Genomic DNA, 119,274 nt, shown 5'->3' with positions numbered 1-119,274 from the left:
ACCAGAAGTCCAAACCTACCTTAGAGTATAGTATTGAGTAATATTCGTCTATATATGTGTGTAAAGGTAATAAGAGAAGTAACTATAAATTATTGTAACCAAACAAATGCTGTTCATCCTTTTCCTCCAACTTCACAATCTTTAAATTATTTGTGTTGCTCTGTCACAAAACCCAAGTCATTATTATGACCATTTTTAGTAGAAGGCCTTTGGTTCAGTCTGTTGATACATTCCAATTAATAATGAAACAGCATCAATTATTCTCACTGGGAGAAAAAAAAACATTAAATGTAGGTAACTTATCACGTGCTACTGTTCAGTAATTCAAAATCACACTTTATGTAATGATTACGTTTACTAAGAGTAGTTTTTTTTTTTTTTTTTACTGAATACCGAAAAATACTAAAGCAAAGGTTTGCCCTCACCCCTAAAAATAACAATACAATACCTTCGAGTTGGCTGAAGCAGCAAAACAAAGTGTGAAATTGAGGGTCAAGATGTTTGTAAGTCTTGACACTGACAGTCTCGTCTCATTTTCTCACGTGTAATTTTCAGAGACACTCAACACGCGCAGGACGTCGCTGCGCGCGGGCCGCGCGCGGGCTGCGGGTGGGCGGAGCTTCGCTCCGAGCTGCTCGGAGTTTGTCAGTTTCCTAAATATAGCGGACGGACATCGTCGGCGTGTCTGTTTTCTGTCTGTCTGTCTGCCGGGGACGCTTAGAGATAAAGACGGCATTTACACCAGCTGCTTTTGAGGGCTGGGCAGGTCGGTAAGTGGAGCCATTTTTGTTTCTATCTTCTTCTTTCTTCTAGTTTTACTCAGTGAAAGTCCGTTTCCAGCGCTGCTCTCTGTGCTGCAGGGAGGGGAAACAAGTCCTGCTTTAAACATGTCACTGAGTCTCCAGCACTCAGCCGGCGCTGGAAACTCACCTTAACTCGTTCAATGTGTGTGTGGCAAGGTATTGGTTGGTGCCGGAGGATGTTTCTGTGATCATCAACACGGTCAAACACTGTAACTTATTACTGACACCGGAATAAACCCTCGCGCGACACTAGCCGGTCAAACACCGAGGGAATCACTATGACGACCAAACGGGTCAGAGCCCCGGGAGGAGAAGTTACCTGGATACTGAGAGAGAAAAGATACAGTTTATTCATCCATCCATCCATCCATCTTCCATCCATCCATCTTCCATCCATCCATCCATCTTCCATCCATCCATCCATCCATGCATCCATCCATCCATCCATCCATCCATCCATCCATCCATCCATCCATCCATCTTCCATCCATCCATCCATCCATCCATCCATCCATCTATACATACATAATAGATTTAAATTTCCATGCATTGCGACTTCAGAGTTAAGATAAATGCAGCCTAATTGCCTAATTCAGTTTATAATATATAAAAAAGCACTTGCAATAACTGAAACTAAATACATTATAAATAATCATGCAATGAATGGAAATCCAATAAGGAATTGCTTCTCTGCCTTTTGAATAAGATCAAGCATGGAAATCCAATGAGGAGATGTTTTTTTCCCCACAATAGTAATATATTGAATCAGTTGTTTTATAATAGTTTGTATACGAGTATGCTAGCATAAAACTAGCATAGTAGTAGTAGCGCACTAATATGCCACCTGCTAGTATACTACTACTAGGACACTAGGATGCTAGTTTCATACTAGTGTATTCTGCTCCACAAGGTAAAGGACAACTACGTGTCACTTTTAGGGTTAAAATTTCCAGGCAGTGGAAGCAAAAATGTGTCACACCAATTGAAAACCATCATTAAAGCTTATTTACTGAAGTCCGTAATAATATTTATATTTTAACTTTTGTTATATAACCATGTGTACTCCTGAGAAATAAGGCTTGGTGATGTGACTGTGTTTCACCAGGAGGGATTGGAACAGGATGACTAGCTGCCAGATTAGAGAGATCGCATTGTCGTCTCTGCGACACGTTCATGCTCTTTGGTCTTACACAGACATATTTTTTCTGCTTTTCTTTTTGTAAATACATCTTTATTATAAAGCAAAACTACAAATAATGTCGTCAGTCAATCTTTTTTTCCTTTTCCACGGCTATACAAGGCTATGTTTCTTTTTTGTTTTCATTAGTAAGGTTTGTCCTACCAGTTTTGTTTTGGGGATGATTCTTTTTTTAATATGTAAAGAAGAAGATGTGCTGACACTCTGGAGTTGTTTTAACGAGATGTACGTGAATGCACCGATTAAAGCTCAGCTGTTGAGACAATGGTATCAGTTGCATCTCATGTGCTGCGCAGCGTTTTGGGCTCCTGCAGGCAGTTGGATTTGGACTTTATCTGATTTTTTTTTTTTCCAATGATGTTTACATTCAGCTTGTTGTTCCAGGGTAGTAAATGAGCCAAGTTCAGAGTGAGCTACATACCTCACTGCTCGTGAAAAATGTGAGTGCTGACATATAACGCTTTGGTTTGGTTCACCTTGGCATAATGATACAAGTTTTCCCTCTCACACTTTAATTTAGTGAAGAACTCTCAATATTGGAACTGGATGATATTTAAAATCTGCAGAATAAAACACAACAACCAAAACCAATCAATAATATGGAAACAAAAAAGTACTTGCAGCTGAAGAAAATAAAATCTGTGCAAAAAAAAAAGTTAATCGTCAGAGTGGAAATTATTGAGCTCATTTTAATGTGCCGTGCGATTAACTGATTAGCTGTTTAATGCGACGGGCTTACGCCAAATCAATGTACTTTTTTTTCTTTTGCACAAAGAAAATGTTCATTTGGTTTTAGGGTTGATAAAACCAGAGCGGGTGCTTCTCATTGCACACAGCAGTGCTTTACTTACTGGCTGCTCTCCTCTCCATACTCTCCGTCGTTGCATCATTTAGTGTTACGTCGGCTCTCCAGCACAGAGTTCCTCTCTCTGTAAAAGCTCATGTTCTTGAAGCAGCAGTGGAAAGAGTTTAGGCTAAACTGTCCAGATGTTCCCCTAAACATCTGCACCGTTCATGTGTGAAAACTGCTTAGCCCTGTTTGCAGATCTGTGGTTGGAGCTGACAGACTAATAAAAACAGAGGGAAAACTTTACCATCAAAGGGAAAATGAGTCAATTACCGTAGTTCGGCAGTATATGCCGCTGCCATTTAAGGGCTCTAATTTAGCCCTTTGTGATGGATTTTGTGCACAGAATGGAACCCATGAATCCCCCATCTGCAATATATTTTACGACCAATTAGAACAAGGCATAATGCTTACTAAGGGCTTTTTTTCAAAAGTATAGTTACAATACACATTTGAGAGATTTGTGTAACTTAAGTTGATCTGAATGTCCTGCCAGCTAACAGTACGTAGTTGGCATTTTAAGATGATCTCCCTTTCCTCATCACACTCTTAATTTTATCCCCTTTCCATGACATCCACTAAAATAAAATAAAAAATCATTACACGCTAGCACAACCGCTATGGCTCCATGTTTTATGTTAGCTCTTGCTTTTCCCCCTCCCACGTAATCTGCTGAATTGTGACAAGCCTTTGAGAGTGTTGCAAAAAAAAAAAAAACGATTCTGAGCTCCAGCAGCTTCATGTGGGTATGAGAGCTGTAGTTTGCCATTTTCTGAGAAGAATGAATATCTGTAACAACCGATTGTAGTAAATTCAGTCAACTCTATGAAAACATTTGATGAAATCATCTTACTCAGATTTTTTCTTATTCTTTTTAGAAGTTTCCGACAAAGTGTGAAATTAAAACACCATATTTTTGAGGTTTGGCTCTAGAGGTGAAGCGGAATTTTGTGGCATAAAACCATCCAACTACACATGGATGTTAGTTTATCTATTATCTAGGAGAGTGTTATCTTGTTCCTGTTCGTATGACTTCGCTTGACTTTGACGCTTATCCTGAAGTAACACGCTAACATTTCCTGAGTTGGAAAGCTAACATTTCGAGGGCGTTGACTATAAAGTGAGCATGTATATTTTTTCCCAGTCAAAAAAAATGTCACAAAAAGCCTTTTTTTTGGGTCATGATTTCTGAGGAGTCAAATGGTGAGGCTCCTCCCTGTGAAGAGGTCTGTAGAAAAGGGTATCAAACTTCCCTCCAGAAAATGATGTGACAAATTTAAACATTGCTTTTGCTTCTCTTAGGGTCTCCTCTCTCTTTGAGTGCACTATATTGTAAAATCGGAGGCACTGTATGTGTGAAATGGCTTCAAGTGATTTGTTGCCAAATGGCAACATTATGCCATAGAGGGTTAATACCTGCTGATGTATAGGACTGCTTAAGAATGTACAGTTATTTGGTTCAGGGCTGAAACGATTAATTGGATTAATAAGATTAATAGGGTTAATCTTGATTGAGTATTTAAATAATCACCAACTAATTTAGGAATCAAATAATAGTATACAGACTGAAAAAAGTCAATTTGTTAAAAGACAACATATTCAGAGAAGGAATTAAGCCAAAACTGTACATAATAAATATATTATTTTGCATATATTTCCAATATCATTATTTATTTAAAAAAGGTTAAGAGGTTAAATAAAATAGTTGTAGAGTTTGCAATTTTTTTTATCTGTACAATTGAATAATTGTCAGAATAATCGATCACTGAAATAATTGTAAGCTGCAGCCCTAATTTGCATTAGTAAAATAATTTTTTCTAAGTCGATGGGGCATCAGTCCACAGGCCCACATTCTTGTAAATCCATCCCTGCTGATCTGCAACTTACAAATTCTTTGAATACTCAATTTCTGATTTGAGAAGCTTTTAAACCACTTAAAAAACTTTAAAAGTCTCAATATGAGCTATAATCTCTTCATAATGGCACATGAATTCACTGATAGTCAAAAATTACTGGTTTTACTGTAAAAGAAGGAAGAGTTCAGTGCTTCATACAGAACCAAGCCAGCCAGCCATTTTCTAACACCCTCGACCCTATTCGGATCTGGAAGTGCAGTTTTTTAAGTGAGTGGTGTCACTGTTGCCTGTTATAATTGGAAAAGTTTTTCAAGAACAATTATTGAGTTTGTGGCACTTCAAATGCTGCACCATAGTCACAACCATACAGGCACCTACAGTAAAAAAATAAGAAATAAACGTGTTTTTTAATCATAATGTTCAATGTTATCACAATAGTATCGCGATAAAATTCTAAATCCATATCGTCCATTGCTAGTTGGGACGTTTTCAAAAAATGTGCAGCTGCAAATGAAGGCTTCCATCTTTATCACTTTTCCTTCTTGTTCTTCTTCTTCACTGCTTTTAGTTTTCATATTTCATCGGCTGGGCTGGCAGCATGTTCCATCAGCTTCAATTATCCTCCCTGTCAGCCGACCGCTGTCGCCTGTCTGCTGGCTTTAGTGATTACAGGCTTCAGGGGACAGGTAATCAGGTCATGGTTACGCTGTCACCGTGACGGTCCGCTGAGACAATAAGGAGCATGTGGGACGAAAGAGCGCTTCCGTCTTCAGCCACTAATGTCACGGCAACCGAATACATCTCTGCCACGAGTCGTGCCGAGGTGCAGATGTGAGCGGAGGCTTGTTTTCTGACAGTGTTCGGCCTCTGGCCGGACTGCTATGTAGCACCGATGCACAACATTTCCTGATGCAAGGGCGGGTGGAAAGTTTCCAGCTCGGTCCGTTTAGCATTGTGTCTCTGCTTTTCGTAAATGACGCAGTCCTGTTGGATTCATGCGATGGAAATCCGACGCAGGCAGACAGGCTTTTTGCAGAAGTGTGCGAAGCTGTCACACCTTGAACTTGGTCACCAAGGTTTGAGCCTTTCAAAGCTTTAAACCGGTGGGGCTGTGTTGTCACTGTAGGTGGTAAAATGTACTGATACTGCTTGAACATTGTCACATTTTGTTGCATCGCAATTGTGTGTTTCTCTGGGAATTTACGTGACAACCAATGAAAAACTCAAGTTATGTCTACATATATATATATATATAAATACATATATAAATATATATATATATATATAGGCTATATATATTTATACATATATATATGGGAAAATACTTTAACAGGAAGTCTCACATAAACAGAAAATGTAGGTGTGAATCTGTGACTCATGCCTTTTTGGATAACTGTTCTTCAAGCAGTGAAGTTATAGATGGTGGGTAGATTATATGGAAAATGTACTCTAGTAACATTAGCAATGTTCCTTATTACTCAAATTGACTTAAGTCAAAGTAACTGTTATGATGTAGTAAAACTAATCTTCAAAGTATTTTTTTCCCCTCAAAAAAGTTACTCAAATATAACTGAGTCACTGTAACTGCCTCTGACTGAAGCTTCCTGCGTTGTTTTCTGTGTTTCTTTTCTAACAGGTTTACTGAGGTACTTGTGGTTTTCTTTCAGCAATAGGTTTCTTCTTACCAATCTGCCAAGTTGAGGACTTTTGCAAGAGACCATTGTAGGGTTTTGGTGCTAGTTGTTGCTCACACTAACTATTTTAGATTCACATTTACAACATGTAAATTCATAAATAAATCAGTTTTTTTGCCCACATCTATCTATCTTAAACCCAATTGATGGAATGGGGATGTTCAACTTCAGCTGCTGTCTGTTCTGCCAACACTCCATTCGTTTGATATGACAAGCTATATATCAATTTTAATGTTTTGTTTTAGATATAAATAGACTAAACAAACACACGAGTCTAAAGCTGGCGAGAGAAATGGCTCGTGGTCTTTTACCAAAGTCAAAAGAGAAATGCTACAACGGCTAAAATCTCACACCACTTCATTTTTCTTTACGTTTTATGAAGAAGGAAGTCATGCTCTGTGTCGTCTTGAGGTTTTTGTGTTGTTTCCTTCAGTGGTTCTTTCTGAAGTACTGAAGGTTTTTAAAGGGTCTGTTTTGACACAGTGCAGTGAAAAAGCAAACTGTTCCAGCTGAAAATAAGACAAATGTTGCCATTTTGTTCCCCAGTCCAACAGAGTCTAGTGAACTATCAGGTATGAAAACATCCTGACTCTCCAGCTGGTTACTGTCTGAGATGGCAGACAGTAAACTGATGTGACAGTCGCCTTTTGAGACATGATGACCTGCTGACAGTCCTCCTGTTGATGGAAAGACCAACTCTTAAAATCAAGCTGTTGCATATGTATTGATTCCTGGTTATGAGAACTATTTTTTTTTCTATTGGAGGCATTTTATTCACCTCCTTGCTGTTTTATTGAATAGAAATACAATTTTTGTGACTTGCTGTCCAATAATCTACTTTACCACCATAGTCCATTTTTTCACTTACAGTTAAAATGAGGTGATATTCTATGGCAACAATATTGTCATGGAAGTAGACGTTTTACTTCCCCTCCTCTTTTTTTCTCTCATCATACCTCATTTTGGGCTATGTGGTTAACAGTAAATGGCAACACTTTGGAAGGAAAGGCTTTACTGTTTTTAACCAACGTTAGAGAAAACAGAGACTCCACTGTAGGTCTCTGCTTGTCTTAAGTATTTTCATTGAGGGACTAAATTGACTCTTCAAAAACTGTTTTTTTAGTCAACTATATGGTCTCCTGCTGCAAATTCAAGCTCATTCTGGATGATTACTGGTGTTGACGGCTGAACTATTCTCCATCTCTCCCAGCAGAAGTGATTCAAAGGTCTCTTCCTGATCTGAATGTCTGGACCGGTGCTGAAGTTCAGATCAGTCTTTGTACATTATTTTCTCTCTCTCTCAAGTTCCCAGTTGAGAGCTGCTTATGAGATTTCTCCTTCACTCCAATTAAGAATTAAGTCTGTTCCTCTCCGGATTTAAACACGTTTGGGGGTCAAAAGCTTATAGTTTCATTACTTGACAATCACAAGTTAGAAAGAGTTGGACCTAATCTCTTTCCACCTCTCCTCTCTTTCAGAACCGCATTGTTCTGAGGAAGTTTCTGTGCAGTTTCTCCACAGTCGTCTTTCCATCTTCCCTCCAGTCCAGCTGCCTCTGGCCAAGGTAAAGCAAAAAAACTTTAATGTTAGTGTTTCACTTCAAATTGTTATCTTTTTCTCTACCGGCGTTTAAATGCATTTCTAGGTGGTCTGTCCCCCTCTTTGTTCTTAGGCTCATGGATATTAGACTTCCTACATATCTTGGAGATGTTTCAAAACTTTCATGGTGGAACAATAGTAACCTTTTGGGGCCATCCAGTTTGGGGTCATTTGCAGTGAGATTTCAAAATGTTTCACCAAGTATTCACCAGACAAAACTCTTATTTCCCATTTGAAACTAATGCACACAATCACATGCTCAGGAAAGTTTTTTTTTACATATCTTTGTGGTCTACAGTGTCTTAGATTTTTTCTTATTTGCTGAATAATTTGTAAAGCTTGTATAAAATATTTGGGCGAAAAAAATACAGCTTATGATGTTGAAACACCGAGCAGAATAATACTGCATGTTCTAGACTTGAGTACTGTTTTTGTTTTGTTAAATTGTCTGAGAAGACTTGAGTCTTATAACTTTCTAGGAGGATTTTGACGGTGTCATTGCAAAGTATGATTGATTTTGGCCAACGTCGATCATGACTGCTTGATTGTTACCGATCCAAGGGGGATCAGTGATTTGTTTCCCATGTCGGCAGGCAGCAGAAAATAGTACAGTGCAGTGCAGAAAATAAAGCAAAATAGAAATGTAACAAAGAGGTGAAGAAGAAACTTTCCAAGCTGGCAGCTTTATTAAACCACTTAGTTGGGTTGGAACGGAACCAGTAACTTAACCAAACATTAGTCTTGCTAATGTGGGTACCGACACAACATGGTGCATGAGTAAATCGGTGGTTAATGAAAACATCGGCGATGGGGAAAAATTGACAGGCTTAGCAACAACCTTCTTCTCCAGATTGCGCTTTAAACACACAAACGGTATGTACATCCCAAGACTGTGGACGGTTTACTCTCCATCTAATCGAGTTGCTGTGTTTTGGATTTGCATGTTGCATTTACAGCTACACTAAAAGTCAACTATGTCTTAAAACGGATTTCAGTGATTATAGAAGTCCACCACAGAATGCACAAAGGAGCATGAAATATCACAGAAAAACAATGCAGACATCACACTTGCAACATCCAGTGGACAAGATTACTATGTAAAGAATATCAATTACATTGCATTATACTCTATAGCAGGGGTTAATTTCTTGTTCTTTGCACCGTGCCCTGCTGTGTACTTCCTTCCTCTTCCTTGTGTTTAATGGAAATGTTCTGGTCTGTTGGAAATGAAGACTCTTCCTGTTCCAGTTGAGGTGCTCCTTCCACACTCGGCAGACCGCTGACTGCGTCTGACCACTCACACCCACACCTGTGATGCTAAAAATGCAACAGAGCGGCTTAGAAATGACACTCAACAAATACAGAAATCAAACAAGACAATGTCCAAATATTAGCCTTGCCGTCCACTTTGAGGCAGTCGCACAAACCCGCCTTTGTCGATTGCCGTAAATAGGTTGCGTTTGCTCTGCCAGTTGAAACAGCAGTGCCCGGTCTAGGACTAGATGGCTTAGCTCAGTAAACTTTCTGTTGATTTGAAAGGCTTAGGTCCAGACCAGAGTGTGGTCACTGGACGGTTTGGGCTTTTGCACAGGTCTTCATGATTCAAATGCTTCATTACTTCAGGTTCTGCTTCTAGAAACCCTTCTTTGGTACTCTGCTGACGACTGGTTTGTTGCAGCAGCACCCCCTTCTCAATCCATTTTGAGTGCTTTTGACTTTTCCTCTGATTCCCGCTTTGACACATTGTGTGAACACAAGATTCCCGACTACTGCATGGCTGCTCCAAACCCCTGCGAATGCTGTCGTGCTTTGCAGCAACACTCAGGTAGGGTAATCAACCTCAAAACTCACCGTTCTGATATTAAAACCTCTAAACTCTTTCTGCCCTGTGCATAAACTTTAAAAATCCCTCTACTGTGTGACTCAGTAATCTAGGAGAAAGCAAAGCAAAGTTGTAAGAGATGTAAGGGTGTATGGGGGTAGAGTGGTTGAGACAGAGGGGAATAGCTTGAAGGTCCCTTATGATGACTCTTCAGAACTGCTTAAGATTCGCTTTACAGCATTAAAAGGAAGTTTTAACTTAGCTGAAAGCACTGAATTTCAATGAGATCAAAACCAAACATTAAAAAAAAAAATCATTTTAATATCATTTAGCAGATCAGAAGCTTGAGTTAGGGCCAAATATACTACATGGTCGTACGTCTGAGCGTTTTCACTGAGTGGTGCAAATCTTACAATAGAAATGTAGACTTTAGAACCTTCTCTGTGCTGGGTGACTAGAAGCCTTCAGTCTTTATTTCTGCGCTGTAAGACTTACTGGATAGTCAGACTGAGACTTTGTTTGGGCAGCATGCAGTAGCATGGAAGAGTATTCTTATTTCTTTGTCACGTTACAGCCACAAGCTTCAATGTATTTCAGTGGAATGTTATCTTATAGACTGGGAGATCACAGATGAATCGGCCCCGATTTCCTTAATTTTGGGTGATTGGTGATTGGCCGGTCTTTTAGAACCAACTTATCTATTTGCAAACATTTGAAAATCAGTCACTATGCCCTTTTTTGTTCCTGAATAATGAGTTAACGAACGAATGTCAACTAATGTTCATGTCTGCTGTTAACAATAGTTACCCCACTGTTGCCAACGTATCGACTTTGCTGCTATATTTAGTGACTTTTCAGACAAAAATGTCAGAATTGGCTAAATTCTAATCAGCAGGTCGGACTTTTTAAAGATCAATGATTGGTCAGAAAAATGCAATTGGTGCTTCCTATATAGACCAACACAAAGTACCACACAATTGTGACATGGATTTCAAAAGGTTTTACAAGTGAAAATGTGAAAAGTGTGGGACACCCCCACATGCCACCAAAATCTGGTGACTTCTGGTGACTTCAGAAGTCACCAGAAGAGAAATGTGCATTTAAAGTTCAGCAAAAGTACCTCAAAGCTCATTGACATGACAACTACTCAGAAGAATAGTAAGAGGAAAGCCATTAATTTAAGAAAGCCATAAAAAAAAAAAATTACATTTTGTCATTAGGGACAAAGGAGCAGATGCAGAAAAAGTTTTTGGGTATGAATACTTTTGCAAGATGCAATAGGAGACAAACTTAGTTTGAATTCTTTCCATATGATTTTAGTAAAATCATGTCTGTTCGGAAGCAAAACATAGCAATTAATAATAAATAGCTCCCTTAAACCAAAGGCCTCATTAAGAAAAACATAAGGTGACTCTTCTGTATTCCTAGAAATGTTGTTGTTTCTTTACAACTAGAACAACTGGACTTTACAACTAGAACAACTGGACTTAAAGCCATGTAATAATTTAAACTAACTGGTTTTATCCTTTCTTTATGTGTGTTAATCTGAAATGTCTGAAATAGTTTACTCAATGGGCCGATCTCCAGTTCAACAAGTGGAAGCTGGATTTCTTGGTTTGTTTTTGATAAATAAGAATAAACAAATAAGAAAGCCTCGCCACATTTAAAACGGCAGCTTGAGTTTTAATCTTTGTTACAGGCATGACATCAGTGTCTCTGTGTTGAGACAGGAAAATCTTAGCACACTGCTGCTGCCATAAAAGCAACACAATAATGAAATGACATCACAGTGGGCCAGTAATTAAATGAGCAGACTGCTGTCTTGGAGGTTTTACTGGGTTGGAAGATTGTGAGTAACACTGTGGTGTACAGGAACACGGTGGAGCCCTGGAGCAACTGGCTGAAATTCACAGATGCATTTCCCTCTTTGAGTTTTTCTCAAAATTTAAAAAGACATGTAAATATTTTTGTTGTATCCTTATGAATTAAAGCTGACAATAGGATCTGTAAAATTGTTGTTGAAGAGTCTAAAGGAGTAGCAATATTAAGTCATGTTGTACTTAGTAAATGTTCATAAACCAGTCTATAATAATTACTCTGAACGAGGAATTATTTACTGTTTCATAGAGAGGGATCTTTTATATCATATTGAAAAAACAACCTGGAGTTTTCTGACTTTGCCTAAGCTGAAGGATTTATTTTAAATTAAGACTCCAATACATGTCATCCTTAGTGGTGTAAGAAAACGGAGCCTCCAGAAACTTTGAGCAGCACTGATGCAATGTTGGCAAACAGAAATTTTAATGGTGCTCTTAATGTTTCACATTAGAAACCTTTCTGATGACTGACTGTGACAGTTCCCTCTCTTTTCTGCAAACAGTTTACCAATCAAATGAACCCTTAATGCTCATGCGACTCTCCCAACGCTAACCCAAGGTTAGCATTGAGATAATGCTACCATTATCTATTAGGTTCAGTCTAATAGTCTCCACAAATTCTCATTCTGGCCATAAGTACATCATGACTGATAGCCTGAAATCTCAACTATGTGAACACGTCATTGTGAACACATGTATGTAAACACATCCTTCACACTATCAGATTCAATGGAATCAATACAATTTAGCTACAATAAATCATATAATATTTCAAAGCTTTGTCAATTTCTACATGGGAAAAACATGATTATTTATTGAGGAAGAGCTTTTATATGTACTGACAAAAAAGACCTGTGTTCCCTGGACCTAATCTAAGATATGGGCATCAGGTCCTGTGACAGTCAGTCTAACTGACTGTCACAGTTGTATGTCAAATACATTACTGATAGACAAACAGGGAAGGAATATGATTTGAAACAAAATAGCAGGTCAAATACACATACATACACTACTGTAATCCATTGTGATGGTTGCATTGGGTAGTTATTTACAGTGTGTAAGTAACCAACATTACTTACACAGGAAACAGTGGTAGGAGGCGCTGAGCCACCAATTATCTTCCTGTGTGAAACATACTGCGAAGCGGAACATATACAGTGTTTCTTGTATGTACCTGCCAGATAAGTGAGGCAGTATTAGGATAAATGGAATACATCCTAATACTGGATGTATGTTTGCTTTTTCTACAGTTACCATTGTGTATCAGACACTTGCCCTGATTCTCAGTACATCTTTCAAGGAGGAAGACCATTGATGATGGTCTCCAATCATCAGTGATCGATAAATGGCCCTTCAACTCTCACTTACACATTCACCCTGTGCAGTTTAGGTTTCCCTAAACTGCAGTGACATTTTTGAGATTCAGTTCTGTTCAATTCAAAAATAGTTTATGTACTGGTAATTCAAACGGGAAATCAAATGTTGTAACTTACGTCATCCAGTCATTGTGGACAGTGATGCTGTGGGCAGCAAGGATCTACAGTAACAGTCAGTTTGACAATGAATCTGACATGAGTGTTTGCTGTATGACTGCATCATGACAGCTTCATTTCCAGACAGCACAGACGATATTCCACAGCAACAGCTGACACCATCAGTTCCTGACAAGTACTGCTAATCCACCTCATTTGCTTTTGCCTCCCCTCTTTAGATTTTCCATGTGGTTAGAAAGTCGGGCAGAGAGACATTGGGAGTCGGGAATATGTACCTTGGGTCAGACCAAGGGTTGTAGTTCAGGTATTATTTGAACTTTTCCTAGTTAGCTGCTCCGAGTTGTTAAAAACCCCCAAAAAACTTGTCACTGCTATGCTGCGGTTATGCATTGAAACAACTGTACAGAAAAAAACTAAACGCAAAAAAATCCTTCTAGCTGCAAAGCATCCAAAACCAGAAGGAATAATAATTATTATTATTATCCAATATCCAAACATGTAATAACTCAACCCAAAAAATTATGAAGACAAAATCAGACAAAAATCAGAACAAACAGAGCCACTCCAACATAATGCCACAATGAGGGACGCAATTTAAGAATTCATTAGAGGGATTGAATCTGTTTGAGATCTTAGAAGTCCACTTTGGCTTGTCTTGTACTAGCCATTAGCTTTAGCTTCTTAGACCAACTAATGAGGACTTATACTAAATGAAGACACCAAGAGAGTCTACTACTGGAAGTAAGATTAGCTTTACTTGCTCTCGGAAAACAGTGAAGCCGAATGTTTTCAGATCAGTTTTACTAGACGTTCTACTCTGTCATTGGGTAGATTTATATGGAACCGCATTCCCCGCTTCAAACTGATGACACGTGTGTTGCTGTGTTCCCTTTTAGCCTGGCTCATATTGAGAATAATTTGCATAAACAAATGCTAATTTCATTGTTGCCTCCTCTAAGTAGGTCTAACGCCGTCATATTTAGCATAAATTGTCATTTTCCTTCCTTACATCAAAGGAAACTCAGATTAACAAGTGGGCATGTGGAGAGAGTAGCAACATAAACAGGGACGTGTTAAACACTTCAACCAGTAAACAAGCCGGCTCTCCCTCCTCCTCCCTCGGGGATCTGGTCCACCACATAGACTTGCCTGTTTACTATCTAAAAGTTCCTCCAAGAACTTCCACAAAAAACTCCATTTATGGGAACTTCAAAGCTCGTATAGGCTCGGTGAGTGTGTGTGGGGGGGAACTTTTTATCAACCCACGTCTTTATGCCCTGAGCTAAAAGCTTCTCTTTGCCTGCTTCTCTCGTGGATACAATGCAAATAAGCCACTGCAAAAAGGAAGTTCGAGTCTGAGCCTAAAGTGAAGGAGAAGGAGCAAGGCGATGAGCATAAGCTGCAGGGAAGGTGAAGCTGCAAATAAAGGACACAATCTCAGTTCAGCAATAAAAAGTAAAGGGTGGATTTTTTTTATCTTATCCATCCTTTTTCCACTCTTGACAGTTGGGATCACCCCCATAATTTACTTAAACAAAACAATGTACTGTCCCTCACATATTAGAGACAGAGATGTCTTTATTCTGCGGCTAGCAGAGGATTTGAGGTTGGGGGGAGGCGGTGTTTGTGTTAACTAGTGGTGTGTGCTGGATAGCACCCGTTTCAAGCTTTGTTGATTCACTGTCGGAGAGACCCAGTGCACAGATCATGTTTGGGTCATCCCAATTAGAGACAAACTCAAGGTCTTTAATGAGGAGAGGGGATGAAAGGGCTTGCCAATTACTCTCTGGCACTTTGCTCTGAAAACAACCTGGTGCTGTCAAGACCCAACTTGATTAACCTTCAATGGCTCTAACATTGTTTATTCTTTACATGAAGAAAAACTTGAAAGGGGGTGGAGGGTAGTAATTAGTGCTCATGATGCGTCAACTGCCTTTTCAGAAAATGCTATTTTTATGCTTCAAGTGATACCCTTTTGATTGGGGTTTATTGGGATCAACAGTCCAGTGTCACAGGCGTCTTGATATGTAGGGCCTCTTTGACACTGACTGAATGCTAAATGAACGCACGTGGTGTCCTTGAGTGTCTGGTTCACAGAATGCAATGCATGTGCTAACATTGGAACCCCTCTTGCTTGGAATCCCACATGACAACAAAAAAAATCATCAATGTAACAGGTCCTAGTCCTTCAGTGTGTGGCATACACCCACGTAGCAAAGACAACACATCGCACACAGACAGGTTTAACTCACCAACGTTCAGAAGTCAAGGGGGAAATCTGTTAAAAACCCCAAAAATCAGACATGATCCAAATATGGCCAGCTGGGCAGAATGGAAGAATGATTATCAGAGAAAATGGTAAATGGCCTGTACTTTTATTTCAATTTATGAAGTCCAGATGACCCAAAAGCACTTCACATTACATTCAACAATTCACCCAATCACACAATGATAATGACAAGCCACTGGGCCCTCTTACCACCACCAAGGGGCAAGGCAGGTGACATGTCTTTCCCAAGGATACAACAGAGGTGGACGGAGTGGGGATCAAACCGCCAGCCCTTGTATTGTGAAACAAACTTTTACCAGTGTCACCACCATCTTCCCACGAAAAGAGGAAGATGGCAACAAATAGAAATGACAAAAAGATGTCTCAGGCATCAAGCAACATGCGGAAATATTGGGCCAAGACAATCCAACATGTCAGATATCTCCCAATGTCCTTCTGGGTGGATCAGAGGACTCTTCACACCCCACAAACAGCAGGAACATATCACACAATTATCTTTAGCGCCGACATAATAATCATAACATCTTCAAGATTGTAAAAAAAAAAAATGCCATTATTATCTTGCCATGTGAACCAGGCAAAACTTCCTTTCTCGTTCAGCGAAGTTGTTCAATCTGTGGTCTCTAGAGATGTGATCCACTAGACCACATGAGCTTTTTATTTTGTGCCTGGTCCGTCGGTGTTGCACCAACCCCTCATATCCCTGCTGTCCAACCGTGACATTATCTGCTCTCCTCTCGAACGATGTGCTAAGACCAAGGAAGAGTTAAAAAGCAACAATCAGGTGAAATACATTGATAAATCACTCGCAAGTTGATTTCATGCCTTATGAATGCGGGATTAGTCATTATGAAGGTTTCTACAATGTATTCGAATGTTGACGTGCTTATAGCTTGCAGGAAGCACTATCAGCCCAGCAGCATCTCTGTTTTCATCCTTATTTCTCAGGGATGGTTTTCAGATAAAATCATCTGGTAACTTTGTGTAAAAAAATGCAGCATATTTCACACATGCAGGTGCAGTCTGTGTGACCACAGCAATGATAAATGAGATATTGCCTCATGTAGAAACTGACTGACTGGATGTTTAGTGTGGCCTTACCGTACTGCGACCTTAAAAGGAAGAATTGCACTAGTATGAAGCTAAAGCCAGCGGAGGACTTGGCATAACTATGTTAATGAATTATTGCTGTTAATTACTGATGCCGCTGTGAATGTTCAGGATGTCATCTGTTGCTTCTGGCTGGTTTGATGTGCTGCCTCCACGCTCAGTGTCACAATGATGCACAGCTGAGCCAGAAAATGTTATCTGTGTGGTGTGTGTGTGTGTGTGTGTGTGTGTGATGGGGGGGGCTGCGGTCGGACAGATGATATCAGCACTCCCTCTCTGAGAGTCATACAGTTCACAGCACAGGAAGTGATGTAGTAGACAGTGTTAACAGGAAGCTGGCTGTTTGGAGGAGTTTACATTGGGTTCTCTCCACGTCTCGTAGATTTGTCATTATTAAATCAACTGTTCCTTCCTTTCGATTACGGCATGGCGAGACTGTGAGGCAATCATCGTTTGATTTGTTTCTCGTACATCTTCGTTTCTTCTGCTGGAAACTTCTTGAGGAAAGAAGACACTGAAGCTTAAAAAACTCATCTAACAGGTTGTATTTTACTGCACTTTGAAATCGGTACTCGCCACCTAACCTGACCTCATGACAAATGGTGTAACAACTAAATTAGCAACAGTGATAAACATTGCATGTTGACATTATTAAATGCCATTGATTATGGGTGTAATGATACGCTCCGCTCTTAAGACGAGGCAGTTCTTGGATCTGAATTCATAAAAACAAGATGAGATGCAACGTTTGTGGGAAAACTGAGAATCTCCAGTATTTGTCGTTACAAAAAGAGTAAAGGTTTCACCAATTTTGAATTGCATTTTGAAGGTTCTGCAGACAGTGAAAAGTGTTCCAGTCAATGACAAACCTGCTAATTGTGCTAAAGGAGGAGAAGCAGTTCACCAACCCAGGAAAACCGTCTATTTGCTGTCATCAGTGGCAATCCTAACGAGCTGAGCATTCATGGCAGCCTGCATTGTGGGAAACAAGCTGTTGCGTAGATGAGAGTGTGAGCAGCGCATACATGAGAATAATTGACAGCAGTAAGACTCTCCTCCTGGCTCTAATTGGTTGTTTCTGATGGAGCAGTGTGTTTCATTTACTGTTTGTGTAGAAGAGGATTGGGAGAATGCAAAGGAGCTCTTTTTGTTTTTCTCTGATTCTCTCATGTTATACTGTCGTGACAGATTTACAGTTTTAACAAATGTGTAAAAATCATATTTTTATATTAAGGTTTTCTACAGCAGTTTTAAATTTAAATTTAAGTAAAGTTCAGAAGATGGTGTTGGATGTATGAGGTTGCCTGTACAAACTTTTTACATTAATTAAATAAGATCTGCAAATTAATTTGGGGTTACGGTAATTACATAAACATAATATTGTCAAAATTACCAGCATAAAATAGTGCCTATATGATTTTTCATTGTAAAATAAACAACTTTTCTAATGGGTTTAATATCATAGGTCTTAGTAGAGCTCAGGTTAGCAGATGTTTAAGAGAGTATTGGTTGTCTTCCAGTGTTCTGGATCGATTTTTGCATCAGCTGGATAGAGTTTCTGCCATAGTAACAAATTGCATCCACATTGATCAGGACACGCTGTCTGGGAGGTGAATGCAAAAACAATTGTGGGACACACCTCAGTGTTGATTCTCAGACTGAAGCCAGTTTATACTCGCTGGGTTTTGTTCATCTTTCAAATACTTCATTCACAGTTCCAGAAACAACTTACCATTCCAATTATTTTTTCAAACTAAACAGGTCTTTTTTATGGACTTTGTAACAATAGTGACATACATAAGTTAGACAGACAAGTCACAAAATGGGTGACTCATTAAAACATGACGGTGTCTTTAAAAAATGGAGACACATTTGTCCCTACGGCTTCCTGTAGTCCATTGTCATAACTCAGCGTAGTTTTACACAATGCATCACCGATAACATTTCTTGGTATTTATTGTCATTGATAAACCGTTGCAGCCTGGCGTGTCTTTGGACTGTATGAGCTTGTGCCAGCCCACAAGTCCCACCTATCCACTGTGTATAGCAATTAACTTATTATTGTTGTACAGTGACAGGAAGCTGGAGTACCTGGAGAGAATCATGCAAACTCTATGCAAAACATTTGTGGCGCACCGATCTGTGTTGGTCCTGATATTGAAAAGATTTTTGTATCAGTGAGAGTTTGCCTGAGCCATAAATCTAATACCTTGCTTTTTGCTCTGAGTGATGTCATGCTGTATTATTTATTTGACATATTAGAAATCCTAACTACACTTTCTGAGCCATTTCAAATGTTTGTTGGAGTTCATTTTCTACATTTTTGTCAGTTTCAGTCTCTTTATTTATTCTATATTGCACTGACTGACCAAATTAAAGTTGTTTTTGCATGTTTGACAAAATTTATGAAGCTGTTGGTGTAAGTAAGTGTGCTGTGCTGGTGCAAATGAATTTGTAATTCAATAAATCTATGTCTGTGAGAAACATTTTAAGTCAATTCAGCACTGATATTCTGTATCAGATCGGTATCAGTCGATACTGAAACTTAGATATCAGTATTGTAAATGAAAACAGTGGATCGTGCGTCCCTTGGTGGCAACAAGATTCAAGGGATACAAATGCTTTTGCGAGGCGCTTTGTCGCACAGTCCATTTACTTACCAAAGACGAACTTGAATGTCTAATATCAATGCAGTAACTGAGTTACTACAGCCCTTGAAAGGGCCTTTTGTGTCTCACGGACTATCATACTCGATCAAAGTGATACAAAGTGTTCTTTTTCACCAGCGACTCTAAGATATCATCCCGTCGAGAACATTGAGGAAGAAACGCAGCAGTGTTTGAAGATAAAACAGATTTTTTTTATCTTCTCCCTCAAAATATTTTGGTTTTTCCATCAAATCATCCAGATTGAGAAAAGGATTAATATAAATCCCTAATATGTAAGGAGCCTTTGTCTGTTAGGGTATATAGAGAGAATGGGAAATGCATTATAAATATTCTCTTCATTTCTGTTTATTTTTCATTTTGTGGCATTAAGTGACCGTCACTCTACTATATTGTCTTTCATGGAACACAAACTCCATGTAAATCAGCAAAAAGTGGTCAAACATGTTGATGTGATGAAGGCCCATCACATTAGTCCAATCTCTGGAGAGGTATGGGGGGGCTCGAAGGTCTGCAGATGTCATGGGAGGGTTCGGTTTAAGCCTGGCTTTGTCTCACTCTCTGCCTCCTTCCAGATCAGATGAGATTAGGGAAAGTGCTAAGGAGCTCTGCAGGGGCAAGGCAGAGCGCAGAAACACTGAAGCTGAGGAGAGGAGGGACGCAGCAAAGCAGGTGGGCGCCGGTTCAGGGAGGAAAGAGAAATCAGCAGAGAGCGTGCTGGTGGATCCTGGATGGCTCCTATAAACGGGGGAGCGTTTGGAGCATGGGGGAGCGTTTGACACGTAGTAGACAAGCAAATGTTTGGTTATTTTTTGTTTAGGTGTTTGCTGTGTTTAATGCAACATGCAGCAATTACAGATTCGTGGGCAAACAAAAAGAGACCGAGAAGTTTTGAGTATACTATGCTCTGTTTCCTGCCATTGAACCAGGGTACGCACACACTCTTAAGAAGTCTTAAATTCATGCATCTAAAGATTAACGGCTTGAAATTTCCTAAATTAATTGAAAAACAATGTTGGTCTTAAATGTTAATTAGAGGTCTTACTTTTTTTAATAGCAGGACTATTTAATCATATGTATTTTTATGCAGTTTTCTTTTTTCTTGTGGGACTTTATTGTTATGCAAAACACTTTGAGTAACACAGGGACATCCTCATTGCATTCTGTGACTCAAAGTGGTTGTGGCTTCTGAAATGAAATGAATAGAAAGCCTTTATTGTGATTGAACTGAAGGAGTAGAAGAAAATTCAGGATTGAACTGAAGATGACACTAATGATGAGAAGAATCAAAATAGAATAAAAGCTAAGAAATAGCTGTTTATATACTCTTGCTAGCTATCTTGCATTTACCCAAGATAGACATAAAATGAGCTAACTAACTTTACCCTCATTAGCTAACTAGCACTTACCCATGATGATAAGTGCTTTTTTATGACCGCGCTAAAAGGACATAGCTAATTAGTTTTACCTTTGCTAGCCGGATTGCTAACAAGAGTAAAGCTAGGTTTCTCTATTACGTTCATTCTATTTGTTTGTTTGTGATTTTCTTTTGTGCTTTTCTGTCATGATCAAAGTACCAAATCTTATTCTTAATAGTCTTAAAAAGGTCTTAAAAGATTTTAAATGTGAGTTGTTGAAACTTACAGAAACCCTGAAAATACTCTTTATTTGTTGGCAAGATGCTGGTGAAATTTCCATTGTTTTAGTTTGACGGTAAAGTGACGCATGAGGATGGAGTTGTGGGGTAAAAATGAAGTTGCTTTGCTAATACTTAGTGTTGACTCAAAGTCGAGGAAATCGCAGTTACGATCCCATAAATGACATTAATCACAAAGGTAGATCTTCCAATTATTTAGTTTTTTAATTTCTTTTGGTTAAAAAAAAAAGCGTCTTAGCTGAAGACGGGTTGTGATGGAGTGAAAGCAGGACTTGTTTGACTCTGTGTGTCTCTCTTTCAGCAGGCTGATGGCGAGTTGATGCCGGCGTAACAGCAGCTGACGTCAGGACTATGTGTTAAGGATTGCCTTTTGAATTTTTAACCACCTTGAGCCCGCTGGTATTCCTCTTCGGCTGTGAGTGGAGTTTGTGTCGGCCATGGGGAGGAAGAAGATTCAGATCAGTCGGATCCTGGATGAGAGGAACAGACAGGTCGGTGCCTCCTTCCCTGTCTGTCTTCGTACATCATTTCTTCTGATTGCATGCTGTTTTCTGGACTACAGAAAGTAACAGCATCATCTGTGCTTCTGAACACCCATGCAAAACTGCAATTTCACTGAGAAAACCAAGAATCGTGCATCATACATGATGTAGTGGAAGGAAAGTTCTCCTGAAAACATACGATTCACATCTGAAGAAGAGCAACTGCAACAGGTGGAGCTGGTGTTTTAGAAACACCAGAAATACAAGAAATATTCAGATTTTTTCACTCTTTCCCAACTTTTACAATTGTTACATTTTGTTGCATTACAGCCGTAAACTTTAGTCTATTTCTTTGAGATTTTGTCACACACCAATGGAAAGTACCATACCTGTGGATTGGAATGAAAACAATGATTTTGAAATCTAAAACAAAATCTCAAACAAATGTGGCATTACTCTGACATTCATTAAAATTCGGCAATCTGTTGGTTTAAAACCAATGCAAATGGGTGTAATTTAGTATAAGTTTAGTTGGAGGTTCCTTTAGAGAACGTAAGGGAACAAACAGCTTAACATAGAGCAGACAGATCAGGGTGGATGTTGTGGAGAAGTTGAAAGCAAAGTTAGGTTAAACAACAAGAGACTTTGAATGTCTCACAGAATCAATCAATCAATCAAATTTTATTTGTATAGCACATTTCAGCAAGGCATTTCAAAGTGCTTTACATCATAAACACAAGAATACAAAGTCATGCAACATATAATAGACAATACATTATTACATATTACATTTCAAATGAAACTCTAAACAGGTGTGTTTTTAGTTGCGATTTAAAAGAAAGTCAGGGTTTCCGCTGTTTTACAGTTGTCTGGAAGTTTGTTCCAAAGTTTTGGTGCATAGATGCTGAAAGCTGCTTCTCCTCTCTTGGTTCTGGTTCTGGGGATGCAGAGCAGACCAGAACCAGAAGACCTGAGAGGTCTGGAAGGTTGATACAACAACAGCAGATCTTTGATGTATTGTGGTGCTAAACCATTCAGTGATTTATAAACTAACAACAGTATTTTAAAATCTATTCTTTGAGCTACAGGGAGCCAGTTCAATCCATCGTCTAAAAATAAAAGAACTGCGAGACAGCTGTTGTCTTGTTAAGGCGTGGTTGTTTAATTCAAATGGCAGGCTGGTTAAGGAGAACATTTAATAGAGAAGCAGCCAAAAGGCAAATGGCAACACTGGAGGAGCTGCAGTATATACTCAATAATCTGTTGACAAAAATCTGCCATGAGACAGACCCGCCCTTCAGGTCATGTCTTCATGACTGCTGGTATGCTTATTAACTTTTAAGACAAAATAATTGATTTTGGCCAAAAATGTTCAGACATTTTTAAGACCGGTGATCAGCCAGAAAACTACAGTCTGATTGCCCCGGGTTTCTGGTCTACAAGCCGAGCTAATAACTTTCTGCACATTATCGTGCTGTGCTATTGCTTTTCTTCTACTCAGACTCTATAGAGAAAAATAAATGGAGCTTAATGCAGGAGAACTTGGAATAAAACCTCTATGTATAGTCAAAGTCCAGACCTAAATTATTTGAAAATGAGCGTCGAGAGTTAACATTTGCAAAACTGAGACATTTCTAAAAATACTCACTGGTGTATTTGCAACTAAAGGCAGTTGTGTAAAGAATGGATCAGGAGGACTTGAAAGAAATGCACTCCACACTTTTCAGAAATTACATGATTTTCATTCTTCCATCACATTAAATCCCAATAAAATTTGATGAAATGGATGAAATGTGGGGGGAAAACAGTTGGAGAATTGCATGTCATTTAGCAAATCACTGCAGATCCGATCTCCCGTTACAAAAACAGCGTTAGGCCTCTGTCCAGAGGAAATCCTGGACCTTTCTCTGCACCGTTTCCCTTCTGAGACAGCAGAGTGCTTAGCTACTGGGCGGTGAGGGCAGTAATTTCTGGTTAGCAGCATTCGGACAGCACCCTGTCATTAGCAGGGCGGGTCAGCGTCGGGGACACACAGTGGCCCTCTCTCCTCATGTCTCCTTACATCGCCACGCGGCTGGCCGCTGGAAACCCTCGCTGTCTGACTCGTCTATATATACTTATATATATATCTGTATATATATATATATATCCATATCACTCCCCACCTCAACAGCACAACAAATGCCAGCCTGTCTGTGAGGATTGCACAGGCTCTGGAAATATGGATGTGGCTGGAAAATAAATATCTGGGAAGATTGTTTACATTTGATGTTTGGTTGTCTCGGGCCGAGCTGTTTGAGAACGGACACTGCTGCAGTTGTCTGGCGTGAGTATCGCCCCGAGTCTTATATTTAGATTGTGGGTTCTATTTTAGGAAGTTGCCTTGTGGTTTTGTTTTATCTGTCAAGCACATCATCTGTTTTTAGCCATTTTTTCTGCTTTCTCATTTTATCCTTCTGGAACATATTTCGCTTCATATATATATGTATATATATACCAACAGCAATGAGATGGCTATTTCTTTAGTTGTGCTTTCTAACCTGAACATATTAGAGCCTAAACAGAGATCTTTAGCTCCCCCTCTCCTCTGCAGTTAGTGAGCATCCTTGGTGCTCCAGTCCCAGGTGAGGCGCTCTGAGTGCAGGGTGATCGGTCCCACTCGGCACTAGGACTCTACAGAGTGCCTTCTGCGCCGGTCGGGCGAGTATGCAAATACGCTCTGATCTGCACCGAGGACCGCCTGCTCAACTGACTGGCTTTCAGGTGGTGGAACACAACAACACGTTAAGCAAATCGCATTGCGGTGAGGGGGAGTCGAGTACCAGAGCTCAGTCAAATGCATTTGTTGGATCAGCCTGTCGTCAAAGTGGAATCATCTGTAATTTTGTGCTGCTACTAACAATTAATCAGCACATTTTATGATAAAGTGATTGGTCTACATCTCAAATTAAATAATTTAGATCTTTTTTAAAGTAAACTACAGTTTTTTGTATACGAATTACAATATAAACAAAGTATTAATTTTAAAAGCTTTTTCTTTGTAGTGGAAGTCAATTAAAAAAACGAAATCAAGTTATGAAATTAACCCTGAAATTTCATAATTGCAATCATTTTAGTCAAAAATCATGTCGACAAAATTAGCAAAATGTTCAATTCAAAACTCCTTTTTGTTGCTAAATAATTGAATAAGTAGACAGATGAGCTCAGCAAGAAAATATATCAATTGTTTTTAATCTGAGGCTTTTGAAGCATCAGATTGGTGCTCTTATACTAATTTGGCCGTCAAGGGTTTCAGGAACCCCTGATGAAATAAATTCTTCTTTAAAAATGTAGAATGTGGAAGAATTGTTTTGCATTGAGGAGCCTATCTCCAGCTCCTTTTAAACTCACAGTTGCACAATTTGAACACAACAGTAGGATCCAGAGTCCAATCAGATCTTTTTTTTTTAAGTAAAAAATGACCTGGAGAAGTGACTCTGCCATCCGTTGTTGTTGTTTGTCGAAGTCGCTTGTGAGTCAGATTTATCGGTGCACCACCACCAGAAACTCACAAGAAGAAACGTTGTGTTTATAACGTTCATCCTACTTCATCAGATACACGGGAGGATCAAAAATACAAAGAAGTCCAAATATAACGTGTGATCATACCTTCAGCGTCAGGATCCCAGAAGGTATGATCACAGAAACATTTACCGCCAGAAAGACGGCGTCTGATTCACAGCAGGGAGTGAGACAGGGATGAGAGGCAACGATCAGCGTGTCACCTGGTGCTCATTGTCAGCTGTAAAACAGACACTCCACACATGAAGGCGTTCAGAATATGAGCCATCTTTCCATATGATTCTGTACAATGTATCAGTTGAAGAAGTGGGGGAGAATTTTTTTACATTAAAGCTGGGATTGATTCAGTCAACACATTATCAAAGGTGACCTAATGAACAGGTTAGGGCTGGTTGATGGGCATTAAATTTTTTTGTACAAAATCATTCTTAGAAAACGACTTTGAGTTCTTGCTTATGGACCGCTTGTCACCCTTAAATCCAAATAAACTGCTTCTGGCCCTTTGACCCCTGACTTTCCTCTTACAACACTTTCAAATAAAGGCCACGAGAGCCAAAAAACCTTAGACAAAAAAACCAAGTATTTTCCAGCGGCCATTGTACAGCAAATACAATGGCAAATACATGTCACTACTGACCAAACATGCCGGAGCTCCACAGTTGCTGCTAAGCTGTGCTCTGGTTGGGGGGTAAGATTATTATCGATTGTGACACAACAATCGTTTTTGAAAAAACCTCATTTTCCAGATACCAACAAACCCAACGGAAAGATGAAACCCTGCAAAAAGTGATTTTTGCACAGTAGGTCCCCTTTAAATGTTCGGTCATGGATTAGGCCACCAACAGAGCTGTTGACACAAATCCATTTGGTTAGTTTGGGTTTGCTTTGCTCCTCCAGGTGACTTTCATGAAGAGGAAGTTCGGCCTGATGAAGAAGGCCTACGAGCTGAGCGTTCTCTGCGACTGTGAAATAGCCCTCATCATCTTCAACAGCTCCAACAAGCTGTTCCAGTATGCCAGCACGGACATGGACAAAGTCCTGCTAAAGTACACAGAGTACAACGAGCCCCACGAGAGCAGAACCAACACCGACATTTTAGAGGTAAGGAGTCGACGGCGGCGTCTTCAGAGGATTCGCTTTGCCTCCCATTCTGTTTATTGAGAGAGCATATTGGTTTGGATTAAAAGGCGTGACATGCAAATATGCCTCACGTACAACACGGCTTGTTTTGCATCAGCAGCCATGAGGCGTGTGTGTGCACAGTTAGTGAGAGGAGGAATCTGTCTGACCGACGTTTTCTTCGTCCATGTCAAGTAAAGGGAAGGAAGTAACAAAAAGGATGTATTTTAAAAAGGGGAATTTTGTGCTACAGTGTGGAGCTCAGAATTTCATCTTGATGCCTCCTTACTTCACTGTTTTTCTTTGAAAATGTAAGGAAGTGAAATGTTCATAATTTTAAAAAGAGCCAAAGCTTTTGTGTGACATAGAGACAAAAATATGTAAAACAGATAGGCAGACCGGTTTCATTTCTCAAATTCTAACTATTGAATCAGATATTGTAATGTCTACATTTAGGCCTTTAGAGTTACTCTCACTATTGTGTATATACATGTCACTACTTATGCTGGTGAGAAGCATAGTTAATGTGGCTCTAAAAGAAGCAAATTCTGTGAAAGCTCTAGTCTTTCTCGATCTAAAGTATGAATGGCTAAACAAATATTTCACATCAAAACTGTTGTTGTTTTCTTTTACTTTTCTTTATGAACACTAGAAGTAAATAATATATTCTTATGTCAATACATACAAAATCCCAGAATATTTCTAGTGTGTTAAAGAAAATATAACATAGATAAATATAAATGCAAACTAATTCTGGTCATAAGGAAAAAAACTTAAAAACTCAAATGAAACAAAGAGAACATTTGTTTTTCTACTTGTTAAAAAGTGTTTGTAACTCGTGTTTTTTTCGGAAGTGAAAAAGTGCACAAGTAAAAATCTCTTCAATGTAAAAGGAAATCTATTGTCGAGTATTGTCACATCAACAACGTAAAAACTGCAGACGCTTTGAAAACTATTAGACATCTGATTTAGAACGACATATGGAAGTTGCAATAAACAAAGATTTTTTTTCTTTTGAGTGAAAAGATTGGAATTGATCTGTTCAGACTGCCTTGAAAAAATACGACATGACCAAAAGTGGCCAAATTTTCACCAGCTAAATTAATCAAAAAGCAGGTTGACCTGCCATCAGTTGAAGCTGCTCCAAACGCTCGGCAAACATTTGATGTCAAATTTTTCTGCAAAAGACGTGTCCAGACTTTTAGATGTCTTCAACACGGTGTCCAGAAGTCGTGTTCAAATTACAGATGTAGCCATAAAATGAGCGGCAGTTTGACTCGGCTCAGGATGAAATCTCAGCAGCATCAAAGTTGTTTCTCGCTGTTTTCGTTGCAAACATCCCCTTTCGTGAAACACAGGTGTTTCAGTGAGATGCTTGTCCTGTTTCATAGTCTCTACTGTTAGAAACGAATGGCCAACATGACTCCTGTTCTGTTTATTTAAACTTCCACGGTGTGTTTGCCTGTCTTAGAGCCTGACTCTCACACTTGCACTAAGTTGTGATTTTACTCCTTCAGAGGAAATTAGATACATTTACTTTCTGAAAATTCACATTCAAGGCTCCACTTTGTGGCAGCCATCAATGTGGAAAAGCCTTCAAGCTTCCTACTTTTCCAGCCTCACGTGTCCTAAGCCATGTGAGGCTAATCGGTAAAGCCTCTTCAAGTGATTGAACAATTTCTAAATGTATACCAGTTGCATTAAAGATTATCAGTGTGCACAATTCAAATATCGATTCTAAAGAGTGTCTGTGTAAACTCCCCTGCTGTGAAACCACAACTGGACACCTGGGGAAGCTCCGACAGCCATTAGCCGTGCAGGATTTGCCTTCTCTCCACCTCATTTTGTTTTTTTCCCACAAATGTCATGCAGACAGACGAACCGGCCAAGGCAGCGCCTGACGAATTGGACGGCTGCTTGTTTACATATTGGTCTGTCTATTTGCAACATTTAAGCATGAAATTTGACTATATTTAAAGGACGGGGCCCCTCTCGCTACAACAGGCGTCCCGTGTCGGAGAGGTCCTTTGGATCAAATTATTATGATCAGGCAGGAAAATTAAACATTCAAGTTTTTTTCCACTCAGAACAAATGTAAAATGTACTAATATTGTTTAATGTACTGGTATGTAAAAATGACCAAAAATGAAAATTTCATTTTCATTTAAATGGCATCAAAACGCCTTGCAGTTGTCAACAGCGAGTTTCAAACAGCTGGTTCAGGGTGAAGTTTTGTCGCCATTGATGCATCATCTACTCTTCAAATGTGGGAGCTGAAGACAGCTGTAACTGTTTAACACACAAACTGAGGCACTTGTTTTGCAACACTTGGGATTTAATGTGTCTTTTGTATCGGTAATGGGAATGACGGGTACGGCCTGCCATAGAAGTCTTTTTAAGATAATGCTACCACTTTTAAATAATTAGTTTTGGCGTCTTTTTCATGCGTCAGTGCAAAAACAAAGTGGCTGACGGTCAAAAAAGACACAAATAATTATAAAGACCGGTTGAAATTAAGATTGTTGACTGAAGCTGGCTAATGATGCCAATTTATTTGCGGAGAGAACCACCATAGATTGAGAATCCCCAAAAAAACTTTCTATTTGAAGAACAGACTAGCATTAAACTTAGAAGAGTCTATTGAAGAAATTAACATTTATTAATTTGAGCAAATTAAAAAAAAAACAAATTTAAGCACTTTTAAAATAGAATACCAAATATGACTTTTTTAACAACAAAAATAAAAACAAATGAAGAAAACCCATATTTATACTTGTTTGTCATGGTTCGTCATTGTTTGTGGTTTTCTATCGGTTCATCTTATCTCTGCGTTTTTAAAATAGCTTTATTTAGAGTTTAATCATGATTAGAAATCACTGGTAACGGCAACTGTAATGACAGAGCAGCTTTTAATCTTTAATCATTTTTCTGAGAAGGGCCAGTTCGTTTGGGGTTATATTTTTGGAAACGGCAACCTAATTGTGACATCTCATTTGCTCAACTGGCTATGAACAGTGCTGTATTGTTGCGAGATAAATGAGAAATGACTAGTTCTGTTCTCACTGTTTGTTTGGTATAATCCCTCCAAAAGAGCCTCCAGACCTTTTGTAAATTAGTTGTTGGACTCTAGCACTCAGCGTCGGATAAAACTTGCACTATGCCCACGGTCGCCGGTGTATCGACTGGCTCTGTTTATTGAGCTGCTACATTAAACCGACTCCCTTTTCAGTCTGGCATTCTGGTCAGGCTTCTAATAAATAATACACAGGGAAACATTGTGATGGAGTCTTAAGAAAGCTGGTGTGTGTGTGTGTGTGTGTGTGTGTGTGTGTGTGTGTGTGTGTGTGTGTGTGTGTGTGCGTGTGCGTGTGTGTGTGTGTGTTTGTAATACTTCAAGCATGTTTGCGTGGCTATCTTTGTGGGGACTTTCCATTGACTTCTGTTTATTTCTACAGCCTAAACCTTACCCTTATCCCAACCCTAACCTCTTACATACCTAATCCTAATCCTAACCCTATCCAAAACTCAATTCACACCATAGTCCCAAATCTAACCTCTGACCCAAAAACAGCATTTCCCCTTCAGTCCCCACAATGTAATATGTGTCAGGAAAATTACACAACTGTCCACAAACCTCAATGAAGGCTGATCCAACATAAATTCAGAAGTGTAGGTCAAAGGTTATCTGCCACAACACCAACAAATGAAGCTGTCTGCCCAATTTCAAGATCCAGAAAAGATTGGATGACTTCTTTTTGTGATTTGTTTTTTTCTATACGTAAATCTCACATGATTTAGGATTACGTGCATTTGACTTTAACCATCAAGAGACCTGGTCTTCATCATTAAATGTCACAAGAATCGAAGTCTACAAAAAATTTTAAAACAAAATCTATAATCTATTCAAAAGAGCAACAAGTTATACTATTTTCTATAACATTTACATCTGAAACAACATATTAACACATTAAAAAACATATCTTGCTTTTCTTCCTTTCTTTCCTCAGTGTTTGACAATAGAAAAAAGACTAAATTTCTCCTGCTTTAGGTCACCTAGGATTTTCAAAACATTTCTTTTATACACACCAAAATAATTTAGCCTGGCAAATGAACAAGCTAATATCAGCTCGTACTCTTTGTGTTCCTCTACTGCTGCCAACATAGCAACTTTGTTATATTTCACACTTTTTCAGACAAATAAAGATGATCTCAGCCGTAATCAGAATTGGCACGTCGGGCTTTTTAAAGATCTGTGATCAGCCAGGAAACTGCAATCAGTGCACTCCTAGTTAATAGTATTATAATTATTCTAAATGTTGTCGTAACAGTAGTATAATTGTTGCTTATTCTGTTTTGAATTGAAACAGTTACACAGCAAAAGCACAAAATCTTACCAAATGTTTTCAATCTATTTTCTTGTGCAAATATCTCAATACACTTTAAATAAGACAAAACGAACTCATAAGTAACTTTTCAGCAAGATATAGGAGCTTGTTTTGATTCAATAATCCCTTAATATTAATGAAAAAGTTCTAGTTCCACTGGCAGATAATTTAATTTATGACAAGGCATTTTTTCCATGTTATAAGTGAAATAATCTGCCAGTGGAACTAGCACTTTCTCATTGATATTAAGGAATTATTCACACAATCTTGAATTTCTTGCTGAAAAGTTAATTGTGAGTTAGTTTTGTCTTATTTCAAGTGTACTGCGATATTTTCGCTAGAAACTAGTCTAAAAATACTGAGTAGGATTTAGCAGTGTAAAATGTGCAGACATGCACACCACAAGGCCATGAAACCGTGGCCGTTTTTACCAAAGGTTACCATTCCGTGACAATGTCACGTCGGCCCATTCCCAATGCAACGCTGTAAATGTTTAAAAGCGTGCTTTCTTACTGATCCCAGCAGTAAAACTAGTCAAATGTTTCACAGATCAAGCTCCAAGCAGAAACAGAGAAGACTCCGGGTCATGTAAAACAGCCCAAAAGGCCTAGCTGGTCACTTCATCTTCCTGACAGTTTGCTTTTGTCACTATAATTGACCCAGGCTCGCGTCCAGCACAGAGAAGTTTCAATAACAACAAAGAGTCTGTCCAAGGTATGCAGTTCAGTCATGTCAGCCTGCGGAGATGAATGAGAAGTTCAGCGGAAAGAGAAGAACTATGACAGAGTGGAAGCTGAAAGCGCCGTGCGGTTATTCGGCTCCGATCCTTCAGCGCAAATTTCCTGTACGACACGTTCTCCTAGAGTCTGCTTTTTCCTTTTCTTTTTTTTTTTTTTAACTGCCAGCGATTTGTCGGATCGAATCTCAAGTATTGTGCCCTATTCTTAGCCCCGCGGAGCAGTCGTCACTCGCCTGAAAAAGGCTCACTGGGGGGGCAGCGCGGGGCTTTATTTTATCTTTGATGCAGCCCCAACAGCTACAAGACATCACCCTCACATGATTCTTAACAGTGCAGCTCATGCCTCTTGGTGGCGAGCAGCCAGATGCCTTTGGAGATCCACTAAAGCCCACTTTGACATTTGAGATGATAAGAAGGCACACACCCTCAGATCCTGTAACAGACACTTAGAGATAGTCCTCAGAGGCCAGACATGATGCAGTGCTTTAAACCCCCCTACACACGCACGCACAGCCACACACACGCACACATATTTATGGAGACTTATCTCACCGTGTGAGTCTTGGGACTAAATCCTGCTCGACCCACATGCTCCTCTCTGTCCTGGTGTCATCCAGTATTAGCCTCTTAGTGCATTTTTCAGGAAAAGCCATGCATTATAAAGATGGACACAGATGCTATAGACTCGTGGCGTCCAATTTGGTCTCCATCAGGTTGGCGGGAGAGCTGCAAGAAGAGCATATATGAGTATTTAACCTAAGAAGCTAAGAATGCACCAATCTACTTTTTTTCACTCTCGATATTGATACTGATACTTATATCTGAGTTCCGGCATCAATCCGATACAGAAAAACGGTGCTGACCCTTTTTTTTTTTTAACACAGACATAAATGTACTGAATTAAAAATTTATTAGATAACTTTGCACCGGTGCAGCACACTTAACTTCAGAAGTCTAAAGTAAAATAAACAATAAAACATAATGTTACCAAGAGCATAAAGCATAGAATTAGTCTGAATAGATCTACTTTTATGGATCGGCACATTGTCACCAGATCTAGAATCTTTTTAATTGCGGAACCGATACTGGTATCAATATCGGATCGGTGAATTTAGGAAATAAAATCGGTTAGTAGATTCAGTAACGTTCAGTCTGCTTTGTTTTCCTGCTATTGTCAATATTTACTTTCCCTTATTTTGTTCCCTGTTTTTAACTCGAGTGCTAACTTTCTGAGTGGACCCTTTGCCATGGCAACAGCCCTCATTATGTAACAGTAAGTGCTGAGCCGGAGCTTGTAGCCGTCTGCTGTCCTCCCACCTCGGCCGCTGGGTGAGCCAGCCCCCCTCATCAGACTCATCTAGTCTGCTAGAGGCATTCAATGATGAATAGGATATAGAATATGCGATCAGCTCAACTTCAAATCAACCAGTTGCAATAATTACAGTCCTTGACATTTATTATTTGATGTGCCTTTGAATAGCATCAATTACTGGAGCTCCACCAGCTAACTCTATGCCTTTATTCTGAAAGTAAAGCTTTTGAGAATGACATGAAATAGTTCATCATTATAAACTCTATGCCTTTTGTTTTTAACATTTTTATAGTTCTCTCTCCTGGCCTCTGCGGGAAGTGACAAAATTCCAAAAGTGAACATTAGCTTTCAATGGCTCTAAATGTCATACAAAAACTCTAGAGAAAGTTCTGGATTATTAGAGCTACAGCATGCAACTTTTATGGGGGAAAAAAATCTTTCTTTTTTTTCTTTACGTATTTGGTACTGTCATGACAGTATGAGGCAGATATTCTCATACTGTCTCGTGATATTGTCTGTCTTGTGTTATACTGTCAGGACAAATGTGTAAAAAAGAAAACTTTGATGAGCTCCCTACTTTTACCACAACTAAGATTAGGGTGTGTTTCAGCTGTCAGTGGAATAAATACTAATGTCACTTTTTCATCCAGATGAGTTGCAATGTTGAGTCAGTTTACTTTAAGTCATTAAAAGCATCTTAATTAACCCGCCGTCGTTAAACTTGTTGTCTCCTCTGCATAGGTAGGATATAGACTGACTAAGCGGTATAGCTTAAGTATCCTTAGGTTGTGTATAAAGATCCTGCTGTTGAAGTCAAGTTTGCTGTTTTGTTTCTTTTTGTTAAATACTAAACAGAATTGATGGACAGGTTTGTGTCATCCCGTTCCTTGCAATAGTAGTCAAAGCTCTTAAAGTTTTCCTCTTCGTTTTCAACTACAACCACAAACTTTTACGGGACGTAACAGCTCAAATTGTGAAGTGGAAGGAAAATGATGTATGGTTTTAATTTCATTTAATTTTTTCTTTTATGTTCCTAAAAAAAAAACTGAAAAGGGGATTCTTACTCACAACGACAGAAACAGTTACAACAAGTCTCCCGTTTTACCGTTCCAGTCCACACATGCAGCTGGAGGAGAAAAACACTGTTGAGTCACGGATCCTGTGGCGGATCCAGTGCAGCCCATCGTCCAAAAAAACAACGTGGGACAACTGCAAGCTTACCGAGGCGATGGTCTTGGTCGAAGAATCTCATTTAATTTAGTTGATTTGACTAAGACAGTGCACATTAATCAATATCGCCGCAAATAATGGCAGCGTAAATATGCAGGAATTAGCACAGTGGCTAAATTTGTCCTAGGAGAAATTTACCTCACTATATAATTCCCAGGACAGGACACATAGGTCTATTAAAAAAGTACAAAATAATAATAGCAATAATAACAGCGTCACAGATTTGGTCAAACATGTAAAAACAACTTGAACTAGTTCAGTCAGTGCAAAAAAGTCAACGGGAAATAAATAGTAAAGAAGCTGAAACAGACAGAAACAACAAGTTGATTGCTTTGGTCAAATGTAAAATAAACTTCAACAAATCTTCTTTCAAACATGTTATGAAGTGTAATAAGGAATTCCAGATACTATGTAATAAATAGTAATAAAGCATGACGTCACTCAGTGTACAGAGTTACACTGAATAGATCTGACCTTATGGATTGTGAACATGGTCACAGATTCCTGATCAAGAATTTTCTTCAACATCAGGACGATACAGATATTTACATCATATCGTTGCATCTCTACCAGCTGGCTGCAAGAAAAAATTATCAATTATCTAGAAGAAGGTGTTCAAGTGAGCTGACAGCACCGCTTTCGAAGTGCGGAGCTCTTATAAAGTTCTGCAGTTCCTCTCTGACTCGAGTCGCTGTCCGAGGATTTCTCTGACCGGATCAGAGAAGATGCAGTACATCTGCGCTCGTTTCAGGAGTTTACGAGAGCTTCGACGCGCTCTGCTGCTTTACGAGAGCTCGAGCGTGTGACCCCTCGAGAGGTCGCCCGGCTGCGAAAGTGGCGTTCAAGGTCTGTGGTGAAAAACAGACGTGTCAGAGTGTTTTTAAAGCTTTGGGGTAACTACCAGTGTCTGGGAATGCAGCGGCCGTGTGCCGGTCGGCGAGTCCGTCCCGTTCACGCTGTGACCTTATAATGAGAGGAGCAGAGAGGAGGGAGACCGCAGGCCTCGTGTCCGTTAAATCCCATCCACTCATCCACTCCACTCTGCTGTTTTTATGTTGTTGTTTTCAAGGTTCGTCATCTTTCCCAGCGATTCGCTAACAACACCGCAGCTAATTTCTATTTGTGAAAACACAGATTCAGCACTGAGCCGCCTCTGTTGAGGAAGAGGAATTATGTAACCTTTAAGATGCATATCTCGCTCCGGTAAGGTGGAGGCAAGGATTTTTTCTGTGTGAAATCATCCACAACTGAAAAAGTCAAGTTGAGCTCTAAAAACGGCCATGTTTTTTTTTTTTTTTTTTTTATCTGAATGCTTTTCACCACAGACTTTTTAAATTAAATGTAACTACTGAACTACTGGGTTTGACAGAATATTTTTATATATATGGTCACAAGCTGCGATTTCATTACAAATATGTGTACAACTTTGTTGGTATTCCATTAATGTTGAAAAAAATCCAAATTCGCAAACAGGGTTTTTCCATTAAATCAGAAATTAGACTAAACTTAGAATGCAGAGGAACTCACCTTACTTCCTTAGATTGACATTATCAGAACAAGAATCTGATATAAATTATGGACTACTTATTCTTAAACATGGGGAACTAAGATGTAGTTTTGTTTTGTTTCTTTTTTTTACTTTTTCTTCTTTTGCTCCGCTGATCTTTAATTGACTTTGTGCTTTTGCATGCTGCTGTTCACCCACAGGCACTGCATAAGAAGGAGCACAGAGGCTGCGACAGCCCAGACAACGAGTCGTCCTACGTCCTCACCCCCAGCACCGAGGAGAAATACAAAAAGATCAACGAAGAGTTTGACAACATGATGAAAAGTCATAAAATAGTAAGCAACATTTTGGTAGGCTTTTTTTTTATTGTCTCATTGGAATATAATAAATTATGAAATGTTGGATTTTGCATCAAAATGAATCAAGGAGATGCATTTTCACATCTGAAGGATGTCTTTGACATGTACCAATGTCAAAGACTCTGGTACATGTTCAACTTAATTATTACAGACATTAAGCTCATGCTTTGTTTATTGCCTGTTTCATAATTGGTGACTGTACGGCGCAACACACTTTGAACGGTCTTGTTGCTGAAACGTGCCATACAAATAAACTTGTCTGGACTTTCGTTCCCACTAGTCCACAGGTCAGCCGCAGCAGCATTTCATGCATGCAGCATCAGGCAGCACCACCTATTGCCATGGAGCAGGAGGAGGAGGAGTGACTTCCCAAGCTCTAGCTGCAGCCACAGCAGTGCTGTCTGACAGCGGGATCCTCTGCTCGCCTCACATACACACCCACAGAAACACAAACTCCTCACAAAGACCTCCCAGCTCCGGAAACACAGGTTAGTGTCACAGCATCGTTAACTTCTAAGGAATGAATCACAGAGTGACGCTAAAGTGATGGGAGGCCCAGGTGGCCAAATGTGCTCCAAATGGGCATATGTATATTTATATATTTATAGATATGTTTGTGCGTGTCTTGAATATGTTTTCATAATCAACCGTTTGGGATTGTATTCAACTGGAAGGGCAGTTTGATAATAGCTGAGTTTTATTATTATTATTCATTTTTCCTGAAGTGAAACATATGACTGAACTTGAAATGTCTCTAAAGAAATGAAACGTTTCAAGGAAACAGGAAGGTTTTCGAAAAAGATTATAGGCGCCTTATGAACAAAAATTATGAAAAAGTTTCTAAAGATGCATTTGTGTGTGGGTGTGTGTGTGCGCGCGTGTGTGTGGGTGTGTGTGTGCTCACCATTAGGTGGCCTGCAGGGCAGCTCAGATCTGGCTCTGCACAATGGCTCTGGAGCAGCTGGTATGTATCTTATAAACATGCTCTGACACACACAGCGCTTTCACACACAGACACTTTGTTTTCCTGTGATCCGTTGAAGTCGAAGCGTGTAGGATTTAGGTCTGTTGTCTTTGGGTTGTGTCCTGTCGATGACGTCACGAGGCCTCCGGTTTATCACATCTCAGCTTCAGGGTGGGACCAGTGAGTCAGTGTGTGTTGGCTTCCTAAATGCTTTCTGCTTCACTCTGTCGTTCTGATTTAGGCTGCACCGTCTTCTCCAGGAGAAGAACTTAATAGCCTCCATTTTGGTGCAACTCTGTGATCGCATCAGTATTCAGCCAGGAGGTGCAAGATTAAGCTGCGCTACCATGGGCTACTGCCTTAAATCTGGTGTCAGGCTGCAGAGCTGTGCTAAATATGAGAAGTACCAAACAGTTTTAGCCTTGTTGAGAAAAACAAACATTTCCCTTTTTTCTCATTTTTGTGGGATTATTAGCACCTTTAAAGAATACAAAAGAATGTTTTTAGGCTTATCGCAATAAGCAATGATCACATGACAAATTAAAACAACTTCAATAATTTTCAACTAGACCATTTTTTTGAAGGACAATTTTGTGAACAGAGACTTCATAATTTATTTTATTTTTTGTTTCTGTTGTTTTGTTTATTTACGTTGAATATTTAGAATGTCTTCCGGTGTTAAAGGAGATGCTTTTCACATCTGAAGGATGTCTTTGACATGTACCAATGTCAAAGACTCTGGTACATGTTCAACTTAATTATTACAGACATTAAGCTCATGCTTTGTTTATTGCCTGCAGAGCAATAAACTGCATATATATTATTTAAAGTTTATTAATCTTTGAGAATGTGTTCTTGCATTACCGTTGTCCTACTTGAAAAGGGTCTCAAAGCAACAATATCATCATTTATCGCAATAACTTCTGATTATACTTCAAATTATACATAACAACCTGGTCATGTGGTTATGGTTCGGATACAACAGCTAAACATGGATTCCAAGGATACTTTCTATGAGCCTTTCTCGTAAACAATTCTTGCTGCAGTCAAACTCTACATGAGTAACCATGCAATTTGGAGGTGAGTGCCCTCCTCGCTACTGATATATATTCCTGTGTGCCAGCGGCCAGAGAAGCCCGACTGATTTTGGGATGCTGCGGTGCCAAAAGAATCGCATTAATTTATCCGGAGTGCTGCTGGAGTGCGATAAGGTGTTTCGAGGTCCAGGGTGTTCATGATCAACTCTTCTTCACACGCATAAATGTTGTGTTTGTTCAAACCTTACAGCAATTTTCCCAGAGCTGAATCCTGGAAATGTTGCCATTACATAATGTCAGGAGAAACCGAGAGAGAACCAATGAATTATTAATTATTATCTCTTCTATAATGTATAGCTGCTCTTTCTCCATTCAGGGTTAGCTCTGTTGTGGACAGGATGACTCCAGTACCTATGAGGATATCTGGTATTAAAGTCTTTTTTCCCTGAACGAACAGAGTCTTTTAAGAACCCACACACGGTCTGTTTTAACGAGACCATTCGGATTCTGCTTTCCGGCACTTATCGGCCGTCTCTTTCTCAGTGAACGGATTCATGGGCTCCAGCGGTGGAGGTATCGTGGGGAAGACCGGACCGACCAAATCTCCTCCTTCTCTCCTGCACCAGACCAGCGGCCCGATCCCCGGCGGCCGCAAAGGCGACCTGCGGGTGGTCATCCCTCACTGCAAAGGAATGATGCTGGTATGGATCCCTCGCCCCCCCGCCGAGTCTCAAACGTTCTGACCCACACCTGAGGTCACGTCAGGTGACTCCCGAGCAGAAGGGCGTTCCTATCGCTCTTCTCGTTCCTAGTTGATTTGGATTATCTCGGCTTTCCGCTTATGAAAACCCCAAGGTTGTCTATATTATGAATAAAAAGGAAATATTGCACATTCGCGAGGAAGATTCCAGACTCTAGAGCCGTCCATCAAACGCTCTCCACAGAGCAAACCACAAAAAGTCATAAGCTGGCTGTGTCCAGGCATATTAATGGAAAGTCGAGTGGGAGGTAGTGGTGGGGAGAGCAGTTGAAAAAGACCCAAAGCAACAGGGAAAATTGCAGCCTTGATAGGTTTGTGAAATAAAACCCATTCAAGAGTTTGGGGGAAAATTCACAAGGCATGGAGCCATTACACATAGATAGCTCCAGGACATGGGTTACGACTGTAGCATTCCTTTTTATTATTATTATTATTCCCATTTAATCTGTCTCATTTAGCATTCTAATTGTCTGTCATTTTTGGTTCCGTCATTGGTTGCAAGCCAAAATTAACAGAACCAAAAGCTGGAGATAATTCACGAGCATCTTAAGTTTTAAAAGTTTGGGTTGATAACTGGCAGATTTCGGTAATATTCAGTTTTATTTCTTTGCCTTTTTCGTTCTTATTATATTCTAAGGTAACATAAGAATTAGAGTAAACTGAGTTATATAACGTTTGAAACTATTTTTTTAGTGTCATCAATGCTTAGATGGCTCTGCTTGCTTGAGGAATGGAGCATTTTCTGTTGTTAAACCATCATAGAGACTGTTGTTGTGATAGGAAATTGCATATAAGATCTACATTGAACTTGAGTTTCTCCAGTATTAGTCATTAATGTCAGCGTTTTGTTTTAAAGGGAATCAACACCCAGTGACTCCACATGAGCAGCCGTCACTCACACTGTTAGTCATCGATTACTGTCATCGGGTTTTAAATTTGAAACAAAAGGGCTTCCCAATATTATAAAAAATCCTCCAGCGACGTGTTGCATATCATGGAAATAAAGCTATTTCATTGATTAGAAATTTAAGGGTCTGTAATTAATTAGTTACTATTAATCGTAAATTTTTTACTCAATTGAAAACTGTACATTAAGAAGCGAAGCAAGATTTTCAGTTCAAAAACTTGTTTTACTGTGAAATTACTGAATAAATAGAAGCAACGTTACTGTTGCTTCCAGATGTGGCTTGTGCGTCAGATTTACTGGTGTACCGGAAACTTGCAAATACAATGGTTCTGGCCGGAACCTTTATAATGTAAAAAAAAATACAATTAATTGTGCTAAAATCTATGCAATTCATTAATTGAACTTAACACATTAAGGTCCCAGCCCGAGTTTGTACTTCATCTCATGGTACTGCGAGAATCATAAACCAGCCCCTGTCCAAATAAAGTACTGAATATGTTTCCAATGTGATAGCTTGTTTTAAAGCCTTCTCCAACAGATACTTTTCCAAAGTCAAAAGTAAGCATTGCAGTGACTGGTCAGTATTGTAAATCCTAAAGTAAGACTGCAATAAGTTTGGATTATCTAGAAACCTCTCATCTTCAGACCTAATGCTAGTAACTCCTCCGACTCGGGTCTCCTGGCCGTAATTCACACAGCATTGTTGTGCAGGAGTGTTAACCACCGAGCTTTATTGGGTTCACTGTGGCATGAAGCAGCAACAAAATGGAAGTCTTTACAGTTTTAAGTAGCAGCCCTCTTGATTAGATCATTTCCAAAGCCGCCTTTCACTTCCCCCCTTCATGCATGCATGCTCGGCTGTTCTGCACGGACCAGGACCAACTCGGATTCAGCAAAGCGATTCACAGGAGGAACTGAGCATGTCCGCCTGTGTCAGATTTATTACTGCAATAGCTAAACTGGAAATTCTCCGACAGTAGAGTCGGTCGCACCGCAGACAAAGCAGGGAGATCCATTTTAGAATGGTGGAGCTTCCTGTTTTTATTTTTATTGTTTTTAACCCGATTCACACGTGTGTGTGTGTGTGTGTGTGTGTGTGTTGTGTGTGTGTGTTGTGTGTGTGTGTGTGTGTTGTGTGTGTGTGTGTGTGTGTGTGTGTGTGTGTGTGTGTGTGGTTATTCAGCAGTGACATCGTTTGAAATGATGTCATCGCTCACTTTATCAGGCCAGAGCAGCAACAACAGCTCAGGGAGAAACAGCACAAAACTTTTAGTGCTCCTTAACAGAGTTAGCTTTGCTATGCATAGCATTAAGCTAGCCAAAGCTTTACTTCATAAACTTCTGTTGTAAAGTAAATCATTACCTGTTCTAAGGACAAAATTCAACAAAATTGTATATATTTTTCTCTTCCTATAATTTATTTATTTTCTTTTCCAAATCTCATTAGTCTGCATTTAGTAGTTGCTCGACAAGCATCATCAGGTTCTTGCGTTGAAAAGGGAAGACGTTGCTACGTTCATAGTTAGCAAATGGTTCAGAAAGTTTCTCTGAACCTCATCAACTTATTTTCAACAAGCAGGAACTTTACAAGGTTTCCTGAACATCTGTCGCATCATGAACAACATGAAGGCAAAACTAATTAAACTATAAGTATGTTTTTGGTTCAACAACAGATACACCAAAGGCCAAGCCTGTTTCTCTTTTTTAATAAGGTGTATACTGACATCTTGTGGTTGAAACATGGCATCGCACACTCTGTGACTGCATTGCGAAGGGTTACAGAAAAAGATCTGAAATCCCATCATCAGCAGATTCTTCTTCTATTTAATAATGTCATTATTGTTGTTGTTATTTTCAGAGTAACCAGCGGCTGGGCGGCGGTCAGTCCACTCAGCCTCTCTCCACCCCAGTGGTCTCTATCGCCACACCCAGCCTGACTCACCAGGGTCTGGGTTACTCAAGCATCAGCTCAGCCTACAGCAGCGCTGCAGGTTTGTTTGGGTTGTTTCTGACCAGAATAGTTTGCAATATTAATAATTTTCTATGTACTTTCTTGGACTATATCTATTTTTTTTGTCATATTACAAAACACTATTTTTGTGGATTTTAGGCAATAGATCCATCCACAGTAGCATATGAGTGTGAAGTGAAAGACAAATGATGCTCTCTAATAAACCCCTGAGGCAGAGAACAGCTGGATTTATGTTCGGTTTATATTAATAATAATAAATCTGAATGTTGCTGACTACAGTTGGTTTTGTTATTACAGTTTTACAGAAATGCTTTTTTCAGATTTGCATTTGTAAAACAAATATACATTTGTTTTGTATTTGTTTTTTTTCACCTTCCTTACACTCAACATTTTTCACATAAATTACCAACTAAACACATTGAGGTTTGTGGTTGTAACATGACATAAATGAGGATTTCAGACAGTGGGAATGCTCCTGTTTTCTCTCTGACTCTCATTGAGAGCTGTCGCTGAACGCATGCCGTCTCTTTGTTGTCCAGATTACTCCCTGAACAGCGGTGACATGACGGGCTTCGGCTCGGCCGCGGACCACTCTCTGGGCTCCATGACGCCCTGGGAGCAGCACCAGCTCAGCTCCTTGGGGTGAGCGCCTGGAGGCTTTCGATACCGGAATGGGTCTTGGTTCTAATGGATCCGTGTTAGTGGAGAAGCAGGGTTCAGTTTTTGCACTCTGCTAATCTGGAACAAAATTCTAGAAAAATGCAAGACTCCAGAAACACTGAATTCCATTGAACGAAGGCTTTGATTAGTAATAACATATCAATGTTTGATGTGTTTTTGTTTGATGATTTTGATGATGGCATTTGACAAAATGTTTATTGCTTGTTCCAGAATTAGTGACTTTTTGATGTTTTTATAGCGCCCCCTGGTTATGGGCCACCAGGGGGCGCTATGGAGACAAAAAAAAAGCCAGATGAGAAAAGAAAGCAAAAAAAAAACAATAATACAATGTGTTTTTAAATCAAACAATATATTTTTTAAAATTGTAAAATCATGTCTATTTTTCAATAATTATTCTAAAATCTAAGTTCAAATAAATTATTGCATATTTTTGATCGATATTAAGCAATGACAGCAAAATGGCTGCAAATTTTACACAAAGCTGTTCAAAATCTGCAGCCTTGTGATTATTTGTAAAAAGTAAAAAACAAAAATAAGTGACCCCATGTGCTTTCAACTTAACAATTTTGGTCTCTATGGGAAAAAGTTTGGAGTCATTTAGAGCATGTTTTTTTTTATTATCATTATTTTTAAAACAAGTTCTTTGTGCCTTTTTATTTCGTCTGCACAATGGCAATTTTATTGAAATTGACTAAATGGTCTGATTTTTTTAGAAAACAAATCAATGAACTATCGTAGCATGTATCTAGTTTCTAAAGTTTCGGATGGTGTTCTTATTTGGGTTATGACATTTTCCTCTCAGTAAAAGCATGTAGATGTTTGTGGTTCCAGTTCCTCCAAAATTAAAAACTTTGTTTATAAATTAGATTCTGTTTGTTGCACTTAATGTTTTGATTGCATGAAGAAAAAGTTTCCTGATTCTAGAGTTTAGGTCAGAAGGGCCACAAAAAATCTGCCGGAGAGCTACAAATGGCCCGTGCGCTGCATGTTGGACAACCCTGCTTTAGAGGTTTTGAGAGTTTTATCTTCAATTGATGAGCGTAAGAATGCATTCAGGGAATAAAACAAACAAAAATCGAACAAATCAGTTTTAGAAAGTTCTTTTTTTTTGTCACCAGATGGCGCTTCCACTCAACTCTCCCTATTGTCTCTCTGTTTTTTGGGGGTTTTTTTTGCAGGTCGGCCAACTCCAACCTCTCCATCAGCACCAGCCACAACATCAACATCAAAGCGGAGCCCATCTCCCCGCCGCGTGACCACCTCCCCCAGCCCGGGTACATGACCCATCACCCCGCCCCCCCTCGCCCCGCTCCTGCCCCTCCTCCTGGCTCTCTTTCCTCCCGGGCGGACCTGGGCAGGTCCCCCACAGGCAGCGTCGGCTCGTCCTGCAGCTCCCACGAGGATGGCAGTGACCGGGAGGAGCAGCAGCAGCAGAAGCGACGGCCGGACCTCCACCCGCTGCCCGTGGCCCAGTCAGACGGTGCCGAGAGCCCGACTGTGAAACAGATGAGAATGGACAGCTGGGTGACGTAGAAAGCCCGGCGTTTACCCGGGAAACGACGTTCGACATCAGGACAAAAGGCAGCAGGGACACTTGCTATGCAAATAAAGTCACGGATCTCATCCACGCTTTCTGTTGATTAACTTTTATCTTCTCTGTTTGTTTCTTCTGCTTTTTTTTTTTGTTTTTTTCTTTAAATCTGGACAATCTGTGGAAATAGATTGATAAATCCCCAGCTGCGGTGCAATCACTCGGCTCTTTTCTGACGGCGTCGTGACATAAGCATCGCTGTCTGAACTTCTCAGGGCGAGAGACATTTGAAGCAATACTTCCTCCACGTCCCACGTCTGTAATCCTTCCTTTAAAATACAACTAAAAATGAAAAATGACTTATTTATATCGCTGCCAAAGCACCGTACCGTCCGCAGAGCAACACGTCTCATCAGCATCATCGCCGTCCATCTGAACCACGTCTTTGTTGTTTTGTACATAACATCTCTATCATGTATCACATGTATTGTAGCAACACAGTATTGTCTGTTTTGTCTCACACTCCCACCGGGTTTTGCAAAAATATACCTTTAAAGGTGGCTCCTGTGTCCGTTTTCTGATTGTCACGTAAAGAGTTCTACTGTTTAGTCAAGTTGGCATTTTCCCTCTTAATCTTCTCAGTGCCGCATAGCGACAGCCGTTTTTATTGGCAGGAAGTAGTCGGGGTGCACTGATAAATTGGCCCACATGTTTCCCAGTTTTGGGTTTATCGCCCAGAACTGGGAACCACTGAAGCATGTGCAACCGATCTTATCCGACCATCTTATCTACCTCCACAAAAATCAGCTGCTGTCCTCATTAGCTCTGCTGGCCCAAAATAACAATACTCATCCTAACGTTACCAACAAATGCGACTCCACTGTGCATAAAGGCAAAGTCTAAATGAAGTAAAGCAAGTTTTATTTTTTTCTGAGTTGTTTAGATTTGCAAAGAGACATTATGTAGCGAACAGCAGCAGATAAAGCAACAACACTGATCTAATCTGACACAATCTGTATTTGGGTTTTATCGGTTAATGTAGGAAGACGAAACTGCATATATACTAAGTTGAACTCCAAGTTGAACCATGAAAACAACTCACCTAAAATACCGGGAGGAGCAGCAGCAGCTGTTTTACTGTGAAATTACTTAATAAATAGACATGAGCTCAACGTTACTGTTGCTTCCAGATGTGGCTCGTGCGTCAGATTTACTGTGTAATTCCAGAACAGTCTTTATTTATAAAAAAAGTGAGTCCTCCAGTCTGCCGGTGGTTCCCTTTAAGATTATTTTTATTTGATTTCATTCCAACTTTTAAAAAGAAAGCCAAAACGCAGACGCGTGAGCGGAACAGCGAGAAATTAGGGCAATGTGGGATGGTGCGCGGTGGTAAATGTGGTAAATGATGCAAAAGCTGCAAAGGAGTCGACCACAACAGTTCCTCTGGTTATTCTACAGCAACTATTTTCCCAACGACAAGGTTTCGCCGTTTGAATGTGCCGGAAAATGAGAGCGCAGAAGCAGTTGGAGAAGCAAAGTATGATGCACGAAAGAGAACAAAGACAATAAAGGGGGCTGGCTGACACTTTTCACACCTTTTGTAGAACTGGTCTAAGATTAAACATGGATAGGAAATGAGAATAGTGTCAAATGCCACAAAACATTTCCACAGATGTAAATAATGCTCTACATTGAACGCGAACTGCTGTGGTGTTGGGGTTTATGGTCAAAGCTTCTTTTTAAAGACCTGAGGACCTGGAGGTCTGTTTTATAATTTGCTTAAAAAGGATTATTTTTTTTATTATTTTGCCCTCTCTCCATTGCCTGAGATAAAAAAGATTTTCCTCTAAATGAAGAAAAGCAAGTAAAGATGAAAATATGGACGTCATTTCCCCTGAAAACCGCTAATAAATATCTCAAAGATAACGTCAACTTTGTATTAAAAGTGTCATTATTTAATTATTAAGTAATTATTTAGCATTTTTAATCGGTGCTTTCAACTTGCCAGGCAGTGAACATTGATGAGAGAAGCAGCTCACTCTGGTGACTCTGGAGGAGCTGCAGAGATCCACAGCGCAGGGCAACTTCTAGTATTATCAACCTTGAAAAGTGTCAGTCAGAGGTTGCTGAAAGAAAACTACATCACCCTGAGCACCTGAGTTTGAAGTATTCAGAGAAGATGAATAGGTCGACTTTTCAGCCTGGAGATGTAAAAACTGAGTGAGACAAAGGGACATATTACTTTGAAACTGTTCCACACAGTATTGACGATCGCTGACTCATACACACATTTTTTTTTTGTGAAATAAAACATGTAGGCTATCTATTCCACCTCAAAATGATGCCTCGCCTTTTCTTTATTTGTCACATTAATCCCAACAAAGATGTTAAAAGGTTAAATACGTGATAAGGCTTTTCAAGGCACCATATTGATTTTAAAGTCAAACCGGATAGGTTTTTCATGACTTGAGTGGAATCACTCAGCGCTGACTGAGAATGAAATTCTTTAATATAATTATGAACAACACTGTACGTACTATCACTATGAACAAAAAAGGTCATGGATTTTATTTTGAAATGAATAAAAGCCTGAGAAAGTTCGACCGCAGTCGGAATGTTGAGAGAATTATATATTGATTAAAATCATTTTTAAAAAAAAGTCAGATAAGTTACACAAGTAATTCCTAAACATTACTTTTGCCGCGAGCGCTCACCAGGAAGTGCTTTTACTTTTTCAGGAGCTCGCTCGCGTGCTTGTGTTGCCGAGTCGCGTGCTCGTCTCCTGCTGCTCGGGCCTCAGAGGAGGAGGAGGAAGTCTCTGCGTCAGACACTCGGCCCGCCGTCGCTGTTCTGACCCGCCGCTGTTCGCCCTGACAGAGAAAACGATGCTCGTCGGGCGCTGCGCGAGCCAGGAACTGCTGTCGGAGGCTTTACGGAGCAGCGTTACGACGTGAACTAGTGAAACTCGAGGACTTTTCTCCAGACTTCCTCTTGAGTAGAAAGTTACCTGTGAGGATCGTCGAGGTGAGGCTGGCCAGGTGAGCTCGTTCCTTCCATTCCTGAAATGCCTCGCCTAGTGCAGCTGACTCATAAAAGATGAAAGCATTTCCCCGTGAGAGTGTTCCTCGTTTTTTTCCTTTTAAATATGTATAGCAAAAAAACAACAACAACAACAACAAAAACGCGCCTTGTTACATAGTTTCTACTAGGTTATACATACATTTTTTTTTCTCTTCTCACGTCACTAATATACATTATATATTGCTTCGCTAATATTTCTGTTGCCCTCGTTTCCTCTGTGACTGTTACTGAACTACAAGTTAGCATTTTGTATGACAAGGTCGATGCCTTTTACTTAAACCCATTAAGCATAGATACTATAAGAAGATAGACATGTCTAACTTTTCAATGGCAGGCTAGAATATATAAATATTTAATATAAATAATACTCACAGAGAGGGTGTGTTTGCATGTTGTTTGGGGCTGATTATTTAGTTGCTCGGGCTTTGCTTTGAACATGTCTTGCCTCATATCAGTGTGAAGGAACCACAGTCTTTGAAACAGTTTGAGGAAATCGCTTCTTCTCTTGCTCTGGAAAGACCAAGCAGTCATGCAGTTCCTCAACAAACAGACGCAAGGTTTTACATTTTGCATGACAGCGTTGTCAACATCAGGGGGTCAAATTCTAGTAAAGAAATTCAACATAATTCAATATAGCTAAGATTTAGAGGATGTAGCGAACAGAAGTGCTTTAGTGTTTACAAGGGATTAACCCAGTACTCATCCTGGAACGCTGCTGTGCATTCTTTTGTGGTCTGTGGCTTTTTTGGGGTTTTTTTTTGCTCTTTTTTTTTGTTATCCAATAGCAGTGACCTCATTTGGGAATGAGAGCAGAACATGCTCAGGCGTTGTTGCAGATGCGTGTGTCTGCATGCTCGACTGTTAGTATTAACAAAATGCCCAGGATTGCTTTGCCAGAGTAGAAAAGCACAACTTGAACATCATCAGGATTATTGTTATTGCATCGATTCCACTGCCAAAGCTGCCTCACGTGGAAATATCCTGATTGAAGAAAAACATAGCTGACGGCTTTTAGATCTGTGTATTCCAAATAAAGTTTCCCAAAGTTGACCAAATGAGATGTTGAGGCACAGCGACAACTCAGCTCTCATTTCTTCAAAAGGGAATAGGCACTTTATAGTGCTGGAAAACATAACATACTTTATACCACAATCATTACCTTCAGTTGTTATAAAAATCCTATATATATCCAATTTGACTTTGTAATTTAATGCCTTCAAATTGGGCCTCTGTCTCTTTAAAAACTCCTGCTTTGCTGAAACTCTGCCTTCAGAAAGTCATCACATCATGGCTCCTGTATCAGCACTTTAGCAACTTTTTTTAACCAGCATTTCACTCATTAGTAGCTCAGCCAAGTGTTTGCTAATAGCTGCTGGTTAGTCTGAAGGAGCTGGGAGAGGGGGTAATCAGCTGACACATGTGAAAATTATTTTTTTTTTCCACCTCTGCAAAGGTCTGAAAATCAGCTAAGGCAAAGTAGCATATTTGTCTGGATGAAATTTTACATATAGAGCACTCAGAAAGTATTGATCAGTAGCATCATGTTTCACCTCCTGAATACAGTGTTTTCTACGTTTCTTGTGGTAAAACTGCAAATTGGACTTTTTATGTTCACCTTTGAACATTGGATCTCTGCTGCTCTTCCTTTATTAACGTTCTTGTTGCAACAGCTGGACTCCCCCAGTTACAGATGTGACTTCTGGTGCAGATGTTTTCATCGCTTTTTATTTAGTATTGGCACAGTAGAAACTTCTTTTTTTTAGATTTTTCCTTATTTATTAAAAAGAAAACTTAGAAAAACTTGTATCCTTCCACGTCATTATCATGCTTTTGGTGTAGATAAATCCCATAAAGTCCCAACAAAATAATCTGACATTTTCTTTTTAACTGTAAGCTTTTTCACTTTTGATGTGAATACTTTTGAAAGTTTCAACAGTTACATTTAGGACCAAACCTGTTCTGTGTCCGAACTTGTTTTTCCATCACTCTGTAATACTCTAACCTTTCACATCTGTTTATCCTGGTCATATTGACTCGACCTTTGTCGTTGCTGTTTTTCTTTTACACGGACCCTCTCTGAATCCTCTGTTTATTTGTAAGAGAATCTGATAAGAGCTGAGAGTTTCAGGGCCAGGTTGACCTCAGGCAGCTCCTTGACCTTTGCTGACTGCAGCCTTCACATGTGAACGAGAACATTTTTTTTTCACTGCGTCTAACTCTCTGATTATTGCAGCTGCTGCTCTCAACATGTGTTTGCTGCAAGTCACACCAATTCAAAACCTTGCAGAAATACCACAGACCTCATGTGCAAAGTCAAAGGTGTATATATATATATGGCAGATTTCAGCAACAATAGTAGCTTAATTGTTCTTCATTGTAAAGACATAAATGAATATAACATAACAGTAGCAAAGTAAAGAGAAGTAATAAATCATAATCTGGATTAGATTTAATCTGTTTTTCAGTTGTTATTAATCAAAGGCAGCTCTTAAAAAGTAACTTTTTCGTCTTGATTTAAACAAACTTGATGTTTCGGCAGTTTTACAGTTTTCTGGAAGTTTGTTCCAGATTAGAGGAGCATAAAACCTGAATGTTGCTTCACCATGTTTGGTTCTGGTTCTGGGTTTAGTGAGTAGACTTTAACCAGAAGACCTGAGAGGTCTGGAAGGTTGATACAGATCTTTAATGTATTAATGTATTCTAAGCCCTTCAGTGAATCAGAAGTATTGGAAAGTCTGTGAGCTACAGGGAGCCAGGGCAAGGACCTGTGAAGATATGTTGCAGTAATCAATGCGATGAAAGATAAATGTCCCATTAAACACTTTAATAAGAGCAGTATCAGTAAAAGCACAGAAAAAAATAAAAATGTTAATCGTTTCAGTCTCTCTCTCTTTGGAACCTGCTAAAACTCAAACACACTCAGTCATGGTTCATGGTAGCACAATGGTTTGAAATCAACAGGAGGAAATACATTTTGTTTCGCCCAATAAGTTAAAATTAGAATATATGCAAGTCATATGATTTCATCTGTTATTGTGTTGGTGCTAAACACAGATTCAAAAAACGGCGTCTGTATTTCAACAAAAAAAATAAATTCTCCATAAAATCTTTTTTGATGACATCATGTGAGATCAAGGAGAAAAAAATACAAATACTGTAAAAACATTGCATATTATTTCATCCCTGATTAATGCATCTGTTGTTGTTTCTGTAGTGGAACCGGTCTGGTTTCACAGAACCCATATCATTTGTCACATCTGGAGTATTTGAATATCCTCGTAGCCTTGGCCGCTACGAGATCAGCAGTAGGTTTATCTGTGTTTCATGAGTAAACAGTAATTTATCTGCACTGGACTGTTACTGAAGGTTTTTAGAGCAACACTCGATCGCCACAACGCTTCAATCTGTGCCTCACGGCTGTAGTGGTGGTTAGCGACAGCTGATGGCATCATCAGGATGGCCAGAGTTAATCATTGACCTTTATGGTCTCTGCTTAAAGACAGCAGGTGACAGGCTAGAAATGATTGTAGGAACAATCAGCTACTAATCGGCGGCGCTTAGAGACCATCAAATGTTTGTACGTCAAGGATGTTTACCTCTGACATAAAAAAAAAGATTTTCCTCTAAGGTTTATTTTACAGGTAGTAAAACACAAGGTGGAAGGTGCATGCTGCCTGCAGTTCTCCATTGTATACCCTGATAGTGTGTCTTCTCAGAATAATTCAATAGATGTCATCCAACCATGAATCCATTGCTTCGAGGTCAGCTAACATGCTTTCTGTGGCTTATTGTTGGTCATCTTAAATGTGGACTTACGTCAGATTAGGATCAAGACTGCTTTGCAATCATGTCACTCCATAAGGAACACGCTTTGATGCTTTGTTTGGTAATTACTCAATGTCTTCCTGCAGCTATTTTTGCTAAAAAGCTCAACCTCAAATGAAATCATAATTTGCCTTTTCTCACAAAGTGAGTCTGTCAAAATCCTTAAAGACTGAAACGACTAGAGTCTCCTCTCTGTTCACAAATCAGAATGCATGTGAGATGCAAAAATCAATCCGGCATCGCAGAGCAACAGGAGGCATGAAGCGGAGTTATAAATGTTAGCTAAAGGTCAAATATGTCTGCAACACATATTTAACGGGTTGCAGTTAAATACACTATCTACACTAGTGTCATTTACACTATTTTTTAAATGTAAACGACACTGAACTTTTCCTGGCTGAAGCTCACACTGGCAGGTTGACGTGAGCAAAAGCTCTGGTGATAGAAATGTGAGTCCGCCGTCTCCTCGTGGTTTTATATCAAAACGATACCACAAGCATGTTTGTTCTAAAATATGGGATCAGTCTGATTCAAACATTTCTAAACATCCCACACTTTTCAAGTAACTATCTATTTATTTATAATCTGTCTATCTACACTTTATTTTTTGAAAATTGTAACTAAATCTCCAGTCAGATTTTTTACAGACATTGTTAGAACATTGTAAAAAATAAGTTTATTTTAGAAACCAAACAGTAACCAAATAATGAAAAATGTGGTTTGTTTTTTACATTTTGAACTATTTCAATTTTTCTTCTTTTACATTTTATTTTTTACTCCCAGAGTCAAAATCTTTCTCGAGAAAGTGAAGTTGTATCTTTTTTTCATTTGGTTGCATCTTTGTTTAGTTTATCATAAGGTAATGATCTACTAATCCTCCTTTTCTCAAATGTTGAAGTCAGGTTGTGAGGTTGAGGCCAAATGTTATGTAAAATTTGCTTCCTTGGGAATCAATAAAGATAAAATAATAATAAAAGAAATGTTGAAAATCTGTAAATAAAAATAGAAGTAGTTCTTAAAATTGTTGAAGTGACAGGACAGCAGCATGAGGAAAGGTTTATCTACAGAAGGTGGTGCAAGATGACTTTATTCACTTATATGGCTCAAATTGATGTTGAATGTTTTTGCTTTGAACCTGGAAGGTTTAGTTAGTAGGTCATAACTGGATACATTAGTGCTGCAAATGTAGTTTTAAATCAGTTTTACATATGTACCAACCAAACTGCAAAACCTACCCTACCTTTCAGGTATTTTGTAGATACCAGAAGGTTACAGCCTGAAAGATGTTTGTTTCTGTAAATTCCACACTATCATCTTTCCAGCAATGTTGCGCTTTCGAAATCAAAGTGTTTGAAGCACCTACTGTTGTTTAGTAAGCAGGATGTACTAGTTTATTTTAGAGAATGAGGAAACTGATAACTTAACTATGTCTGGCAGAAAGATATTTCCTTAATTGTCTTTCTCTATCTCAGGCCTTGTTTTTTTTATCTTTTACTACTCTACGATTGTACTTAGCTAGAGATGCAACTAATGATTATCTTATCAATTAATCCGTTGATTTATTTTGATGATTAATCAAACAAAAAGATTAGCACATTTTGCAGATTTTTTATTTAAGCCTTTTTATACAATATTAGAAATATTGTACATTGAGATAAACGAATGGCAATTCTTTCAGTGCACACATGACTAATTATAGCATAAGAAGCATCTGCAGCTAAAATAGCAACTTCTAACAGCATCATGTAAAAAGCTCAGCCCTTTCTGCTCCACTTAGCATCAATACAGTGGAGGACTGATGTTTTGATTATTCTTATATTTATCTGATTTAGCAGATTTTTTCCTATTTTACATAATTTGAACCAAGTGAAGCTAAAATTACACCACTTGTGGCGCTTTGGGTCATATAAATTTTACATGTATTTTTTTTAGTTATCTTTAATGCAAAGTGTATATATTTATTGTACAATTTTGGCTAAATTACTTCTGTACAAAATTAGTTGATGATTATTTGACTTATCAATTGAAGTGACAGGACAGCAATTAACTCAATTAAACTCAATTAAACGTTTCAGTCCTGCTCTCTACCCTGTAATGGAAGACCAGTTCATGTTTCTGAGCTTTGCGTGAGTCTGACCTCCAGAAGCTGCTTTGGATGTAAATGAGCTATTTATGGACTAAATTGTTCTTTAACAGTGACCCCACATTCAGTCTTTGTTGGGATATCATCGCCTATTTTCCTGCGATTTGTTTTGTCTTTCTTTTATTGTCTTTTTTCGACGTGAGCGTCAAATAACCTACAAGTGAATAACCTGAGAAAGTGTCTGCATAGTGCCACGCCAATTCATTATCGGTTGAATTTCTAAAGAAAGAGACAGCGAGTCACTGTGACGTTACGATGCAGATGGTAGACTGTTGCAACATAGAATCAGCCAGCGTTAATTTGTACAGGATTTTGAAAGGAAGCTGCTGAAAACCACTTCCCCGATTTTCTGAAAGATTGAAGAAGAATTGTTAAAACTCTCCTTTTGAAATCCCTGAAAGCGATGGAAGAAATAGGAATAGTTTGGGTTGTTATGTGCTAAAATTTGATTTAGTGGAAATTTTTATTTGCCATGCCAAGCAAAAAATATGCCTCTTTATTTGGAGCAGTTGTTGGACTCATGTTCCAACAAACTTGAGTAAAAATAATCATTAAATCCTACTGCATCTATAAGTCTCCTTCTGTCAGACTTGTCGTGTTTTATGAGTTTTCTATAGAGATTAGGGGCCACACTTTTCCAGACAATGGTCTCAACAGAAGATGCTGCTGTGTGAGCCATCAGGAGTCATGCTTGTTGGGTTCCTTTAGCCACCTGAGCTGCAGACAGATGACTTTTCAGTTCATTGGCTGCCTTAGGAGATAATACTCCAAACGTCACAGCTTGCGCTCTGTGATGTTTGGCCACACCAAGCAGACAAACACAGAGATCTCAGCTCTTAAAGCTGAATCCTCTAAGCATCACCTGTTTTGGTGTGTTTGATTTACTTTTGAAAAGCAAGGAAGTTTGTTGTGTGTAGCCTTTGAATTGCACAAACTGGATCTGTGACTGACATGGAAGAATGAAGTTGAACATAAGCACCACTGTTTACTATGAGCCACTGAGACATTCACAAGCCAGGGGAAAGAATGCAAAGCACTTTATCAAATGTTTCCTTTTAATTTCTTTTACTTTCACTTTTCAATGTCTAGAATTCAGTTCCTTAAGGCTTTTAGTCTGCGAGCAGCGACATACACGACTCAGTGTATGGCCAATACGAAGACTCTCAGCCACAGAGGAATATAATAACAAACATCTGTACATCTTCACATCGGTTTGAGAAAACATCGGAGATCAGAATTACAGGAAAGGTAGAAACATATGTTTACTCTTATTATCTAATGCCAACTTTTAGTATATGTCTGAGTCGTGCAAAAACATGTAGAAATGAAACTGTTGCAACATGTAATTGTGTATTGTAGGACAAATTAATGTAAAGCAGGGCTGAAGCGATTAATTCTGACCAATTGATTATTGAAATAATCATCAATTAATTTAGTAATCGATCGTTAGCTGGAGTGTACAGACTCAAAAAAGGCCTTTTGCTGAAAAACCCCCAACATATCCAGAGCAGTAGCTGAGCAAAAACTGTACCAAGTGTGTGTACAATTTGCATTTAAGATAAAAACATCTGTGTCAGTAAATATGTTCTATCCAGAAGTGGCTTTGTTTTAGTTTGACCCACTTCTAATTCTCCAAAAGGATTCCAGACAATAAAACGCTAAATTTCTTTTTTAAAATAGGAATTTAGAATTTTGATTACTTGTTTATTTGCATTTGTTAATGTATTTCCAACAGTGTATAAAAAAAAAGCTGACTAGGTAAAGTGAAAAATGTGTAGTGTGCCAATTTTTCATCCGATTAATTGTCAGAATAATCAATTTACTTTTAACCATCTGGAGCCAAAGGAGATTATCTTGAGAGGCCTGATAGCCACCAGACCTCAGCTGGTTTGTCCTCAACATTTAGCTCATGATTTTGAGGCTCTCTTGCCACTTTGACCTCATCTGTGACTCGCTGCTGCTGTAACCTCTGCCATGTCGCTGATCTCCTTAGGCTGCTGCCGTTTTTCTGTCATGTTGCGCATTTTATTCCAGAGCTTTTCATCTTCTGGTTGCTATCTCATACTTCACTTTAATACATGTTTTAAGCCAATTGATGTGGCTTTTTTTAGAAGCCGCATTGCTTCCTGAGGAATGACGTCATTTTGTCATGTTAAGCATGACTCTTGTATGCTTTATTTTAAACATAAATATAAGAAAACAATCCACAAATATAGGAGAAAACAAGACCACAACTATACTGACCTATTTGTTTTGTGGAATTGCTTCTGCTTGAAATATAAGCAATTAGATCATCGATTATAATTTTTCTCTTTTCACTCTGATGAAACACCCATTCTTACTGAAGGTTACCATACTGTGGGAATCTCACAGCCCAGCTGACAGAAGATACTGGAGTCAGGAGCAGAGAAGTAGAAACCTCTCCTGCGCCGACACCGGGTTGTTGCTCTGCAGCCTCAGGACAGTTTTTATTTTCCCAACTGAGGCCGACTCAACCTTTGAGGTCATCTTTAAACATTATTTTTGCATTTCTCCTCATGCTTTTTTCAACATCCCGGCCGAACTGACTAATGTAATCAATTGTGATTAATTGGTTATTTCCATAATAATTAACACCATTTTTAATAACGATTTATTGGATTAGTCGTGATGAATTGATTATTGAAATGATTGTCAGGTAATTTAGTCATAGATTAGTCTTCATACAGCTGCACCTCATTTCAGCTGCACCTGGTTAAATTTTTGATTTATCCTTTCCTACAAATGATCAAGCGTACACTAAAGAAATGCTTTTATTGTCTTATTTAATACAATTATTTGAATTATTTTCTCCTTTGCATCTTTAATACATTTCTAATTTTGTGTTAATCAAAAACCTGCAGAATGTGCCATTTTAAAAAAAATCTGATTAAGCGTCAGGATAATCAATAACTAAAATAGTGCAGCTCTGCTTGACATGGTTGCTGTTTTGTTGAAGTATGAATGGCATTTTTGGTAATATTTGGTATTCTTCAAGCTGTTTACAGCTAATATGTATAAAAAGTGGCAATTTCTTATACGTTTTAGAGTTTGCCTGTTAACTTTTGGGTAAGTGATCTCATAGAGGAGAACTGTATGGATTTAATCCGCCTTCATGCCAGACCTTAATTGATGCTGAAGATCTTCTGGTAGATTGCAGAGGTTTTCCTTTCCTTCCTCCCTCTCGGCTTCTTACCCTCTGCATCACATTACACTGACTAACGTAATGCAGTTCATGAATGTTTATGGAGTTGGAAAAGTATTTATTGGATTTCTAAATACACTTATTAAATGCATAAACACTGCTGTGTGTTTTATGAGACGAAGGGAGTCAATTCTGGGTAATATTCACAAATCCATGAATCGGTCGCTGCGTTTTGAGATGAACTGAGTCAGAGGAAGGCGTCGCATTGTTTAGCTTTCAACGTTTTTTCTTGTAAATAAACAGATTTTGCAGATCATAATCGCACTTCATGCCTGCTTCCTGCTGCTTTCCTTACATCCTCACTCAGGAAACAGCAACTCTGACATACAGTCTAATGATTGTGCTAAATATTAGCCTGTTTTTCTTTCTTTTTTTTTTTTTTTGACTCTAGCATGCTTTATGTGATGTGTTGATGGGCCGCAGTGTAAACCAAAAAGACCCCTGAAAAACAAGAGACATGCCAACGTCTCTTATTTGAAAAAGTATTAAATTCCTCTTTCAGCAAATTACACAAACAATTGTTTATAAATGAATAAGAAAATGTGTTTGTGCAGACGTCTGCTGTGGAATGAGGAATATTTGCTCTAGATAACTAAACGTTTTTTGAATCTTTTTCTTTCATCCCTTCTTCCTGCTTTTCCATGCCTCTGTTCTTATTTCCTGCCAGTCAACATTCTGAAAGTTGATGCAGAATGAAAACTGTCAGTGCAACAATCTTATCAGACTCCTGAACAATATCTTGTACTTTCTGCAAAATCTTGTTATTGTCTGAAGTAAGAGTTGATCTTCTGGTTTAGTTAGATGTCTGTCACTAACGTCTTAATTGAAAGAAAACAATTTAAAACACTAGCAGTAGAAGGTTTGATGGGAGCATACATTAGTAAAGATTTATTGATCTGAAAGGCAAATTAAAGAGATTCATGTTCTTCGTAAACTAAATGCTTTATGAGAAAATAATCTGTGGTGGGTTCAATTCAAAGGGTTTTGTCTTAAAGAGGCAAAGTTCAGAAAGAACACTGTTGATTTATGTGTTAACATAGATCATGTTGCACATTTACTCGGATCAGACGTTTGGGAAAGGCTTTCTCTGTGAAATGGCCGTTTATCTTGTCAGTATAATGCTGCTTGAAGGGAAGGACTACGAAGCTGATTGCGAACTCACAAGCAAGGGATGCATTCTTAGAGTATTCTCAGTACTATAGTTGATTATTTCAGAGCTTAGGTAAGTTGTACTTCTGCTTTTAGCTAGAAAGGTGCTAGCTAGTGTTTTGGAGCCATGCAAAACTTAAACAATAGAGGTTTATAAAAATAAAAAAAACATCAGTTCCTATTTTGGTCTTGATGTTGTGATGGCTCATGGAAACACAGAGTGGTTAAAATGCCAGAATTGTGATTGTTAAATGTATCTGTCATATTTATTTCCTCTGATTTCTGAAAAAAATAGTTAACATTCTTTTGAATATAATAAACTGATTGGTTTTATTTCCTGAGACTGATAAGGATACATTAATGAATAATTTGATGAATAAATTAAATTAAATATTTTTATTAACTGCTTATAACATAAACTCTCCATCATGTCAAACAGGTGCATATCCCATATTTATGGGTTAGCAAGTATTTTAATGCTCCTTTGAATCGTGTTATTCTGAAAATGTGTCTTTGTTGGGTTTTGAATATTTTTATTTAAATGGGGATACTTTTTCAATGATTTATTTTTATTTTTACAAAATTAACAAATTTAATAAAGACGTCCATCCAAAGCGTCTTCCGCTTCGCTGCGCTCAACCCACCTCCACCTCTTCTCCACCTACACTCTCCTGGCTCTCCAGGCATACTTCATTCACCGACCTCCACCACCAGTGTCGGGTCCCGGGAGATGGCATTCCTATCAGCATCTGGAATGCTCATCCGAGCTTATCGGAATCACAGCTTGATGTCCTTAGCTGGGGCCCGAGCGCCAAAGACTTAATTTATGCATGTCAATAAACTTTTCTAATCGCTTTCTTTCTCTGTCTGAGTCTCTCCAGATTGAAAATACAAATACAAAAAAGTACAAGATTAGGTTGATTCAAGAAGTCCCACCTCACAAGCAGAGACGTTTTCAGGCAGATAAATTCCTTTTTTGTTAGAGATGTGAAAATTTCAGTGTCTTTTTAGGGGCTCAATTCAGTTCAAAGGCGATTTGTGATTCAGAAACCAATTTTTTTCTATTCAAACGATCCAGCGATTCTGTGTAATTTATGTGATTGATAGAAGCTGGGGGGAAATAGATTTGTGCATACAGTTCTATAACTTAGGTTACAAGCTCCTATGAGGCATCTGGATTTGGTTGGCCAGATGCCTGGCTTTTTCTTCATTAAAAAATACCAAAAGATTATTCCAAATACACACAGCGAGAGACGGCAGAAGAATCATAATGTGAGATGAAGCATGCTCGCAAATATTATCATAGAAAACAAACATTAACGCATCTTAAAAAAGATTTTTGAGAATTTCAGAAGTCTTAAGACTTGGATCTGTGCTTTTCTACACAATCTATTTTCTATCTTCCATATGGTTTTGTTTCCTTAAATGGAATGACAAAAATCACCCAAGTTCCTGTAGTGGAAACCTAGCTTCTGTTGTCTGTTTATGTGGCAGCTGTGTTTCTTGCAGCTCCCATCTCTGAATTGAGGATCACATTGAAACTTAAGTTTTGGCTGTTAGCTTAAACCTAATGCTCCTCCGTCTTTCTGTTTCTCATTCCAGCTGTTATTGATACCCAGATGCTAGCCGCACCTCTCCCCACGATGGAATCCAAGAAGCGGGGCAAGCTTCCAGACTTTTTCCGGAAGAAAGTCCTGCCTCATCTGCACAAGAGCAAGAAGAGTTCCACCAAGCATGTTCTCCAACCCAACAACATCATGGACAACCGGATGAGCACGTCCGTCCCGGACGTTAGGGACATGAGGCAGGAGTACGAGCGGGTCGCCTCCAGCATGCAGCCCCACCTCTACAACTCTCAGAACTACAACAGCGTCTCGTCACTGCTGGACAGGGAGGCGGGTGGGAGTGGCCTGCAGGTGCCCAGCATTGCTAACAAGAGCATACACAGGCGGAGCATGCCTGCAGACTGCACAGACTGGGACTTCTCCCAGGAGGCAGTGAATGGTTTCTGTGGAGAAAAGACGAACTCGATGGAGACACAGCAGAGAGCCGTTTCAGGCATGGAGCCCGAGGAGCTGGCGCTGCCAGAGATAATGACCGTATACACACCAGACGGGCCAGCAGAGGATGCTTCACCGGACAGTACACAGGTATCCTGACTGCTTTTTAATTAAAACACACTGATATGAATCGGTTCTTCAGAGATAAGTGAGAGTCTGTACTGAATGATAGTGGTTTGAACTTCATTGTTTTCAGAAAGCAGCAAATTAAAAACTGCTAGCTTGTTCGTTTAAAAGTAAACTAATAATAAATATATAAAAAGACTAAACTTTAAATATTCCATATAACAGGCCTGTCAAATGCAATAATATTTTTGTTTTGAGACCATTTTCTAGCAACATAACGGTATAATAATTCAACAACACATTCTCAATAAATGTGTTGTTGAATCATTCTAAGGAACATTTAAAATATCCAAAATAAATAAACAAAACTGCAAAAACAACAAAGTGAATGATGAAGTTTCAGTTTTTTTAGAAACAGAAAAAACATAAATCATGCAAACAAAAATTATTGAACTTGTTTTAATTCATTACACAATTAGTTGATGCATTACGTACTGCGACAAAATAAACTGCATTTAAATTACAAACAACAATGAATTAAATATAAAACATATTTAAAGACCAGCTTTAAAAACCAAAAGGTAAATATAAGTGAAGAACTTTACAGCTAGACGTTCAGGATGAAGGTAATAAGATACTTTAATGAAATAAGACTTTGTTGTGTACATTGGTGTGGGGGAAGGTATCAGGTGTATTTGCATAAAAATGAGAAAGTTTAACTTGGAGGCGCTGAACAAGCTACTGGCGGTGCAGGATCTCCACCCAAAACCAACAGTCCACAGCAGCTCTCTGCAAACTGTGGCTGTGTGACTGATGGCATCGTCAAAAAATGTTGTGCAAGCTTTCTCTTCACAAGAACAGGCTTCAAGTTTTCGCTAAAAAAGATTAAAGCTGAGGTATTTTACGTTCATGGTCCCCTTTTTATGAAAAGAGGGGGACTTTCTAGGGAGCTCAACTGTAAATCCACCCTCTCAAAATGAAGTAGTTCACTTTTATTTATTCGTTTTCCAAAAAACAGGCCCTCGCTTGCTCCAGACCAGCTTTCCCTGAACGATGTTTGTCATTTTTTAAATAATGAATCATGAATGCTGAATTATTTCTAGATCTACACACATTGAGCAGATGTGCTGATATATTGTGAGCTGAGGGTTTGATTTAAGTGGTGCTCTACAACAGAACAAGGATAGCAACCAGGGATATATATCTTTTTGTGTGTGTTTTTGATGTGCAGCTTTAAAAGCCAATACAATGAAATATATTTGAGTTTACAGTTATTGACTCACTTCCAAATGTAGTCTTTGAATCTTTGTGGTAAGAAAGTTCATATTTGACTCCTCAAATCGTCTTTATGTTATGCTTCACGTTTTATCAGGCCACCTCTTGGAGAGTGTGTAAACGGTGGGCGTGGATGACTTGGGTAGTTTTTTTGTTGCAGGGAGGGATGGTAAGTCTATTTCTCAATTACACGGAGATGCAGGTATTTAAAGAAAATGAACATCTCAGTTGTTAATTACTTAATTTTGATGAGTGGCAGAAGTGGAAGTGCTTTGGTCACCTGACTTGGTTGTTGCTGATTATGATATAAGTCAATAAATCAACCAATCAAAGAGTAGATAGGAATTAGAAATAGTTCAGAGAAAGCCAAAAGCCATGTACTGCAGGAATGCAGCAAATATTGGGAGGAAAACTGATGCTGCCTGTCATCATCCCTGTAGTACAACATGGTAGTAGCACCATCATTCTGTGGGAATGCTTTTCTTCATCTAGTAGAGTTGATGGAATTATGGATGGAGCTGAAAATAGGACAAAGCTTCCTGTCTTCAGCTGTCACTGGGCAGAAGGCATGCAGAAAGATGCCTGTCCTGTTACTTCATGACAGCAGTGTTACCAACAACTCCAATGTGCATCCACTTCAAAAATATAAAACATTATTGAGTATTGCTTGTCTTGTTGGTAGTGCAAATATTTTAGTTATCTTAAAATAAGACAAAAGTAACTTTTTCCTTTAAACAGGGATTTTCAGAAGAATTTAAGAGCTTCTTTTAAGTCAATAATACCTTACTATTGATTTACTTGTTGCACTGGTAGATTGTTTCAGGTATAACTAGGACATTTTTCCCATGTTGTAAAGTAAATAATCTGCCAATGGAACCAGAACTTTGTCATGAATATTAGGAAATTATTGACAAGCTCCTATATCTTGTACCTGTAAGTTAGTCTTATTTCACTTTTACTAATATACTGATGATGGCATAATAATGCAAGTACATCCTCTCAAATGCCAGTAAACTTTAACTTTGTAAAGAACACTTAACACTGGAGCTGGAAAATGTAAATATCCAGAATAAAAAAACTACAACCAAAAACAACAACAAAAATAGGAAATAAAATGCACACATGACTGAAACCATAAATAAAATGCATCATCCAGTCTCTGCAAACAAAATTGCCTTTCAAAAACAATTAATCATCAGAATGGAAATAATTGATCTCATTCTAATTCATCCTGTGATTAGCTGGTTGGCATCACACAATGTGAATGACTGAGTGCCTTGTTAGGGCGCTGTACGCTACACGGATGTGTGTTTAACAACACGACCATGTGGTGTGCACACAGCAGGTAACTAGATCCTGTCCTAATTATCAGAGACTCCTTTCTGCAGGAAGCAGCCAACATGGGTCCTGAACTTCTCTTCCAGTTTACAGCAGCCATTTTACGCCTGAATATACATTGCCTAAATGTTTAGTGCAAAGTTCACAGGAAATACACTCGAGGATTGACACAACAGTAGTGAAAAAAATGATCTCAAGGATCCTCTCTTTTCCATGATTTCTCTGTTTTCGTTCTGTTTTTGGGGTTCAGTCTATTTGTTCCCCGGGACTCAGGAATTTTTAATAACTTGCTCAAAGGATTTGTGTCCATGGCAGAAATGCCAAACAGGAATCGATCCCTGACCCCGTAGTTGTTAAACTACCTCAGTCCTTTATTACCTGTAGTCACATTCCTTTTAAAAAACACTTTCCTTTAGTATCATATAACTTTTCAAGGATGCCTCATCTTTATCTGTACAACATAAAACTCCTGATTTCTGCAGTCTCTTACCAAAGGACAAGGCCACGTTGAATGTAAGTGCAACTATGCTGTTGAGCAACTTAAGCTTTTGATGTTTGGATGCAATACGTATTGTGAAATGTTTTTCTTTGAAAGATTGTGGAAAAAGTACAATTCCTTTTCCTTTTTAAATGGTTTCATTTTTGGTGTTGATACAAAGTATGGAGGTCTTTGCACAAATAGCAGATGATGGTTTTAAGTTTGATGGTTGTAGTCAGAGGATCTTAGTTGACTTAGACATTATTTAGAAAGTGATATTTTGTTTCTATTTTGGCTGTTGTAGTTTTAGATTAAAGATCGTATTTCAGGTTTTGACTCGTTGAAGTCGTGTGTTCATCATTATGTTTATTGAAGACAACTGAATTCTTGGTGACGACGCAGAAATTAGTTTTTTGTTTCATAGAGAAAAGTTATGGAAAACGGCTTAAAGCAAAGATTGGAGTGCGTTAAAGGAACATCAAATAACCATAAAAGTGCAAAAACAAAGCAAGTGGTGAGAATCCTGACTAGCAGGTTCTGTTTTGTGGCACAAATATGTGTAAAATACAAAGCCACAAGGCCAGTGCAATTCTGTAGAATAGTTACATTTATTATATTTTTTTAACTAAGTCAGTTAAAAAAGACTAAAATGCAAAACTAATTGGACAGAGCGTTAAGAAGACTGAAAGTATTGCTGGGTTACATAACTGCAAACAAAGGTAATAAAGAAATCAAGAGCATAGTGCAGAATGGCACAAACTGTGACTGAGAGTAAAAGGACAAGCAGAAACCACGACTAACTGGAACCAGCAAAGGAGACGAGTTTACAGAGTCTGACAGGAAGCAAAGATGAGGACGGGGTCATTTCACAAGAACCAGAGGGGATTTTTAGGTCATGACCATTGATGTAAGTTTCACAAAAAAAAGAACAAAAAAATCCTGAGTAATTTTTTAAAATTCATAGTCAGAAATCATTCTAAAAATGTGTTATTGTTTCCAATACCTGAAACCTATTGTCTCTTTAACTACTTACTAGCTAAATTATTAGCTACCTTTGAGTTTGGAGATCAAGCTTGTGCTTACATTATTTTTAAGATTTAAGTCATTGACTTGGTAAATAAGTAAAAAAAAAAGTTTTTTTACTTAGATGAGATGAGAAAAAAAATGCATAGATTGGAAATTTTAACACAATATGCCACAATGATGCACTACACACAGTAAAGTACACTGGATTTGGAGTTTGGTCCTCAAAAAACAAACAAAGATAGACTTCAGTTTAGGTTTGAGAACAAACCTAAACTGATCGATTCAACGCATAGAAGACAAATCAGGTCTTTTATTTTATGGTTGATGTTAATGACAGGCCATAACTCTTTTTATTTTAAAAGTAGATCATTACTTGTAAATCTGTCTGATGCATTCTGCAGAGTGTAAATACAAATCATGTTGATTTGTTCTTCAGATTTGAGAACCAACCTAAAGACAAATGAACTGCTTAAAGCTCATTTGAAAAGATTCAAGTATTGATTAGATCAAAGGCCAGTTTTCCCTGCAGTGGGTCACCACTGATTATTAAACCTATCAGCAGTTCAAGCTCTTTCTCTCCTTTATGTTTCACTTCTAAACTCATTCTGTTTTTTTATTTTTTAATTGACTTTCTCAGTCTGACTTAGCATGGCTTGGCATACCTTGGTCTCTGTGACCTTTGTTGCCTTTCCTGATTAATGATTGTTAATTTATTAGTGTATTGATAAGCTAACTCAGACAAATATTGCTATTCCATTCACATTTCAGTGGTTTAATGTTGCAGTTTTCCAGTGACTGTGCAACATTTTATCTGTTCACATCTGTAAAATATTAACCTAAACTTCATCAAAACCGAAAGCTAAAAGGCTTTAGATGACTTACTAGGCCAAGTTTTGTCACTGGTTTTATTAAGGACTGCTATTTTTATTTTTCAACTTTAGAATCTTATTTAAACGTGTATTTTATTCACGCAGCTGTTCACTTTGAGATGTGGTTATGGGCCTGCTCCTGATTGAAATCAACATTTCAAAATTCTCAAATCCAAACTCATATCTGAAACATAATTTTTCAGGAGCTGAAAGTCTTCCAGCAATTTCAAGTTCTTTGCATGCTTGTTCAGTAACTTTCCTTTCATTTCTGTTAAAGAAAAAACAATCCTAAACTCCTGGAGTTGACCTGCATACCAACAATTCTGGCCTCTTGGATAATTACTTAAATTATCTCTGAAGGGACTTTACTTGTCACAAAGACTCAGTGAGTCCTAATTTCTTTTACCTTAATTCTAAAAGAATTAAAGTAAAGAAAATATACCGCACACACAGTATTTTAGAGAAGCAACAAAATGAATCCCAGAAAGCTTTTCTTTGAAAATTTGGCATATTTTGTCCTGTTTGCTAAAAGCTAAAAGAATTTAAATTACTTTAAGTGCTGTCAAAACTGGGTTTTTTTTAAACACTGATGTCTTTTTTATTTTTCAATTTTAGAATCTTCTTTAAATAACATTTCAGTATTTTATTCATGCAGCTGTTCACTTTAAGATGCTGTCTTCATAGCTAAAGCTACCTTTCTGTCTTTTAAGTAATGCTTTGCTTTCTCTGTCCAGGCCGAGATGGTGATCGAGCCCGAAACTTTGTCAGACAACGTCCAAGATTTCCCTCGCTCCTATCTGCTCTCCATCAATCTGAAGGAAGGACGGAACCTGGTTATCAGAGACCGCTGTGGTAATGACCTCGTCCTGGCTCTGCTGCTAATAAACAAACTGAAACGGACGGTGCCGTGACCCGCTCAACTGTTCCCCGTTTTAAAATTTGTCCATCTGCAGAATAATGACATGCATTTCACAAGACATTAGGAAGAAGGATTTAGTGCTTGGTTTGGTATTTGCAGACATTTTGGAGGTGAAAAGATTTAGAAAAATCAGAAAATAAGCCCTCTTGTAAACAGCCGTGTGAGCCAGAATGTGACACCTTTATCTTTTCAACAAGGTAACTGGGTTAAAAAGGAAGCAAATGAAGGTAAATGGAGAAGTTTAATGATGGAAATATGAAGTGTTTAGTTCCTCACGAGGGTACATAGAATGGGATCTACTCATTCTCATAAATGCTTAAATGGCATGTGCGTCCCATCTATCAGTGATTTCCAGTTGTGTTTTTGATAACCGTCTGTTTTCAAGCTGCATTGACAATTGCATGTCTGGACTGGTGAGTAAGAGCAAATATTGATTATTTATTCTTGCAGCCTGTTTGCTTTTCGCGAGCTGATTGTCTGAATCCACTGTATGGGACATTTGAACCTCTCCGAAAATACTGGGCTCCTCGTGGTTTGTGCTCTTTTTTGTTTCCATCACCCCCGTATAGTTTGCTCAGCCTCGTTTCCGTCACAGGAGCCAGCAATGCTCGTTTGAATACAGGTGCCATTGAGTCGAGGAACAAAAAGACACCTGGGTGTTAGGCAGGCTGCATGGTTTCTGCTGCACCTTGGCAGATCTGCATACAGCTCAAACATACAAGAACTTGTTTGAGCCACACCCAGCGCCGAATACCTCAGACTCTTTCACTCCTGGGAGGCATTTGAATTCATTTTCCCTCAGTTGCCCGGGTGTTTGTTTACATGTGAACTCACAGGGTGAAGGAAGCGTAGGAAATGAAGATCAGGTTTGTTTCTATACGTGTTATTAAAAAAAAGAAAATGAGTTTTCCTTTTTTTTACTTTTCTATTTTGATCAGATTACAGACACAAACATTTGCTGCTGATTTTAAGATGCACATTAAGCACATGATCAAGGCTAAAAAGCTGATAAGCCATCGAGTTAAATAAGTCAGACAAATCCTGGGTGTTGCTTTTTCAAGACAAACCTACGGTACAATAGACAATGTCTGGCAAAACTGTTCATACTCAAACTGTTCTCATGATGTCACATTACCATCTTGATGTGACATATAGTTTATTTCAACTTCCATGTTGCCCAACACTAAAATGTGCATAGTTGTTAGGTAGAGAAAAAAATGATTCTTAGCGATCAACATTTTATTTTTTTTAAATTCTTTTTGCAAATATCTGAAAAGTACATACACAGCAGGCAAATGTGACCCAAATCCACTTTTTTGTGTCCATATGTGACACATTTCTGACTTTTCCACAGGTCATACTGCATTGTAGCCCGGCCTTCATGTCATTGATGACATGTGTCATAATTTTGCACCATAACAAGCCAAACACTGCAAATCCAGATATAAACGATGGCTGAAAATTATGATTATGAGCTTCTGAAAGACATTTGAGTCACTGAAGCTCATTACATCACAATGCCAACACTCTGCCTTCCCTGCAGAAGTTGCTATCAATGCTCCACAAAAGGCTATTGCTATTAGTTGTGCTTTCTTTTTTATTAATTGGTTTTCTGTGTCTTATGATTTTGTGACGATACTGTCGGCTCCTAATGCTGAGTAAACTTTAAAATTGATCCACAAACCACTCCATCCATTATCACTGCCATGATAATGGCACATAGGCGGCACTGCTGTGTGCCGTCTATGTTCTTCTGCACATGTGGGTCGCTTTGCGGATGTAAACCGTTGACACAAAAGTCTGATTGCGGTTGGGTTGAATTAGTAGTTTAGACCATGCAAAAAAAAAATAAAAATTGATAAAATACCAATAAGATCTGCTCACTTTTGTGTAAATACATTGAAAAACATAAAAATAGAATAAATGAATAAATAACAGTTGTTGCTAATGATGAAAATTGTTCATTAGGGTGTTTGACAACAAATGACATCTGGGAACTGATGCATCTGCTCTCAGAGGATTGACTAAGCAACAGCAGTTGCCTAACACTCCTTATATGACCTCACTAACATCAGCTGTTGATGAACTTTGAGTCATTGTGTTAGCACTGAGCAACAGGAGACAGCATGGCAGGTTTTCGGCCTAACATTTTTTGTACAAACCAATAGAAACTTAACCAGATCGATAAGTTTCTATTGGCACTTGCCGATCTGTGAGATGTTCTCCAAACACAACTGGTTGGCTGCAGCTCCCTCTCTTTCTAACATTGCTGACAGACCCGTCACGATTAGCTTGAAGGAACTTCTGAAGTGAAAGTATCATAAAACAACGAGGAAATACTACATCCATATAAATGTTGGCATGAACTCTTAAGGTTGGCCTCCTGCAGGTTCAAATCGAGCGATCGCACATGATTAGTGTTGTGAACTGCCATCAGGTATCATGTGGCTGAAGTTTAGTTGGCTTTTAAAGCAGGAAGTTGTGGTCCTGCTGCCTGGGGAGGAAAGAAAAGAAAACCCACATCCTCCGCTCACACATGAGAAGTAAAGTGAGGAGGCCAGGCCTCCCCTTTACTGGAAATCAGTATATTTCCTTGTAAATATATTATACAACAGAGCTGTGAATGAATTTAAAAATAATGAAACAAAAGCAGACCTTTTGGTGAGGTTTCTTTTTTTTAGGTCAAGTCTGTTTTTAACTTATCGAGTCATAATAAAAAGTAGATTTATGAAGCCAAAGCAGCTGGATTGAAGCACTGAGTCTAAGTGCAATTATTAATTTCAGATTCTCAAATATTATAGGCAGCAAAAAATAGAAAATCTTACTAAGAATTTAGTAAGATCCTTAGGTCTTATTTCAAATGTATTTCTTTCACACAACTTTTCATTGAGATAAAGCAGCTCGTTTAAAGTCAGTAATTCTTTGATTTTGATGTAAAAGTGCTTGTTCCACTGGTTCATTATTTCATGTATAACAGAATATTTGCTATAAGAAACTAAACCAAAAATACCTTGTAAGATTTTGTGTTGTTGCAGCCTTACTTTAACAATTTCAAAAATGTCCCCTGTCACCCTCTGTCTTGGCCCAGTTTTTCTTTTATTTTTACAATTTGCTAAACCCTCATCACTGGTAATATATTTCTCCATGTGTCCTAAAATGCTCTTTAGGTACCAGCGATCCTTACGTGAAGTTCAAGTTTGACGGAAAAAGCATCTTTAAGAGCAAAGTGATCCATAAAAACCTGAACCCTGTATGGAACGAGTCCTTCGCAGTGCCAGTAAAGGATCTGACCCAGAAGATTTACCTCAAGGTAACGCCTCGTCGGTCGAAGAGGTCATTTGGAACTCGATTGTAAAGGTCAACATGCTGCTCTCAACTCTGTTGAGTTATGTCACTCTTAGCTGTGTGGGAATTAAATGTTTCAAAAAGCAAATATAATAAGACACGTTATGGAAAATCAACGCTTGGTTAGCACATTGGCTCTGCAGACTAACAATTGTTTTCCCAGTTAGTGTTGTGGGTGAAGTTCAGCAACTGTGACTTCCCCTGTTGTTCTCTGGGGTTAACACTTTGTTTTCTGATATGACACAGGTGTATGACAGCGATCTGACGACAGACGATTTTATGGGCTCAGCTTCTGTTCGTCTGAGTGATTTAGAACTTGACAAGTAAGTGTTGTGAATTTCTGAGGGGAGTCGTCTTAGTGTGAACTTGGTGGAAACTGATCTTTCATTCATAGCATTTGCCAGTAAAACGGGGAAATACCTTTGACAGTTTCAGTGTATGTGCCTGTATAAATGGTGCCCCCTGGAGGGCACTTTTGAAGATGTCCCATCATGTATTACATGTCACCTTTATTATCACTTCTTCGTAGATATGGTCCGTTTTTCTTCTTTAAGAGAACTGCAATTCCTATTCTGTTATATTGTAAACCATAAAATGAGTAAATGTAAAATCAAAAATACATTTAAACATTGTCTTTTATGATAGAGTAAATCAAATCAATTTTTTCCCCCCCTCTAAATTCCTTCTAACTTTTGACATAGGGTACAGAGCAAAACCTTAATGCGTTTTTATTTAGCTTTTATGTGATAGATGAACATAAATTATCCACATTTTTAAAGTGGAAGGAAAAGGATGCAAAGCTTTCAAAATGTTACAAAAATAAATCTAGAAAGTGTGGCACGCATAAGTATTTAGCTACTTTTTCTTAAAGATCCCTAAATAAGATGCAGGGCAACCAAATTTGCAAGGAATGTTCCATCCATTAGATGAATACTGTAAATAACAAACCTACATTTTCCAGCAGGACAACTATTGGTTTTGTACTCTTAGTTTTGTTTCCTTGTACTTCTCTTCCACTGAACTGTTTAACCTTTTATTTACCTTTTCCTCAGGCCCAATGAACTGTTGCTCAAGCTGACTGACCCAAATACTCTGGAGGAAGATATGGGCTGCTTGCTGGTCGACATGACAATCTCTCTCAGAAACGGAAGCAGCAAGAAAGGCTTTGTATGGCAAGCCCTTTGTGTATTAACTGCATGTTTTCCAGAAGTAGAAATGTCTGTTTACGTTCGATTTGTCACCAATCAGACATGGTGGGAAAAAAGCACAACTATTCTCTGTTGGTTTTTTTCTTAATGTTTATAAAACAATCCTTAATAATGGTTTAGTCTATATTTAAATCAATAGACTTTGAAGCAATGTTTGTTGGACAGATGTAAGTGGAAATATTACATTATGTACAGCGACACAGTGTTAAAAACCAAACCTCTAATAAGAACTAATTAATTGTACAAACTTTCCTGATATATAAAACCTAAGATTTGGGAGAAATTGTGCTTTTTTTTAATTGTGTCTGTTTGAATGTCTTTTTTTTAATATATATATATTTTAAATATTTTCTTTATGGCCTTCTAACCTTAGTGCAATTTTGTTTTGCACTTAACATGCATGCTCCTGTCAGCAGAAGTGGCCCCGAAAGCGAAGTAGTAGGGTAAGACCTGGTGGAGGGAACACACTGGACAGACAATAAGCAACAATCAATTCAGTCAGCTTTATGATGGGTATCTGCCAAAAAATAAAAACAAAACACAGAATCAGCTGTGTAAAGCTCAAGAAAACATAATATTTGGATTTGCCTCATTCTGATCAGACATGCTCGAAATTAAAGAAACAGTGTCAGCCACTGTCTGTATTTTGGCAGATATCTTTTAATGCAAATGTGTCTTTCTGTCACAAGAGGGCAGCAAATTACCATAATTTAGGGGGAAAATGCATCTGTATCTTCAGCTAAGATGTGACAGATGTGTGCAATCACACCTTTTCGTACCAATTTTAATTTGGTTTTCTCTTTTAATGTGTGTGTGTGTTTGAAATAGAAGTCTGCAAATTGATCAATAATCTTTATTCCATATTAACCTTCAGCCAATAGATTTTCTTGCACATGAAAGGGTAAACAATCCACTTTTAAGAACAAAACATTGTCAAACATTACATGCTCTGTAGTTTATTTGTTTAAGAGACAATTACAAACCTCCTCCTGACCATAATGGAGATGAAGTCTGACCGTTGTGTTCTGAATTCACCTTGACGAAGGGGCGTTAAACTCTGAGCAGTTTCTAAGTGCATGTCTTGTGGCTTCTCTTGCTTCCTTAGCATAGTGCATGAATCTGTTGTTGCAGCATGAGGCGGTCTTCTTGTGGTCTTCTTGAGACTATTTGCATGCAGATTAACGACACTCTTGTTTATATAACTTGTATAACTGAACAGGATGCAGTGTGGCAGGTTTGACATGATGTCAAGGTAAAGGTATACTGTTATCTGATTCAGGAATGTCCAAAGTGTGGCCCACAAGCCATTTGTGGCAGTTGAGTCAGAGGGACCCTTCGTTTTATTTTTCATGATGTTTTCACACCTGGTAGTCTGGTAGAGTTGGAATGATTTCACACTCTGTGTCAAACGATCCAAACTAGCTGAAAAACCTGTTCCCCTCCTCTCCTGTGGTGGCGCTGCACCAAGAACTATTGAAGGCAACTTTGTCCTTCACAAAATGGAAACGAAACAAGAGTGGCATCAGATTTTAGTGGTTGTAGGATTTCAGTTTTGTCTCAGAGTCATTTTTCCAGCTAGTCCTATACACATGCTTTTGGTTTGATTGTTTTTACCCAGAATGCCATGCACTATAGTCCACTTCCTGCTTTTGGAGCGGGCTCTGGTCTGCTTGGATCCACATATGCATTCAAACTGCGCCAGAGTTCACTTTGATAGAAGGTTTTTAGGCGGAGCAGAGTTTTATTTGACAAAGGGGCCTTTTCAAACAAATCAGACTTTCTAGGCCAAATAATTAGAGTTTGATTCATGACTGATAGAAAAAATCTGTCTGTGAGAAAGAAATCTAGAAGAGAATGAAGATAAACTTTTGTTTTGGTAATCAGCTCTGGTTCGGCTCATGACTTTTTCTGACTTTTTTGTGTTAAGGATAATAAGATTCATTAAGCTTACCTTAATGATGGGTTTTTTACAACCCAAAATGTGAATCGATGTCCACAATAATTTGACAATTTTTATATAGTTTTTGCGAGGTGTTCACAATAAGGTTGATCATTTTCAGTAAGCTGATTTTTCATTTGTTTTTGCCTTTTCTGATCCTATCTCTGCTCTTTATCTGCCTTTGTTTGATATTTAATTTAGCTTGATTTTTTGTTATTTATAACTTTTGTTCTCGCTCCTGATTCCCTCCTCCTTCAAACACTTTCTCTCATTTGGATGCCGACCCTCTCTTACAGGCAGGGCCTTCGAGTCGGATGTCGGATTTGATGAAGAATCAGCTCTGGACGTCGCTCGTCTCGGTGACGCTGGTTGAAGGTCGGGGGTTGAATTTGGACAATCAGACAGGTGATCTGTTTGTTCGCTTCAAACTGGGAGAGCAGCAGTTTAAAAGCAAGGTACAGAAAATCCATCTCTTTCATAAACATGTTGTGATTCTCCTTTCTGTTAGACTTTGTTTCCGTTTTGTACTTTTCCCCTTTGGGCAAAAGAAGTAAACATTCAAACCCCTACATTATGCCTAAGTGTTCTTCTAGTTTAATTTGTTGGAGATTAAAGCTTTTTTCTTTATGTTTTATGTTCTTTTTTTATTCAGAATCACTGCAAAGTGACCAATCCTCAGTGGAGAGAGAGATTCACTATGAGACAGTTCCTGAACGTTACACAAATCCTGGAGGTGGAGCTCTGGTCCAGAGAATCACGAAGGAGCGAGGAGCGTTTGGGAATGTAAGGCTCTACTCTTTATGTTTCTCCACTTGCTTATTTTTTGTCAATATTACTCCAAAAACCATTAATTCAGCTGCCTTTCCTCTGCTACCCTAAAACGTAATGCAGCATAAACATTTTGCATTTAGGATGAGGAACACAATTAGAGATGAAGTCATTGAAGTTAAAGATGGTTTAGGTTAAAAATCAGAATCCTACATTTTGAACACCTCTGTTCACTCTGTCATCTGAAAATGGAAAGTTCGTGTAAAAAAAAAAAAATGCAAACATCAACTTCTATAGTTGCTCTGAATGGATCAGATTTTCCTGGAAGACAGTTTAATAGAAAATACTTTATCAAAAATAATGAATTTCTCAGAACTTTTAAACTTTTCCCCAATTTTTCTCCACTCTTTTATTACTCATTTGCCTTTTTTTCTAATGTTTGTTAATATATATTAACACAATTTTTTGTTAAAAATCTGGGTGCACATGAGTGCTATAATATAGATTTTGGACAAGTAAAACCAAAACCACCTTTTGGTTTTAAAGAGTCCATATTTTGTTTGCTCTATACATATTTTTACTTTTATTGTTTATATTATTTTGACATTTATGTATGTATTATACAAATATAATGCTAATTAATTTAAAATAAATCCAAAATAATTATTTATGCCTCTATTTTTTGAAGTATTTAGCTCACACTGGTGAACCTTTGCTCCTTTAATCACTCTAACTTTTCACTTCTGTAATCAAACTGCTCCGTGTGTGTGTGTGTGTGTGTGTGTGTGTGTGTGTGTGTGTGTGTGTGTGTGTGTGTGTGTGTGTGTGTGTGTGTGTGTGTGTGTGTGTGTGTGTGTGTGTGTGTGTGTCCATCCAGGTGTGAAGTGGACCTGTCTGAGATCCCTTTGAACATGCGGGCGTTGTTTAAACAACCTCTGACTTCCAGCAAAGGAACCTTGGTCTTCCTGATCACAATAAACACATGCAGCGGCGTCTCCATCTCCGACCTGAGCGCTGCGCCGCTTGATGAGCCGCAGGAACTGCAGAACCAGCTGGAGAACTACGTCAGTATCCAGACTGTGCACTCCACCATCTACCTACTCCTCTGCTGTTCACACTCTAAACACTTCATTTAAAACACCTCTAGAAAGTCGTACTGGGCCTCAGTTTGTTGCCTGAACATTCTTTTTCTTTTGGCCTGAAAACATGACTGGTTGAATCGATACATCAATGAATCAAATTTTATTTCTTTAGCACATTTCAGCAACAAGGCATTTCAACCAGTCATAAAAACACAATGTCATGCAACATAAAATCAACAGCTGAAACATAACATTTAGTCGATGTTTCAGTTGTTGATGCACAGTGCTGATGGATGAATGGATGCAGCTTTAGGAAAATGTGATGGTCATCAAAGGTTGCAGTTTTTTGGGGTTCTATTACTTCTTTTTCCAGACTTGATCAGAGTTTTGGGGAATTTCAGGGTTTTTTGGAAACACATTTAACAGAATCCTATTTCTCAAAGAACTATAATCAACAATATTACAAACATATTTCCTCCTATATGGTTTTATTACTATTTAAACAGGTAGCAGAGGCATCGTCAGGCCAAGTCAAACCTGTTTAAACTCTTTAACATATTAGACACTAGAGGTAAGTAGTAGCGTGTTTTTTTTTTCTGAGAGACAGTGAATCACTCCCTTTAACATGAAATGGATTTATTTATCTGTGCAGAGGAGAACATGAAATATTATGAAATATCAAACACTTTAATATTTATAGCCGGAGTTATAGCACTTTGACATTTGCAATGTGTGTCCCGAGCTGAACGTTCGGTCACATAAAAAGATAAAAACATGATACAAAATTTGAAACGCAAATAAATAAAAACTTGGAAATTTATTAGAGCAGCAATGGAAAAACACAATCAAAGAATTTAAATTTGCCAGTCATTTCTGATTACAGATCCTTTTTGTTCAGTTCAGTTTTAGTTGTGCAGGAAGGGAAGTCCACATGTCCCCACCATTACCCAGAAATGTTTGACCAGTGGAACTAGTAGTTTCAGGAGGAATCGAAAAGTCATTGAACAACCGTGGCGACTTCCTAATTATTCTTATACTTTTAAAAACCACACGGTGATGAGATCTCACAGGCTGCTCATCCAAACCAAGAAACCAGGGACACTTAATGGATTTCCTAAAAGGGGTTTAAAAAAGATTCAGTAAATGAACGATGGAAGTAAAAACTTTAAGGAATTGTTCTGTAGATGGCAGTACATGTTCAGAAAAGGTCTGAAAAAATCATCAGTTTCGTCTTCAAGGAAAATAGTTGGAAAAATGGTTTTACATCCAGTTTTAAACAACAGCAAGTCAATCATAAAGTGAACTCAGATCACTCTGAATATTAACATTTAATAAAGTCCAATCTGGAGACAGAATGATGTCCCTCTGTAGAAATCAGGAGTATACAACAGGCAGAGAGTCCAGGTTTGTCATGTAGGTAAACTATACTTGCTCGTGTTTAAAGACAAGAAGAGGGTAACTACTGTTTTGGAGACAGCACCCTATTGCAATCTGCTTAAACGTTGTTGGAAGAAGCTTTCACGTCAACTATTATAGGCGCTTGTGAGTGTCAGATTTGCAAGGCTAGTTACACTTAATGCCTAAAAGTATGAATTTAATTGCAGGGACTTGAATGTTGCTTGTAATCTGTCCCAGGGAGTATTTATTTGGGTTGACTGTCAACTCCATGTATGGAAATGTTGTGAAAACTTTGTCCTGATTGAAGGTTTGGTGGGAGAAGTGAAACGCAGAAGAAGAAGTAAAAAAAGAGAGAACTCGCTAATGTTGCATTACCAAGATGTCTTTGGTTAAAGAAAGCGAAAGTTTTTTTCTTATTGTTGTATGTAATAATATATCAAAACCATTCACAGCAAAAAAAAAAAAAAAAAACATAGAATCTGACCAAGTATTGTTGGTGTAATTTTTAGTGCAAATATCTTAGTTTATCAATATTGATGAAAACATTCCTTTTCAAGGTTATTTCAATGATAAGACATTTTTTCCATTTTTGGAAGTAGCATTTTTCATCAATATTAAGGATTTATGTACTCAACACCAGCTCTTATCTATTTGCTGGAAAGTTACTTGTATGTTAGTTTAGCCTGTTTTCCAGTATTTGCACTATAAAAAATCCTTGGTAAGACTTTGTGTTTTTGTAATGTTGGTAAAACTCTTATTAATAACACATTATGATTTGAAGGTTGTTGAAGTTTTTTCTTTTAGTCATTATTAGGGATGCATGGTTTAGCATCGGCCGAGTTTGATGCCATACAGAAAATTGAATTTACTTTCTGTTTTTTGAACACAGAGATAAATAAACTTCCAAATTAATTTGATAACTGCACGACTCCTGATGCAGACTTTTTTTTCAATATGGGGATCAATACAGATGTTAATAATGGATTGGTGCATCTAATCGCTGTGCTTCTTCAGCTCACCCCATCTGATTATTGTCTCTGTAGAGTTTGCAAAGATCTCTGACGAACCTGCGGGATATCGGCCTACTACAAGTCAAAGTCATCAAGGCTGCAGACCTGGTCGCTGCTGATTTAAACGGTATTTACATATTTAAACTTAATTTTATCATTCGCAGTTAGTTTTGTCACTGTTCCTCTTCAGTGATTGCTCTCGTCCTCAGGAAAGAGCGACCCTTTCTGCGTGTTGGAAGTGGGCAACGACCGGCTGCAGACCCACACAGTCTACAAGAGCCTCAATCCGGAGTGGAACCAAGTCTTCACTCTGTAAAGCCCAGTTCACACTACATGATTTTTTGCCCCGATTTTGCCCTTAAGACAATCTTAGAACGTTCTGAGTTCCAAAATTATTGCTTGCGACAATCATAACCAATCATCCTGTAGTGTGTGATGTGTTATGACTGATCGGGTCCATTCGGTAGAACATTGGGACCACTTTGATCTAAAGTCGGGGACATTCAACATGTTTGATCGTCTTGGCTCGTTTATCGCAGTGTCTGTGGTGTTCCCCCGACTGGGAGCGAGAAAGCAGCCTGTTGAATGTGACAGGTAGCCAATCAGACAGCTTTGTGATGTAAGCATGGTGGGAATCCCGGCATGGCGCAACTGAGAGTCCGCTGGACTTCTGACATGGAGGATTGTTTGGTCGAAGTGTGGAAAGAACGCGAATGTTTATTTAACAGTTCATCTAAAGAGTATCACAACAGAAATGAAAAAAAAAAGAAGCTGGAGCAAAATTGCGATGGCAATTGATGAATCCAGTAACTCTTCTGCTTCTCGTTAGTGCTCCAATGAATGAAATGTGCTTTGAGGTAATTAGATGTCATAAAACCATAAGTAAACCTTTACCCTTGTTCGGAGCGGCATGCTATTGGATCGGTTTAAAAAAAAAATTATTGCACAGACTACATCTGGTTTAGAAGCATATTCCAACCTTTGGTTGAAATGGCACACTTGATTTCATTCTGTAGTAATAACGCAACAGAAGAAAAATACAGAAATTGCTATGTTGTGTTAATCTATTGGTAGAGAAAAAGATATAAATGCAAAAAATTGACGAGCGCAGAGCACTACAAAAATATTGCAAGGCTTCAGGAGCGATGATAGAAAATGTACAATTAACTCCCCATTTGGGTTTCAATTAAAGGAGATGGGATATGTTAACCTTTCACGCTCAGTTGGAGAGAAAAGAAGGAAAACTGCCATCTGATTTTCTAAAAACGAATAAGCAGGAAATGCTTTAGTTCAAGCTACTCTGATGTTTCAGTCATTGAGTTTTCTCAAACAAGGTCCATGCATATATTCTACATCAACATAGCAAAAAAATATAAAATTATAACTAAACGATAAACCAGTAAAAAACTCTCTTCCATATTGTAGTGCAACAAATACAGTCCTTTCTCGCGATGTCTCCAGTTCTTAATCCAAAGCTTTGATTTTTGTTACGTCTTTTTAGATTTAAAATAAATTCACAAACTAAAGTTACCGTTTGTTTACTCTAAATTCAGGTATGCAGAATTTTAAGGGATTTCTTATCTGGACTTTGAATGTCCTTGAGTGAAACCTCACTCTCTATGATCGAATCCGCCATACCTACGATTTTAAATCGGTTAGTGTGTGGTCTCTCACGTTTTGAGTATCGGCTGATGATCTAAAATTGTGTAGTGTGAACCGGGCTTTAGTTTAAGTCTCAGATTTAAATAATGACAAGCATGATTCAGTTTCCTGCTCTGTCTGTACCTGACCTCCTTGTTTCTCTTCCACAGGCCTATCAGGGACATTCATGAGGTTCTCGTGGTGTCCGTGTTTGATGAAGACGGCGACAAGGCGCCAGACTTTCTAGGAAAAGTCGCCATCCCGCTGCTCTCGGTATACATTCTACTCTGACGCAGACAATAGGCCATTCTATTTACACTTTGGGCTTAAATTAAAGTGAAGCGGGTGATAACACCTCAGCAGACGGGAGACTCTGAGATAAATCCAGCGTGACTGCTGGTCGGGTTCATGGCAGAGTTCAGCACCTCGTGGCCTTTCTGTCCTGCAGATCCAGAAGAGAGGACAGGTTACCTACATGCTGAAGAAGGAGGACTTGGGCAGACTGTGGAAGGGGAGCATCACTCTAGAGCTGGAGGTTATTTTTAACCCTGTAAGTGAAAGTTCACCCTCTACTTGTGACACAATGAAACGTGAAGGAAGCCTTTGAAACACAAGCTTCATGCCGTCCGATCCTCTGCTGTTTTCTTTCTCGTCAGGTCAAAGCAAGTATAAGAACTTTCGAGCCCAAGGAGAGGGCTTTCATGGAGGATAATCTGAAATTTTCCAAAAAGGTTTGTCTCAGCTTTGACCAAATCTTAAAATGATAATTTCCCAAATAGACACAGTCCTTGCTAGTGTTTTTAAATGTACAACACTTCATACTGGACCTGCAATATATTTTCAAAATTCAAAATAAAACAACCAAAACCATACATAAAATGTACTATGATGTCTGCGTAAACAACATTGCTCTTCAAAAAAGTAATTATCATCAGAATGGATTTTATTAAGATATTTTTGATTTATTATGGATTTGATTGATTAATTGCTTATTGCGACAGGTTTCAGAATGTCTACTTTAATCTGAACACACAACCAGCATTTCCTGTTGTATTCATATGAACAGAAAGGGAGCTGCCAGGGGTTTTGCACTAGAATTTTTTTGTGAAGGTTTGCCATATTCGTGGAGACGCGGACCCTCACATTATTGTTTCAGCCGCTCTGCCGAGTGTAATCACACCCTTGGGGAAAAAAAATGTTGGTTAGTCCAATAAAAATTTGAGCTGGTAATTAGTTTAACAGACCAACCAGAACATTGTGAAGAGCACAAAAATCCAGCTAAATGTTTGCTTAGCCACTCTGCAGCTGACAGCAAGAGGAGGAGAAGGCTCTGGTTTCTCTCTCCTGCCTTTCTGCTACTAAACCGGTCTTCATTCAGAATATTGAGAAACTTTGCAATATTGTTAAATATGGTATCACAGTATTGATTATAATTAACCCACATCTTTCTTTTCCATCATCACAATGTATTCAAAACTATCACTAAGATCTGTATCAGCTGTTTTCATAAAAAGACAAGCGAAACAGTGTCAACATTAACTGGGAAGCAAATTATATACACGAACTGTTCGTCTTTTCATACATTTGAGTTTAATGTATTTTTTAAATGTGTGTTTGTTATGTTCTGTGTCCATTTTGTCTTATATTTACTGTATATTTTTGAAAACTTTTGCTATTCTCAAGTTGAAAAAGCTCGAGAATTCAAATGCGCTTATACCGTAATGTATTTCTTCCATTCTACTATATATGATCATTTATACTGAATATAGACATATTTTTTTATGTTCTTTAACAAACCTCAAACCTTCTCAGAACAGCTGAACTTGCACTGAAATCAAATTACACACAATGTGTTGTTTATTTTTTAAAGCATTTAACTTTATTTCACGGTAACATTAAACAAAATAATTCATGATTTTATTTTGTTATTTGTTTCCAAGTTTTTATTGCACAATTCCACTCTATGTTGTCAAATCACATAAAATCTCAACAAAATGCAAAATAACTTTTGCTCATTTTGAATCTGTGCAGATTCATCAGGAAGGGATGATTCAGTCACAAACAAATCTCGACATAAACAGACTTCAGCCTTTTGTTCTTCGATTAACTTTGAATAACTGCAGACATTTATCTAAATTAGCTGCTCTGCATTTTAATTGAGCCCAACATGAAGTGAATTCTTGCTTGCTGTGCTGCTACATTAGCTTGATATACAGTGTGTAAGACAGGGTGCGAGACAGGGTGCCTGACTGTCTGCACGTCCCACAACGGCTCATTGTTGTCAGACAATACGTTGCTCACTAGCACCACAGAAGTGGCTTCTGAACTGAAGAGTGCGCTCGCAACGTGCAGTTCTGCTGTCGGTTTTAATGTTCACAGTCTTGTTTGCCAAAATCAGGTCAGATTACTGACATTTCTTTACTGATGCTGCAAAAATACAAAATCTCACCACACAATTTTTTTCTACTTTCTAGTGCAAATATCAGGTTGCTGCCTAAAAAAGACCTTCATAAGTACAATAAGTGATATTGTTTATACCAGCCAGTCCTAAAGAACTGGCTGCTATATATAGTTCATACTAGTCAGAATTTATGTTTCCACAAAATCTTTAATTTGTGAAATTGGAGCATTTTTTGGTTTGTTTTAGCCATGTTAACTTTCTGATTATCATGAAGATATTTTACTCCTATTTGGACAAACTAAAATAACATCATAAAACACACATTTTAGATTATTTAAATTCAAGCTGAATTTTTATGTTTAACATTGGTGTTGATGTACTTTTAGATAATTTACGTATTTCTTTTTTCATTTGGAACCATTTAAAACTTTTAAATGACTTTTCATAAAATTATGTTCAATTCTGTATTTGAAGTGAAATAAATTATTTTTAGTAAGTCTGTGTATAAATATATATATATTTACTTTATTTATTAAATTTATCTTGAATATAGATTTTTAAAAATACCAGTTCCACTGACAGATTTTTTTCACTTAGCATTTTTTTATTACCAGTGAAAAAATCTACAAGTGGAGTTATTTATTTAAAGTGAGCTGATACATCTGATGTAACATAAAAGAGTTATATTTATGTTACTTATGTTAATTGTGCCTTATGTCAAAAGTAATGAGATATTGACTATTTAAAGAAAACCAGTTTGATGTTTCTCTGATGTCAGATATATCTCACAAAGTCCAACATTCTTCAAACAAAACTTGACCCGTGGATCTATTATTATTGCTATTATTTTCACTCCAACTTAATGTGTTTGTCTTGTGTTTTATTATCCGTGTCTTTCAGGCTCTGGCCAGGAATGCGGCGCGCGTGAAGGTGATTTACACGACTATCAGGTCCAGTCTGCAGTACATCAAAAGCTGCTTCCAGTGGGAGAGTGTTCAGAGGAGCCTGCTGGCCTTCCTGGTGAGGAGCTTTAGCTGCTGATCAACAACACGAGCTGCATTTCTTTTTCTCTCTCTTATTTTCCATGCTAGGCTGCGGAAGACCACCGCAGCCCCTTACTTGAACTCTCCCCGAGAGATTCTTAATCAATGCAGCGCAAGAAAAAAAAACCTGTTAGCTAGCTCTTTGTCGGAGCGGTCGGCTTTCGGTTTCCTCCTGGATGCAGAGTTAAGCCTCAGCTGTGAGAGAGCCGGGTCCCAGCGGAGGCGGGATGGCCTATTTTTTTTCTGACAACTCATTAACCCCTCCGTCCGTTGATTCGGACCCCACGTCATCCAGCCAGAGTCTCGATTAGAAAATTCTTCAGAGATATGGACACCTTCTTTCTGTGTAATATAAACGTGAAGACAGAAACACAACCATTGTCGGCCATACAATTTCAACTTTGAAATTTGAGCGTGGGCAGATGTTTTGTCGTTGCCTTCCGTCCCACATCGCAGTCGATGGAAATAGCATAGAGCGAGTTTTTCATTAACAATTCAAGCAATCAGGGTCATTGAGAGGTCTTTTTGTTTTTACTGTTCCCATCCCAGAGATGGCGCTAAAGTTTTGCTCTCAATCGGAGGTTGGAGGACGGGAGGTGGCGTGGGAAGCCTTCTGCGGGGCTAATGAGGAGACGGTTTGCTTGCCAGTAGCACAGTTTGCTCAGTTTACTGTGAAAAACGGGAGCTGTAATCTGATTTGAGTCATGCATTTAGTCTTTTATGGCCATAAAATGCATCAAACGGGGAGGGATCAGAGGTCGGCGCAGGCTTTAATCAGCAGCCTCTTGCAAGTGAAACGTCTAAGCCGTATTAAAACGCGAGAAAACATTGCACTTTAGCTGTAAAGAAAAGCGTTCCCTCTTCCACACATCCGACTTTCCGCCGTGGCATTCCTGTTTTAACTGACAGCTATTCGAGCAAAACATCGAGGCGATGTACAGCAACACGCACGTCCTCCGTTTGAAAGACAGCACCATCTGTAGTCATGTTTTCACACTGATGCCCACTGCCTTGTCAAGCCTCAGTGAGAAGAAATAAATGGGTGCCCAGTAATACCACCACATAGGCATAATGAATCAAAGCTTCACTCTGCGTGACAGCATGCGCTGACGAACCACCTGCACCATCTGCCGGCTGTCACACAGGGAGCTGAAATGCGCCGTAAATCGGCGAGACGCCTTAACCCTGGCAGCCGCCGTCCTCCTCCTCCGAACTGCTGAGCTAAAAAAATAAAAAATAATAATAAAAAAAATGATTCATAAAAACGATTTGCCTTTTTCTGTTTTTCATAATTTACTGAGAATCGGAAACGAAGCGGGCCGTCTGTTTCCAAACGGTAACCCCCAGACACTTCCTCAGTTTCCCCTGCCTCCTGTCTGGGCTGGTGTTCACTGTGAATCTGTCACTTTTTAAATGTGTTCCTCATTATGCAAACACTGTTGCCAGTGTTTAATTTCTGCATTTGGTTTCCCAACTCTTTCTCCACCTTTTACTTACCGGGAGGATCTCTACGGTTCTTGAAGGATCTGAGAATAATTTGCAGTGGAGTGCGGCGGAGCTGAGGTGGAAAATACGTGAACTCTAATGCTCATCTCCCCGAGCCATACTTTTATTCCATATGCGTTGCATAGTGAGCCAGAAAAACATGCATTTCCTGTGAAAACGCAGTCTGAATACTGTAAGCTGAATGTTTTTGGTGAAAACTGCTGGAGCATCTTAAGTCCTTAAAATGACTTTTAAAAAAACTGTTGAAGAGGAGTGAAAACTTTAAGACAATGAAAAATACGCATCTAAGATGTTTTAGAAATTGTAAATTGCTTGTGAGTTAGTCTAGTCTTATTTCAAGTCTACTAATATATTTTCACAAAAAACTAGACAAAAATACATGGTAAGATTTTGTGTTTTTGCAGTGTAAACTGTAAGATCACAGCAGCTTAAAAGCTAAAATGAGCTAAAAAGCTGAAACTAGCTGAAAAACTAATGAAAATGTAGCCTGTCACTAATGGAATGAAAGAATAAGACTGCCATAAAATTTTGAGAAGTACTATATAATTTTTTTCTTTATATATTTTTTCTTTGTTATGACAACTAACTTCTGTGGATTTATGTAGCTTTTCACCTGATAACATCACAAAGTGCAGCACATTTGTGAAATGAAGGAAAATAGTCTGATTCACAGTTTTTACAAAGAAAAATTTGACGCTTACTTTAATGTGCCAATACTTTGTAGAACCACCTGTCACAACAATTACAGCTGCTTTTATTGCATGTTTCTACCAGCTTTGCACATCTAGACTCCAGATTTTGTCCTCAAACCCAGTCCAACTGGATGTATGCCTTCTGTAAACACCAATTTTCTCGTCTTACCTCAGATTCTCAACGGGGTTTACATTTGTGCTTTGATTAGACCGTTCTGACACATCAAATATGCCTTTATATATCTAAGCTGTCGTAGCTCTGACGGTGGGTTTAGTGTAATTGTCTTGCTGGACGTCAGACCTCCAAATCACTCTCAGGTGTTTTGCAGCTTTTTTCAGGTATTTCTGCAATTTTATTGTAGTTATGCCATAAACTTGGTTGAACAGTGCACAGCAGCATGTTATCACAGTTGAAACCAGATGTTTACACAGACTCAATAAAAATACACATACGCATTTTTTCCTTGCTGTTTAAAGTTAAATGAGACAAAAGCATCACAAAGTTGTTTAAAGTTGGTTAAAATGACCAAAGTTATTTCTATTTGCTGAATGCCAAAAAACATAGGATGTTTTAGAGATTCTTTTGGTAACTTTTTCAAACTCGGGGGTTCAGATACATTTGGTCAGCATCAGGGAGAACTGATATCTAAACTTCATGATTTGAGACAAACCGTTTGGGTTTCCTTCCACCAGCTTCTCACAATAGTTTGCTGGAGTTCTGGCGCCGTCCTTCTGACCAAATGGTGCAGCTGAGTCACAAGCTGCGTTTCCTTTGACTATATAATTGCGCAATTTCACATTTCAAAAATAAATTTGCTTACTGGAAACAGCAATTTCCAAAACACGTTTTGTTTTTCGAAATTGGTTTATTTCACAAAACTGCAATGGAAACGTTTTTTTTGCATCACACCAGTCACATGTTGTCACTGAACTTGAACTTCACTGCTGAATAACATGAATGTTCTCTGTGTAGGAAAGTGAGGCTGTGAACTCTGATAATGTCTGAATAATAACCTGCATGTGGATGTACAGAAAAAGATTTCTGACACATGCACACTCTTTCATCTGGAACTCTTTCCACCAGTCTGTACCAACCTTTTCCTTTTTCACTCCTAAAGTTTTTCCTGTGATGTGCATAATATTCCCACATCCTTTTATGTATTTAATTGTTTTACAGCTGGAGTCTGTGTAATGCCTCTCGAGTTGAAGAGAGCTACAATTATCCCAGTCTTTACGGTCTGAGTATACATTTCCACTAAAGCGTGACTTGGTTTTTTCCCCCCACAAACCCTCAGTCATTACAAAGTCCTTCCTAATAAAACATAACCCTGGCAGCGTGAAACCACATCCACCTCGTCTCCCAGACACTCTTTTGGCTCGTGATAACACGGAGGAGCGTGCGCTTGGCACTCGGCACGTTGAGGCTGATGCTGGTGTTGGCGACCTGATCTGATAAGCTTTATGTCCAGGAGAGCGATGTCTTTAGCAGATGTTCACTTCTCTGGCAGAATTATTCCAGTTTGATTCTGATCTTCAACAAAAACAATAACATCCAGATTGCTGTTTGTTGTTGTTGTTATTTTATCACACAGTGCGTTGCAACACTTGGCCACTACAAACTTCCGTGGAGTTTTAGGGAGATTTTATGTGATAAATCACAAAATGTTGCTGTGGAGAGGAAGAGAAATCAAACAAGTTTGTCGGAGCTTTTGCAAAAACAAAACTATTCTGTTTTCCAGAGTCAATCATGTGTAAAATTGTCCCTATTTTCTATTTTTGAAGTGTGTAAACATTTTCAAGTCTTGCCTCAAATTGTCAAATGAATTTAATTAGATTTTATTGAATAAGTTTTTAATTACTCTGGACTTTGGCTAGGACATCTGTACCACATGCCTGTCCTCTGATCTAAACTAAAGCTGTATGTTTAGGTGCTCTTGCCTCTTCCAAATAGATCACAAGTTTCGGTGTTGACAGATTCTCTTGTGTTTGCTGTGGGAATAAAACATCTTGCTCTTTGCTTACAATCAGGTGGTTTCTGTAGGTAATCACTGTAGCATTGGTTTAAATCTAGGAGTATCACTGTAGTAAAGGCTCAGTACATTCTTATTCAGAAATACTTGTGGAAGCCATGTTGTATTTCCCTCCCAGTTTACAATCAGGCTCTACTTTGTGTTGGTGTATCTCATAAATTGCCCGTATATGTGCTCTAGATGACATATTGGATGGTAATGACATTTCCACACAGCTTCCCCATGGCTGCTCTGAAGCGATTTCCTTCAATGTGCTCAGGATGAGTAATAGCAATTAGGCTCATGTAGCCACAGTCAACTCATAAGTTGAGTTGGTCCAATTCAGCACCACATGAACATCAGGGCTGAGGTAATGCCAGAACGCTCTTCATCGGCGGGACTGTAGCGGGTCAGATCAAACGTTAGCTTCTGGGTGTCACATCGAGATTCCTCCCCCTTCTCTGTGCCTCTGCTAACATTTGGTTCCTTCTGCAGATTTTTCTCGTCACGGTGTGGTACTGGGATTTTTACATGCTGCCCTGCTTCCTGGTTCTGCTCATCACCTGGAACTACTTCCAGGTTCGCTCCGGACGAGTCAGTCAAGACCTGGTGAGTTAACATTTATATTTAGAGAGAGAAAGATGGAGAGCCTGATGACTTCTTTTCTCCACTTTCTTTTCTTTTTTTTCTGTATTATGTGCAAAAAATAATAAATGACCACCCAAATTGTGTTTTGTGCTCATAATTAGAAGCTCATGCGTTGCCATAGCAACAGTTTGAATATGGTTTTCTAAGTCTTAATAAAAAAATAAGAGAGTACAAAAGCTTAGAAATCCGACTAAATAGGCTAATATAACGCCGCATTATAGTCACAGCTAATTTACAGAGCTTGCCCTTTACTAACTCGGCTTCCCCCGTCCCCAGTTTTTGTCCTTCCTGTTCGCTGTAATTGGACTGCAGCTCAGCTTTTGTTTTGGCGAGTCAACTTGGCAAACAAAAAAAAGTGCTTAGTGCTCTCTTCAGAAAAGGTTGTGTGTTTTTTATTTGGTTGGGTTTCTTTTCTGGATTTGGATCCCTCAGTTTCACTGATGCGAGTCCAGAGACAGAAGGAAAAACTATTAAGTCACAAGTCAATGAAGGATTTTCTCAGTATGATGAGTTGTGACTTGTGTATATATATTTATGATTTTGCAACTAAATAGGGTTTGTAAATATTACATGTAAGAAAACAGTCAATGCATAACTTAGATAGCATCTTTAATTTAGTTTTCTGGCCAAGAAATACAAGAATTATTACAAATTAAGTATATACTTTGTCAGTTAATGTGTTTAATTTGTATTTACCACAATACAGTTCATTTTTCTATACATATCAAAGCAAAACATTTGCAATAATCCATCTGTCATTAAGGAATTTATCTTTTCTGATAAAAAAAATAGAAAAATAATATAATATCTTAAAGATTGTCGGGCTAAATGTGACTCAGCTAGGAGAAGAGTTCAACTATAGAAACTATGTTGGAAACGAATCATTTTTAAAAATTATTTGGCTTCACTGAGGCGTATTATTTTAATTGGCTTTAAAAGAGCAATGGCATCTGGCGGTAGATTCACAGAAAATCAACTGGATACGTGCTGCTGTTCCTCTTCCCACCAGATGTGACAGATGTGAGCTCACCTAACGCAGCCAGACTCCATGTTTCATCAAACAGGAAGTATGCTGTCTGTAGACACCACTTTGGTGAATGTTGCTCTGAAGTAACCTGTAATTCATTTAAAAGTTTCTCAACAAAATGTACTAAAATCACTGCTATTGGCAGATGTTCAATTGACTTTCCTTTATTGTTTTTTTATTATTTATTATTATTATTAAGCTGAAGTGGAGTTGTTAACAATTAGAGAAAGTTTCTGCTTTTTTCACCAGAATGTTAAATGTTTGGTCACAACAAAATCATTATGAAACATTCATTGAGAAAAGCAGAAGTGTTTCAAAACCTTAAGTAAGTCACCCATTCATCTGCTTTAGGGGAAATCACTCACATCCTTTTAAATGAAATGCAATTTATTCCAAGCATCCATAATTTATCACATGCTCCCTTTATCCTTCTGGAAGTTGTTTTATTTTGGTTGTTTATATATTCTTATATTCTCAGAACCTTTTTTAGAAGCTTTGGGCTGAGAACCACGTTTCTCCACTTCCTGATGTTCTGACAGGTTTCAGTTTTATCCTACAATCCATTGATTCAGTTCATTTAATGGATTGATTGTTAAATATAGTAGTTTTTATATTTATAGTTATTGCAAAATTGGCTAAAAAACATATTTTTATAGTTTAACAAGAAGAAGCTTCTTTATATTTTGTTTTCACAGTTTTGCCAGCTCAAGTACAGTAACGTTTTTATTTTTTTTAAAAAAATTTTTAGCATTACCGCTTTTTAAACAACTCCTTTTTCATGTGTATGTTTATAAGCAGCACTGATGTTAAAACCATGACTATAGGTTCTTAATATATTCTGGTATGTGAGGCTGAGCCTGAGAAAAAGCCGGTGCGTCCCGTCGGTCGGCGACCCCACAGGGCCGAGCGTTTCAGGGGGCTAATCTCAGGGTCAGCACTCAGCTGCAGGAGTTAGTCCAAGCTTCCAGTGTTACACCGACACCATGTTAGTTGTTTTATTTTTTTTTCTTTAATCCTGATCTATGAATTCTTTTAATCTCACCTTTCAGTGTTTGTTTTTTCTTCCAGGACAGCATGGATTTGGCGGATGAGGATGAGGATGATGAAAAGGTATTGTAACTTTTGAGTTGGGTGTATTTTTAGCAGCTCAGCATCGACATGTGTATGAACAGAAAAGAATTATGATTTTCTCCCCCCACCCCATGTTGACAGAGGTATCTCCCTCTCTGATCTATGGCTGTGTTACTAAGCCTTTTATTCGGCACTAAATCTTCTGAGGCGTTTTGATTCCTGCCAACCACCAGTTGTACTCCTTTTGAAACCAAAAGACGTTTAGGCCTAATGAAGATCTCACCAACCTGTTTCCACTTGTCACAACACATTCATATGGAAATGGAGGGGCGGGGGAAAAGGTCTGCTGCATTTGGGAAAGTCCCTGAGCTTAACAAACTACATAATACCATCAATATAGAACTAATGACAGCACTTAGACATGCCTCTATAGAGCTCTTTCTGAAAGTTAGTGTTGACTGTGCTGAAATGCTTTTAGGCGGTGGAATATGTCTTCAGAGTGACAGCAGTTTATTGTTGACGTTGTGAATGGCCTGCGTTGCTCTGATTCATGGCAGTTCTCATCAGGATTCCTCTGGGAACCCGACCCTGAAGCGGCCCAGGCGTTTCAGTGGGCTGATGGATATTTTGCTGCGGCAAAGCGCCGTTTGTCTTAACTCATGGTTTTTGGAGAACATCCTTCCCGCGTCAGGCCATGTCCTTTCTTTAGATGTTTAACCAACTGTTAGTCTGGCTGCCTTTGATGTGGATATATTTCAGTCCGAAGTGCGTCTCTCCGAACAAAGTTCTTCCAAGAGCCTTGTCTCTTCTGTTTACTTTGAAGCTGTTCTTTGGAGTGTGGAGTGGCTTCTCGACAATACTTTATCTCTTTTCGTAATTCAGTGTCCTCCTCCGCTCTGGAAAGGTTACACCTTCAAACCTATTCACATTGATCAAATATCACCCCGAAAACCAAAACTTAAATAAATAATCTTCATTTACAACAATTACTTTAATTATATTAGGATGTATTTGCATTATTTTAGTCTTTGGAAGCAGTTTAATTTGCATCAACATTTAAATTGAGGCATAAAAAATACTTTTATCTCAGTTTCATTCTTGGTTCAGATTTAAACGCATTGTTTAGCTCTGAATGTATTCAACTTTAATTTCTATTATGTTTGGTTCTCAAATGCATTGAAGAGGCTACAGAAGATAAGACAGAAGACAGTGCAGCGAATCATATGAGAGGCTTTGTTAATCATTTTGATATTCTAGCGTTATTGTTGAAGGTGCTGTTTATGAATGGTTATTTGGAAAACAAACAGTTAACATTTAATAAAGAAATTATTAAATGTGGCGTTCCACACGGCTCAGAGTTGGGACCTAAACTTTTTAGTCAAAAAAACTTAAATTTCTTCAGTTTTACAGATGAAAATAATACATTTCCTTTGTGAATGACTTAAAAATATGGTTAAAAATGTTGTTTGTGATGACATTTATAGATAATGAACCTGTTACGAACTAGTGGATGAATATTTTTGATAGAAAATATGTTTTAGACTATTTTCCTTCAGGTTGTTTTTGTACTTTGTGTTAGAATGGAAATCTGTATTTATTTTCTCAAACTGTAATATGAGAGAAGCAGCTAATGTGATGTCTTCCTGCTCATTTTTTACTCAAAATTGAGTAAATTCTGCTTTGAATGTTAGCTCTTTAGTTGGGGAGATAATTTTAACACATGTATTGTGAAATGAATTAAAAGAAAGCAACTCAAAACCTTTTTTAAGGTTAATTAATCATCAGTAACATCATAATAACATGGGTTGGACCCTTTGTTCAGTTTTTATTACAGTTTTATTTCTTGTCCTTTTTCCATGGTTTCATTTTCTACCACAGGAGTCAGAGAAGAAGGGGCTACTGGATAAAATCCACATGGTCCAAGACATCATCATCACGGTCCAGAACCTGCTGGATGAGGTTGCCTCCCTGGGAGAGAGGATTAAAAAGTAAGAAGTTCTCAGATCCGTCATAAATCACAAACGCTGCTGTGAATTTTCTGTTTAATTTTAAAAATCATTTTAACTTCAACTTTCAGCACATTTAACTGGTCAGTGCCGTTCCTGTCTGGTCTGGCTCTCGTGATCTTCAGCACGGCTGCAGTCATCACATACTTCATCCCCATCCGCTATATAGTCCTGGTATGGGGTAAGTTTCAGATGTTCTCATTTTGCAGAACGTCTACCCAAGGCTTTACAGAAATATTCATTTCCCTTAAACATTTTCCCATTTTATCATTTTCCAACCACAAGCTTCAGCGTATGTTATTATGATTAACACTTGACAGACATACAACCAGACCCAGGACTGAAGCATATGCAGGGTTTAGAATGGCTCAGTCAAAGTCCAGGCCTTAGAATCTCTAGCTGTAGTTGCAGTGAATGCTGGTTTTTGCAGAATATAAAACAAATGAAAGCAACAGTTTTCAGATTTTTCTTTTTGATTTGCTTCCTGTTACATATAAGTATGCAGGATTCTGCATTTTCTTTGTGTTGTTTAACCCAAAGAAAATTCTTTGAGTTTGTGAAAACTGTAAAAGTTGTTGGTATTTTTGGTGAGCATTCTCACTTTAAACTGGACAGACGAATTAAATGAATTCTCTTGTCACTTTTATTTCCATTTATGTTCCATTTTGAGTCTTTCCCTGCATTTTTTCTAACACTGAAATATTATGACTCAAAAGAATGAATACTTTTTGCAGTTTTTTTATTGTCTGAAACTTTGGAAATCTTGCCATCCTAAAGCGAGCGCATCCCCAGTAAAAAAAAAACAAAGTCTTCATGCGGCACTGAGAGCAGCAGCTCTTGGACAGCCTCTCCTCCGAGCGTTTTCTGTTTGTGTGGAAACAAAGCACGCAGCCACCAGAGACTAGTCCTAATGATATACTGGTGTGACTTTTTGTTTTAGGTATCAATAAATTCACCAAGAAGCTGCGGAACCCGTACAGCATCGACAACAATGAGCTGCTTGATTTCCTGTCGAGGGTGCCTTCAGATGTGCAGAAGGTAAGCTCGGCGGGATCAGCCAGCCAGGAAGCCTGAAATCCCAGAGGCTGCCGGCTCTGCCTCCAAGCACGACGACTCCCAGGCTTTTCCTTTCCCCCTCTTGTCTGTATAATTAGTTCTGTTTCTGTGTAATTATGCGGCCCTGTGTAATTTCACCCGTGTTTTGGTCGTGATACATCCCTGGTGGCGGTCTTCTGCTGTAAACCTCGCTCGCGCTTTTAGCCGCATGAATTAGCTGTGAGTGACTCAAGGTCCCGGTTAGCCGTGCAAAAGCAATATTATCACTTTTTATTCATTTACTGCCCACGAGAGACATACAGGCTTCTATTATTTTTTTTATTTCTGGACTTTTATCCTCTCTGCTTTCTACTTTTCTTTCGCTCCTTCCCTCTAAGCTTTTAAACTCCACTCGTCTCCTTCTTCGCCGCCCTTGGGTCACATAGTTGAGTGAAAGAGACACTCTTGGAAGCAAAGAGATGCTCAATTGTCATTGTGCGCGGATACAACCATGATGAGCGTCCCACTCATTAGCAATACCGTTCCTCATTGAGATAGCTTGCTTACATTTTATGCAATAACATCAGACTGCTTTTGTATCGCCCTGCATTGCTTAGTAAGACATGTATATATTGTGCTACTCAGTTTTAAGAAGAAAGAAGCTTCGTGTTTTTAATTAGCATTCATGGAAATGATGAATACTTTCCCTGCTTTGGTAATGTTTCCCCTTAGGTTACAGCTGAACTCAGGAGGACCGCTTTGAATTCATTACAGCTTGGAATCTATTTACTCACGTCTCTGCCGCTCTTTTTTTTTTTTTTTTTGCTTGTTTTGTTCACTTAACACCTAACTAAAGATAATTTATGTTCCGACTTCCTGCAGGTTCAGTACAGCGAACTGAAAGCTAGTCGGAAGAAGAAGGTCCAGTAGAAGAAGGAGGTCATTTTCCATGGCGGTCCTGATGCTGCCGTTGCTGGGCGTCGTCGTGCAGAAATTCACTATATGGAGGATTGTGTCTCCGTCTGAGAAAATAAAAAAAGGGGGGGAGGACTCACCTTTTCGTAATAATAATCTCCCCATCTCAAATCGGCCGTCAAATTAATGAATGCGCCCATTTGTGCATTTCTCAAGCAGCTTATGGTCATATTTGTCATGATTGTAGGTGTTTTACCATCTGTACAGTTTACCTTTCAAATATTGATCAATTAGTGACTGCTATTTGCTTGATTGTTGGTGTATTATGACACTTGTACGTTTTGTTTTCTCCATCTGGGAAAAAAAAACACAAAACTATGCAACTTTTGGGTCGGATGTGAATGTCTTTGTGTTTCAGAAAAGGATAAGTCATTTTCTAAATCATAGTTTTTATATAGATGGTAGCAGTTAAGTATTAGATACTTTTAATGCAGAAATGTAATCACTAAGTTTATTGAATTGTGTCAATATGAATGTTTTGCATGCAAAGAAAAGTGCCTGCGTTCAGTTTGCGGTTTCTGTCACTCTTTGTTTTAGCCTTCAATCCTGTGCTGCAGCACCTTATTTATTATCAGTAATACTCATAAACAGGTTGTGTCCTTCCTGTTCCAGTAGCAATAAATGCATGCATCAGAGCTGTACATTTCTTTGAAAGTGCTTCCTGCATGCCATTTCTCGTTTCTCCTGTGTTGCAGGATTGTGGGCGTCTAGCGGCTCACTTTCAGAAACCTACCCCTTCTTCCTCCTCCCAAACGCTCCCCTTCCTCCCTCCAACTCTTCATTAGGCTTTCATGAAGCGAAGCGCGGCTCTGCGCGAGACCTCACCGGCACCCCGGGATCCCCGCTGAGCCGACGGCCCTTGGGCGTCGCCACAAGCGGGAGGACCCCGGCGACCCCTTCTCAGCAGCCGTGACGAGACGCCTGCAGCCTGCGTCCCATCAAGCACGGCGGACGAGGCGGAGCGCCGGATTCCTGGAGGAGGACCCTCGCACTCAGAGAAAGTGGCTCAGGTGTTTTGAGGTTTTGCTTGGTAACAACTTTTTTTTTTCTTCTTTTTTTTTAAGAAAAAGAAAAACAGGTAAAAACACCCACAATTTATGAATATATCACTGCATATTCATAAATGAATTCCTCAAAGATTCCCCTAAAAATCAGCTGTAAATTTGTTCAACTTCCTGGAAGAAGGCATGTGTCACACGGTGACCCGCGTGTCGCTTCGTCTAGTTATAATGTTGACTTAGGTGTTCAATATTAATAACCTGCTGTCACGGACACCGGAAGGACATCTCAATCTGCCACTTATAGGCTCGGCATGAATATGTATAGGCAGCGAGACGCCTCCGAATTGCCAAGTGAAATCATGGTTCACACATGAGGACTAATATGATGTGGCACAGGCGTTACAATGAGCCGCACAACCAGCGGCTGATTGGTCTCTGTAGACTTGCTGTGATGTTCTATAAGGTGGGAGAAGATTCAGCCGAGAGGAGCGCTGCAGAGGAAACTATACAGAGACTGAATACACATGAGCTACTAACCGAATACTTAAACCATACGGAGTAAAAGAAACCACAGTGAATCCTCAAAGATTCAATACAAAGAGGTATAACTAATCGTTTCACCTCCAACTGAATGCAATACAAAGTTTTCAGATGCAGTAATACTTCATATCCCTAAGTGTACATGCAACACTATTACATACACAAATACACCACTTATTTGGTGGTTACGTCTGAAAAGGGACATGAAAATTCACATTCACTTTTATTGACCCCAAAGGGAAATGAAATGACTTTTCTTTTTTTTCCTTTTTGCCTGTTTGAAATAAATAAATTATTGATTATGATATGACCGTTTTATCCCTAAACTTAATAAAACTGCTTCAAACCAAACGTTCATATTATGGTGCAACCATGTGGGTGTGAAATGGTAAAATGACATAAACAGGGCCCTTATTTGGTGTGGTGTAACTACAGAACAATTATCTCACTAATACAAATTACTACATTAATAGGTTGTTCTGTGTATAAGTAGGTATGAATTGATGCATAGTAATTTTAGTTTAATACCTTCCCTGGTCAGTAGCTACAGGTTGTCTCCAAAGACAATCTTCTATAACGTCATTATTTTCAATAACTTTAATATTGCATGGTATGTATTTACATAATACTATTTTATATAAAATAAAATGCTTGAAAAACACATGTTTGAAAAAAATATATCTTTGGCATCCCCCCCAAATAGTCAGGGGGTTAGCAGTAAACTAACAGATTACTGCCGTAAGCAAAAGAAACATGTAGTATCCTTCTTTCATCCAGACGACTGGCAGTGCTCAGCAAAACCTTTATATACTATGCAAAGTAAATCGGTAAAATGCTGTTCAAGTTTCAGTTTTATTCTTATGCCAGAGGGAAAGTGGTTTGCAGCAACCATCAAAAATAAAAATGAAAAAGACCAAACAACATCCTTAAAAGACACCACATGCTCTAGTGACTCATGCTCTAGCGCATTAAGTACATGGTACTGTCAGGATAATGAACTGTCGGTAGGACTGAAAAGTGTAGCATTTTTCACATTTTAAATACATGTTATATCCTGATCCTGGTAACTGACCTGTGCCGCCTCAGTACAAACCAAATGAAATGAGTAAAAACTACAGAACTTGACTGAGCAGACAGCAGTTGGTGGTAAGCTTGGTGCTCAGTTTCTCTCAAATCGTTCAGACTTCCTCTTTGTCACTTTTATGAACGCTAGCAAGGTCATGTAGCATGTGCATCAAAAAACTACAATGCACATTCAAATCCACATAATTCCAACTCAAATTTATGTGAGAATTTTGCGACGCAGTTCAGCCGAGTGGACCGCAGCTGTCCAATCATGTATTCCTCTTCCGTAATATTGCCACTCATCACAAGAGATATGCAATTATAGCATAATTGTGTGGATAATAAGAGCTATTACCATCATCATTATTGCTGCTGACCTCTTGCAAGCGACTGCCAAACCATTCATGTGTTTATTTTTATGTTAAGCTTAAAACTTGATTAAAATGAGGCGTTGATGTAAACCTGACCAGCTTTAATGCAAGGCGGCTCCCAAAAAGAAGATAAATTTGGAAAATTCTGGGTGTTACTTTGTTAGATATCTGATGTACGTTTTGAAGTCACCAAAGCGGTTCACTGACAGAAAAAAACCGTGACCCTTTGACCCCCGTTTCTATCAGCTAACACACCAGGAGTTGAGAGGAAAAAATGTTTGGCAGCCATTATTAAACTCAGTGTCACAGCTGTAAGAGGAAGCGATGTGATGGAGAACTATAGCTGCACATCACCTTTGACAGAGCATCCACATCTGTGAACGATGGCGGGAAAAGCGTCCTTCTGTTTTCCTTCAAAGGGGACAGGAAAGCAGGTCAGAGTTGATGGACGATGGACGGCTCACCTTACAGAGACTGTGATCCACGCAGAGATGTCAATTTTGTACATTGAGAAAAAAACTGAGTAATTGGAATCCTTAACAACTTCAATATAAGGGTGATCTGACCCCCAGCATTCTCAAACACAAATAAAAACCTGAAACTAGTCTAAGTGCAGACGACAGGTGTGATCTGGTTTGATTTAGATCTACACTTTGCTTTGCCATATTATCCAGTAGAAGACTGAAATACTTCAAAATGAATATTTCAGGCATAGAAAATGTAAAGACAACAGAGCAACATACTTGAACCACATGGTAAACTACTGATACAGTTCGGTTTAAGGGAACCGTTGCTACTCTGCAAGTTGCAAATGTCAATGAATATGAAGAATCATCGACAGAAAAACCACTGTCTACCACTGTCACTGTAATTTGCTGAAGTTGACTCTGTTCCTAAAACAAAGTCAACTCCAGATTTTTGTGTTGCTTTTTGAGATTTAAAAAAATTTGGCATACTTTATGTTGTCATGTAAAAGATTTCATGATTCTAACTCCTGAATCAAGCCAGTGAAATAATGCCAAAACAATTATGCTAATTGCAATAATTCTTGATTTAAAAGTGGGAGAAATTACATGTGACAGAGGGACAGCTTGCATAGCTTCTTCCCTCTAAACACTTAAATTATTTAAAAACCGCACTTTGAATTTACTGAGGTTATCTTTCTGTGATATTTAGAGATATCTGATGATGTGAGACATAAATGTGAAGAAACAAAGAACATCTGAAGGGGAAGAGATCATTTTTCACAGTAGCATTGATAAACATGTCAAAATTTTACGTGGGGTTCTTTGGTTTTTGAGTTGGTGCCCATAGCAGCTGCCCATCGCACACTCAATAGTATTTTAGAGTCTATTTGATGAGTGTAGCTTCTTCATAGTTAAATATTTCTTTAGCTTGCTTGTACCTTCTATTTGTTTTGTCATTTTAATCTCCAAACAAGAATTTGTGGTTATGTTCCATTTCTTTAGACTCTTTGCAACATAAACTTATACAAATTACTGACTTCTAAGCATGGAAGACACTGAGCAACAACGGAGGAACTCACACATACCACAGGTTTTCTGGAAATTGGAAATTCCAGAAAATCTGTAAAATCGATTTGGTTCAAACAATTGGTTGCCAACAAGAAATCGCTGCTTCCACTGAATCGTTGAATAGGTCCTGGCTTTTTTCTTTCAGCTTTTATCCACTCATCAGTCATCGGCTGCTTGAGCTCGGTTTTGATCGTGTGGATCCTCTTCGTTCCCCCTCCCCGCCGTCTCAAACCCACGAGTCGTCTCTGGGTCCAGGCAAATTACAGCCGCAGTGTGTGCTGGCTGTGCTGCTGCCCAGAGCCTGTGGGATGACTGTGTTGTCCTGCAGCAGGCCGACATCAAAGTCCTCCATCCATAAGAGCCTGAGGCGGTGAGCCGCCAGCAGCTCTGACTGACAGGGGAGATACAAAACAATCTCAGTAAGTGAGCTCAGTCTTCTTACAAAAGCCTCATGGCTGTCTCTGCTTTTGTTTTGAATTAGCCTCCCCAACAATGTTACAGTCGCTCAGATTTTTTGTTTGCGAGATGTGAATATAATTTTTTTAAAATGTGTTTATAAGAAAGGAGAGAAAGAAACGGACGTGGATTAGCGGTGCTTGTCAACAACAAATGCTGTTATCCTGGACACATTAGTCACAAGCGTTATCTCTGCAGACCAGATATTGAACTGTAAGTTTCCATCCATATTACCAGCAGAGTTCACCAGTGATATTTTGGGAGCCACTGACATTCAGCTGTTACAGACGATGGATGTGATGTCATCAGTTCAGTTGTTTCTGACCTACAGACACTCCCCAAAGCCCTTGTGACACTATCTGGTGATTTTTCATCATGCCTCGCTCTCTGCGACTCTGCCAATGTTTCAACAGTTTGTCAGCTGATCTACCAAAGGAAACAAAATGTTGACGGTTATATGCAAATGTCAAGGATTTGTGCATTTCCAAAGCAAGACCTCCTCTTGGAAAATTAAATGAATTTTATTTTTTATTCCCTCTGAATACAAATGCTTTGGTCAGAAGCAACCTGTGGAAGCAACTCAAAGCCAAAATCAGAGCAAGCAAGGAGAAGTACAGAAAGAAGCTGGAGAGCAAACACCAGAACAGCAGAGAGTGAACAGAGATGACGATGATCACAAGCTTTAAGCCAAAGGAGGATCAGATATTTGGAAGCCTGGACAGAGCAAATGAACCGAACACATTCTTTCAATAGGTTCTGTTCAGCAACAAGCTCTTCATCCTTCTCTCCTTCCACATCCAAACAGACATCCAACCCTCCTTTGACCCACAGCTTCCCTATCACATCGGAGATGTTTTATCTTCCAACTGAGTCATATACCTGTCTACTTACACACGTTTTCCTTCAACCTATAGAAGGTTCCACTGATGTGGAAGACGGGTTGCCTGGTTCAGGTAAGAAGAAAGAAAGCCCACCCAACAAAGGCCAGCCCACTTCACGACACTCTTAACAACAACAGAGTTGTTCAGTCTGAGGCTTGTTCAGTTCTGCTGTAGTACAGAACCGCAGCCATCACCATCTACAACAATTTGAAAGAAATTGGATAATATATTACAGTAGCATTTGATTTTCTTTTGTGTTTAATAAAGCATTTTTGATTTTGAATTTGAACTGAATTTATCAAACACTTTAGCGAATCCTACGCCTAAATCCAATAGAAGCAAATTAAAGTACCATTTATTTTTACAATAAGCCCTGCCTTTACCAAATAAAACATTGGCGATTTATTCCTCATGATGAATGTACATTGATCGCACATTTTCAGTAACTGTTCTTTGTCAAAATTTTGGAGATCTGACTGAAAAACTCGACTGAAGCACACAGTGAGTCTGAGGTCTCAGAAACCCAACCCATGAAGTCCAATGTAGCTACAAATGTGATTTTGTGCTATTAGCAGTTAGCTTGGGCACTGAGCTCAGCAGTTAGTAAATCTCTCAGTTTCCCAATTGCAAATAGAAAAAAAACAATTAGTTTGGATGTGATGTCACCCACAGATCTAGCATCTGTAGAGCATGTTGATCCTTGAGATGTCCCTGCCTCTGTCCACAGTCACTTCTCCTCCTTTCTTCTCTTCCTGCTCTCCTCCCTCCTCTAGAGGAAGAGCCTGAGAGGCCGTGCAGGAGCAGCAGGGGGTCATCTTCAGGGTGGATGTGGAAACTCAGGAGCTTCTGGAGAGAACTGCTGTGGAGAGACTCCTTGAAGCTTGATGTCTGCTTCTGTTCAGTCCAGGACATCTACACCGTCCTCCACAGGTGTGTCTGCAGGAGGATTATGGGTGGTGGTCTGCTCTGCTAGGCCTAAAGTAAACCTGTAAAAGAGAGGACTCCACAGACAAACTTAGTCCTTAAACATGTTGTCTAATCCCAGTCTGATATTTGTTTTCGATTGCTAGTCAGCTCTGATAACTTTGGCCTTTTTCATGTTCCTTTAATTTACAAATGACTTTCTGGCACTCTTTTCTGATCAAATTTGGGTGAACTCCCCATCCTCTCAAAACGTTCTTCTTCTTCATGACCAGTATAATGAAAATCCCCCATGTGCTTCATTTGACAAGCTGCTGAAGTTGTATCAAAAGCATCGAGTCCCTTTGTGAGGTTGATCGACGGCCTTTTGATACTCCTGCATATGCAGAGGATGGTAATAGGTTCCTGTGGGACAGGTTGCTGTGGCTGTAGCCCTCAAAAATGAATTTTAAATTCAATAAAGCGGTCTAAGCCATTGTGCCGTACCTATTGTGCCTCCCACAATCACCAGATATGTTTTTGCGCTCATACATGTTTGCTAATTTAAAGACTCAGGTGTCTGATTTGCGTGATACTTTTGAGTTTAAAATTACTCAGTAGGTAGTGCTGAAATAGAAAGGGCTTCCAGTTTGTTTGGCTTTTGCACAGCTCTGACTATTTTTATATTTTCAATGAGATACAGGTAATTAAACATCGTGCCAATGACTTAATGTGTTCTTTCTGCCTTTAAAGTATAAACCCCTATTTGGACAATTTAATTAGCACATATAGACCTACCATGCCGTCCTTGAATCTTGGGCTCATATAAAAGTGTAAAGATGAATCGTGAAAAGAATGTGTGTGTGTGCGTGCGTGTGTGTGTGTTTTTCCTCCAACGCGCCCCTCCCCCTTTCAATCTCATCAGCCACTGTGATTAAGGTTTGGCATTGGGGATTGTGCCGTCTTTTTGGAGAGATATTTCAGCTGCATTTCTGACACTCTGAAAGGAGAGGAAGATAAAGGAGGCGTTGGGGAAAAAACTCCATCCCGTTGTGGGAGTCCTAGAGAGGGCCTTGAACCCTGCCATTCATGCCTTTCTCTCCATCAGCTGAGTCTAATTGCCAGTGAGGACAGGAGACCCCAGGCCCGATCGCTCCTTATCCTCTTTAGTGCTTTCAGGCGAGTGAAAGGCGAGCTTCTGCTTTTGATCTTTTCTCTGATTTGCTTTTTCTTCTCTGTCATCCCTACCATCCTCTCCTCAGGAGTGACACCAACTCCTTTCACGGGTTGCCCCCATCTCCATCTGCCCAAAATAATGACCAAGGCCCAAGCTTTATTAAACAGAGGTGGAGAAGGGAGGTCAACCCGGGAGGAGGGAGAGGGAGGTTTGGACGACGGAGAGCCCCTTTCCAAATCCAGTCCGTGGCCTCACCGCGTTCCCCCAAGTTCATCTCTATACAGTTGTCCAGCCCTCGGCAAGGAGAAAGGCCTTTCTTTACCGGATCGCGGACGTGAAGGCTCGTCCTTTCCCAGAGGCGCTGCTACAATAAGATCCCAGGCTGCTTGAGACAATGGGGGGCCTGTGTGATCTCTAAGCCAGACTCGGGATGAGACGATGCCTTGGTTACTCGTCCCCTGGGAGGGTAAACCCTCTGGTCATTGTTGACAGCTAATGGACAGCATCTTTCCACTTGCAGGCCCCCCCGCAGACTGTGTCAGTCCACGTCGCCTCAAACACCGCTCGGTGTCGGCCGGCGAAGGAATTCCATCGAGAACAAGTGTTTGCATGTTTGCAGAAGAAGATCTCGCCTCTCACAAATCTCAAACTCCAACAAAAGCGGCATTGGGGGCTGGGGGATTCAAAAAAATTTGTGAACAGAGAGCACAGTTAGATTCATCTTATCCAGCAAGAACGCTTGTCACATCATCCAGGATGGTTTTTGGATACGAAATGGAGTTTCACATTGACCGACCATCAGTTTGTACCTGCTAGGTGTTTCTTACCCAGTTTCATAACCAGGGTTCTATTTTCTATTCATCATCTCCTTCATGGAAATGCGGTTATATGACACCAATAAACATCCCACCACAGGACACACCCCAAAGTTATTTTAGTTTGCCCGCAGGATCAAAATCTCACATTTCGCCTGAGTCATCGGACCTCAAGCGTGGGTCAGAACCGGAATGAAAGAAGACAGAAGATAATATTATACAGATTCATATTTGCACATGACATTTCAACTTTTTATTCTAATGTTGATAACCGAATAAAGTTTTTTGCTGTAATATGAAACAAACTGGCACACAAAATGCATTTGTATGACATTTCGTTTAAAGGTATTAAATGGGTGTGAAAAGCAACGAGACTGATGAAGACTCAAAGTGACCAGGAGCTGCAACTGGGACCGATAGATGAGTGATAAGTTTGACAAATAACATTTCTTATCACTTTTCAGGTGCATGATGGAGATGGAAACTCGCTCCACACGCAACACGTGTGTTTGGCTTGAGGCTGTTTAACACAGGGAGGCAAACAGAGGCGTGGAAACTGTTTCCTTTGGTTAATTCTGCAGATTACTCAAGACAAACACAGAGAGACAAACTTCATGACAGTCTCATGACAAACGACAGAGCAAAGTGGAACACTTTCTGCTTGCTTGTTTTGCTTGTTTTCTTCTCGAATTTCTTCGCCTCGTGCTAAAAATGTGCTGAACGTTTGAAACGCGTTGAAATCCGTCAAGGCATTTACTCAGCTAACGTCGTCCGTTTACTTTCACTGCTTTGTTGTGCCAAAATAGTTTCACTGAAGCAAGAATACATTTCTCTTAGTGGATTGTGTTCATACAAACACAAGGAGTGTCACTTTTATTTCTTATTTCCGTCGTTATTTCAAAATGACATGTAGGAAATGATTGACCTTCAGTGGGAAAATGTTTATTAGCATTACAGCTGATCTATTCATTTCTTTCATTTATATCATTGCCTACAAACATACTTTATAAAATAGTTGTATAAAGTCTCGTTTGGGGGCAGTGATAGTGATCAGATGAAGCCATGTTTTCTGTCCATATTTTTAAATTAATGACAAAATCTTTGCATCAACGCATTTGATTCATACAAAATACACAACAAATTTTGCTACATCACAACTGCAAAAAACGTAAAATCTCACCGAGTATTTTTGGTCTCGTTTTTAGTGCAAATATCCAAGTTCACTTGGAATAAGACAAAACCAACTTACAAGTAACTTTTCAGCAAAAACATTGGGGATTGTTTTTACTCAGTAATTTATTAATATTGAGGGAAAAGCATGAGTTGTTCCACTGGTAAATTACCTCACTTATGGGGAAAGTGTCTTGCTATAGGTGAAATAATCTACCGATGGAACTAGAACGTTTTCATCAATATTGAAGAATTATTGACTTAAAACAAGCTCCTGTTTCTTACTGTATGTATTTCATATGTCTCAGACAAACAGAAGATAATAATTGTGAAGTGGAAGATAAATGACTCATGTCTTTTTTATTTTTTATTTCATGTTCCTGTATCTAAACTTACTGTGTTGAAACCTAAACATTTCCATGTATAGGTTATGTTACATGCACTCCAAAAGCAAGCTATAAAGACATTATGTTTTCAGTCGTGTTTAGATCAAATGACATGATGCCACCTGATCTTATTCAAAGATTTCCACAAAACATAAGAGGGGCAATATATATTTATATATATATTTACATCAGACATGTGTTGCCAACCAAACATGAAGGTATGTAACTCTCAGTCATTTCTTTGAACAGTATTGAGGGAAGAGTCAGTAGCCATAAGGCGACTCCATGGAAAATAACACAGAGTTGATTTTCACCAGACTCAAAGAGAAGAAGAAAACGGCTCCGGCGTTGTCATCGCAGCTTTTATTCGACTCCACTGTGTAAAACGCTCCTGTGAGGCGCTTTGTGTGGAGCTGCGCAAATACGCTTTTAATTCAGTAAAAGCGTATTCCATTCAGTAGAAGCACCGTCTTCATTTTGTTCCTCCCCTTTAATTTTCACATATTTCAACTATTCAGAGAGCAACACGACGGCACAACTGGCTGGAGCGATCTGATAGTCGCAGAAATTATGCCTGAAGAGAAAATCGTACCTGAGCCAACGAAAGCATCAGCATTACCTCTTTGGAAATGTCCGTCCCAGACGAGAACGAGGCTTATCTAAATTGCTTTTTTAAGAGCTGGAGGAAGTGAAGTGTGTGTGTGTGTGTGTGTGTGTGTGTGTGTGTGTGTGTGTGTGTGTGTGTGTGTGTGTGTGTGTGTGTGTGTGTGTGTGTGTGTGTGTGTGTGTGTGTGTGTGTGTGTGTGTGTGTTGCTATGGGGAGAGCTTCTCTTTATCAGTTTTCTCTTTCTGCTTCTTTTACAGCCTCAGGGGGAAAACAAAGACAAAATCACAGACTCATGTACAAAAAAATAAAAATAAATAAATAAATACAGCTTATGGGGAAAAAACATATATATGATACAAAACCGGAGAACTAACCTTTTAAAATAACTATAACTTTGTATTTCATGGTGATTTTTTTTCTTCCAATTAAGCAGAGAGACAAACACCAAGGAAAAGGTAAGGATTGTTTTATGATTGTCTAACAACAGTTCATCTACACAACACTATTCATACAAAACATAGACAAAAAAATACATTCAATGAGCAGTCAACATATAATTTTAAAGAAATAAATAAATATTCAGGTGAGCTGCGATAAAAACTGATCAAATATTCTGATTTTTATTGATAGTTATGTGTAAGTCAGCAGTTTGAAGCTGTCAGGTCTCATGTTTCTGTCCACTGATTGACATTTAAAGTCTGAAATGAAGGAAATAATCAATTTCTCATCAAATACACAACATTTGCGTTGTCTCTGACCCTGAATACATTTACAGTCGGCCTTAGGCCTACCTTACAACATGCACATATAATAACTATCTTTCAGTCTTTTAAAATTTATGAACAGAAATATATCTTAATTTATCTGAATATGATCTAACTTAGGAAAAACCTGCTGAAAAGCTGATTTCTATTATTTTGACAATTGATCACATGCAAGATTTACCCTATTAGAAAAATAGCTGAGCGTTCATGTTCTAAGAAGAACAATAATGCAAGATTAAAACCTGCTAAAGTTGAATTTCTAAATGAATGAACCAAAGTTGTTGGTTGTTTTTGCAGTGACTCAGTTAACACCTGTTACAGCTGCTCTGCCTTCATGATGAGGAGTTTCTCACTGCTGAACGTGTAACAGAGTGAGCCGGGATCGATGTCACGCACATTTACACTGATCTAACCAGGAGCACTTTGTCTGTAAAAATAAAAACTGTATAAATACACATGTACAAGAACAAAATCCCTTTTTGGGTAACACTTTATTTGAAGGGATGTGCATAAGACTGACATGACTCTGTCATAAACCTGACATAACACCTGTTATAAATCAGTCTTCTGATTATTTACTTTTAGAACAAAGTTGACTCTTAATTGTAATGTAACTTTGCATGAAAATCTAACTATTTACCAGATAATGCTAAATTTAAGCTTTTAATCCAACTTTGTATTTAAAATGTAATTATTTAAGGGACGATTCTTAATGATTCTTAATGACAACAGTTATAAATATTCATAAAGGCTTCATGTTAACAACAGATGTCAGGTTTATGACAGTCTCTTGTCAGTCTTATGCACACCCCTTCATATAAAGTGTTATCTTTTTTTTATTATTTCTCAACAAATTTCATGCATTTACATTTAAAATAACTCAAAGTGGAGCAAAGGTGAAAATCTCTGCTTCTGTTCACAAACCTGACCATCTAAAGAGTCGCTTGTATCATCGGAGGGACCAGAGAAGTGCTTTACAAGTTTAGTCCATTTAGCATTTATTTAAACAAAACAAGTATATAAAATGACAATCAATATTTACCAATATCATATATATTATTTCCATACCATTTTGACACTTAATAAATGATGGCACAGCCTGGATTGCCTCCCTAAACCCCTGCCTTACCCCCACTGCACATTTTAGATTATTTTAATCCCGTTTTGAATTAATGTGATAAGATTGTGTTTTCTCAACATCAGCTCAGGTATTTATTTTAGACATAATCAATTTGATCTGCATAAAGAAAGATACTCCGACTCACAAAGCCGGAGTATCTTAAATAAAGTCGTTTTCGTGGTAACTCCCTGTTTCTTTGCAAAGAAAAGACAACTGACTGAACACCCTGTGAGAGTGACGGCTCCATACCATTTGGCCGGGGGCAGAGTTAGCATGAGGAGGAAACTCACGACAGACTCTGGGAGAGCAGCAGGAGGAGAGGGAAGGGGCAGAGTACTGGGTCAGGCTGATAGAGATGTCAGAGCCGCTTCAGTAAGCTTGTGACGCCTCAGAGAGCGGAGGAAAGGAAGAAGAGGGAGAAAAACAGCAGAGCGGGGAGGGAAGAAAACAGGACAGCTGAAAGACCAGCAGCTTTAGTGACAGCAGAGGCAAAGACCACCCCAACAACAGCAGCAGGGGATGCTGGGAGGGGAGAGGATCCTCCGCTACACCGCAAATGACCATTATATTAGGAATCTATCAATCTATTGATTATTCTGGTGATTAATTAACCTCATATTTTTTAAAAATACCACATTCTGCAGATTTTTCATTTGACCACTTAAATCTTTTTTTTTTTACACAATATTAGAAAACCATTAAAAGATGCAAATAACTCACGTCCTTGTTTTTAAATGCAATAGTTTTTTTTCCCCACAGCACAACATTCCTTTAGTGAACGCGCCATTATTTGTAGAAAAGTATCCGTCTGCAGATAAACAAAAAAAATAATACTTTGGCTCAAGTGCTGCTCTGACTGTGTTGTTCTTTCAGCAAAAGATCTCAGGTTCTGGTTTGTTTTGGGGTTTGATTGACTGATTCTAGTGTCATTGTTATTCTGTGCTCCTCAGTTTCTCTGGATCTATCGTGTTTTGTTCTGCCCTGGCTCCCTGTCTTCCCTCTGATCGCTTTTATTGTTCATTTTTTCATCAAATGAACAATTTGGGTCCATCCCGGCTTCACCTCTAATCATGACAATAGTCCTTTTTTTGAAAAAAAGAAATCTGTGAAATCCTGTTGATGATTAAAAGATTACTAAATTAGTTGACTATTATTTCAATAACTGATTAATCACGATTAATCGCTCCAGCCCTACACCTCATATAATATCTTCCCCTCGTCCCTCTGAGATGGATGAGGCAATTTTCAGAAGACAAAATGGCCTTAGGTAGTTTTTGACACAACAAATACTAAAAACAATTCACACACCAACTCAAGCTGATGGAAGGATATGAAGGATATGATATATTGCTATACACCTCTGTGTCAAACGGTCAGTTTTTCATACTTATTTTCCCGCAGACGGAGTAAAGCCGAGCGGCGGGTCGGGCTGTAAGTGCAGCGCCGTGATGTCCGGTCAGTGGGTGACCCAGTAATGAAATGTGATTCAGGTGCTAGATGGATATCTGGAGTGAAACATCCCCCCCTCCACCCTCCCCTCCATCCTGCGCTGACTGGCTGCAGCCCAGACGTCGCCCTGCGCCCGCTCCCGCTGTAAAGTGTGATCTGCGGCGTTTGGCCTTTTGTCTCGGACAATTATGTTCACCATTAACAAGCTTCCTTCTGTTATTGTTCATATCAATTAGGGCTGGACGGTAATTTGAGCTGATGGTGGAGCCGGCGCCGAGAGATGCTGGCCTGATGTGGAGAGTGTATTTTAGGGGGAGGGGAGCAATTAAAGCAGCAATAAGGCATTTTGTTCAGCTTGTTGATGGTGTGTGCTGCAGGAACATTCCCATACGTTTCCTTCTTCTTCACAGCGTTATTTGTTGTTATGGAGTCATTCGTGTACATTTTAAGATTTTTAAATGTTGCCGTTTTAAAGAAACACAATTAAAGATAAATGTATGGCTTAAATTATTTTTTTTTCTTTGGGAATTTTATCTTGAAATTGCTTCACAGAACTTTAATTATATTCATACTCTGAGAAATTCACAATTTTGCTAAATTAGAACCTCAGTCAAATGTGTCATTAGCACAAAAATGACAAGTCAACATCTTAGGCAACTGGAAAGCCTGTTTACATCCATTTCAATCAGTGCAGCTTAGTAATACTTTATTAATTCTAAAGGAAAATAAAGTTATGATTTTCATGTTTTTTTGGAGGTTTATTGTAGATGCTGATGACTGTGGATAGGATGGATCTCCTGTAGCAGTCAGCATTACAGCAACTCTTAGAAGACCCTCTGACAGAAGATGGTTTTTTTTGTATTGGAGTCTGGGGAACAGGATCCTTGTGACTGTGGAAACGTCGAAGTCACATTGATATTTTGCGAGTCACTTGGTAAGTCAAGGCCTTCTTTTTGCCACTGTTCTGGTGTGCTTGGCTTCTGCATGCATCTGTGAGGTTCTAGACTGTTTCCCATAATCCCTGTCTAACAGCCGTTGCAGTTTCATGGGAAGTTGAAACTCGGAGCTGAATTTGACGTCAGACCCGAGGCAAACGGCGATGGAGTTAAGACATTGGAATTTCACCAGGGCGACGAGTCACGTTACCATAGATACTGTTTGCAGAATCTCTCTCCAACATTTCTTCTACACTAAACTGATTTTAATTTGTTCATTTTATACATGTGTCTTGTAAAATAAACATGCTTCCATTATCACACATTACCACTGATGATGCGTGGAGCGGCCATATTGAAACGCAAAGTTGGCCCAGTTAGAACATCTGACTTCAGAGAGCGATCCGGTTGATTGTTTATTTTATTTATTTATTTTATTTTTGGATTGGGAGCTTGGAATACCTGGAATGCAGCATCAGCTTCAGCTACTTCCTTCCCCTCACAGATTCACCCAGTTTGCATTTACCCAAAATACATTGCGCTGTATTCCACTTCCTGCTTTCGGGTATTTTGGAGCCCTCTGGCACGATGAATCAATCTCTCTTCTGATTGGCTGGTTTCATTTTTCACTGTCCAATCAGTTTGAGGCAGACAGTTTTCTGTTTGTATCTTTAAACAGAGGATCACAAATTAAATCTTACTTTGTACTTACGGATCTATTGTTAAGGCCTGAAAATAAGAAAAGAAAACCTGTTAGAATATGAAAAGGATTGTGATTAATAATACTCACCAAACAACTGTAGCCTATTTAGATGTAGTAGCCTATATTACTCTCAATTAAAAAACAGAAGATGTCAAATGTGATTTATATATATATATATATATATATATATATATATATATATATATATATATATATATATATATATATATATATATAAAACCCGTTTTTAAACTGTTGCTGTTGTTTTGTGTTTTATTGATTCCGGCGGCTGTTTCAGCCTTTCACCCCTGGGATATGGGAAACATTCCAGGGCTGCAACCGGCCTGCAAACCCTACAACGGGCCCATCAGAGGAACGGCTCGGATAATGACTTATTGATAGAGTGAGACGCCGAGTGCTTCATGCATATTAGGATGACGCTTCCTGCCGTGTCGCTGCTGCAGCTCCACTGTCGCTTCAGCCGCAGCCTGCAGATGACCTACATTCTCAGGTTAATTGGTTCCCTGTTAGGCTCGGTACCCAATCATCCTCTCATCCGCTGCAGCGGGTCAGTCAGGAAAATGTTCTCCGCACGTTCCAATAGATAAAACGAAGCTTTAGGTGTGACTTCCTGCAGGGACCTACGGTGGCTTGAGAAAAATATGTGACTGGACAAAACCTAAATGTTGCGAAATATCCGAGAAAATTATCAAAATGCTAACGAAAATAAAACACCCAATGGTTGTAGCTCAGAGAGGTCAGGTAGACATTTGAACCATAACAAAGCATGGTTTCATAGGTGTTCAGAAAACACCTAGGAAACTACACACCATCGTTACACGAGCTGCTTCTGCTGAAACATTGTGAAAGGGTTAATAGAGGAGCCATGCGGCGATGACGTCCTGACAGCAGAGTTTCAGAAAGAGCCGCAGCTTCTTAAAGAGACAGAGGCCTGATTTCAAGGTGTTCAAGTACAAAGTCACACTTCTTTTGAGTCATATTTGATATATGTGGCATTTTTATAACAACTGAAGGTAACATAGTTACTCAGTTATGCTGTAAAATGGCACTATGTGCCTGGGAAGCCCAAAATGCTGCCACTTTAAAAGGGGAGGCAAGAAAAAGTGTCTCCATTCCCTAAACACATGCAGCTGCCCTCCACTTAACAATTAGCAGCAGCACTGCCGTTCGGTGGTCTAATCGCGAGGAAAGTGGAAAAATGTCAACAGGTGGGGCGGATCTTTCCGCTTCAGGTGGGAAAAACAACTGAGAGCACAGAGTGAAATCTGAGCCGCTGAAAGCTGAATGTTAACAGAGCTGTTTCTGTTGGATTCCTCTGACTGACAGGACAAAAGCTGAGTCAGCCATGCAGCAGAGAGTTCCCACATGTTCCCCGTCTGACATCCTCGTATTATACACCGAGAAGATGAGGACAAAAAAAAAAAAAAAAAAACAGGGCCAAAGAAATGCTCCTGACATATTCAGAGAGAGGGGAACGGAGGGGAGGTTCCCAGCATGTCCGCATATGACAGTCCTTTGCTCCCGGCTGGCTGATGCAGCGACATTGTGTGCCTGTCATCGACGCCCTTCATCGGCAGATGAAGCTGTCAGCGGGACGATGACTTTCTGCTGACAGCCGCTCCGCCCTTTCTCTTCAGCGCGTCGCAAATAAATATGTTGGGCTTCAAAAGCTGCCAAGGCGGCCCGTCGGACGGCGGGTCAGGGGGCCAAACGCAGAGCGAAAGCATTCCCGTCCCCTCCTAACCTGCTCTCAAAGAGCCCGGGTCACCTCTTTTTGGGGCTCTTATTCAGCGTGAGCAGGTCCAGAGGGCCCCAGGCCCCTGGATCGCCCTCGCTCTCTCTCTCACACACACATGGCCTGCTGGGAGGAGTTCTCTTTCTCTCAGAGCCTTAAATATTGTCCACACAGAGACGCTCAGCAGCTCAGACCGTTTCAGAGTGACAGTTCGATGAAGATGAACTCAATTTCCCCTTCCGATCATTGAGTGTGAAAAGAAATATTCACCAGCAGACCACTTTGACTTTTTGATGAAGTCAAAGTGTCACCATGGTGGACTCGGTTTTATATTTTAAACGGATCTGCGTCCTCTTATAAAAGTCTATTTTTGTATTTTTCTTCTCATCTTAAAGGGGCAGCGTTATGTAAAATCTTTATTTTTTTTGCCTTTACATCATGTTGTAACGTTATTCCCTCATCAAAACACAAACCTTACATTCTTTCACTCATATTTTAGAAATCTTTTAACCTCTCGTAGTAACAATTCAGGAACTCTCTCTCTCAGCTCCTTCAGACTAGCCTGCAGCAATTAGCAAAAACCAGGTGGAACTGCACATCTGCTGAGCTCATCATACCAGCGGATCCTCACTGCAAACACTCCTAAAAAAAATGTTAAAGGGTTAATACAAGAACAGTGTTGTGACGACTTCCTGAAGGCGGAGTGTCGGAAAGAGCAGGAGCTTCTTAAAGAGACAGATGCCTGTTGAACTGTGAAATCACATTCCTTTTTAGTCTGGAGGTAACATAATACAGGCCCTTTAAGCTCTGGAACCACGTCGACATAAAACTTCTCTGTTCCAAACAGAAAACCTCTTTGCTGAAATAAAGAGAACATTCTTCAGAGGCCTCCTCTCATCCTGGATAAACTGAACACTTGACATTTTGGCACTAAGAAAGGCCTGATCTTTGTAATGAAAGAGGGTCACTTGCTTTTTGAATGAATACATTTTGAACACTGTTATGTCAATGCTTTGCAGATCAACCGTTGACCATGAATGAAGTTCTGTTGATGGTTAGATGGTCACGTTGAGACGTCGACTCTTTCTGTGTTTCCTAAGTTTAGATTTGGTCTCATCTGACTGCTTCTCTTTCTAAGTGGCTGGTGGCTAAATGTGTGACAAAACAGTTTTATTTTTGCCACTGGTTACTAAGGGGAGATCAGTGAAAAGCAGAACTAATTTCATCCCATTTTGAGACGGTCTGCCTGTGATGGTCAAACCTTGGCCTCATGTTTTCTAAACTCTCCTGAGTGTCTCATAGTTTCCTGGCTGTTTCTCAGCCTCGGCTGACATAAAGTTCAGTCCCATGTCGGCGGCAATGTCAGAAAACGTCAGTATTCTACTAATGTCAAAAAAAACACACATTGTTATTCCATAAGATATCGAATTGAAATCACAGGTGAACAAATAGTCAAAGTGATGATCCTCCAACCACTTCCTGTCTTCTTCGTCTTCATGGTTTCCAGCAGCGGCGACATCTGGTTGTTGATCATGTTACTCGTGTGATGAAAAGTGTTTCCTTTTTGCAGTTTTTTTTTTTTTGTTTTTGCAATTGACACATTTCTATAAAGCCAGAAAAAAAAAAAACACCTCATCCCTTGTGCCACAAACTCCAAACGAATCACATTGAAGTTTGTGTTTGCAACGTGTCAAAGCATCAGAAAGTTTAAGGGAGGGAAAACGTTCGCTCTGAGAACGAGATGAAAGTTTGAAGTTGGGTGATTAAATACCGTGGCTGTGACCCGACTCTGCCTCATCCGGGCCCTCTGGGTTGTTATTGTTGACACCTTACAAATTATAGAGAAAATGACAAACTCCCTCCCAAACCAATTTATTCCCGTACAATAAGTTCACCTTCTTTTATTACAATGATATGCAAATCTAACCCTAGTTTTTACAACGAGATTAGTGGCTTTTATTCATCAGCCATAATAGGCCCTGATTGTATAATAGGATGATAGCAGAAATGTCATTTTCCACATTATTATTTTTCATTCTTATTTCTTGACTTCATTTTGTCTGATGTTAGATTATTACAAACTAATTTAAATGATGGTTTGTTTGTTTTTTTTCTGGACACATTCTTCAAAAGCAAAGAGGAAACTTTTTAAACAGCTCAAACCTTTGACCTTTAATTTGCAGTAACACAAAGTCACAAGTGATGCAACCGCAGCTTCACTCAAAGCTTGAGTTGTGATTGGCTGCGCCTCTTTCTTAAGCAACATTCTTTTAATAGTGGCAAAAAAAATTTAATTATATTCTAATTCTCAGTTTTCTGTTCGACTTATGCTGAAGATAAAGAGAAAACATTAACGCCGGGTAAATTAGCACAATTGGGCAAACGGGACGACTTATACGATGTCGTCCCGTTTCCCAAATGAGTGAGATTACAAAGTAGTCAGGAGATTGGGAGGTCAAAGGTCACAGCACACAGACAATAATTCATGTGACCCATGAATGATCGTGGACCGATCAGCGGCGCTGGAAAGGAAATTGGAGTCGGAGTGTTTGCAGTGGAGCTGCTCTGCAGATACAGACGCAGAACTATGAGAACCTGCTAAACCTTTGATTGGCTTTATGAAACTTTTCTCTTTGTGTCAAAGCTCTGAGACAAGCGAGACGTACCTGACTGGCTTTTTTTTTTTTTTTTGTCTGTTTGAGATCCTAATTGTAGACATTTTATCATTATTATCGGTATATTTTATTCGCTGTTTTCTCCCGTCCGCCTTTTGCGTGTTTTGATTTTCCTCGAAGGTTTTTATGGTCTGATTGCTCCTCTCCTAATTCGCTGTCCGTAACTGTCGCGTAAAAGTCTCCAGACGTCTCCAGAATCACATTCAGCCCAAAATGTCCCAACTTTCAAACCCGGAATAAACGTGAGCGCTGTTTCTTAGAAGCAATGTGTTTCAATCTGGATCATCTCACACATGTTGATCTGTTTGCTAACACTGTCAGGATGAAGACTCAGTGGAGACTCTCCCTCTGCCACGCCGCTCTCCACCGCTGCCTTTCTGCTCTGTTACACACCAGTGTGTCTCATCTAATGTGTTCATAGACTGCATGGCTCCACTGTGTGCTTTGTCTATTGTCTGCAGCACCATGACTCCACTAAGAGAGAGAGCGTGTGTGTGTGTGTTGTGCGTGTGTGTGTGTGTGTGTGTGTGTGTGCGTGTGTGTGTGTGTGTGTGTGTGTGTGTGTGTGTGTGTGCGTGTGTGTGTGTGTGTGTGTGTGCGTGTGTGTGTGTGTGTGTGTGTGTGTGTGTGTGTGTGTGTGTGTGTGTGTGTGTGTGTGTGTGTGTGTGTGTGTTTATCAAGTCTAGCAACCTCACAAGTAAGAGAAACTGTAGTCACTTGATCTAACAGGAGATCTGTGCGATTTGCAAAAAATTGTTTTATTTATGCATACAGGTTAACATTTTGTGTCACGTTAGAGATAAAAACTTCTGTCATTTGTCAGAACTTTATATTTAACTAAAGTTGAAATAAAACAATGAACGGTTTTCAAAATTTTCTTCACAAAATTATGAGGGCAGGGGCTTACATTTCTGCCAAAGAGATTTAAAAACTTTGAGATTAATCTCAGAAATTTTCTAGAAAGATGTGGACATTTGTTTTTCTTTTAAAAGTAAAAAAATGTCAAGTTTTGAAACTCCCAAGTTTTTTCTAGGAACATTTCAAAGATTCGTCTCTGAAGTTTTCCTCAGCAAAATTTCAACTGTGAACGTCTGAAATGGTCACGGTTGTTTGTTTTTTTCTAGAAAATTACAGAAATGAATTATAAAATCTGAGAGTTTTTGACAGATATTTACACAATTTTTCCAGATCCAACATCCATTTCGTTCCTCCTCCTGCTCTCTTATGCCACTGTTTAAATTCATTGAACTTTGTTTCCAGTTGTCATAGTTATTTTATTCAAAAATAACTTTCTGCTCACCACTCTTTCATAAATCTAAATATATCTAGTTTATGAAAATAAGAAATGTAATTTCACTTTATTTGAATGCACTTTTGGCATTGATCCACTGGCCTGCAGGAACAGGTCCTGATGCAGGGAAATGGGATGTTTACATGTCTGAATATAAAATCTGTTGCTGACATGTATGAAGGTTCATGTGTTTCCTAACATATTCAGAATTATGTCAAAAGAAACACCAAAAACAGCTTTGAAAAAAACAACTTTCTGTTAGATACAATTAAAAATGTTATTTCTGGTTAGGAGTAAATGAGGACACCCACACATCTATTCCTAGCTAAAATGGCTAAAACTTCACAAAGAAAATGTCACATTAGGAGGTGGCAGCATCATGCTGTGGGGATGAGGTTCACTTTCAACTAGGATAAGAAACGTAAACACACAGCCAGACGTGACTAATAAAGTCACTATGGATACTTTCTTTGCCACATGTGTTTATTTTCAGTGGTTGATTTGTGTGATTATGAGATTCACATTTATTGTAGGTTTAGATTACACATCTCTTAATATCCCCCAGAAACTATATCTGTATTTGCTGTCATCTGTGTCACCATACAAACCTGTTTGTTTTTTCCACCTCTGCAGGATTTTAAAACTTGTCATCTTTTTGTGAGGCACAATATGACACTTATAAAAAATTTAAAAATCTGTCTTCTCCAGCCCGTCCCCCTGAGTTGCAATTGCCATCTGAAGAGATGCATCAAAAACAACCAATCAGAACCCAGAGGAGGATCTTAGCGCTGTCTATCATCCTTGTGACCACGCTGCTAAAGGAGAAACAAGTTACAGTTGGAGGAGGCCATGTAACTAACATAGGCTATGTTGTGGTGAAGCAGAAAGGGGAAGGGCGTCAACACGATGGAGCTAATAAGCCCCTCCTCCTGGCTCTGATTGGTTGTTTCTGACTGAGTGCATTTCAACAGTTGACACTAGCAGAAGAGCTCAATTTTTTAGTTTTTTTTTTTTTTTTTTTTTTTTTACAGATTATCTGTCTGATACGGTGAGAACATAGTGATCATTTCATATATATTTATATTTTAGCAACAGTTCCAGCCTGCAGCTTGAATAGCAACAGATCCTTCTGTATCCTCTGCACACCTGAGTGTCTGGTCTGCTGTTGGACTGAAAATGTTAAATGCCAGCAGAAATAAACATTACACCCGGGGCCCAAATAAACTAAATGTACCGTGCCCTTGGTTGTTCCTGCAGGCTTGTTTGGACAGCGATGTAGCAACAGATCACTGACAGTGACGTCTTAGCGGGGGATTAGCATGACTTTCGCCCTGGTTTCTGTGCACAATAAAGCTTTAATCTGGGCCCTCGGTCAGTGGGTCGAGCCACCGGCGCCAAGCCAATGAGGAGCCGCGACGTGCGCGCCGAGTCCCCGCCCGTGGGCGTTCTCGGACGGGTTGGTTGCGTGGTGGTGGTGGAGCAGGGGGGGCCACCGCCTCGGCCTGGCAGCAGGCTGCGGTGACAGACGCGCCCCTGGGATTCCACCTGTCAGCCACACACGCACTAATCGACAGGCCTCGTACGAGCTGAACTCTCTGTCACCTCTCTGTCAAATCTTCATCTTCTCATTCGTCTGACAGATTCCCTCTGCCCGCCTCTCTCCACCCTCCTCCACCTCGTCCCAAACGCCGCCTGTCGTCCCCCCTCAGCCTGGATGAAGCTCACTAGCAGCCGTCCTGCAGGCCTGCTGCAACCAAACCAAATGGAGGGGAAAAAAAGAAAAAAAAAGAAAGGGAAACTGTTTTCTCACTTCAGCAAGTATTCCAAAAATCTTCCAAGCAGCATCCTCATAAACCCCCACCTCCACCACCTCCACCCTCCACTCCATTTTCTCCTTGGCATTCAGATTTAATGTGACAGAGGTGGTCTTTAATGTTCTGTAGTAATTGGGTGGGAGAGGCAGAGACTGTTTGGGAGGCGGAGGAGGCGGAGGAGGCGGAGGAAGGGTCATGGTCAGGTTTCTGGTGGAGGTTATTCTGCATCTGTCTCTTAGCAACGTTGGCTCCTTCTTTGTACAGTCCTTGAGTTGATTGCTGTGGGGTTTTTTTTTCTCTCTCTCTCCTCCTCTGTCGTTGAAATGTTTTGCAGAGAAGGGGGCTCCTCTGCAGACAGGCGTCCTCCAATATTGCCTGCTTTTAAGTCTGTGTGAGCATCAGATGGGCTCAGTGAGGCGTGGCGCCGCAGCCTCGCCTCTCTGGGTGTAAATTAGCTTTCTTTTTTTTTCAAAGTGAGAAAAAAAATGGAAGATTTGGGATTTTTTTGTGTGTGTGTGTGTCAGAGAAAATTTAAGTTTGACTTGTAAATGATATTAAATAACTCCAGAGCTGGACGGGCCTCCGTCCGCCCCTGCCTGCATTTTGGTTGGTGTCAGATGAAAGGCCAGAAGGGTCAGAGGTGGGGGTCACTGAAATGGTGTGGGGGGAACCTCGTCAGCCTCCAGAGGAGCCAGACAGAGCTGCACAGCGTCCGTCTGAGGAGGAGGACGGGATTATAGGGGCAATTTGGTGGAAATGAGAACTATGCAGAAGGACGTTTAACTGCAGAGGCTGCAGAGTGAGTCAACGTGTAGAAGTGGACAAATGTAGGGTTTGGGTGACCTCTGGAGAAACCTCACCAACATCATTTATTTCCCAAACTTACATTCAATATGAGGTCAGGTCGCCGTTGGTTTCTTATGAACGTTTCCTGCTTCTCACATTTAGAGTTCTGGACCGTCAGTCCAAACTGTGAGCCTGATGCTTCCACTTCCTGTTCCTGTCCCGCAGCACATCAACATCCGACCAAGTGAACTGTTGGCAGCCATGTTGCAACGCTGACTTCTGACTTATCTGTCTGGAAAGAGGACGTACTGGGGTTTGTTTGAGTCCATTTCTGACCAATAAGCACCAAACTGAGTCATCTGCATAACAGAAAACAAAACAAAAAAAACCAACAATCTGCAACAGAGCTAAGGTCTTTAAAAGGCTTTGTTTAAATAAAATAAAACAAATAAATTACAATCTGAGCATGCTCAGATGCTCCAGTAAAATAACAAAAGGAGCTGCAGCTGCGACATGCAACCCTGTTATTATTATCATTATTATTATTATTGTTGTTGTTGTTGTTATTATTATTACCTTTGAAAATTTATATGTTTTTCATCATTTTTCATATTCAAAATGGCGCTTATAGTCTTGAAGCAGTTTGGAATAATAAAATACAAATCAATAATTAAAAACACAATTAATGCAGTTTAAACTAAGTTTATTTACTGAAAATGTTTGCGGTTGAACTTGCAAGAAAAAAAAAAAGCCTGGCGTGTGAACTGAAATGACGTCGCTGTTCTATTAACAAGTCATTGAGATTCATGCAGCGCTAATTGAGCGTGATTATTTATTATTATTATTATTATTATTATTATTATTTTATTATTTTATTTTTATTTTATTTTGATTTATTTACTTATCAAAAAGTAAAAAAATAAGGTGGGAAAATAAGGAGAAAAATAAGAAAATAACGCATACGTCATAATACGTTGTGTTATGAATTGTTTGGTTTTAACATTTTGGGGGGAGGTGTATTCCCTAAAACTGCTGGAATAATGTATTTTTTCGCTTTTTGTACTTTGATGCGCAAAAAGCCCTGGTGAATGTTGCTGGAAATAAAAATCAAAAGAAATTAAAAGAACCTGAGAAAACCTCATGCAAACTTTCAGCTGAACAATAGAAATGACGTGTTTTCATCACGCGGATGAAAAGACATTGGTACGGTTTAAAAAAAACAAAAAACTAAAACGAGTTTGAGGGGTTTTACAAAAGCGGAGAGTAATTTGCTCATACAACTTAATTTTATTTCATCTTATTTTAATTCGTATTTATTTGTTTATTTATTACATTTTCTGCATTTCTTTCCGTATTGTTTGGACAATTAGCAATCAGACCGACGCATCGTTCTCTCAGTGGATTTTCAACATCAAGCCGTCTGTAAAATCCTTACACGAGTATTTCATGACTTCAAGTCCGTCCGGATTTAAAGCAGCAGAATAATAACAATAATACAATAAATATAATAATATAATAATAATAATTAGGCGCCAGTGAAGCAGCGAAATTCAATCTGAGAAACGATACTTGAGAACTTTGCAGTATCCCACACTGAGTGAGGGACATTGAACCCACCGCCAGTCTGCGGCCTGAACTGTTTCAAACGGAAGAAAGTTGGACGACTGGAGCAATAACCAAATCACACTTCTGACTGCTTTAAATGTGCAGTGGGAATATAAACTCCACAAACCCCAGTAAAAATAAAATAAATGCAATTTTCCAACATTCAAAAAAAAAAAAAAAAAAAAAAAAAAAACGGAAGAAAGTGACGCGTGGCTGTCCTGATAAACGTCACGGTTTTTGCCACATATCCACATATTTATTCCTCGAAAGTAAAAAATAAATAAAGTGTTTCAGTAAAAGTGAGAGCATCAAAACAATAAAACCCTCGTCTGTCTCTGGCTGCGTCAACCTATCAGCATTATTTATGGATGATGAGTTATTAACCGCGCATCAGAGCTGAAGGCTTCCTGTCACACATGACATGAAATTTGGCGGATCCAAAACCCTCCAGGTTCGGATTTCTGAGCCATTTCTCGGGGCCGGAACTCCAACCTCAGTCTGAACCCGGTTCCTCCCAGCATCACCTCAACCAGCTCCGTTCACTCCGCTTTCCTTCTTCTTCTTCTTCTTCTTCTTTTTCTTCTTCTTCTTCTTCTTCTTCGAGTGAGAGGAGGGTGTGTGAGGAGGAGCGGAGGAAGAGTGAAAGCAAGAGTGATTGTATATCTTTTCTTTATCTTTTTCTTACTGTTTTTCTGGGTGTTTGGTTTACTTGTTTAATTGTTTTTTCTTGTGTTTAGTTTTATCACGTTTTAAGGGGTTTTTGTTCGTTTGTTTGGGGTGTGGCCGTCGGGCGTGCCTGGCTTGCCGGCGTCTGACGGCAACAATGGTGGGTGTTGTCGGTGGTGGGTCTTTTTCCACGCTGACACGGAAGAACGGCATCAAGGTGGGTGCTGGTTCTCCGTGCAGCGTGGAGGAAGTTTGTTTGGCGGTGGGTGAGATCATTGGGCACGGGAATATAAAGTCGGCTGCACGTATGAATGGGGCAGTGGTGTTGTTTGTGGAGAAGGTGGAACATGCACAGCAGGTGGTGGAAAAGGGTGTTTCGGTGAATGGGTTGTTTTTACAAGTTTCACCGCTCACGTTACCATCCACTAAGATAATGTTGTCAAACGTACCTCCTTTCATCAGTGATGAATTTTTGATTAAAGAACTGTCGAGACACGGAAAGGTGGTGTCGCCGGTGAAAAAAGTCCTTTCCGGGTGTAAATCACCGCTATTGAAACATGTTGTTTCTCACCGTAGACAGTTATTTATGATACTGAACAGAAAGGATGAGGAAATGAATTTGCGTTTCCACGTTAGAGTGGATGATTTTGACTATGTTTTGTTTGCCACATCAGGGCAGATGAAATGTTTTGGTTGTGGGCAGGAGGGCCACATCATAAAGATGTGCCCTGATAAGGCAGAACTGGCCAAGCCGGACTCGGCAAAGCAGCAGCAGCCCGTTGCCGCTGAGCAGGGTAAAAAAACAAATAGTGAGGAGGATGTTGTGGAGGGAGACACTGCTAATGTTGCGGCGGGAGAACCCGCCGTAGCGGCGGGGGAACCCGCTGCTGCTGCTGCTGCTGCTGGCGCGACTGCCGCTGCGGGGGAACCAGCGGTGGTAGAGGAGGATGTGACAGGAAACATTGTTAAAGAGGCGGTGGAGGACGGTGGTAATGGTGCGAGTATAGGAGAGGATGAGAGCACGGTGGTGTGTGGTGATGGGCTGAATGGTGTGGGGGTGGAAGTGTAGGGAAGGAGAGTGATGGTGTGCAG

The 119,274-nt window shown here is 39.1% G+C and overlaps 2 protein-coding genes across 6 annotated transcripts; both read left to right on the top strand.

Moving 5' to 3' along the window:
• Positions 1-615: 615 nt before the first annotated feature.
• On the top strand, positions 616-45,810 carry LOC129379354 (myocyte-specific enhancer factor 2A-like). Of its 2 annotated transcripts, none has more exons than XM_055060087.1 (11): positions 616-766; positions 7,877-7,962; positions 21,214-21,403; positions 25,853-26,056; positions 35,448-35,582; positions 35,887-36,094; positions 36,517-36,570; positions 38,151-38,308; positions 41,133-41,265; positions 41,786-41,888; positions 43,106-45,810. In XM_055060087.1, the coding sequence occupies exons 3-11, from the start codon at positions 21,350-21,352 to the stop codon at positions 43,458-43,460; spliced, it is 1,404 nt and encodes a 467-aa protein (XP_054916062.1). In that variant the 5' UTR covers positions 616-766; positions 7,877-7,962; positions 21,214-21,349; the 3' UTR covers positions 43,461-45,810. The 2 variants fall into 2 exon arrangements, with proteins under 2 accessions (XP_054916062.1, XP_054916061.1); XM_055060086.1 differs by having other exon boundaries at positions 616-770.
• A 452-nt stretch (positions 45,811-46,262) lies between these two features.
• On the top strand, positions 46,263-92,355 carry mctp2b (multiple C2 domains, transmembrane 2b). 4 transcript variants are annotated; one of them, XM_055060052.1, is made up of 22 exons: positions 46,263-46,496; positions 58,482-59,029; positions 64,726-64,843; positions 68,078-68,220; positions 68,502-68,578; positions 69,308-69,422; positions 69,880-69,906; positions 71,699-71,857; positions 72,055-72,185; positions 73,048-73,234; positions 75,694-75,787; positions 75,870-75,972; positions 77,472-77,574; positions 77,750-77,851; positions 77,958-78,032; positions 80,603-80,722; positions 85,448-85,561; positions 87,696-87,737; positions 89,577-89,686; positions 89,776-89,885; positions 90,645-90,742; positions 91,622-92,355. In XM_055060052.1, exons 2-22 carry the CDS (start codon positions 58,499-58,501, stop codon positions 91,667-91,669), a joined length of 2,607 nt encoding a protein of 868 aa, XP_054916027.1. In that variant the 5' UTR covers positions 46,263-46,496; positions 58,482-58,498; the 3' UTR covers positions 91,670-92,355. The 4 variants fall into 4 exon arrangements, with proteins under 4 accessions (XP_054916027.1, XP_054916030.1, XP_054916029.1 ...); XM_055060054.1 differs by lacking the exon at positions 46,263-46,496 and adding an exon at positions 53,649-53,755; XM_055060055.1 differs by lacking the exon at positions 69,880-69,906.
• The last annotated feature ends 26,919 nt before the right edge of the window (positions 92,356-119,274 follow it).

This window comes from Poeciliopsis prolifica, unplaced genomic scaffold, assembly GCF_027474105.1.
Source record: "Poeciliopsis prolifica strain line A6 unplaced genomic scaffold, Auburn_PproV2 SCAFFOLD057, whole genome shotgun sequence".
Classification (NCBI taxonomy): Eukaryota; Metazoa; Chordata; class Actinopteri; order Cyprinodontiformes; family Poeciliidae; genus Poeciliopsis; species Poeciliopsis prolifica.
This window is presented reverse-complemented; position numbering and strand designations above follow the sequence as displayed.

Coding starts and splice junctions, on each gene's coding strand:
- LOC129379354 (XM_055060087.1), top strand. CDS start 21,350: ATGGGGAGGAAGAAGATTCAGATCAGTCGGATCCTGGATGAGAGGAAC. Junction 21,404..25,852: donor TGGATGAGAGGAACAGACAG/GTCGGTGCCTCC, acceptor TTGCTCCTCCAG/GTGACTTTCATGAAGAGGAA. Junction 26,057..35,447: donor CCAACACCGACATTTTAGAG/GTAAGGAGTCGA, acceptor GTTCACCCACAG/GCACTGCATAAGAAGGAGCA.
- mctp2b (XM_055060052.1), top strand. CDS start 58,499: ATGCTAGCCGCACCTCTCCCCACGATGGAATCCAAGAAGCGGGGCAAG. Junction 69,907..71,698: donor CCCGAAAGCGAAGTAGTAGG/GTAAGACCTGGT, acceptor CCTCTCTTACAG/GCAGGGCCTTCGAGTCGGAT. Junction 75,788..75,869: donor GGTCGCTGCTGATTTAAACG/GTATTTACATAT, acceptor TCTCGTCCTCAG/GAAAGAGCGACCCTTTCTGC.